Source organism: Quercus lobata, chromosome 5 (assembly GCF_001633185.2).
Source record: "Quercus lobata isolate SW786 chromosome 5, ValleyOak3.0 Primary Assembly, whole genome shotgun sequence".
Lineage (NCBI taxonomy): Eukaryota > Viridiplantae > Streptophyta > Magnoliopsida > Fagales > Fagaceae > Quercus > Quercus lobata.
Genome location: NC_044908.1, coordinates 31,681,094 through 31,823,682, shown reverse-complemented (window position 1 = coordinate 31,823,682; position 142,589 = coordinate 31,681,094). Strand labels below are relative to the sequence as shown.

The window sequence follows — 142,589 nt, the reverse complement described above, 5'->3', positions numbered from 1 at the left end:
AAACTCAATAAAAGACACCCTTTCACGATGTCTGCCTCCCGATGCTCTGTCTTTCCCTTTCACAATGCTCTGCCATCTCTTCCCTGCCTTTCTCTTCTACCAGCTCCTCCTCAATCAGACCCACGGCAAACCAACAGCAAAGCATCACATCTAAAAACCCAAAGATTCCTCAATGAAAACCCACCATACCCACAAACCAACAAACCCAAACTCTTTTTTTCCTATTCACAACATGATTCCAATCCCAGCAATTGCTATGCCTCCCTTAATCACATCAAGCCCAACTCTATATATCATCGTAGAACCCGCTCCCCTACTAAAACTTTTCCCAAGATTGATAAATATTCCTGCGGACAAATCAACAAGAGAAAGGGTGAGCTAAAAGACAAAATCTTGAACACTTACCAGTTATCTCTACAAACCAGCCCCACAACCGCAGTGAACAATAATTCTAAGGAAGAAGAAGATGGAGGGACTGATATATATGGGTATTGCGACCACAGTATAGAGAAAGAGAAGAAAATATTTTTTGAGAAGCAAGAGAGGAAAATATAAAAGAGCAAGGGAAAGGACAAATAAATAACTTACGGTAATGTTTAGCAAAAAAAAAAAAAAACTTACGGTAATCAGACCCCTTTACAAAAATTAGCGGATTAGCCCAACTCTATATTTAAAAATAAAAAATAAAAAGATGGGCTAACCAGCCACTTTTTTTTTTTTTTAGAAAAACCAGCCACTTTAATATATATATATATATATATATATCAGAAGTTTTTGAAACTCTCACAATATTTAAATAGAATTATCATTTTATTTAAATAAAATTATTTTTGTTTAGTTCAAACTTAACAGGGAGTGAAACTCTATCTCTCTAATAAGTCCAACTTAAACTCAAACTCATCATTTTTTATTAAACAAAATTATTTTTGTTTAATCCAAACTTAATAAGGAGTGAAACTTTATCTCTATGACAAGTCTAACTTAAACTCAAACTCAAACATTGATATTATTATTATTATTATTATTATCTCTCTACTTCACTAATGTGATATTTTATGATAGGGTGCAAACCTATAGCCATGGATTATTCTTTTGAATGTAACCCAATCTTTTTCTTATATTTTTCTATTTTTTAGTCATATATATTTTGTTTTGTTTCAATAATTTCTAAGCAGTGAATTATTTGATTCTTTAATATTTTTTGATCTTTGAAAAGTTTTAATATTTAAATTTTTGAGTTATTTTTTGCTGTATCTGAAATTATCTGACAAATTTTTTATAAGCCATTACACGTTCAAGTAATGGTTTCTTCATCAAATTGTAACACAAATTGAAGTTATACAAAAACGAATCATGTAATGGTGTAGTTTTTTAATCAATTTAAGACTTTATAAAATTATTTTAGCCTACCTTACAAATAGGTAGGTTCCCGTGCATAGCACGGGTTAGCGACTAGTTTTTCTAATACTTGAGAAGTAGTCGGTTTGCAAGTCTCTTTTGTGTATAGTTCTTTATGGCAATCTCAATATAGGAAATCTTAATAACAATGGGACTTGGAAAAGAATTCTTAAGCGCGCGGACTCATAAAAGTAAGTGGACTCAGAAAAGAATAACTAATTAATTAAAAACCAAGCCAAATAAAATAGAATTATTTCTCTTGTTTGTTAGTTTAATTAAAATTCATTTATTTGCATTTAAATTATATTGTCCAATAAGTTAAGATTTTTTTTTTGAGAGATAACTACAACATGCTGCTAACCCCGCAGCTCGAACATTTCCCCCCTAAACCCCCAAGCATTTTATAATGGGGATGTATTAATTCAGTTACAAGGCTTTTGACCCAATAATTTAAGAATTAAAAGAATAAAAATGATGTAAAAAATTGTAATCACTTCAAAACTTATGAAATCAATAATAAGTCAAACGTTTTAGTAATTACAACATGCTGCTAACCCCGCAGCTCTTTCCCCCCCTAAACCCCCCAAGAACTTTATACATGGGGAGGTATCAATTCAGCTACAAGGCTTTTGACCCAATAAGTTAAGAATTAAAAGAATAAAAATGATGTAAAAATTTGTAATCACTTCAAAACTTATGAAATCAATAATAAGTCAAACGTTTTAGTTTTATATTATACTAGTATAATGCATGTGCGTTGCACGGTTTTAGTTATAAATTTTTAGTATAATTTTATTGAGAAATAATAAATCAATAATCACTTGAATCTAGATTATATAAATTATTGTTCTTAAAAGTATCAAGCAATAATACAACATATTTATATGAAAAAATTCCTAAATTTAATAATTAAAAACCCATGGAAACTTAACCAAAGGTATTTCATTTGCCAAAAAAATAAACATAATTCTCTTCTAACTTATCAATTGTCTTATAATGACATTTTTGTAACACAAACATATAATATTACTAACAACAAAAATAAAAATGAGAAATAGTAACATAAAAATTTTACTATTCAAGAAAATTAATTTAATCCAATAATGCACATATAAGCATAACTCAAATACAACCTAGAAATAAAAAATAATAATAATAATAACTAATATAAATGTTAAATATGTATATAAGCTTATATATGAATTTCATGGATCTAAAATTGATTCTATGACTCATAAACAGAACCATAGAAAAAAAAAAAAAAAAAAAAAAAGAGAAGTAACATACCTTTAATAGTGTGGATGGTGGCTTTGATAAAACATTCTACTACAAACAAAACAAACTCAAATAATAATTGATGCTGGCAAATCATAAAAGTGAAATATTTATAGAGGTTCATGTTAGAATTATACTTAAAAAGTAATAATTCAAGAAAAACAAATATAATACATCTATCAATTAACAATTATATCATGTGCATATGTAATAAAAATCAACAATAAGATGTGAGAAATTTACATACTAGATTATGTTATTCAAGGGCCTCACAAGCAATCAGGATGCTCTCCCCAGCTGGTCAGGATTAACAAGAGTTTTTTTTTTCTCTTTCACACCCCCTTGCAAGTGTGGCCTTGACAATATTTATAATATTCAGAAAGGACATGACATGACCAACCATAAAATCCTTCCTATCGTAATAACACTTCATGTAACAGAAATGTTACATTTGTTAATAAACAACTTTATTAATTTGATTCATTAATGAAGAAGTTTATTAATGTGTTATTACTTTTATAACTCCATGCTAATACATGGATTCATCTATCGTTCATATCCAGAACTACTATAATGACAACACCTTTAATAGGAGTTCAAGTTACTGGTATTGACATGATAGATTTATTAAAGGCAACACTCAACGTGCATGAATCTCATTATGGAAGGACTTCTGAGATTATTATGCACTAACCATCGAAAGACTAGCCCTTATTGTCTTCCTTAGTCTGAGCAATTTTAACTTGCACCTCCCTTCCATCATGGTCCAACAATGTATCTATCAGAATAGGCTACATCATGATGGATATGGTCAAGTCAAGGACTACAATGAATGCATTCATAATCTTAGTCTACTAAATCAAGTAGACCTATTTCAATATATCAATATCTTACATCATAAAAATATTGCATAATTTCACAAGAGACTGAATATTTATTTGTTAATAATAGAGGTATCATACATATTATGTTGGGCCACATTATTCTAACAGTTCATATAATTGATTTCATGGATTTAAAATTGCATTTATGACTCATAAGCAAAACCATAGAAACAAAAACAAAGAATAGAAACATACTTGTAATATTGTGGTTTTAATAAAGTATTCTATCATCTGCTGCAAACAAAAAGAGAGATACAAACTCATTATTAATAATGGGGAGAGAAAAAATTGATGAGAACAATAAGTAGTGTTTCTATCTCCAAAAATTTTAAATTAAAAAGAAAAAAGAAAGAAGCTGTAAGTGGAGAAGTTGTGCATATAAATATATAAGAATACACTAAAAAAAACCATATATATAGAGAATTTTCAATTGTGAAGATGTTAGATTTCTAATCAATTTAGGAATTATAAGAGAAATTGAATTATTAGGAAAAAGATATATGTATCACAATTAACGTTTAAAAAAAATGTAATACACTAAAACTCATCACTTATGATGCATGTTTATCCAAAAAACTTGGAAGTTAGGACTTGGGAGAGTTCTATTAGACATAGAATTTAAATTATATTGAAGTTAAATTATAAGAGAAATTATTAGATAGTTTAGAATTAAAGAAACACCTATCCTATGTGAAATTCTAATCAATTATATATTGTTAAAAAATGTTTCTATCCAAAAAAAAATACTAATGTTTAAAAAATGTTTAAAAAATGTATATGTATTGTTAAATTTTAAAATTTAAATAAAATACTACTTGTTAGACGATCCTAATCTAAGTAAATCAGTTATCTTATCCATGTTTCTAAGGTTTATTTTTTTATACGTGTCTTATCATTTTAAATATTTAAAAAAAAAATTGCAATATTGATTAAACTTTTATCAGTAGTAAATGAACTTTTTTATATAAATTTTTCCTTTTATAATACACTACACGTAAAAAATAAGGACTAGATGGATAAGATGAAGAATTTGGATTGTAATCAAATTAAGATTTTTATCAACTTAGAAATTATAGAAGTATCTATAATTTTAAATTTTAAATTTTAAATAAAATACTAATGGTTACACGATTCTAATCTAAGTAAATTAGTTATCTTATCCATGTTTCTAAGGTTTTTTTTTTTTTTTTACGTGTCTTATCATTTAATTTTTTTTTTTTTTTTGCAATATTGATTAGACTTTTATCAATAATATATAAATTTTTTTATATAAAATTTTTCTTTTTATGTGTAGTGTAGTAATTTACAAAAAAAATTGTTGCTTTTTCTTTATAATACACTACACGTAAAAAAAAGGATTATACGGATAAGATGAAGAATTTGGATTGTATAATCCCAACTTTTATTATATAGTATATGATATAGGTTAATTTGAGTCCAAATCTTCTGTCCCACTTTTCCTGCTTTATTCTTTACTTCACTAATAAAAACTTGTCACATGTTCACCTAATTAATTAAATACTATCAATATTGACTTATTAATACTACCATTATTAATTAATAGTAGTATTTAATTAATTAGGTGGACACGTGGCAAGTTTTTATTGGTGGAGTATAAAGTGGAGCAGGAAAAATGGAACAGAATATTTGGACTCGGTTAATTTAAAGACAATAATAAAAAATGAGGAAGTAGCATAACATCCATGTTATCTAAAGTTCCAAATAAAGAGTTCAACTAAATTAAACAATCACTATTTAGCAAAAATAATATTTATAATAATCAAACACTCAATATGATTGCCCAACTCACCATAATTTCTTATCAAATATAGTGGCCCAATTGGCCTGTGGGGGTAAAGTTCATCAGTCAATAGTAGGCCTTGGCACCCATGCGGGGCCCAACCATAACAGGAAGTGAGGACATGGCCAGAGGACTTCCAGCCCAACCCTGTTAGGCCGGGCCGGGCCTGTTTAAGAGGCATCCGAGGAGGAATGTCTCCTCGGACGCATCAAATGGGAGTCCAACACACACCCTTCACATAGTGGGAAATCGTCCCAAGTCGAAGGAAAATGCTGGACGCACAGGGGGGCAACCACAACTGCCGCATTAAATGCAAGGAAGCTACTTTTCTAGCCGCATTAATGTGGAGAGGACAGGAGAACAGTATTATCTTGGCCAGTGCAACTCACAGAAAAGGAGGATGATGTCCTATGGAACAGGCACTCAAGTAGAGGCCCAGATGATCAACAAGTGTAGGGTCATTATCATTCGAAGGATGCTATATAAGAGAAGAAAACCCCCATGATCAGGGGATCGGAAGCTGGAGAGCAAAAAGTAAGGAAAAGATAGAGAAAAGGAGAGAAGTTCTATAAGAAAAGCCTAAGTTGTTGTTCCATGAACCGTTATCCCAGGAGGTTTAATAAAACGTTCCCACGTTTAAATGGTTGCATGGCTTACTAACAATTACGTGCACTCTGTCTTGACCTAGTTCTTCGACCCACTCTCTACAAATTCATTGTTGAGGGTCTTTTGGGCCAGAATCGCCTGCTCACTGGGCCTGGGCCCCAAAATCCGCCCTCACAATTGGCGCCGTCTGTGGAAAGAATTTGTGTCTCAACAAGTGAACAGTAAGAAATGGAAGGATCAGGCCCGCGCCAAACCGGACGTGCAGATTCTCAATGGCAGGACAATTTTTTAAATGCCGAACGAGGGAATGACCAAGATAACCAACGAGAGGGAAGCGTGAACACCTCTTGTACGAGTAAAAGCCGTTCAAAGGGGAAAGATCATGCATCCCATGAGAAAAACGATCGAAAGACTTTACAAAAAGAGATTGATGACTTGAAGAAAAAGCTACGCCGAGCACAGCAGAAACGTCCTTTACCCTCCTCGGGCTCTAGCAGTGACGAGGATAATGAATATCGGCGAAGATCAAGAACCCCCCCGAGCGAGACCTTTTCCTACGAGGAAGAGAGACCTCGTAAACGCAGCCACAAGAGCCCATCTTACCAAGGCCTGGCCAACGATGCCATGAGTAAGGCCCTGGATCGCATCTCCCAGTCGCCGTTTACCCTTAGAATAGAGAGGGCAGCGCTTCCTCGGCGGTTCCATCAACCAACGTTTGCTATATACAATGGTCGGACCGACCCAGTGGAGCATGTGAGCCAATTTAATCAGAGGATGGCCGTCCACACCAGGGATGAGGCGTTAATGTGTAGGATATTCCCATCTAGCTTGGGACCCATGGCGATGAGATGGTTCGATTCCCTCCAGCCGAATTCCATAGATTCCTTTAAATAGCTGACGTAGGCTTTCCGTTCCCGTTTCATCACCAGCACTAGAGTCCCTCGGCCCCTCAATTCCCTCCTATCCTTGTCCATGCGGGAAGGAGAGACGCTGAAGGCCTACTCGGATAGATACTGGGAAATGTATAACGAGATCGAAGGGAAATATGATGACGTCGCCATCAGTACGTTCAAAAGGGGCTTGCCGACCGAACACGGCTTAAGAAAGTCCCTCACTGGAAAGCCAGTCACCAGCGTGCGCCAACTCATGGACCGAATTGACAAGTACAAAAGGGTCGAGGAGGACCAACAGATGGGGAAGGGTAAGGCGAAGGTCGTCCCTTAGGAGAGGAGGGACTTCAGGTCGGAACAATTTAACAACAGTAACAGGCCGAGAAGGGACTATGTAGAGCAGTTCGGATCTACTAGGGCTCAGGCAGTCCATGCTGTGTTCCGAGAACCTCTTCATAAAATCCTAGAGAAGGTGAAATATGAGCCTTTCTTTCAGTGGCCGAACAAGATGGCTGGCGACCCTTTGAAGCGTAATCAGAACCTGTATTGCGCATACCATCAGGAGCCCGGTCACACTACTGATGATTGCAGGAACATGAAGAACTATTTAGACCAGCTCGTCCGAGAAGGGAAGCTGAGACATCTGCTGCATCGCTCTGAAGGATGGCAAGAACCATCGAACAATGAAACCAGACAAAGTACGTTGAGGCCACCCATTGGCACAATTAATGTCATTCTCGCCGCTCATGGAAAGACAGGCTCTGTCCCCTTCAGGGTAATGTTAGTGAGCAGTTTTCCGACTAAGCCAGATGACAGGGAATCCAAGAGGGCTAGAATGAGTGCCACGCCATTAATCGGGTTCACGGAAGAAGACAAACAAGGAACTATCCAACCCCACGATGATGCCTTAGTCGTGACGCTCAGGATAGGAGGTTATGACGTCAAAAGGGTGTTGGTTGATCAAGACAGCGCAGTGGAGATAATGTACCCTGATTTGTATAAGGGATTGAACTTGAAGCAGGAAGACCTGTTGCCATACGATTCCCCCCTAGTTAGCTTTGAAGGAAAGGTCGTCATCCCGAGAGGCATGATAAGGTTGCCTGTGCAAACAGACTTAGAGGTGGTAGAAGTGAACTTTATTGTAGTAGATGCATACTCCCCTTACACAGCCATCGTGGCCCGGCCATGACTTCATACACTAAGGACTGTGTCGTCAACCTTGCACCAAAAGGTGAAATATCCGTCAGGAGGTCAGATCAAAGAGATAATAGGGAACCAGGGAGTAGCTAGGCAATGCATGGTGTCGGCAATTTTGCGGCAGCAGGATCGCTTAACTTCCACGCCAGCCGAGAGCGGCTTATAGCAATTACTGACTACGGTCCCAACTGCGGGCAGTGGAGGACCAGCCATGGAGGTGAACTGTGAGGAGTTGGAGAAAGTACTTGTCGGATCTGACCCTGAGAGGTTTTTTCAAATTGGCTCGGAATTGCCGCCCCAAGAGAAGTCGACGCTGACTGCCTTCCTCCGACAGAATTTAGACGTGTTTGCTTGGGACCCCTATGAGGCCCCCGAGGTCGACCCAGATTTCATCTGCCACCGCCTTAACGTGAACCCGGCCATAACACCTAAAAGGCAAGCCCCTCGACGACCGTCAAAAGAACATACTGACGCCGTGATAGAAGAGGTCACAAGATTGAAGAAAGCAGGGGCTATCAAAGAGGTCTTCTATCCCGAGTGGTTGGCTAACACGGTAGTGGTAAGGAAGAAGAGCGGGAAATGGTGGGTCTGCATAGACTTCACCGACCTAAACAAGGCGTGCCCAAAGGATCCCTTCCCTATGCCCGGATAGACCGGTTGGTAGATTCAACTGTCGGACATCCTAGAATGAGCTTTCTAGACGCTTTTCAGGGCTACCACCAGATACCCTTGGCCGCCGAAGACCAGGAGAAGACTGCTTTTGTCACCTCAGTTGGGAATTATCATTATAAAGTGATGCCCTTCAGCCTAAAAAATGCCGGGTCAACCTATCAAAGGATGATGACCAAGATGTTTGAACAGCAGATGGGTAAAAACATTGAAGTGTACATAGACGACATGGTGGTTAAAAGTAAGTTGGCTCCCAACCATATTGACGACCTTGGCAACGTTTTTCAAATACTAAGAAAGTATAAACTACGGCTGAACGCAACCAAATGTTCATTTGGAGTGGGATCTGGAAAATTCTTGGGTTATATGATGACTCATAGAGGCATTGAGGCTAACCCCGACCAAATAAAAGCCATCCATAACTTGCAGCCTCCTCGGAACCCTAAAGAAGTCCAGAAGCTTACTGGTATGATAGCAACTTTAAACCGTTTTATCTCGCGCTCAGCAGATAGATGCAAGTCATTCTTTCTCCTATTACACAAGTGGAAAGGATTTGAGTGGAATGAAGACTGCGCTGTAGCTTTCCAACAATTAAAGGAGTACCTCGCCTGACCACCAATTATGTTCAGTCCAAATGCCGACGAGGTTTTGTTTACCTACATTGCGGTAGCCTCGCATGCAGTGAGCTTGGTGCTAATCCAAGAAGACAACGGCACACAGCGACCAGTCTATTACGTTAGTAAATCACTGCAGGAGGCAGAAACACGTTATCTTCCCCTCGAGAAGGCTATCTTGGCTGTCGTGCATGCCACGCGAAAGCTTCCACACTACTTTCAAGCACACACTGTGGTGGTGCTGACACAACTCCCCATAAAGTCCGTCCTACGCAGCGCCGATTACACAAGCAGAATTGCAAAGTGGGGAACGATCTTGGGCGCTTTCAATATTAGGTACATGCCTCGTACTGCTGTAAAGGGCCAGGTCCTTGCCGACCTAATAGCAGAGTTTGTGGAGCCCACGCTAGAGGAACAAAACGTGGTGGGACCTCTAGGGGCTGATGAGAAGATGATCAACACGGTCTCCCAGCATGAAAACACCTAGTGGAAAGCGCACGTCGATGGCGCAGCAAACCAAAGGGGCTCAGGGTTAGGACTTGTCCTGCTCTCACCTGAAGGGATAACCATAGAAAAGTCATTGAGACTCGGGTTTTCAGCCACGAATAACGAAGCCGAATATGAGGTGCTATTGGAAGGAATGGGAATGATCCGGAAGTTGGGGGGAAAATCCGTAGACATGTTCTCGGATTCATGACTTATTGTGGGGCAGATAAATGGGGACATGGAAGCAAAGGACGAAAGAATGCAAGAGTATCTAATTCGGGTTAAGCACCTGCAGACCCAATTTCATCACTTCCGCCTGACGCACGTACCCAGAAGTGGGAACACTCATACTGATTCTCTCACGACGTTGGCTACATCCTCGGCTCAACCCCTACCTCGAGTCATTCTGGTAGAAGAGGTCCTCCGTCCATCAACAGAAAGGGCCAATGGGATTGGAATACATAACATCAGGGCAGGACCGAGCTGGATGGACCCTATCGTTCTGTACTTAAAGCATGACACCTTGTTAGACGATAAGGTTGAGGCTGGCAAAATCAGGAGAAAGGCTACTCGATTCTGGTTATCGGAGGACTCCAAGCTTTACAGACGCTCGTTTTCAGGGCCGTATTTGCTATGTGTGCACCCAGAGGCTGCAGAACTCATCCTAGAGGAGTTACATGAAGGAATTTGCGGAAGTCACACGGGGGGTAGGTCTTTGTCTCACAGAGCCTTAACGCTGGGTTATTGGTGGCCGAGTATGCATAAGAAAGCCCTGGATTATGTGAAGAAGTGCGACCAATGCCAGAGATTCGCTCCGAGCATACACCAGCCTGGTGGAGAGCTAAACCCAATGTCCAGTCCCTGGCCATTTGCACAATGGGGCCTATATATACTTGGTCCATTCCCTAAGGCAACAGGGAATAGAAAATTTCTTCTCGTCGGCACCGACTACTTCACCAAATGGGTAGAGGCTGAGGCGCTGGCAAACATTAGGGACGTCAATGTCAAGAAGTTTCTCTGGAAGAATATAGTCACCAGGTTTGGCACCCCGCACACCCTGGTGTCGGACAACGGGCTCCAGTTTGATAGCAAAGCCTTCATAAGGTACTGCAGCGAGCTGGGAATTGTTAACCGGTATTCCACGCCAGCTTACCCCCAGAGTAATGGCCAAGCAGAATCCGTCAACATGACCATAATGAACGGATTGAAAAAGAGACTAGATGACGCAAAAGGAAGATGGGTAGAAGAGTTAGCCCATGTCTTATGGACATACCGCACCACGCCTCGTAGGTCCACAGGGGAAACCCCTTTTTCAATGACCTATGGGGCCGAGGCTGTTATTCCACTAGAGGTGAACTTCCCAACCCAGAGGACCACCACCTTTTGTCCCGCTACCAATGACAAACTTCTAGAAAAGAGCTTGGACCTTATCGACGAAAGAAAGGAAGGCGCGATGGTCCACCTAGCTAACTATCAGCAGAAGCTCAAGCAAGGTTACGATGCCAAGGTGAAGTCCAGGCCATTGGCGCCTGGAGATCTAGTACTGAGGAAAGTCTTGGGCACTGCGAGGAACCCCGCATGGGGAAAGCTCGGACCAAACTGGGAGGGACCGTACCGTATCACTTCCGTAGCTGGCGTAGGAGCTTACTTTTTAGAAGACTTGGATGAACGTGTAGTTCCATGCCCTTGGAATGTAAACAACCTGAAAAGGTACTGTTATTAATGAAAGATGTAATCTTTGGTGCCGTATTGCTATGCAGTTACTTGATTTAAGTGTTAAACAGAACCCAAGTCCTGCCTGGCTCCTCGGACCGCAGACTTGGGGGAAATTAGCCATGAAACAATTCCAACTAAGTGTTAAACAGAACCCAAGTCTTGCCTGACTCCTCGAACCACAGACTTGGGGGAAATTAACCACGAAGCAATCCCAACTAAGTGTTAAACAGAACCCAAGTCCTGCGTGGCTCCTCGAACCACAGACTTGGGGGAAATTAACCACGAAGCAATTCCAACTAAGTGTTAAACAGAACTCAAGTTCTGCATGGCCCCCTAGACCACAGACTTGGGGGAAATTAACAATTAAGCTATTCTAGCCGAGTGTTAAACAGAACCCAAGTCCTGCCTGGCTCCTCGGACCACAGACTTGGGGGAAATTAACCAAGAGACAGTTCTCCCTAAGTGTTAAACAGAACCCAAGTCCTGCCTGACTCCTCGGACCGCAGACTTGGGGGAAATTAACCACGAAGCAATTCCAACTAAGTGTTAAACAGAACCCAAGTCCTGCCTGACTCCTCGAACCACAGACTTGGGGGAAATTAACTACGAACCAATTCCAACTAAGTGTTAAACAGAACCCAAGTTCTGCATGGCCCCCTGGACCACAGACTTGGGGGAAATTAACAATTAAGCTATTCTAGCCGAGTGTTAAACAGAACCCAAGTCCTGCCTGGCTCCTCGGACCACAGACTTGGGGGAAATTAACCACGAGGCAGTTCTCCCTAAGTGTTAAACAGAACCCAAGTCCTGCCTGGCTCCTCGGACCGCAGACTTGGGGGAAATTAACCACGAAGCAATTCCAACTAAGTGTTAAACAGAACCCAAGTCCTGTCTGGCTCCTCGAACCACAGACTTGGGGGAAATTAACCACGAAGCAATTCCAACTAAGTGTTAAACAGAACCCAAGTTCTGCATGGCCCCCTGGACCACAGACTTGGGGGAAATTAACAATTAAGCTATTCTAGCCGAGTGTTAAACAGAACTCAAGTCCTGTCTGGCTCCTCGGACCACAGACTTGGGGGAAATTAACCACGAGACAGTTCTCCCTAAGTGTTAAACAGAACCCAAGTCCTGTCTGACTTCTCGGACCTCAGACTTGGGGGAAATTAACCACGAAACAATTCCAACTAAGTGTTAAACAGAACCCAAGTTCTGCATGGCCCCCTAGACCACAGACTTGGGGGAAATTAACAATTAAGCTATTCTAACCGAGTGTTAAACAGAACTCAAGTCCTGCATGGCTCCTCGGCCACAGACTTGGAGGAAATTAACCGCGGTGCAATTCTCCATAAGTGTTAAATAGGGCCCAAATCCTGTCTGGCTCTTCGAACCAGGGACTTGAAAAAATAAGGTTCGCAGCCAGTGCGCCGAATTATTAACTATCGTTCTATTTACGTATTCATTCACTTACGCTCGGTTATCAACAGTTAGTGAAGAAATAGACATCCATTCATGATAAAAAAAAAGGGGGTAGACAATAATATTTGAAAGAAAATAACCTTTGTCATTAAAATCTAAAAACAGTTCTGTTTACAAACACTGGCGAGGCAAAACAAAACAAAATATAAAAAAATGAGACAAATAAATCCTACACTAGTCTCCTAAGAGCCCTGAGCAGGAGTGGGCTGACCATCAGCTGCTTGGGTCCCCGGGGCAACCTCCTTGGCCTGTGCGACGATTTCGTTGATGGAAAGGTTGTCCTCAGGTGGCTTGTCCTACACGGCCTGCTCATCGCCCCCAGCTTCGAGAATAAAGGAGTCTGTTGGAAGAGGCTCTTTGGAGACATCCTGGTCAGGAATTTCGCGTACATCCTCTAGGAAGAAGATGTTCTCAGCCTTCCTGAGATCAGAATTCGCTGGGACAGCTGCCCGATCCAGGGCTACACCCCAAGACATGGTGATGTATTCCCTGCAGACAATGGCTACCTCCTCGGCCAGCCTAGCCTCAGTATCATGAACTCCGCGCTCATAGGAGGCCGCCACAGCCTTCTCAGCAGCTTCCCTGGCCAAGTGGGCCTCCTCCTTAGTCCTTGCAAGCTCGGCCTTGAGCGTGGAGACCGCCTGCTGCTCCGCCGTAAGTTTCTCCTCAGATTGGCGGAGCTTTATGCGCAGTTCATCAGCTTGTTTTTCGGCATTCTTAAGGCCGGCTTCCGCGCTCGCATGAGCCTTCTTCACCTCCTTTATTTCTTTATCCTGACGCTCAAAATCCTGTTTGAGATCACCAGCAGCCTTCTCGGCAGCATAGCGGGACTGAGCCTCCCTATGCAAGTCCTCGCGAGCCTTCTTGGCCCATTCCTCCGCAACAAAAATCTATTGAGTGACCTGCGCTCGAAAGTAAATAAAAACCCTATTAAAACATGACGATAATAGGATGCGCAATATAGGGACGAAATAGAAGATTCCACTTACCATGGCCATGTCCCTCTTCAAGGACATGAAAAGTTCTGGCTGGCGAGTCTTTCTGAGCCCCTCCATATCACGAGGTAAGAGAAGAGGTTGCTGCAGTGCCTCGGCCAAGTATGATGCCTGCTCTCGTTGGGATTCCAATAGGGTCGCATCCCAAGGGATCGGGGCGCCGTCCAATTCGATCTGAGGTGACCATGTTCGTTGTTCCCTACGAGTGGCTGCCTCGTCTCGGGTATCAATGGACCTAGTCCTCTTATCTCGGGGCTCTTTCGTTTCCTTGCCCTTTTTCTGAGGCCTGACCTTCTCACGGCCAATCTCTCCCTCCTCCGTTTCTTCTACCTGCCTTTTTCGCCTTAAGTTAGGCATAGGCTGCAGCGCCGCATTAGACGAGGGGGGAGGGAGAGGAGGAGTGGGAGCCTTAGTGGCAGCTTGTTCCTTCGAGACATCCTTAGAGGACTGCCCTTTGCTCCTGTTGGATAGAAGGCCCCTGAAGCCTATCCTCGGCTTCAAGTCCATTCCTTCTTCTTCAATTTCTTCGCTGGTGTCAACTTGTGTGATGACTAGACCAGTATCAGGAGCTGCTGAAGCACGGTCTAGATCGGCGTCGGAGTTCGAGAGCTCTACTACCCTGGCCGACACCTCTCCTTCCTCGGGAAAATGGAACTGGTCTATTTGTTCTTCCAATGATGAATGCGAAGAACCAGCCTCCTCTTCCGAGATAACCACTGGGGAAAAGGCACGTTGAGGAGGCAGCTGAATAGGAGGTAAGTCTGTTGAAGCAAGGAACCCCGTATGGATACGTCAATATGTGTCAATCTTAGACTGCCAGCCCTTATAGCTTGGCCGGGGTCCACCAAGGATCGAGTGAGAGGAACTTAGTCCAAAATCAAAGGAGCCGACCGTAATTGTCCGTCCTCGCTCACGAAAATCTCAGATCTCAGGAGGAAATTTAGAGCCGGGACGTTGACCAAGCTCAACCGAGGGGATGTTCGCTCCTTGTCTGCAAAGGCCGTTAAAAGGTTTGTGTTAGTCCGAGGAGGCATGCAACCAAACCAACAAGTTTAAAAAGGAAAAGAAAGAAAGAAAGAAAAAAAGGGGGGAGAGCTCGAAACTAAGGTCCTCCCTACGGAATCTAATTCTATGACACCCCACCTGGCTCTCCTGCCCTAGTCGGACAGTGGAGGCCGTCATGCCATGGTCCGGAGACGATCAGATGGTCGTCCTTCAAGCCTTTGCTGGACTTGGGAAGACAGGATATCAACCTCACTTTGTCAGTCCTGGACTTTAGGTAACATGAGTCGCCGAGCTTATGGCATTCATAAAGATGAACCACGTCGTGCCATGAAAGGTCGAGGTTCATCTGGTCGTTTAAGGCGTCGGCGCACCCCAGGATCCGGAACAGGTTCGCGGTGCACTGGTGTGGGGCCAACCTATGACCACATAGGTAGTCCCTAGTTATTCTCCCCATTGGAATCGTCATTCCTCCTTCCACGAAGGCTATCATTGGAATTGCGACTTCCCCCGTTCTTCTCTTGAACAAAATCTCCTCCTGGTGGCAATACTCTAAACCTACCTCCGATGGAATACGATACTTCGCCCTGAAGCCCGCCATACCGGCCGGAGAGTTTACCATTTTTTCAAGCCTACCCATCCCCTCTAATCCTAGACAACGTGAAGGCAGTTTGTCTAATGAAGAGTAACGAAGAAGAAGCGTGCATTTACGGGTAAGAAGCTCGACGGAATCTTCAAGAGAACGGCGGCGAAGGTAAGAACGCGTTGAAGGAGAAGGCTTTAAGGTGTTCTGAATACTGGAGTGTTCGTCAAAAGCGAGGAAGGAACGCCTTCTAAAACCTTATATACTCAGAGGGAGTTGGACAGACACACTCCCGCCTAGAGCAAATGAAATGTTGTCCACCGTTGATCCGGTCTCCAACCGTTGGATTGAAAGAACGCAAAACTCCAAAAGCTGCAGTTACTTCCCCCAGGGTCAATAAATGTTTGCAGCATTAATGAGGCACGTAAGGGCACGCCTCCGCACGTGCAAAGCAGGGATCCCCAGCGAACTATCCAGTGGGTATCAAAATCCCGCCTTTCCTCCTCGGATCAAGAAGAAAGAGTCGGAATTTTGAGGGGCTATTGTGGGGGTAAAGTTCATCAGTCAACAGTGGGCCTTGGCACTCATGCGGGGCCCAACCATAACAGGAAGTGAGGACATGGCCAGAGGACTTCCAGCCCAACCCTGTTGGGCCGGGCCAGGCCTGTTTAAGAGGCGTTTGAGGAGGAATGTCTCCTCGGACGCATCAAATGGGAGTCCAACACACACCCTTCACATAGTGGGAAATCGTCCCAAGTCGAAGGAAAATGCTGGACGCACAGGGGGGCAACCACAACTGCCGCATTAAATGCAAGGAAGCTACTTTTCCAGCCGCATTAATGTGGAGATGACAGGAGAACAGTATTATCTTGGCCAGTGCAACTCACAGAAAAAGAGGATGATGTCCTATGGGACAGGCACTCAAGTAGAGGCCCAGATGATCAATAAGTGTGGGGCCATTATCATTCGAAGGATGCTATATAAGAGAAGAAAACCCCCATGATCAGGGGATCGGAAGCTGGAGAGCAAAAAGTAAGGAAAAGAGAGAGAAAATGAGAGAAGTTCTGTAAGAAAAGCCTAAGTTGTTGTTCCATGAACCGTTATCCCAGGAGGCTTAATAAAACATTCCCACGTTTAAATGGTTGCATGGCTTACTAACAATTACGTGCACTCTATCTTGACCTAGTTCTTCGACTCACTCTCTACAAATTCATTGTTGAGCGTCTTTTGGGCCAGAATCGCCTGCTCACTGGGCCTGGGCCCTAAAATCTGCCCTTACATGGCCCATTTAAAATGTCTAAGCAAATGGCTAGTTTTAAATTTTTAATTAAAAAAAAAAGATGTGAAGAAATAAGTTTTTTTTTTAAAAAAAAAAAATTATTAAAACAACTTAGGAAGAAGTGAAAAGGACAACATCATGTAAATTCTGTAAAATAAATATAACTTTAACTCTTTAACCATCCTAAAAGCATCCACAGCAGTGGAACTATAATTTTAGTTATTTGGCACCACAAAAAATTACTTTAATTATTTCTCCTACTTACATGCTGTAGCAATGGGTCTACTTTAGCTTTCAATATAATAAAATAATATAAACATCACAATAAAATAATATATATCCACAAATACCTTTTTTTTTTCTCACTATTCATCTTTATCTCTGTCTACTCCCTCTCTTCCCTCTCTTCAACCCACAGTCCCTCACAGCACCACCACCATCACCACCACTCACTGTTGTGTCAAGCCAACCTAGCCGCCAACTCACAACTAGTCCATGGCAAAACCCACCATCGATTTGCCACCAACCACGATCACCACCACAAACCCACAAAACCCATGTTATTCACCAATCAACGCACCGCCACTAACCACCAATCCAAACCATCAAAAGCCAACACAAGCCAACTGCAAACTCATCCACCCAAAGACGAGAGGCACGGCGGCGATCTACCCAGTGGCACACGGCAATCCATCTAGTGGCACAATGTGATCCATCGCGGCATGACGGTGACCCATCAGCGGTAAGTCGGCGATCCATCCATCGGCACGATGGCGATCCTTAGCGGTGTGATGGTGACCCATCAGTGGCAAGACGGTAACAATTTACTCAAAGAGGCACAAGAGAGAGAAGCTAGAGAAGCTCAATGAAGATCGAATTGAGGGAGAATGAGAAGAGAGAACCGTCTGAGAAGCTCAATGAAGAAAGACAGAGAGTAAAATGTGTTGGGTGAATTAAAACAATATTTTAAAGCAAAGGAAGAATAAAAAAATATTATTTGGGTTTAGCTCTTGAGCTATAGTGCACATCCATGTAGCTCAAGAGCTAAAATTCTTAGATATGGCTACACTGCTGCAGCCCAAAATTTGTAGTTTGTAGTGCTAAAAATAGTTTTTTAGCTTTTTAGCACCACTGTTGTGAGTGCTTTAAGAGCATTCACATCAAGAATGCTAAAATATATAACTTTTAGCAACTTAAAACATTATTTTATCTATTTAACACCCCACTTTATAATACATTCAATATCAAAAGTTTTACTTTTTTTTACCACTCTTTTAAAATATTATTTATTTATTATTTTTAATTCTTTTTTATCCTCACCACCCACTCAATGTCACCACCCAAGCCACCACAAACTCACAACCAATGACCTCAAACCACCGACACAACCAACCTCAACCCACCGACCTCAACCCACGGCACAACCAACCATGACACAACCATTAATTTCTCTCTCTCATCCTTTTCTCAGCCTCAACCCATGGCACACTAACCACCAAACCCACCATTGTTACCCAGCAACCCAAGCAAAAAAAACCCACCATCGCTACCCAGCAACCCAACGAGACAAAACTACTGCTAAGACACCATTAAGCAACCCAACAACCCACCACTGCTGAGAAACACCACCAATGAGACAAAAACAACCGAAATCCACCGACACAAAAATGAGACTACTGAGATGAGAAATAATCAGCACTAACAAGACAAAACAACCAAGACCCACTAGCCATTGAGACCCACCAAATCAAAACGATGAACCACCATGCCTCATGACCTCAGAGGGAGAAAAGATGGTGTTGGGTTTTCGACTTCAATTAGAGGAAGGAAGGAAGAACTTGGGTTTTTGGTGGCATGGGTTGAGGGAAGGGAAGCATTGTGAGGCGTGGGAGGAAGGAAGGGAGCTTGGCAGCGTGGGTTGAAGGAGAACCATCTAAAAAAAAAGAAAAAAAACAATAACAAAGAGGAGGCAACATGTGATGAGGTGTGAGAGAAGGGAAGGGAGATTGTTGGAGGCGTAGGTTAAGGGAGAACCAAAAAAGAAAAAGGAGAGAGGCAGCGTGTAATGAGAAAGAGAGAAAGAGCACATGTATGGGGGGATAAAACAAATGATATTTGGTTTTAACGTATAACTACAATGAGTTGTTAGAGATGACAGTTCAATGTAGTTGAGTGTAAAACATTTTAGTATTTGACATGTTTGATGTAGTGTGTTTTTTGTTTGTTGGTTGTTAAATTAGCATTTTTAGCATTTTAGCATTCTTGATGTGAATACTCAAAACCCTTGACAATTTGACAAAATAGAAAATCCAAGATCCAAAATAACTCTTTTGTTTGATAAACAAAATGCACAGCTTTCCATCAAAAAATAAAAAACACATAATTGAGTGCAGACAAAAGCTTTGTGGCAGAGAAAGCAAGGAATGATGCAACAAAAGATTTAGGTAAAGGACAAAACCAAGTAAAGTGTGAAGAAACTGCAATAAGACATTCCTAGATTACAAGACCTATTACTCAACTAAGCATCCATTGTGTGCCTTATACAACCAAGCTATCCTATTGAACCATCATCATTTTCCCAAGTTGTAAAGTTAACTGAGTGGCAGCAGGCATTGCAAGAGGAGTTTACTGCACCAAGTCTAATGACACTTGGTATCTATGTCCAAGACTACATAATCGAAATGTGATTAAAAAAAAAAAAGGTGGGTGCACAAAGTAAAACAAAAAGCTGAAGGATTTGTTGAAGGTGAGATTGGTTGCAAAGAGGTTTCAATAAAAAGATGGTATAGATGATAAATTAATTGTTGAAGGTTATTAGATTTGATTTTAGTATAACCTTCTTCCTCATGTTAACTTTATTGATTGTAAATCTCTTTGTGGAAATTGAGTTAAGGTTTGTGGATCTAAAAAGGCACTTACCCACACTTACCCTTATTAGGATATGCTTGGTTATTTTAGGATTTGGTCGGTTTTTTTCTTTAAAATATATTTATTTGTTTCTAAAATTTTTAGTTTTACTTTATTGCAGATCATGATAATTGCAAGTTTCCATCTAGGAATTTGTATATAATTAATTTTTTATTTATTTGGTTCTAAATAGGCCTATCCATACCCAACCGTGACTCGACTAATCCACCCAACCCGGAGCCACCCAAACCGAAATCGTCCGATTCTAGGAGAAAGTTGGTCAGCAGCGGGTCTCAGAGTGCCATAACTGATGCCAGTGGGTTGAATGATAGGTCTCTTTCTCCAAAACCCGAGCCATCCTATTCGACTGGTTAAGCCCTTGAAAGAGGGCAAATCTACCTCGATTTGGCAACAACATAGTGGTTTTCGCACAGATTTAGTCAAGATCTTGTGGTTTTTGGTTAGATCTCGTCAGTTTTTCTCAAATCCGGCTATGATCTAGTGGGTTTTGTTCAAATACGGCTCAGATTCGATGGGTTTTGCATGAATTCGATGAAAATCTTATGGTTTTTTGCTAAGATCTAATGGGATCTACTCCATTCTGATAAAGATCCAGTGTTATTTTGCTTAGATCTAGTGGGTTTTGCTCAAATCAAGCAAAGATCCAACAAAAAAATGCAGATCATCGTCGATTGGAACTTCTGACAGCATCATGGTCTGCTTCGACCGACCCAACCGCCGACCAACCGAGTTCGATCCGACTTGACCTGTGAATTTTCTCGGTCAGCAGCAAGTCTTCTTGCTAGCAACCCAATGTCATCGAGTTGGTTGAGGATTGGGCACAAAACTCAACCGGAGTCGACCCGTGAACACCCCTAGTTCTAAATGTGATAAGATATGAATGTCTTAGTTTGTCCATTAACCATTTGTTTGTTTAGAAATAAAATGTTTTTTGAAAAATGTTTTTCCATTTTTATATGTTTGTTTATAGGTAAAATACAGTCAACACTTGTAAAATTGGGTGTCTATATTCACCCTTTTTATTTTTATTTAAACCTAATAAATAAAATTTATATTAATTTTTAATCTTTTTCACTTTTTCATTGTTCCAACCAAATACACATGAAGCAAAAGAACATATTTTTTATGCTTCTGATATTTTTCATTCTCCCACTTTTTGTAGTTATTTTAACCAAATTAGTTAGTTTCTTCTAACCAAATTAGTTTTTATTTTTTATTTTTATTGTTAGACACATGTCAAATGGAGTATAAGCGAGTCCACAGAGATGGATCCAGAGTCGAAACCCAATAGACAAGTTCTTTTTTTGTTTTTTTTGACGAGCAAAAAATGGGTAGGGAGGTGACCAACAAGGTGATCCTACTTAGGTGTGACTATAGTGACACCCTACTCGCTAGGTCCAAGGTCCAGTTTGGGTGCAGGGGACCATGGTGAGCCATAGATTCCTAGCCCCACGAGGGACACCAGTGAACCTTGAGCTATTGAGGGAGGTAACCCAAGTGAGTCTACATTCAGTGTGCGTTTGGGAAGTGCGTTTGCGTTTCCCAAACGCACGTTTTGCGTTTTCTGTTTTTTTTTTTTTTTTTGTATGCGTTTGAGAGACCAACACGGCTACTGTTCATACACTGTTCATGAACAGTAGCCACAAAGTTTGACCTTTTTCACCTTTTCAGCACATATTTTACTATTTACGGATCCACAAATTTCACTTTTTAGTAATTTTTTCATTAGAAATGGGTCCCACGGTACTATTCACATATTTAAAAATTATTTTGCTATAGTGTTTTTCAGTTTTCAGTTTCAATTTTTAGTTTTCAGCTGTATCCAAACGGACTCTCAGATTCAAATCTTGGACCTCACACTCAGTGCATTTTGTGCATCACCCAAGACCACTAGACCACAACCTTGTGGTATAAACAAGTGTTTTGTGCAATAAAAACCCAAGATCACGCAGGAAAATAAAAAATTCATTCATATTACAACTTACAAGCACTTTTTTTTTTTTTTTTTTTTTTGTGAGAAAAACTGACAAGTCAAGTACCTTATATAGGATTTCTTTCTCAAAAACAAAAAAAAAAAAATACCGTATAGGATGTGATTTACCAATTTAGAATAGAAAAATAGACTATCTCATGATACAAGGGGTGATTGGTAATTTACATAAGGATAAAAAAAAAAAAAAAAAAAAGGTTAAAAGCAGTCTTGGACATGCTGTACTTTCGTTTTTTGTTTTTAATTTATAAAAATTTACTGTAAAACTGTTGTAACTTGTTAAACTCCAAAGAGAACCCTATAAATTCTCCACAACTCGACCCTACTCACATCCTCTCTCTCTTTCAAAGAAAAAAAAAAAAAAAAAAACATATCACAACAGAACGAGAAGCGAATTAAGGAGTGGAGTGTGTGTTTGTTGGTGAAGAAAAGTAAAGCATGAAGATTGTTCGCAGAGACCTAGTTCCTCACGGTCCTGGTAGCGTTAAGGTACCTACTTTACTTTCTACTTTACTTTACTTTAGGAAATAACAAACAAAATTAAGAATTTGTGTTTTTGAATTGTGAATTCAGATGGTACCAGTGGATGCCGATGATTTATGGTTTGTTTATAATCTCATATCCCCTGGAGATTCTGTCATGGCTGTCACTGTCAGGTAAATAATTTTATTTATTTATTTATTTATTTAAAGCCTGAAAACTTTTAGTTACAGTAATTTGTAATTAGTTTTTTGTTTACCAACCACAAATTAAATTCAAGCCAAAGAGCCTTTTAGCTCCATTGGGAAAAAGGGTCTTCTAGTTAAATTTAAACACACAGTTGCATTGAATTTAATTGTTCTTGGAAAAGATAACGTTGTGTATATTCCATTGGTCAACACAACGTAATCAGGTGTGAATTCAATTGGGGAATCTAATATATTGCACCCCCTAGGAACTGTTCGTAAAGTTTTTGGGTAATGCTTGTTAGGCTTTGGGAGCACACAATTTTAGAATTTGTTTGTTTCATTGGAAAATAGTTTCAATGCTTTGCGCTGTTAAAATATATGTTAGTCTCTAAATATATAAAATTTTGAAATAAAATTAGTCTCTAAATATATAAAAGTTTGAATTGAATTGGAGTTATTTAATTAATTTGGGGGTCTGGAGTAACTAGATTGTAATTGCTCTTCACTTGGAAGCATTTTCTTTTAATAAGTAAAAAAAAATAAAGAAATATATGGATATATAACTTGGTGTGGTTTTCAAAAGAAGCAAAATTAAGTCTTCAAGTGTAACAGGCAAAAAAAATTTAAAAAAAAGGAAAAAGTTCTAAGACTAGACACAACTACTCACTTAAAAAGTGATAAATGAAAAAAAAAAAGTGAATTGCATTTTTTTTTTTCTCTCCTGAATATGCCTTTTGCTCTTATGGAAAATAGGCTTGTTGATTGCTTGTATGAATAGGCTTTGATGGTTTGGGATATAGGTCATTTTTTCAGTGTTGCCTTTCTAATGAATTGCAATTCGATTGATATTGCTTGCTTTCGATAGCATGTTTTTTAATGATTATTTGGATTCTCTAATAGGAAAGTTCTTAGACAAGCGGCTACTGGAGGAAGAGATGCTGAACGTATGAAATTGAAGTTGGAAATAAAAGTTGAGGAGGTATGACAAGTTTAAGACGATTGGCTCTTTTTTTTTTATTTTTTATTTTTTATTTTTTTTTTATTTATAAATTTCTTAATTTTTATATAGTTTATTGCATTGGAGGATAAGTTTTAATGCTCTCTCTGCCACCCCCTCCGTGGGGGGCATGGGACTGTAGATAATTTGACATTTTGTTGACTATGCTTGGAATGGTCATTTAAAAGTTGGAATGGCACAACAAGATATAGAGATTTCTAGAGAGAGTTTAGGTACTGGTGTCAAGAAGAGAAATTGTTAAGGATGCCACACAAGTCATAATAGTCATAATATGCACAATCTTCCTTCAGTTCTTGCCATCTTTCAATTTCATAGTTTTACTTGTACTTCCTACAACAATTAGGGATTTGAACATTGACTAATAAATAGCATGTTATTGTTAAGATAAGGAGGAATATTGCTGAGGCTTTGTATTTAAGTCATGTTTTGATAGGGAATGTGACATAGTAAACTTTAAACCATCATAATCTATGTCTGATATTGGCACTACTGCAGTCATACTAGTTGGGAACTTGGGATGTAATGTAAAAAAGATTGTGTCATACACTACATTATCATGGATGGAAATTTTTTATAATTTGTGTCTTGATTTAATACTGTATCTAAATATGATGATAACAGACGGCTTATTTTGTTACAAAGAACTAATGAGTACAAAAACCCATGTACTTCTTGCTCACACTACCTCCCCTCCTTTCTCCCAAGATACACACAGATAGGAAAAGAAGTATTTAATTATATTAATGCAAAATTGTCTCATTAAGAGTCTTTTTTTCTTATTTTGAAAGCCAATGTGCTAAGCTTGTGTAATGTCTCATACATGATGTTTGCAACCCTAATTGGATATTTCATTTTTAATCATTTTTTGTTATACATGTATCTTTAGACACCAATGTTTGCCCACTTATAGATTAATTTGGTTCTTTGTGTGCATGGCACTTGATTTTCGACATTGAGATTGGAAGGCACAAATTATGATTATTTTATTTTCGAATTAGTAAATTGCTTGAGATGATTTTGGATAAAATGTTTTTCTTCCCCTCTCATATTCTTTCAGGTTGCAGATTATGACTCAGTAGGGTCTGTTTTGCGCATACGTGGGAAAAACGTTCTAGAGAATGAGCATGTAAAGGTAAATGCAATGCTAAATTGAAATAACTAATTATAAATTGATAATTCTCACTCTTGCTTTGTACTTATCAGTATTTCATTGCAGATTGGGGCATTCCATACTTTAGAACTTGAGCTGCATCGACCTTTTGTGTTACGAAAGGTGTGCTTTCTTGTTAATTCTTTTAAGTCTCTAAAATGTACAGTTGCTCCTTTTGTTGTCCAGATAATGTCTATACCATATGACATGCTATTGGTATCCATATCAAATTTGTTTTCAGCTTTTACAAGTAGACTTACATTCTGTTGATACAAATCATGCACACCTTTTTCGTTTCTACATGCAAAACTCATGTAAAGTTGATATTAATTTCAGCCATGCTTATGTTACTGTAATGTAGTTTTTATTGTAATAATACTCTATGGAAGAGGTACTGTTAACCTATGGACTGTAGGCATGCAGCTCTTGCAAGCTTGTGTTTAAGCATTATAAATGGTTTTGGTTCTTCTGTTTAGAAATCATAATTTATGATCAAAGTTATAAAATTATATGATTGACGTGATACAATGACAATAGATATTAGTTGTAGAACATTCAAGTTCTAGAACCTTTTATATATGAATTTCCCATTTGTTGTTCAACTTATATTCTACAGCATTGTTAACTGTTTTAGAGAGATTTCTAGGTAAAAGGACTATCTTCTTTCTAATTGCCATAGTTTGCAATATATGTATTGGCATATATGTTTTTGCTTGCAATTCATAGTTATTGACACTTAGATTGGTACATGACTTGCACACCCAAAGGGACTTGAACTTGTGACCTTACTTGATACCCATGTATGGATAAAGGATGGAGGTGCCATTAGACCAAAGGCTATTGACTACGAGCTCTATACTTGTATACTTTCTTTATGGTGTTTGTTTTTTGGGAGAAGGTGGTGGTAAGAAATTTATGCATAATACTCATCAAAAAAGAAAAAGAAAAAAGAAAAATGAAAAATGAAAAAGCAATTAAAACATAATGCCTGTAATGCAACTTGTCATTGATGTTAGAAGCTGATTCTTCATGTGTTGTAAGTCTTGGCATATCAAAATTTTGAAAAAATGATTATTATTATTTGGTGATGATGATTAAAAAAATGGTTACTTTTGACCATCTGATATCATGAGATTGTATTGCTTTCTTGTTAGAGTTCATAAAGAGTGTACAATTCCTTCCTCACAATTAGGAAATGGAAATTCATGATGTAATTCTTTCAAGAGTTTTCCTGCTGCTCCATAAGTAAATTCTTCCCAGTAGCTATATCTATTATTTGCCCTTGTAATTAGTTCAATTTATTATATGTGCAGCTGTGATTAAAAGCTGATATCTTCACGGATAATTCTTTGTTTAGTTTATTTTCTGTTCCATTTATTTCCTTTTTGAAATGCATGACATTGCCTCAAATCATTAATTTTATTGCCAATTAGAGCTCTACTTTTTTGTTTCTTAAATTAAGTGCTTGCTGTTGCTGATGTATTTTAGGATGTTTGGGACTCATTGGCATTAGATGCACTTCATCAGGCCTCTGGTATGTTATATCAATTTCTTATTTTTTAGATTTTTCTGGGCTGAGGGCATGCAAAGTTATTGTTTACATATCATAAGTTTTATCTCATGTTGATTTCTTTTGTTTTTGGGTTTACTATGGAATATGCACAAAAATCTTGAAACTGGTCAATTTAATAATTTTGGCACTCAACGCATTTTCTTCTCAACCAAGATCACTCTCCAAAACTCTTACCATCATTAGCTGTAAGCTTTGACGAGCGGCCAAGTGGCTCCTTTACTGCTCTGGCCTTTGCAGACAGTGATGGTGAGACCTTCCTTCTCAAGCATGCCCTATGAGGCCCAAATTGACCCAATTAACACAATTAACAACTTTGTATAAATATCTTTTTTGTTTTTTGATAAGTAAAGGAAATTTTATTCAAGAACTTAATAATGCGTCACCGAGTATATAGGAAGTATACAGCCGGGGACCAACATAATCAGATACATAAATTACAAGCATCCATCAAATCATAGACCGAAGAAATAGAATGACTTTCTATGATAGACATCCAATCCGATAGAGTTTTAAAGAAGAAAAGTTTTAAACCAGCTATAGTCCTTTCAGAATCTTTAAAACACTGGTTGTTTCTCTCTCGCCAAATGCACCACATCAAACAATGAGGGACAACCATCCAAATAACACCATTACGATGATGACCAAAATTTCCTTGCCAACAAGCAAGGAGCTCAACTACAGTCTTTGGCATCGCCTAGTGGATACCAAACAACGTGAACACCATAGACCACAATTCATAAACAATAGGACAATGTAGTAAAAGATAGTCTACTGATTCTCCATTACTTTTGCTCATATAACACCAATCTAGAATCAACACTAGAGCTGCAGTCCAAACAAAAAATGCAACTCTAGAGGGAACCTTTTGCTTCCAAATACTTCTCCAAGGGAAGGATTGAGTACATACACCCAGTAAACCCTGATAGTAACATTTACCTCAAAACCCTTGCTCTTAGTAGGTGTCCAACACATCTTATCCTCGCCAATACCTCTCAATGAGACTCCATATATAACATAGGCAAACCAGATTCAAGGTGTGGTTTGCATATTTCACCATAAATTTTATGTACTCCACATTTAAGGTGTGGTGTGTCATATTTAATCTTATATTCTATACACTCAACATTCAAGGGATGGTTTGCCATTTACGTCAAATCAAATCTGTGTAAAACAAGGAATGCAGAAGAATAGGAACATAGCGTAGGCAATCACAGCTAAATTTTCCTAAGCACTCAAACTCAGAGCATTAAGAGCAGATGCAAACTCTCTTATTCAATTCTGAACAAATTGCGTGTTTAAATAGGTTGCTTAACTGGTTTACTTAATGGGACTAGGGTACAAAATCAACAAGGAAAGAAATTAAACATAGTGTCCGTTTGGCATTGCTTAATTTTGCCAGCTTATTTTACTATTCAGCTTATTTTTGCTACTATTAATGGGTCCCACCGCATTTTTTGGTACTATGCATAGATTCCACTGTATTATTTTAATTAATTTTTACCTTTATTTACAGTACTTTTAGCAAAAAGTTTTCAGTTTCAGCAAAATAGGCGAATCCCTAACAGACCCATAATCTATTTTTTTAATTATTGATTAGTAAGTAATGTAATTTTAGTGAAATACTTATCAAAAAAAAAAAAAAAAGTAATGTAATTTTAAAAAAATCAAATATTCTTTATGTTCACGATGATGAACACAAAGTGTCAAATAAGTACAAAAGTCTCAAAAGGAAAATCAAAAAGAAACTTGAAACTTTAAAATAGAAGAACAATGCGTGAAACCCCAACCAATCAAAAACAGTATGAGCAAACAAAATTTTCAATTGATCCAAGGAGCTCTCCATGTCTTCAAAAGGACGTCTATTCCACTCCTTCCATATAAGCCACATCAAACAAGCTGGCACCATGTTCCAAGTATCCGAGCCATGTTTACCTAATCAATTTCTCCAGCTAAATAACGAAGAAGCATCATTCCCCGGCATAACCCAATGAATCTCAAATTTGTAAATACATCTCCCCACAAAGCATTAGCAGCGTTGCAATGGATTAAAAGGTGATCCACCGATTCCCCAATACCTTGGCACATACAATGCCGATTAACCAAATGACATGCCCCTCTTTGTGAGATTTTCCAAAGTAATAATCTTTTCCAATGCTGCTGTCCACAATAAGAATGGCACACTCTTGGGAACCTTACTAGGCCAAATGCCTTTCCAAGGGAAAAGGGTTGTAGTGGCACCCCGCAGCTACCTGTGAAAGACTGGGTATCAAAAATGCCATTCCCCTTAAGGAAACCAAGAATGAAAGAACCAAAGAAAATAAGACTCAAGAGTTGCTGTGATTGCCAATCCCAGAAAATCTGCAAGTTATCAGCATCTTTGACTCTTAAAATTATAAAAGAAAAAGGAAAAAAAAGAGAGAAGAGACTAGTAGCATATGAGCTTTACGAAAAGATAAGAGCTCAATTGCAAGACTAGGAAAATTCCAATTCAAAAGCACCCCAAATTTCACAGATCTGATTTTCTGTTCCTATTCTTTAAAATGCTTTGCAACGTGATGAGCATGTAGAGTTTAAGGTTAAATACGATAGAAATTGCAAAATTTTTAACTACATTGGAATTAATCACATAGCTTATGGAGTTGATTGATCAAATTTAAATTTTAGGGGGACATTGCAAATGGCCTTATAAGTGCAATTTATACTTTTTATTTGGTTGTAACTTCAATAATTTTTAAGATATTTATACACATGATCAATGCATGAAACATACTTGGTAAGGAGGATAGTATATGTTGATTCAAGAATCTTGGTTTATTACACATCTTTTTAACTTGGGCTCCTTTATCTAACAATGTAAATAGAAGTGTTTCATGAGGGAGAAAACTTTGTTGATGTTATATTGCACAAAAATTCATATGCAATGGCAGATTGAAGTGGTCCGGCTGGGTTAGGTGGTGTCTAGGGTACCACCTCTCAGCCATGCAATGCTTTTCAGGATTGATGCCCACACCACCTCTCAGCCATGCAATGCTTTTCAGGATTGATGCTTAATGGATGGAATTGGATTTCAGTTCATGTATTGATTATTTATTAAATTCATCAACATGTGAAATTGTGATCACATCCAAGATATCCCTCTTTTGATGCCTCTCTGGTGGGACTTCCATTGGATAATGGCCATTTATTGTAATAATGGTGTTCTCTCTGTACTTTTCAGACCCTTCTGCAAGTGCTGATTTAGCTGTGGTTTTAATGCAAGAAGGATTAGCACATGTCTTACTTGTTGGTAAAAGGTATGCATGATTTCATTAGGGATATGGTTCATTTGTAAGTCCTCATTATATGCGATTAGATGATGGTTGTCTTTGAATGTTTTGACATTTGTAATCCATACACACACCATTTTGCAAGTAGGCACTTTTTAATCCCAAGAGATTAGGGCTAAATGGTTATTCAGCTTGGAGTTCAAGTGCTTCATGAATTGTTCTTTATTTTATTTTATTTTTTTGAGTTTGAATCCAGTTGTGGGGATATTTCATGTAGTTTATCAATACATGTGAGATGGGGGATTCCATTTGCCTTAGGATTTGTTAGGTGCTTCGAAGTACTTGCATGTCCTAAGGAACTAAAAGAAAGGCACTTCTCTTGTTCTAATCATTTTGTAGAATTGATTTATGGTGCTTATTTGTAGTAAACATAAGACATCTTTTTATCACAGTTTTCATTTTTTCATATATGTAATAAATATATAAGTAATAGATTAAGTAGTAAATTTGATAATTCAATGGTTACAATGGGGGAGGAGGGATTTTAACCCTGGATGTCTTTTTTGGAAACCCTAGGAAGTGCCAGTTGAGTTACAAGATTCTTGACAGGTTTTAATTTTAAGTTATTAGGTTTTTTTCCTAGCTCAAATGGAACTTTTTCCATTAAGAGTGGAATGACTGGCATGGTCTTGGGCTTTATACTAAAGAAAAAGGAATAGTACTTATTTCCAGCAGTAGGTTTATACTGGCAAGAAGGATGGTCATAGCAATTTTGTAAGGGAGAGGTGTGATGCAAGAGCACAATGAGATATTTATTCCAATTTAGTAATCAATTGTATTTTTGGTCAATTTTGTTTTATTTTAGGTTTTAGTATTTGATTAGGTTTATGAATATTTTTATTTAAGTTATGGTTATTTTTGTAATAAGGCAATTAATTTTACCTATTCCAATTAGAAATAGGGTTTAGTATTCCTATGTGAAGTGTCGGCACTACCTTGACATACTTGGGGGAATCTGAATTGGTTCAGGCAGGTCATATGTTTAATGTAGAAGCAATTGCAGACATTTTGGGATGTAAGTGTTGGCACCACCCTTAGGATCCAATTTTTTTTGATGATGTGGGTCCTCACCAAAGCAGGGCCCTTTGGACCCACCTTGGGGAGTAAAACCCTTGGGATCCACTTTTAAAGAGAGGTTGTGTGGATTTCAGTTTTAGAGAAAATGGAGACATTTGGATGCTTGGAAACGAATGTATCTCTCTATGGGCAATAGAGTGACCTAACTAAGAGCGTATTATTCAACCTACCTACTTACTACCTATCTTAATTTTCCATCCCTATGGTTGTTGTTTGTCAAAGAATTTACAATTTAGAAAGGGATTTCTTGTGTGGCAAAATTAGAGATGAGTTTAAGTTTCATCTGGTAAATCGAAGAATAGTTTGTAAACCACTTCAATGTGTCGGTTTAGGAATCTTTAATTTACTCTTGTTTAATCAGACTTTGTTGGGGAAATGATTTTGGAGGTACGCATTTGAGAAAAAAGGCTTTATTGAGGAGTTTGGTGGACCATAAATATGGTGCCATGTCAGGGGTTGGTGTTCATGTGGTAAATTACGATTGTTGATCTTATTATGAGAGGCATCACATTAGTGGATAGTTGTTGCATGCGTGGAGGGGATGGAGAGATTGGATCATTTGTTACTTCATTGTGCAGTGCCCTATGATCTGTGGTATTATGTTTTCTCTATGACTGGGGTCCTTGGGTAATGCCTAAGAGGGTAGTTGAAGTACTTGGTGGATGGAAGAACTGCTGTGGTATACCAAGAAGGTCTATTTGGAAAATGATCCTCCTGTGCTTAATGTGCCCAATTTGGAGAGGAATGCTTGGAATTTTGAGGGTTGTAAGAAATCTGTTCATGATCTGAAGCTTTTATTCCTCAACACTCTGTTTGAGTGGATAAACGCTTGTGGGTTGTTTTCTTTTACTTCTTTGCCTGATTTGATTGATTGATGTACTTCTACCATTTAATTTGTTGTCCTTTCAAGCCCCCCCCCCCCCCCCCCCCCCCCCGGGCCCCCTTTTTTAAATGAAATTTTACTTTTTATTGATTTCATTTCTTTAGATTGTAATTATTGAACATTGTACTTTTTTAGGTTATACGTCCTGTGTAAAAGGGGTATTCCTCTTACAAAAAAAATTGCATATCAATTATAAATAAAATGATGTTGCATGACATTCTGTTCATTCCATTATTTAGTGCTATTTTTTTGATGGTATCTTTACAATTATAACTAACTTATGTTGTGTGAATAATATTTAACAGTGTCACAATTACTCGTTCACGGATAGAAACTTCAATTCCTCGGAAACATGGACCTGCTATTGCTGGTTATGAGTCGGTATGGTTATTAAGTTATAGGAAATTATTATCTCTTATTTCAAGGCCTTTATCTCGAATATTTCACTTCAGCTATCTGACTGAGAATCTTTCTGTCTTGCAGACTCTGAATAAGTTCTTTGAGAATGTGTTACAGGTTAGTCCAATTTCTGTTGCGACACTTTTAGTGCCATTTCTGAATGTGTTTTCCAATTATAAATCTTAATGGAGTGTTCAACAACTTCTAGTAAGTTTAATCAATATATGGGTGTTTTATCAATATGTTTTAGGCTTTCTTGAAGCATGTTGATTTTGATGTTGTCCGCTGTGCTGTGATTGCAAGTCCTGGTTTCACAAAGGTCTGGTGTAGGTCTTATGATCTTTCCTTCTAAGTATAAACGACATATGTTTGGAGTATATAGGTTTACAATTTTTTCCCCTGATTGGTGCCTCCAAATATGTTTCAGGATCAGTTTCATCGTCACTTATTGTTGGAGGCAGAAAGAAGACAGCTGAGACCTATTATCGAGAACAAGTCACGGATAGTTCTTGTGCATACAACATCAGGATACAAGTATGGTTGCTATATTTTTTGTTTCTGGTGCTAAGAGTTTTTAGAGTAGTAAAGGAGATAATCTGTGATAGTTAACTAACAGTAAGCTAATAGGCATCCAAAAAATATTGATTTGCACACACATGTGGCTGTAGCTGTGGATGAAAGTCCCTTAATTGTTTGTTTTGTCAATGTCTGTATCTCTGAGTAAAACTCAAATATCCCTTTCACATTGTGCTCTGTATAAGGAATAACCTTGAGGTCAAGTTGTAAGACAGCTAGGCTTCTTGCATTGTAGATCTTTTCAGTTTTATTCTTGTCTTTGTGTTGCTTTAGCCTATACATTATAACATTGTAGGAATGGTTTTAACTCTTTAACTGCATCTAGATAGACCCTTTAGCCCTCCATTTTCTCTTAGTTTTTTTTATCATCATTTGAACCTTTTACTCTTCATGATTGCATTTTCTCTCAGTTTATCTGCTATTGGTGTTACTTCTGACATCTCAGAATGCATTCACTAGTAAACTTGTTCCTTTTTTCCCCTCCTTCCCCGATTTCATTCGTCCATCTAAACATTGCAACTTTATCTGTGCTCCTTTTTCCAATTTGTTGTTTGTGGAATGTGTAAAAATTATCAGGATTTCATACATCCTTATGGTTCCATATCCTCGTTTGAGAGTAGAACTGTGTTAGTTATAATCAATAAGGAGTTTATAGCCAACTGAATGTATCAAGTTTGGAAACTAAATATTTTGGGCTATAAAATTTTATCAAATTTCAATATTATCTGATTTGGGTAATTGATGTGTCACTATGCATTGTGCCGTTTATTTAACAATTTTCTTGGGCAACTGAGGTAACTAGTGAGTGATATTATACATCTGTCTTCATGTGTCTACAGTAAAAGGCTAGATCTATAGAGGAAAAGTTAGAACAATCAGGTTACATGCTAGAGAAAGAGAATACTAGTGAACTTAGTTGAAAAATACCATGACAAAATGTTACTTATCTAGAAAAACAAAAAGTATGTAAAGATTACATCTTTTCTATTATGTTCTGTCAATTTTTATACCTGTATATTATCCGTTGTTTTGCACTATTTTAACATTGTTATGTAGCATTGTTATACCTGTCTCCATATGTCTACAGTAAAGGTTGGATCTATAGAGGAAAAGGTAGAGCAATCATGTTACATGCTAGAGAAAGGGATACTAGTTGAAAAATACTATGACAAAATGTTAATTATCTAGAAAAAAAAAATTATGTAAAGATTACGTCTTTTCTATTATGTTTTGTCAATTTTGCTACCTGTAAATTCTCCGCTGTTTTGCATTATTTTAAATTTTTAACGTTATGTAGCTAGTACTTCCTGTGGTTTATGTCTTTCCTGGAAATTAACATCCCGAGTTGATATTATTTCTTGCAAGAATGAATTTTATTATCATTGAATTTTTATTCAAACACAGATGTCACCTAATTTAAAAACGTTCTTGTGCAGGCATAGTTTGAGAGAGGTTTTGGATGCCCCTAATGTGATGAATATGATAAAAGATACTAAAGCAGCACAAGAGGTATCATGGAAAGCCCAAATTGGATAACATTTTTCACTTGGACCTGTACATGGAAAAGTTGTTATTTTTGGTCTTAGGATTTGCTTTATTTCTAGTCTTATGTTTGTTTTAACATACTTTCTGTTTTTGGTTGTTTGACCGGGCAATAACAGCTTTGATTCTCTTCACTTTTCTTCAGATTCGAGCTCTCAAGGATTTTTTCGACATGCTTTCAAATGTGAGGTTCTATATTTGAGATGTTATCGTTCTTAAGATTGGACAGTTTGTTTTATGTCTTTTTATGATTTAGATGCCTAGTCACACACTACAGATAATTAGTTTATTACTGACCAAATTTAGCTTAACGCATGGTTGCTTGGGTTAAGACCACAATATGTAGGTTGAGCATGTTTGTGGGGTCTGCAATCTGATTGATGGTCATGGTATCCTGCAACTGATAGTCATCACCTAAGATAAAGTCATTGCAAGATTTTTGTTGCATGATAGCTTTAAAACCTGAAGATTATGGGGCTATCTTTCTATGATGGCTGTGAAAATAAAGTAAAAGAGGACTGGGACAGATTGCTAATGAATGCCTAGATAGTAGAATGAAGAGTGGAATTCTAGGTGTGATTGTCAAGTTGGATATTGAGAAGGCTTATGATCATGTGAATTGGGATGCTTTGTTTTATCTCATGGAGACGATGGGTTTTGGAGAGAAGTGGAGGAGGTGGATGAAGTTTTGTGTTTCTACAGTCCGTTTTTCAGTTCTTGTTAATGGCTCTCCAGTGGGATTTTTTGGTAGTATTCTGGGTCTTCACCAAGGGACTCCTTGTCTCCTCTTCTTTTCCTGTTGGTAATGGAAGTTTTGAGCAGGTTGTTGAAAAGAACAGAAGAGGGTGGCTTTATTAAGGGCTTTCAAGCAAATTCGCATTCACAAGGAGGTTTGTGTATTTCTCATCTTCTTTTTGTTGATGACACTATCCTTTTTTGTGATGCAACCAGGGAACAACTCTTATATATTTGGATGGTGATGATTTTCTTTGAGGCTATCACAGGCTTGAAAGTTAATATTGGTAAGAGTGAGATTGTTCTAGTGGGGGTGGTAGGGAGTTTGACTACTGTAGCTAGTGTCTTAGGTTTCAATGTTGGTAGGTTTGCCCATGACGTACTTGGGTATACCTTTTGGAGCTCATTTTAAGGATCCATCAATTTGGAATCCTATTATAGGAAAAATGGAGAAGAAGCTTTCTGGTTGAAAATCTTTATATTTGTCAAAAGGGGCAAGATTAACTTTATTGAAAAGTACCCTTTCAAGCCTTCCCACCTATTTCTTATCCTTGTTTTCTATCCCTTAAGCTGTGGCCAATAGATTAGAAAGGATCTAGAGAAATTTTTTGTGGGGAAGTTCTGAGGAAGCTTTCAAATATCCGCTTGTTGCCTGGAATAAGGTGTGCTAGCTAGTGGAGAATGGAGGTTTGGGGATTCGAAAGATTGGTTTGTTTAATCAAGCCTCTGCTTGGAAAATGGTTATGGCGGTTTGGAAGTGAAACCAATTATTTATGGCATCAAGTTATAACTACCAAGTATGGAGTGTCTAGTGGAGGTTGGTGCACTAGAGTTAGTAGAGGTGCTCAGGGATGTGGAATGTGGAGGAATATTAGGAAAGGTGTTGAGAGTTTCTTTGGTCATGTATTGTATGTGGTGGGAGAGGGTCTTTGTATTCGATTCTAGTATGATCTATGGTGTGGGCATATTCCCTTAAAGGTTCTTTACGCTAATCTTTTCTCTCGTGCTATGGGAAAAGAAGCTTCAATTTCTGAGTTGATTACTATTTCATCAAATGGTGGTAGTAGAAGTTGGAATATTCAATTCCACAGGGCTCCTGATGATTGGGAAGAGGAGAGAGTGTTTGCTTTTTACGAGCATGTTTATTCCAAAATGCCTAGGGGTGAGGGGATTGATAGTTTGATTTGGAAGTTAACCCCGAATGGTGTTTTTGATGTGCGTTCTTTCTATAATTCCTTATCTACTCCTCCTACCTTTCCTTTCCATTGGAAGTGTATTTGGAGTATTAAGGTACCTAGTAGAGTGTCTTTCTTTTTATGGACCGCAACTCGGGATAGTATTCTTACTATTGATAACCTTGTAAAAAGGAACTTGTCTTTGGTTAATTGGCGTTGCTTGTGCCGTTGCAATGAAGAAACAGTGGATTATCTTTTAATTCATTGTAAGTTCGCACAGGTCTTATGGAGTGAAGTGTTTTTGATGTTTGGTTTGCAGTGGGTGATGCCAAGGACGGTTGTTTCTTTTCTTTTTGCGTGGGGGAATTTTTTGGGGTTACACTATTCTTCGGTCTGGAATATGGTGCCAGCCTGTTTGATGTGGTTGATTTGGAAGGAACTTAATACTTACATTTTTGAGGATGTTGAGAAATCTGCTGATTTTTTGAAGTCTTTGTTAGTTGGGACTTTGTTTGGGTGGTCTCGTATTTGGGGTTTCACACAATGTATTTCCGTTTTTGATTTCGTGCAATCGATTTTTGTTTATGTTTGATTTGTTTGTATTTGTGCCTAGTACTCTGTTCATCATCGTGAACATGTACTTTTTTTTAATGAAAATATCTATTACCTATAAAAAAAGAAAAAAAAGAAAAGAAAAGAGGACTGGGACAGAGAAACAATGGGTTTAGGTGGATAAGTGATGCAACCATGGAACTAAGTTTTAGATGCTCAATAGGGAAGCATTGACCCATAAGCGCCTTTCTTATTGACTTGCTTCATATATATGTACATTTATCCTAAGTGACTTGCAGCTATCTTCTTAAACATGATCCAGCTACTTACTATTTGATACTTTGTACCTAATTCATATAAAAAATCTTTGATTACATCGTAATAGCAAAACAAATAAAAATAATTCTTATAAATAGTAGACTCTCTTTATAAAGTCCTAAAGATAGGCCATTAGAAACAACTAAGGGTCTGTTTGTTTTAGCTTAAAATGTGTGTCCTGAGTGGCCTCGGTATTGCTTGGGTATTGAAATTAGCTTTGACATGCTTGGACAAGTCTATAAAAGCTGCTTCTGTCCTCCGTCATCTAGTAACCCATGTCTTATATGGATTAGTTGATTTGCTCTGCAAAAGCTTTTTTCAAAATCTTGGATTTTGGAACGGTGATATAGGAAAGGAAGTAAATACTAGTCAGGTGCTTTGTCACAAGATCTTATGGAGCTCTTTCCCCTGGTCTATTGGTTCGTGCCAAAGAATTGAAGAAACAACTGGTTGCTTGATAACTCATTTTATGGTTTCCTGTCTTTCCCGTCTTTCCCCTACTGTTTGTACTCCTCTTTTTTCAAGTGGCTTGGGGATAAGGAAAGTAAGACTTTTTAATTAAGCTTTGCTTGGGAAGTGGCTATGGAGATTTGGGCTTGAAATGGATGCCCTTTGGAGGCAAGTGATAGAGGTCAAATATGGATGTAGATGGGGTGGCTAGTGCTTCAGCCCAGTTTCTGCTCCTTATGGTGTTGGTTTGTGGAAAAATATTAGTTGGGGATGACTTGCTTTTTCTCATTGTATTCTATATGATATTGGTGATGGGTTGAGGGTAAAGTTTTGGCAAGACCGTTGTTGTGGGTAGACACCTCTTGTTGTTAGCTATCCTGAATTGTTTAGATTTTGCAGAGATAGGGAGGCAAGTGTGGCTAAGCTTATGAAGTTCACTAATGGGGTCCTTTTTTGGGATGTAAGTTTCTTTAGGGGTTTTCACGTTCGGGAATTAGAGGCTATGTCGAGCTTCATGGATACCATATATGGCTCTTCAGAAAGGGGGTTGGGGGAGGATAAGATGAATCGGAAACTAGATAAAAAAATAAGGGGTTCATGGTTAATGATTATTATAGTCTTCTAGTGGGCTCTCATGATTATTGTTTTTCCTAGAAAAGCATGTGGAAGCAGAAGATCCCTTCTTGAGTGACTTTCTTTGTTTGGGCTGTTGTTTTAGGAAAATGCTTGACAATTGACAATTTAAGAAAAAAGAATTGGATATTGGATTGGTGTTATATGTGCAAGTGTAATGATGAATTGGTTGACCATCTTTTCCTTTATTGTTCGGTTGCTATGGATTTGTGGTCTATGGTTTTGGATTTATTTGGAGTAAGTTGGGTTATGCCACAATCAGTTGTGGGGCTCCTAGCATGCTGGCAAGGCTGGTTTGGTCGTCATCGAAATGGGCATATATGGATAATTATTCCGCATTGTTTAACGTGTGTCTTTGGAAGGAAAAAAATAGTAGGTGTTTTGAAAATAATGAGAGATCCATACTAGACCTCAAGCTATTTTTCTTTAGAACTTTATTGGATTGGTTGTCTGCTTTACAAAACCAATCATTCTCTTCTCTTCTTGCTTTTCTTGATTCTTGTAATTTTTGTACTTGATTTGTTGACCCTAATACACTCCCCGTGTACTAGGGTGTCCCTTTTTTTGATATCAATAAAACTTTTTACTTATCAAAAAATGAGTCACCAAACCCATGTGATGATATTTTTGTTTGGAGGTTCTCGTGTGAGGAGTTGACTGTTGTGCCCATGTGCTTTTCTGGTGACTTTCAAGGTGATTTTGTTTTGTAAAGTTTCAGTAATTTAGTAGAAAAGAACTATTATTTTAGCTGGTTTTGTGGGTGTTCTTGACTTATATTGGTTCTTGTCGTAGGAAGTCTGTAGTTTTTGTGTATAAATCCTTTTTGGGTTGTTTATTATAATTCATTCATGTTGAATGCTATCCTCTGAAAGTCATTGTTGGGCTAGATCTCTGTTTGCTCCTACTATCAAGTTTCCCCTGAAAATATCTAGGTTTTATTATTATTATAGTTTTTATTTTTAAGTACCATTACTTAACTATATATTTATCTACTTAAGCTATTTTGACTGTTTTAAGTAACTGAAGTTTAGAACTATGCAGGATCCTTCTCGTGCTTGCTATGGACCAAAGCACGTTGAGGTTGCCCATGAACGATTGGCTATCCAAACACTTCTCCTTACAGATGAACTTTTCAGGTTTGCATTATAAATTTTGGACTTCAGCAGGATATGCTAAAAGCCGTAGTATATTGGTATTTTGATTGGAAAATCTTCTTTTACTTGGATGTGTCACCCATGTTTGCTGCACTCAACCCAGTTATATTCTGCTGCATGTTCCATCCATTGATGCATATTACCTCTGGTGGTGTGAAGGTTATGTGTAGTATACATTCACAAATAAAAGAACACAGTGCAGTATTTTTCCTAACTGAAGTACACAAGCTGAGAAACATATTTTATTATTTTAAGTGTTCAAAACATGGTTTTTTGTTTCATGGTCATCTTAAATCCTAGGCTTGGTCTTTTAGGTAATTGTTTAATCCAAGTATCAGTCAATGCTGCACTCATATAAATTTTAAAGTCAATCTGCTGTATTATTATTATTTTTTGGTCTGAAGAAAGTAATGTCCTTTAAATTTCTATTTTTATTTTTCTCTGAAGTTGCTGACTGAGTATAAGAAACAACTATTTTTTTTTTTTTTTTTAATAATTATTTCCAATCATATGGATCTATTCTGTCGAATGCTGTTAGAAAGATACCATGAATTTTTATTATGAGGTGTAGATTGCGAACTTTATTTTAGCAAAGTACTCATCTCAGTTGGTTTAAAGAGGAGAATGCTCCAGTTGATAGGAAGTATACTTGGACAACTCCTGAAAAATTATATTGAAATTTCAAAAGATCAATAAATTCTACAAACGAGGTGGAATGAACACTGTCTAAGGCTGTCAGAATTCTACAAATTCTGTTGATTGCAATTGTCTTTAGTTGGTTGACAATTTTTGTCTATCAATCATAAAAAGGCTGAATGGTTAGAAAGACCATTTGAAGAAGAGGATTTGAGGCAATAATTCATATGGATGGTGATAAAGCTACAGGGCCAGATTGCTTTTCTATTGTGTTCTTCCACAATTGCTGAGCTGTTCTCAACTAAGATATCCAGGGAAAAAGCCTTGATGCTTTCATTCCTCATATTCCCGAGAAAGCAGGTTTTGTGGTTATTAACTATTTTAGGCATGTTAATCTTTCTTTGTGGGATTCGCTAAATTAGTGCAAAAGTGTTGACCAATAGATTGAAGATGGTTTTGGGAAGCTTTTATTCAAGGTTGACAGATTTTAGATTCTATTTTTATTGCCAAGGAATGTGTGGATAATAGATTAAAATTAATGAGGAAATTACTGGAATTAACAAAGATGAGTTGGAGCTTAAGTTCTTAATTGTATATGCTTTCCGCCTTTGTTTGGGGCTTTGAGCAGAATTACACGGTGTCAGAGGTATCAAAGCTCAATGGGTCTCCTGTTGACGTTTTGGGTTGATTGCTATGGATTGGATCCAAATTGGGCTGAGGTTGGTTTGGTTTGGTTTGGATACGGATATCCTCATTCTAGATGAAGGTCAGTAAAATGCGTAACCAAATAAGCTTAAGAGCCTGACCTTAGAATGGATAAGGTTGTGCTTATCCCAGAGATGGAGTACCCACAACGTGTAACCCTGGAAAGCACGAACATGGCATTTGGGTTGCCGTGCCCGTGTCTGACACAACAGGGACATGGGACACGTGTTGGACACAGCTGCACACGTGTCCCAGGCCATTTTTTTATTTTTTATGTTTTGAAAAATAATGGACACAGTGGGGATACAGTTGGCACACAGGCTGTACTCTTTATTTATTTATTTTTTTGATAGGTAATAGAACTTTTATTCAAAAATGCTGAGCATCATGTTCATGATGGTATTCTGATCAAGAAAAAATATAGCAGGTTCAAAAACTTAATCTAATAGAGTGTAAGAATTCAGAAATGGAAGTACAATTTGTAAAACACCAAACACGCGCCCACTGAAAACAGTGCTGAAAAGAAGAGCTTTTAAAAGATCTAAGGTTCACGCTGGCTGTACTTCTCTTGTGAGACACACCGATCTCGCTCAGGCCAAGCTTCTTAGATCTATTTCTCTTTTGCAATTTCTGCCTTTTGCCCTTTTTCCTTGTTTTGTCCATGTGTACTCAGGCCAGTAGATCTATTTCGCACTAGCACACATGTGAAGCATTTATCTCTACCTTCCCCACCACGTGAATAGCTTCTTTCCAAATTTGTCATTTATGAGTTAACTTTTTACCATTCTTTTTTCATTATTTAAGTAGATAGTAGATACATGTATATATATAGTGGCTAGGCCTTAATATGCTTACAAAAGAATTTTCAACAATTATTTAAAAAATAATAATATTTTTGTTATGAAACAAATTTTTGTAAGCTTTGAAAAAAAAAATATATATATATAATCAATTAATTAATTAATATACGTATCTTAGTTGTACCCGTGTCCTAATATTTCAAAAATTGCTAGATTCCCGTATCATACCCATACCCGTGCTTCGTAGGTGTAACCTACCAGGGGTGTTCCTTTTTCATCCACCCTAGCCACTAACAGATTCCACTAACTGTGCCAACCCCTATACTTGATGAGAACAATGGATAAAAAAAATGGTATGAAATTTCAGATGAGAAGTAAGGAAGGAACGTGCTCAAAGAATGAATGTATTGAAAGACTGAATCAGAGGTAATGCTCTGATACCATGTTAGAGAAGCATTTCATAAAAGTATTCAATAAGAAAGATTCAAAGAAATAGGAGGTTCTCCCTGCCCTCAGTCAATTCATTAGGTTTATTTAGAGAATTGGTTACAATATTTTTTGATAGGTAATATAACTTCATTGAAAAAAGAAATTGATACAGGGAACCATAGCCCAAAGGTAATGCACTATGGAGCCAGCAAAATTTGGAAAAAAAACTAAAGAGAGTACAACTATTTAAACAAATCAGCCAAAGAATTAAAATAAAAAACACCTGAAGCATTTGTCCACTCTAGCAACGTCTAGAGGAAAAGCTGACGTCATGTAGGATATTCCAATGGTGTCAGCTGGTCGGGACACCACATCACCTAAATATTCTAGACTCTTCTTGTAGGGTATGACCTGTACAGCACAAGGGTACGACCCATACAAGAACAATGTAAAAGACAATGTATTAAATTCTTCTCTCTTTAAAAGTTGGATTTTATAAAGAGGACCATAAAAAAAAGGGATGGAAGGAGTATATATAGAGTTATCTTAAAAAGATGGAGGAGCATCTAAACATAAACAAAAAAAAGGGATGGAGGGAGTATGTACGGAAGCATAGCATGTTGCAGTTAGTGGTTCTGAAATGTATTCATGTGAACTTGATTTAGAATCTGTTAATTACACATGCAATTTTGCAATTACAACTTCTAGTACATTGATACAGATCTCTCTCTCTCTCTCTCTCTTTGCCTATCTTGTCATTAGTTACTTGTCTCCTTCACTGGTTACTTAACACCATCTTTTTTTGCTTTCTTTACACATGCAATCTTGCTTACTGTTACAGATTGATCTCTCTTTCTTGACTTGTTTATTTTGGCATGCACTCTGAAAATTTCATATTGTAGCATTAAAAATTTGTGTAACTTTGTTGAGTTTCAATACTAATAGGCCAGGAGTGTCAATAACAAGAATTTCTGTGTGTAGGAATTCTGATGTAGCAACAAGGAAAAAATATGCCAATTTGGTTGATTCAGTGAAGGATTCAGGGGGCACTGTTCATATTTTTTCATCTTTGCATGTCTCAGGAGAACGTGAGTATTATTTTGTTATACCTTGATTTCTTTTGTGCTTAAAACCCATATAAATTGCAAAACGTGCTGAATTGGATTAGTGAAGAAATGTGGTTTTTTTTTTTTTCCCTCCCCCCCTTATTTTGGGAACTGTGGGGTTGGGTGGGGTTATGCAAATTTCTTCCCTATGATGGTTTATTTGAATATCATTCTGAACAGAACTGGCGACGATAACTGGCATTGCAGCAATCCTTCGCTTCCCACTGCCCGACCTTGAAGACATAGAGATGTGATTGGAACATTTTGTGGGTCAGAAATCCGCAATTTGTTCTCTCTCTGTCCAATGGCACCAACATGTTGTATATTACAATTTTTTTTTTCTTTTGGATTTTTGTCATGTAATACAACAATAAACTGCAATATGTGCTTGGAGGTTCGAGGATGTCTCTTCATGTGGGTAGATAGATTTGATTAATTATACATTTGAAATTGTATCATAGAACAAGCAATGCTCACTTGATTTCCCCTCTTCCAACCTTATTAAGATATTATTTGTACTGATACTGGCATTGCCTGTCTTATATGGTCTGTTAGAGACTGTTGTCAGTTGATGACCTCCTTATTGTAACATATTTCTTTTACTTCAGTGAATAAATATACTTTTTATAGTCCAAGCTGTGGTTGCATTGGTCATCTTAGTTTATCATCATTTTTTTTGTTGGTTGTGGAATTCTTGGTGTTATTCTCGAACTTGTATTTCTCTTTGAGAAACTGTAACCGGGAATACTATTATTTCTAATGATAATCTTTTTGGCACTAGAATTTCCTTAAAAATTAAGGGTTCTACAAAAGAACCTCATCCTCCTGGTCTCACTGCAAGTCAACTAATTTGTTGCAATAAATCTATTTTTTCACAACTCTTCTCACAATACGTGGTATCTTGTGATTGGTACTATATAAAAGTGGTATGTATATATTTCTTGGATTTGTTCATGTTAGGTTGAGGAAGTAAGTAGCTTTATTGGAGTTAATTCTATTGTAAAATTTTTTGTATTATCTCTTCTTTTCATGCAATCTGGTTCTGCTGTGAATCGAAAGTTATTGATTTTGGACAACTTCATAGGCAAAATAATGGAATTGCTAAATCTGGTTTTCGGAACTTGTGGCAATAATGTGGGTATTGAATTAGAATTGAAAGAATAGTGCCGGTTACATGACTTTTGTTAAGTAGTCACATGTCAATTTTAAAAGGGAAACTTAAGTTACTGTATCTAAGTTTTACTATTATTTAAATACTCTTTTTTATTCATTATTTACCCTGTTTTATTATTTATTTACTCTCTCTCTCTCTCTCTCTTCCTCCTACAAGCAACCATCACTTACAACCAAACTCCCAACCCAGCAACCACTGCCACTAACATCCCAGCAAGCCCACTGGCCACCATGAACCCACATCAACCACTACAACCACAATAGCCACCACCACGCCACCCACCAAAATACATTAAAAAAAACCACCAAACAACGACAACAACACATTGCCACCCCCACATATCCCATAACCACCCACTAGACCCTTAAATCAAAACCAATTAAAAAAAAAAAAAAAAAAAACCCCACACACAGACAGACACACACAGAGAACAGCCAAACCCTAAACCCAAAAGAACCATCATCAAAAAACCAAGAAAAAGAAACACATGCGCAACACTTAAGTACACAAATTCAACACTTACAACAGAAAAGCCCACGCGATCTCCTTCATAACTAGAAAAACCTATGTTGATCTCCTACACAACCAAAAAAAACCCACACCGATCTCAACACCACAAGCCACGCTCTACATTGATCTCCATGCAAACAACCCATGACCCAACTCTGATGGCAAGGTCTAAATGAGAGAGAGAGAGAGAGAGATATTATTGAAGGAGAGAAAATCAGTGAAGTAGAATAAGTGTCTGTTTGGATATTGTTTATTTTGTTGAAAACTGAAAACTGAAAACAATAAAAAAATAATAAAAAAGTTACTGTTCATGCGTTGGTTATTGTTCATTTGCCTGTTTGCATTGTTCATGTCACATGAATAGTGCAAGAGGCGCTGGTCAGTTTAAAAAAAAAAAAAAAAAAAAAAAAAAACACAGGAGATTTCATTTGTATTCAAACCAACACTAAATGATGTGTTCTAAAAAAATTGGACAATGACTCTAGCAGTATGTATAATATTTTTGCAAAACAGCCAACTTGATGTAGCCACTAGCCACTTTTTCCCTTCCTTTTAGCTACAGTATTGTCCATAGACTCCATACTAGCACAATGTCTATTTTATGGTATTTGTTTTTAATGATAGTTTTTTATCATCAAACCAAACACCAATCGATTTTTGGTGTATGCGAGGATTGAACCCTAGATCTCTTATTCAACCATCAAAGATTTTACCAGTTGAGCTAATTAGAACCCACAAATTTTGCAATTTAACATTTGAGTCTTATTTACTAAAACAAGGGGTTATTTATTTATTTATGGTATGATAGAATTCAAATTATGACATTCACTCTATGATGATCACTTTTTAAGATTAAATCAAGACATTGATTGGTTTTTGATGTAGGTAGAGTTCAAACCATAGAGTTCAAGCCATATATTTTTTTATCAACAATAAGAGAGTTTATTAGTTAAGCTAACTAAATCACATAAAACAAGGGTTCAAAGAATGGTAAAAGTTTTAGAATGAAAGAAAAAATAAAGAAAATATATAATTTGGTATATTACATGTTTGGTTCCTAACTTCTGTACCATATGTTAATTTGGTTTTTAACGTTTCAAATGTGTCAATTTATTCCCTAACTTTTTAATGTTATGTCAAAATGGTTCGTACTATTAAGTTATGGATGAAAAATACTAACATGGCTAACGGCTCAAATAAGAAATTATTCTAATGCCAGCTATGTTGCCATGTGGAATGTCCTAAACTTAAAAAAAAAAAAAAAAAAAAAAAAAAAAAAAAAAAAAAAAAAAAAAAAAAAAAAAAATCCACGTGTAATCAACACATATCTTTAATATCTTTAATCTCATTTTTTTCTTTGTACTTTTTCATTTTTCCAATTAAATTTCTCTAGAAATGATCACTTAAAAAAAAAAAAAAAAAACTTAGAATAAAAAATTAAACCCCAGCCACTAAGAAAAAAAAAATCTCTTTTTTCTTGACATCCAAATAAAAGCCAGGAACCCAAAACAGGCCATTTGATTTTAATTTATTCTTTTTCAAAGAAAGGTACAGTGCCTCACAGTAAAACACACTATTATATACCAGTATAATTCAATCTTTACGAAAAAAACAAACAAATAAATAACCAAAATAGATGCTTTGCTAATTTTGAGTTCATTAAAAAAAAAAAAAAAGAACTTTGCCGTCTAAAGTCTGAACACTATGAGAATATAAAAAGGGTAAACACTTTTTCAGTCTTCCATGAGAAAGGATTTTTGTCATCATAAAAGTCAACATAGCAGATTTGAAATCGAGGGAGCACTTCATGCTGAGGCGGTTGAGGACAAGGTGGATCTCGTCGAGGGAGATGAGACCATTCTAAACTGGGTGGTAGAGCTAGAAGGCGTTGAGGTGCTTGAAGGCTCCATCGTCTCTGGAGCTAGCATTTTAGGATGCAATTCAACTTCTCCTGGTGAAAATGATCATTTTGACACAGCACTAAAAGATTATATATTAAATTGATACATTTGAAACGTTTGAAACCAAATTGACATATGGAAAAAAGGTTATGGATCAAATATGTAATCTACCCTTTATAATTACTTGAAATGAATTGTGATTCAACCTTGAATTTGGGCTAGAAGTTAGAAGTTAAAAATTAATGAATATTTTTTTTAGTTCAAAATTAATTTATTTCTCCCCATTGAAGCAGTTTTGCATTAGAGATTGTCATCAGAAGCAGATAGTTGCACATTCTGCACATGCTCAAAGTCAAAAGGAAGCGACTCTCCATATTATAGATTTAAATATACCCCATATTATAGAGGTTGAGGTTGATGATATTTTTCGTTTCTTTTACCTTGAATTGTTGTGTTGATTTCGATTGTTCGCTGGGATGAAAAATTGTGTAGCCCACAATCTGGGCTATTGGGCCTTTTGTTGTAATAGAAACGGACTCACATCTCATTCCCATCTCATTTCTAATCTCAAAATATATTTGTGGAACCCAAGCCTTAGAAAGCTAAAGATGGTTGCTGCTCCTTGTTTCCTTCAATACTTGTCGATTGCTAAATTTGCTATTGGATTTGCTTCAAAACAATGACTTCAAGATTCTCAAACTCGTGCCTTTTTTTTGGAGGGCCCGTTGAGGTCGAGGTTTACACATTGACAATGGATTTGTGGAGAGAGACTGAAATATTAGTAAATTCATTAAATGAGTCATCTATTATGGATATTCATCTATCACCTTGTTTATTTTTTAGTGGAGCTATGCACTCTATAGCAACTTATGAGGGGAACTACAAATTCATTTTGTCCTTTAATGTCGATGACGAGAGATTTCATGGTTTAATGCTGCCACAAAATTATTTACGCAATTATTTTTTTTCTAAATTTCTTGCAATGTTTAAGGGATCGTTGGCTTTGATTACTTTCTCTTATTCTATGCTTGACAAGAGAGGAATGTGCCACATAATGAAGGAGTATGGTGTGTCTGAGTCTTGGACTCAAACAAGTGTACCAATGGGAAAAAAAATGCTAGGTTCCTTGGCTACCCAGTTAATGGTGAACTTATTAAGAAGAGAAGCGATATTGGTGTCCGAATTGGCTCATATGACCATCAAAGTTTAAAAAGGGAAATTCTTACAATTCCACTAATTAGAGATATGGTTTACACAGCTAATTTTGTATTGAGTTTAGTTTTAATTGATGAGTAGACATCTAAAATCGTAGGTTGGAGTTTCTAATTGGCAGTCATCCCTTTTAAATTCACATTTGTTTTGGTATTTGAGTAAATGGATAAGTTTATCATCCGCTGTTTTCTTTTCATTTGTAATAGATTTGAAAGCATTGCTTTTGATGTAAAAAACTAATTTTATTAAACAAAAAAGTTCCCTTTGGGGACTATGGTTTTATTTGTTAAAAAAAAAAAAAGTGAAAATGTTGTGAATATTCTAAAAACAAGGCATGTTATGGTTTTAACATGCATGCTTAGTGGCCTAGGTCCAATTTTGCCAAGTCTACGCTATTTCACCCATATTGCCTTTAGTCCTTCATGCACATAATAAGTATTCTTTTTTCTTTTTTGGAGGGATCAAGTGGTTTTTTCAAGACAAAAGTGATGCATAACTCATTCGAGCCTATTAATAATAAGGTTTATGTCAATAGGTGCCCTTAGGGTAATTATTAATAAACATTATTAGGAAAGTTTTAACACTATTTTCATGAAAAATATAAAAAGCTACCAAAAAAAAAAAAAAATTAATTGCATTATCATTTTCCTATAAAATATTTCTAAAAATAATTTCTAAACCAATGCCCTTAAAGTATTTGTTAACGTTTCCCTAATAATAAACCAGCCACATGCATATAGAATCACGATCAACCCCAAAATCAAACATGTTATATTTACAATTTCAAGTGTTATCACCATAGACTTCTTCAAAATTAGAACAAATGTCCATATCTCCAAGGTCTCAAAATTGTTCATATTAATAAGCATCAGTCATTACTCTCGGTATATCAAGGTTTGTGTAATCACTATTGTTTCGACCATAATGGCATGGAATAGGTTGGGAGGCTTCTTGGCTCGTTAAATTAATTTCGTAGAGATTACATCAATTTTTCTAATAATTTGACGAATACAAAATTTGACCGTTACATAAATTGATTACATCAGTATTCATCACCTAATATGGAATACTTCAAATTGAGATACATTTACAGAGAAGATCCTTCATAGGTAAAAAAACAAATGGTAGTACATTTGAATATAAACACTTGCAAGAGGCCAATCTTTGGGTTGTATATTTTTTATTTAGGCAGTGGATTTAGAAATATACTCTCAAAGCTTCTATAACTTTCTCGGGCCTGTCAAAATAAGATAAGTTTCAAGATTTTGTTAAAAAGGATGAACTTGTAATGCTCATTAATTTATAACTAAAATCCTTACCAGTCCTCTTGTGGCATATGACCAGCACCTTCTATTAACTTAAGCTTAATGGCAGTTGGATTTCCTTCCTGAAACTCTTCTGCAATAGATTGAGGCAGATACTTGTCCGATATTCCCCAAACTAGCAGTATCGGTTTATCCCATCTATAAGTCCAGAATCCATTAATTCACAATTAGTCAGCAGAAAGTTGAACACCATATTAGTCACACAAACAGAGTTAGTAAAATACACAACTACATTTATTTGAACTAAGGAAATATGACCATTGTCAACTTCATAAGACATCCACAATTGCTATTGAATATAGCCATGGGTGTGATAAGGTAACTACAACATTGCATATGCATGTACCACAATTGTTCTTGGCTTCAGTTTGCATAGTTGACACTACTGCTTTGAAGTGAAACCCCAATTTTATTTTAGTCAAGCTTGCAAGGGTATGAAGCATAACTTAAGATGCCTAAATAACTTAAGTTTCAGACGCATCGCAACTCATCTTCAAATGAAAATTTAAAAAGATTTAGCATCGTGCAGGGGACAGAAAATGTGGAAATTTTCTACCATTAAGTCACCCATAAAAAGTTATAGAATTGTCTATCATTGAATAGGAAAGGACATATTGAATCTCTTGTGCATACATGAATCAAGAACTAGAATGCAAGACTCATGAACATCATTTTGACCAAAAGGCAGGCACTTAAGCTTGGAGCTGAAGTGGTTTGCTCATAGAACAATGTCTACTTGTTTGATGTTGATATCGAGTATTTGGTTATAAAGGAAAAAAAAGGGCATTTAAGCACAAGGGGAGATTATTAATATGTGGTTTCTAAATACTAAAATGGTCTGAAGTCATTTAAGCGCAGGGTAAAAATTGGCATCCTCTACTAGCTTCTTTGAGTTCTTTTTGGTTCTACTGATGCTCTAAAATTCAGAATTTGATTCTATTTTTTACTTTCCTTTTATGTATCATCTTTATTTTATGGTTATCCCTTTTCTATACTTCTTTGAGTACTTGTCTTGTGCCTCTTTTGTACTTGCAGGAACCTGGAAAAAGATAAAATAGAAAAAGATGCTATCTCCTTTTCGCAACCAGCTGAATGTTAAATGATGACAACTCTGGGCATTTAGAAATCAAGTGTTGGGCATGTAGTTTTCTATCATATAAGATACATAAAAGAATAACTAAAAGCTAAACCAGCAGCTTAGTACTTGTTAGACCATTTAATTGCAGAGATTGATTGCTCTTCTCTAGTTCAACAACATTTCATTTAATTCAGGTTTCAGTATTACATCATATCATATTAATTAAATTTTAATTGGGTTAAGCATTAGAATGCAATCATTGGCTCAAGAAAAAAGGTTAACAAATGGATCTAAAATATTGTAGGAAAAAGAAGAAAAATAAAGAGAGTTTCTAGTTCTTTTGTCTAAAAGAGTATTGAACTAGAAATTACATTTCAGAACATGCATCACTTTCTTTTACCTTAAAGCATAAGAACTTGTGCCATAAACATATAAAGATGAACCAACGCATAACATGTTTACATCCCACAGAGAGAAAAAGAAAAAAATTATACCTTCCAGATGCAAAGCCTTCTGCTATTTGGCTTAAGATATCTCTAAAATTAACCTTTCTTGCAGCTTCAAGCAGAGCTGAAACATGAACATAGAAAACTTGAATAACACTGGCAAAGAAAACTTAAATAACTACAATATTCAGGGGTCAAATATTTTCAAAAGCATAAGTGGACCACTCACCAAACCCAGGTCCACCACTTGACAAATATGGTAACCGATACACATCAGCCTTTTCCAGCTTCAAGACATAACTGCCAAAAGCATAGATTCTTTTGTAAGAGCAATAAACGCCCAAGTATCAGTTCTTATTCTATAACATAAATGTTACATGCTAAGGATGTAACTTAAGGGATGACTAATAGCTTCTTAAGAATAACTTTGGCATTTTATTTTGATAGCATATTAGGAAACAAATTAACTGTAATTTCATATAATACTTTCACTACTTATATAAACAATGCCTGGTATGCAATTTCTACCGCAGCTTGCACACATATGCAAATAGCTTCACTTGAAGATTATTACTGTTTCTTAAAAAATTTAACAGGATACCTAATACCTAGAATCAGGTGCTTTTGAGTGTGTGTTTAGGTGCTTATAATAATAAATGGAAAATTTACCATTGATACTAATAGTTTTCTATATTAGGATGCTAGCGACAACAGATTTGTCCATAATCAGTTTTAGCTTTCAGAGATGAGATTGTAGGTATCTAACTAAAGCTATTAATCCAGTGGGCCAGGATCATATTACCTGTGAAGTAGGCACAGGTATCAATGTCTAAGCCCAAAGTAAATGTCAAATGTGCCCAAACAATAAATCTAACAAGACCTGTATCCTGTAAAAATCAGGACTGTAACGTCCTTAACATTACACATTAGTTAGATCTTCTCTCTCTCTCTCTCTCTCTCTCATTGTTTTAGGTAGCAAGTTCAATGGTAAGTGATGTCTCCAAAATCAGCATTCCTGTTTCTCTGGTTAATTGATTAGTAGCAGTGAGCTTTTCTTTGATATCAGAAAAGGACCACTCACTAAATTTTGAGGCTTAATTTTTGTCTGTTTCAAACATTCAACATGGGATTTACTAATATTGTTACTATGAAATCTACAGTTCTCCAAATGAAAAAGGAGGTATTCTTACTCACTTAGTTGAATAGTAGGCAGGATACACATGAATGACTACATTTTGCACTATGAGAAAAGTTCATTTCAATAGCATGCTGGCATATTCTTCTGTTCTTTGAATCTGGAAACCCTAAGAGCTTGTGAAAGCATATGACTTTTGACAAACATTATATTTACATGTTCCATTTGAAATTGTATACGCACTTCTTTCCTAATTTCATTTTGGGATAATAAACAAACCTTGGGGAATTCAATGCATGATATTACCATTTATCAACATATGCTCCTCTTCTTCTGGACTCTAGAAGCATTATACAAAAGTAAGTGAAATGCTTAGGAAGTTTCGGGTCCCAGAACATTAATAAAATTAAATTCGTACCAAACCACTAGTTAAACCGTGAAACCCGTGAACCAAAGCATTATCCGGAATTGTTTGGTGTAAAATACTGGATATGCAATAACCCATTATCAAATCGTGTAAACCGATGGATTGAACAGGTTAATCTTTTTAACCTGTGGAAAAAAGAAAAAAAAAATACCATGTGTATCTATGAAAAAACTTAAAAAGACAATAAGGTCACTGGACTTTGAAGTCATGAGTTGTATTTGGAGATTTGAATAATTTTGTTAAGCTCTAGGGTTTAATGATTAAGCTAAAAATTTATTTTGAATTTTAATGAGATATGTTGTTTCAAGACTTTTGGACTATATAACTTGGTTATTAGATGATTTATGTGAATGACGTGTTTATATTTTTATACTCTCTAACTTTATGTCATATGATGTAATTTTTTTATTGTTATAATTTATTAATTTACCTAAATAGAGTATTTTTATTTCATTTTAGTTGCTTTAAAAATTATAAAATATATATATATATTTAATTAATTAATTAATCTACAAATTTAACCAATGAACCATTGGTTGAACCAGTGAACCAATTTTTCGGCCGAGTTAACCTCCAGTATGGTTTTGATAACTATTCTTTTTAACTACTAAAAAAACTGTGAGTGATGTGATACACTATTCCTGATGGGTACTCTCATTTTTTCTAATACATGCAAGTCTGTTTCAGTCTTAAATACAGAAGGAAGCAATACACAAAATTAAACAAGGGTGGACTAGATTCCGGACTAGGTAGTCCAGCTCAAACACACTGCACAGAAGTTCATATATGAAATTAAAAAATAGATCAACTAAAAAACCTTTACTGAAGCTCTAATATAAAACCCCTAGCATATATGAAACAGAAGATATTACTGACAGGAATCAGAAGTTAAGTAGTATCTCAAAGAACTAGGTACACTTTGGATACGTACGGGCTACCTGCTTCAATAAAGCGCTCAGCCATAATAGCATTCTGGCATGTAAATTCACCATAAAGAGGGATTCTAGAAAGAAAAAAAAGGAAGTGGGAATGAGAACATGTAATTAAGAAAAAAAAAAATTAAGAAACTGTAATTTTATTGATAAGTTACAATGGATGAAAAAAAAGGAGTAGGAGCAGAGCTTCAGTCTAATGCTCATTGTTACATAACAGGAAAAAAAACTGTCAGATATCAACACCAAAAATGGTCTATAGTCAACCACGTCATATATCAATCAATACTCCCAAGACATTTTAAGGCACATGACTTATAAACTACCTTTATAGTATTTGCCAATACAACACAATTATCGAAGCAAAAGTTTGAAAAATAAACATTAATTTATGAAATAACTTTTTCTTTTTTGAAAAAATTCCAGGCATGACATATATAATTATTATACGTTAGTACAACCACACGCCAGGATTCTATATTAAAGGAACATGAACATAATGAACATGAAGAGTACCAAAAAAAAAAAAGGATAAACATAGAGCTGAAGGACAAGAAAGAAAATTAGGCGGCTGACGTAACAATGGAATTACAGAAAGAGAATAGAAAGGATGCAATTTTTAATGCTTGACATTTGAGACATATTAGCAGTCCAGATAACCTAATTACTTCATTAGGGCGCTAAGTAATACTACCTTTATGCAGGACATGGTCCCAATTGTCATGCAATGATTTCACCAGGCCAAAGTTTTAAGGACAAATTGATTAAACCAAAAGGTCTAGAACAGATTATATATATTGTCATGGTAATTTTCCTATTTACATTAGCAGCAAAGAGCTTAAGCCTGCACTTTTTCATTACTGTGAAGGTAGCCATAATGAAGAGCGAAGCACATATAAGCAGCAAGACTATGAATCAAATATAAGCAATTCACATAGGTAATTCTGTCAGCAAGATGATAAGTGAAATATAAGTATCCCACTGATGGTTAATATAAGAACTGAACCTTAGCTTTTGAAACAGTCCAGGGATAGGAGATGAAACTGTCAACGGACTGTTTAAAATTGCGAGCTTCAAAATCTTGCTAGGGTTCTTCAAGGCCCATGTTAATCCAAATGAACCTACAAGAAACCCCTTCATGGAGAATGTGAGAGAACACATTAGATGAAAATTTTAATTGCAAAGGAAACCATAAGATCATTGTAGTCATGACTTGACTAGATGTTTACTAAGTCTTCCCCAGCAGCATATTCCTCTGAAAATTTAGGATACCTTTGTATGTTCTATAACATAAATAATATAATGTTTACAGTTCATCATAAATACCATTCCTATGCATTTTCCTTTGCAAGATCTTTCAAACCTGAACAACGAGGAAAAAAGGAGATTTGACCCCCAGCACATCAAGTAATTTATCAAATTCCTCATGGAACTCCTTTTCTGTAACAGAGGAAACATAGAACATTTAGAATCATGACCATTATAGAGCAAGACAGATATTATATAGTAATGATCTTATTAATGAAATATAGAAACCTGTGTAATCAAAACCATATCCTGGCTGTGGCTTGTCACTAAAACCAAATCCTATCCAATCAGGCGCAAAACAGTGAAACCCATAATCTGACATCTAGACAAGATGATAGCAAAGTTAAACATCATTTAGCATGAAGTCACTTGAGGGCAGCTAAGAGTGGAAAAAAAAAATCACAATAAATGGATGGACAAACCGAAAGGATAGGAAAATGGCATATTCAAGATGTGGTTAATAGCAACATCTTATAGAAACATCTGAAGGCATGTAGATGTTCTAAAGACAGAAGTGTAGATAACCTTAAGGTCCTTAACTATATTTGCTTGAGCTGCTATTACAAGACGACTAAGAAAAGTAAACCAGGAAAAATAAACTTGGTGGAGTCCGCCTTGCTGGTTTACTGGCAATAGTCTACCAACTTTTGAGTAGTCAGCAAGCCATGTTCTAGATCATAAGTTTGTGTCAGACTTTAATATTCTTTCTTGAACCAGAATATAAGAATTTATATGTTTATGGAAGAACTGTATGTATTAACAAGAGAAGGAAACTTATAGTAAATAATTTATAAAATAGAGGTATACTGTAAGATCTAAAAGAAAATTCAGCCTTACAACCTCAGACATAACAACTCGATAGCTGTAAGATTGTGTTGGAGCCCCATGAAGGAAAACAATTGTTCCACGTCGGCTCTCAGCAGAACCTGCAAGGATGGAATCAACTTTTCATAAATCCAAGTTGATAAATAAAAGAAACTAATGTTGCTGCAGAGAAATTTACCAGTTTCTCTTACAAACCATATAAACTCTCCAGATTTGATGTATGAGCCATATTCCTTTCCCTTGTCTTCTATCCTCTAGAATTGGAAAACAGGAAAGTTGTATGATACCAATGGATATGACATGTATTCAAAACCTTTCAACAAATCACAAACCAGATAGCATTAAAAGTTTACCAAAGGCACCAAAATGGAAAAAGAAAATAAGAACTTAATTCAATTGATTGATGCCCTAACTAAATAGAATATCCATCCACCACATTTATGGTGTTTCATTGAGATTGTCAATGAAAAAGAAAACTGTATGCAAGTAGCAAACTGATGAATGCAAGTTAAACCAACTTCCAAACCTTAATCAACATAATTGAGTTAGAGGTCAATCAGAAAATTTCACCCATATCAAATAAGGCTAAAACTTATTACACAGGTATGTATACACACGTGTTTTGTAACTAAAAACATGGGTTTAACCCATGATTTCAAACATGAAATCATGTGTTTTAGTTATAAAACATGTGTATACACGTGTATAACCAACGGTGCTCATCAAATAAATAGCTCAAACAGGAAGCTACATGAAGTGTTACACATATGGGGCCTTTTCAATCAAACAAAGAACATAGTAGGGGCTTCATAGCTACTTCATTTTAAAGGAATTCGAAGATATAAGCTTTTAATTAAGGGCAGTCTTGCTACCTATTTAGTTGCTGCCCCTTACTTGCACATCCACAGTTACTACCACAAGAAAGTCACCCGTATCTCTAAGTGTGGTTTTGGCCATTCCATCATTTACAAGAAAGGGCTGATTGAATTCAGTCATTCTTTCACAGGGTAGCCAACTATTTGGGACTATTGATTAGACAGTTACAGCATTTAACAACATTTGGTAGAATAAAATGAGTAACCCATATGAAGATTGAGAAATAGTCAATTACTATAACTAGTTTTGCCCAAATATTGGTAATATTGATTGAATTTTTAAGGAACTGAAGAATTGGATCTCAGAATTTGGTGAATTAGAAAACAATAAATTCCTGGAAGAAAGCAAAAAATAACAATAACACTTAATTTTAACCACACAATCATCAAGGATAATACCAATAAGCAAGAATCTGAACAATATCAATTGAGAGGTTGAGTCTAAGACTTAAGTACAAAATTTCATGAATTCAAAAATAAACATCCTCTCAAAATTCCAAGAAAATAAATAACATAATAGAATAAAAATCTCTAAATCCTAATTAATGTCCTTCATTTTAAGAATTTGCTAACTGATAAAAAGAATAAAAATGAGTACCCAACTCGACAACATGAATTGAACAAACATACCCTCCAATAAAAAGTAAAAATCCCCATGAATATAAATGATTGAAACTATATATATGTAATAAGCGATAACAGTGTTTGAGAGATACCCAGTTGAAGAAAATGGTGAGTAAGAGTAAGAACACATACATAAAGCATTTCTCCGACATTGCCATCTTCAGCAGGGCTCTCTGGGAGCTGAATGGCTTCGCGGCTTGATGGGTTATCGGTTACAAAGGCAAAGGGACTGAAACCAGAAGTAGTGTCTTCGTCTTTGTCTTTGGGTTGTTTTTGGTCAGCAGCATTGGCTCTGATACTGGTTGTTCTTCTTGTTGTTGCTGCTCTACTTGTTTTAGTGGTGAACCACTGTGTTCTGTTGAAGTTGGTCTTGGTGGTGTGAGGGAGTGAGAGGTTGAGAGATGGAGAGAATAAAGCCCAGGCCATTATGGGTGTCTCTAAGGTGGAGAGAGAGAGAGAGAGAGAGAGAGAGAGCTGTTGAAAGTTAACGTATGTAACATGTAACATGAGCCACTTGCTTCTCACTTTCCATATTCTCGTGGATGAGGAAACCTTGGCTAGACAAGGCTTGTATTTTGAACGTTCTTGTGGTCGTAGATGAGGAGTGAGGAAAGCCGCAACTTTTTTCTTCCCAAACTTCTCTCTCATTTTATTTTATTTATAAGATATATAGCTATATGTATGTGTGTGTATATATATATATAAATAAAATTATGACAAAAATACAAATGACCCCTTTAAGTTTAAACAATTGTTAAAATGTTTATGTTAACAAGGACTGATAGTGACAAATGTGAATTTATAGGACAAGAAAATTGACCATACCTTTATTTTAAATCAAAATTTTATGTGCATAATATTTTCACAATACTCTTATTGCAAATTTTAAAGGACAAGTTATTACGGGTTGTGAGTTATTATTGGTGGGGGCAAAAAAATAACTTCAGTAGTAGGTTCAAATTAGAACCAATCAATCAATCAATCAATATTATATATAAAATCAGAGATCTCATGTGGAGTGCATGAAGTCCTGCCATGTGGTGCTTTGTATGAGTACCTTTTCATTTAGCCTTTCACCTCCCATCTTCTGATCAATGATTAGTTTAAGCCATAAATGCAGAAAATTAAAAGATTTGGTTTTACTCCCTTTTCCAACTTCTTGAACTCTTTCACTTTTAATTTCATTAATTTAAAAAATGAAAGGTTTTCTCCATTCAATGTTAGTTTTCATGTTCTTTTATATATTCTAGTATCACAACATATCAAAAGGCCAAAAGAAAAGTAGGACTGGAGAGATAGAGAGACAAAGAGTGAGATTAGTGTCAAAAAGAGTATGAAATTGGCTTTGGTTTTAGGTGCATATGATCTAAACTTCTTAACAACACTATCAAAGCTTGATACAATGCTTTATCAACATATGGGGTTTCTAAAAGGTATGTGTTTTTTGTCTTTATTTATATTTTTGGAAAGTGTTTAATCTTTATAAGTGATTAAGATACTCAGATATAAGTAAAATTAAACGTGAGATATGAAATAGTATAAGTTTATATTTCTTTGTTCAATTATTGTTTTATTTTTAATCTCTTGGCATGTATATTTAGTTTTGCGAATTAGAAATTATAAACCTTAAATCTTAGATGTTTAGACTTCAAAAGTTCACATGTTTTCTTTAAAAAAAAAAAAAAAAAAACTTTTTTTAAAAAAAGAAAAGGAAATAATAAAAAATTTATATTGGAAACGTCAAATGTAAGAATTAAATATACATGTACACTTAATCAAACAAAAAAGGGCACATATAGTGGCATTTTTAGAGTCTAATTAATTATGGTTACTTATGGATATATTGTGTTCAATTTTTTTTTTCATTCATTATTTTAGTGACGTATAATACATAATCGAAATTAATTTTTCAAACATTATAACACATATGAGTATTATAAAATAACTAATGGCGAACACGCGCATCGCGTGGGACATCCACTAGTAACAATTAATTACCTATGATTTGTTGTGAAAATTTGTAAACGTAGCACTTTTATTATCATTATAAATAAGATATATTTTCAACTTATGGCTTCTACTTTATGATAAATTGATAATTGCTCTTTATTATATATTGTATTTAAAATTAAAAAAAAAAAGAAAAAGAAAGAAATTGTGATAGTTATTTAGCATTATAAATTGCCTTACAATAGTTAACCGATGTTAAAGATGGAATGACTAACAGTAGTAACAAATTCAAATAGATTTTTTTGTCATTTAATAGGACTTTCGGAACAATTTTGTTAATTGTCATGTTTTTGAAATTATTTTGTAATCCAGCATGCATCTCAAGACTCTTAGTTTACAAAATGGTTTCAAAACTTGACAGCTAACGAAATTTTTTTGAAAATACTGTTAAATGGTTAAAAAAATCCAATTCAAACTTATAAAACCAAAATAACAAAAATAAAATTTATATAATGAAAATAACAATTGCCCGAATTAAAAGGTATAATTTTTATTTTTGTCTATAATTATTTATATTAATGTCATATCCTATATAATAAAACTTTAATTTGTTTTTACAGTATAACTTTTTTAGATAGTTGTTTTCACAATATAGCATGAAGTAATTGTAGTTATTTATTTCTATTTGTTATTTTGTATTGATTAATTTTAATAATATTATTAAAATATTTTATTTTTATTTTAAAAATAAAAGCTAGCATATAATATTACTATGCTCCTATTTGGCCATGCTATCATCAATGTCAACAGCCCTTTTTCAAACAATTTTTTTTCCTGCCTTTTCTTTGTTTGCAAGTAAGGAAACAATCAAGGAAGATATAGTCCTATTCAAGAAGAAGAAGAAGATATATAGTCGTCTAATCTTAGCAACAAAAATATACAATTATACCGTCTAAAAAACTTTTTAAAAAAAACGTAAGGTTGAATCTCAATTCTCAAGTCTCAACACTTACCACCCTTTTTATTTTGAGTGGTATATATGCTCTAAAACATGTCGTTTTAGTGGTAACTCTTACAAAGTTTCTAAATGAAGAGGAGATTTGCGCAATATTCAAAACATGTATCAATTTATTTGTGTGTTTGAGTGTACGTAATGTATTTTGTATTATAGATTTTTTTTTCTTTTATTTAATCTTTATATCTAAAATAGGGGCTTGGGGGAAAAATCCTACACCAGTGAGACTCAATTCATATTCATTTTCTATCTTTTGTCTTAGTTAATGTCTTCTTCTATTAATGTGTTTCTATTTAAAGACCAAATATTTTTTTTTAGATTAAAAACTGCTGCCATTAGGTTGCAAGCACTATAAAGATATATGGTTCTGGCCTTAGCCCCTTCTGTGATTGATTTAAGGTATATGCACATTCATTTCCCAGGTTGAATGCACAATTGAGATTGCAGCTAAACAAATTTGACTGAGCAACCTAAAAAGGGATTGGACCTGGATGCACAGATTTTGGCTTGGGTTTTGGCATTAGTGTTTAGGAAAAAATAGTCATACAACTCTGGTAACATGGGCGATCCGTTCTTTTGGTGGGAAGTAAAAGTCCAACAAATTGCTACATTTAGCACTTTGCCCTTTTTGTTTAAAGCACAGAATGCTGTTGCAATGATACATAAGAGAGACTCAAAACTGATTGAGAAATCTATAGCATAGATGCCATTGTTAACAATATCTCAGACTACCAACCAAAAAAAAAAAAAAAACGACTAATAGCAAGCACACGAAAAGACATTTACATAACAGACATGCTTTAGGCCTAAGCAAGATCTTCCACGGAAGGCATCTTTTCATCCAGATGCAGACATGTCAACTGAACATAGGCATAGACGTCAATAAAAATTTAAGCTCCTGAAATATTCTTCTGAATATTTTGATAAGAAAATTCTTTGGAAAATCAAAAGCTTCAATGTTTCTGTGGACTTCGCCTAATATCAAGTGCTTGTTCAAGCAGTTGAATAGGAAGCACCAAAGGAGCTAATTACCGGTGCCTGAGAAATGAGCAATGTAATTAAGAAGCATGTACACATTTGAAGTTCCTATAAAAGTTAAAAGAAAGTAGTACCTTTGCAATAGTTGCAGGATCCACTATGGAGGTATGAACAGCTTGATCTTTAATAGCACGCAGAAGCCATACACCTTCAGCATTTGCAAGTATTTTGATTCCATTTTCACTTGTTGATACAGCAAGCAGTATCCTTTCCTTGTAAAATTGAATGCAAGGAGCAGCCTATATATAGGATATTCAAAGTAAAGATTGTTTAATTATAAGAGCTTCTTCAAATTACTATCAAGAAAAGGGCTTCCATGGCCATTACCAGTTATCCACCCTCTGCAGCAGTAATTGTCAAGAGGTAACCATTGTCCATGTCCCAAAATTTTAATTTGTACGCATATCTAGTAGCCAGGAACCAGTTCTTCATTGTATCAAATGGCACAACCACCACAGACTGCCTCCAAAAACCATGATATACAAGCTTGATAGCTGTCTAACATTCATCCAATTCCACAAGGTATGGTTGTCCTTTACTAGTCTCACATATGAATAGCCTTTGATTCACACAATAAAAGAAAAATGAGCAATCACCCAATCATTGTGAAAAATTTGAAGGAAATAAACAGTTGGATCAGTAGTAATAATTTGCATTTTCCATTTGACAGCTCAGACCGTGAATCCTGCTTCACTGCCACTGTTACTCTCAATAATAATAAACCAAATCCACTCAACAGGAGAGGGGGGAGGGAGGGGGGACCAAGTGGCAACCCTATCCTTAGGGTGTGACAATTAAGTTTCAAATTTCCCATTTTTAGTACCATGAAAATTGCAATATATATTAACCATACGGGCTATTAATGAAAGCAAGGAAAATAAATCAGATGGAAAGAAGAAAGCTTTTTTGACAAAACAAAAGCAATGAAGAAATCTATCGCCTCTTATTAATGCACTGATTAATGCATGAGCCCCCTGCCCCCCCTTTGCAAGCATAGCCTTGGTATAAAATAAGTGCACCAGAATATTTAGGTGAAGCTGCTTAATTATGAATAATAGCCTGAGCCTAAAACTCTGGCTGAGGCATGAGAAATAGGCCTTGGAAGTCTCTAATGAAAAGTGAAAAAAAAAAAAAAAAACTGTCAACTAGCAAAATTGCAAATAAAACGACTGCATACATGAAGGTTTTCCTTATTATGAGGGCACATGGAGTAAGCTGGTGCTTTATGCCCCTCAAAAGTGTACAGCTTATTACCAGCGACAGCATTCCACAACTGCACAGAAATGAACTTTCACAAATGCAGTCCAACATTGTTTTTATACTGAAAGAATATGCCAAGTAAAGTAAACCATAACAGTCTTGTCCTCTCCACAAGTTATGATGCATAGTTTTCTGTTTTGATTTGAAAAGGTGAGATCATTAACCTTACCGAGATGAGCATCAATCTGAGAAAAAAAAAAAAAAAAAATTCCATTGCAAATACACAATTATTAACAAAAGGGGCTAAACAAACCAGTTAGCATCATAGATGGTACTGCAAATCGTCACCACTATCATAGGAATATATCTACACTATGTCTTCCAAATATACAACGCCTAATATGGAAAGTTTTAAATAGGGAGACTGTTAGAACAATGGTCAAATGATTGAATTCACATTTTTCTAATACTTTAAACTTTTGGGACAAATGGTAATTTAATAATTAAAAAACTAATAAATAAATCCCCTTAAAGTAATATACCAAAAACGGCACCACCAGGACTCCACATCACACGGTTTACATATAATCATAATTATTGGCCAACGAAGCCTATCATCTAGTGAAATAGAGATTATTAGCCTCATAAATTTTCCTAGCACATATTCTCCAACTTAAAAAATTATATACTAGTTATGTCAGTTTGTGTAGATATTTGTCAAACCTCCAAGGCCATTGAATAGGCTCGAATGTCCCAAACATTGAAGTTTTGAGAAACAAGCCTCTCCCTCCTACCTACTTCCCAAATTGTGATATCACCAATATTCATTCCAGCTGAATTTGATAGAACATTAAACGTATAATAGAACAGAATTTTAGCTAAAACAACTCAGCAGCAGAAGCAGCAAAAGCTTACCAAGAAGCAAAGTTTGTTTCAACGCATGAAAATTTATGGTGTTGACAACAGAGCCCTGATTCAAGTTGACAATGACAACAGCAAGATATTGGGGGACTCATATGGGATGAGAGTCTATAGAGGCCCCGACCTTCTTGACAAAATGCTTGTGATAATGTGGCATAGACTGTTGATAATGTCAATATTATTGTCATATAAACACACGTCATGGAGTTAGAAAATATTAAAAACAGACTGGAACATTTATTAGAAGTATTCAAGTACTTAGCTTTGGCAAAGCCTAGACAAAATTCTTTGATAAAATAATGAAACCCCTATCCTTAAGTCTTACTATCATGATAAATATGGATCTAACATAGACTAGAAGTATTGGAGGTTTTCAATTATCTTAAATATGCAAGAATACAGGTTTATTGACCAAATTGGAATCTAAACTAGCCTTAACTTAGTAACCTTAATCATTAATTTAGTTATGAAGCATGGATACTTTTCACATATCTTAGTACCTATATTTCACCAATAATATTGGTCAAGTCACCAGGTTTAATTGAAAGCTTGGTCATTAAGAACTGTCACTACTTCTCATAAACAACTAGGCAAATTTTTATAGGGAACTAAACATTCACATTGGTAGGCAAACAATAAGTGGAGCTTGATTTTAACAAAAAGGTCTGGATGATGACAAAATCACTATCATTGTAACCGTAACTTTGGTATATACACTATTTTGAGAAGATTAGCCTATTAAGGTTTATCTTCTTTCTTATAAGATATTGTCTCTATTAAGTCCATTAAAATCAAACATACTTCTAAATTATATTATAGCCAAGAATATAGAAGTAGAACTGGATGAAAAGTTGTGGTGGAGTGGGTGTTTGATCCTTCTCTTGTGAACATTGCTCATTCTGCTCTCATTTCGGATTGCTAGATTTTATGCTTTTTGATGTTCCCCCTTCAGATATTGTTTTTGTTGTATTTTGATTGTATGGGTAGATTCTCTGAGAGGATTTCCCTTGTTTCCTTTTAGTTGTATTAATATAACAGTGTTTATTAGCACCCAAAAACCAAAAAAAAATTAAAAATAAAAAAAATGGTGAAAGTGATTTTGTATCATCAACACATCCATCAAGACCAAAGTCCAGTTTAATATATTAAAAGTCATTGCAACATGTTACCCAAAAAACCATGAGAAAATAGGTTGTAAAGGATTTTAAATGTACAATAAAAGCATTGCAACTATTATGGTTGCAAAGGATTTTAAATGTGAAATAATATATTTTTTATATATCAGTAAACTATATCAGATATGACTACAAAATAATTTAAATAATTAGTTTTTTGTTTTTTGAGAAACATTTAAATAATTAGTTAATTACTACTCATTCTTGTATATGTGTTAATACTTAGAAAAATAATATGTCGACAACATAAATACTTAATACTATACTAATAACATAAATACTTAACTCCACATCATAATCATAAAGGTAAACACAATAAGCAATAGTAAAATTAAATTATTGGATTAGATTTTTGTTTTTTTTTTAAGCAATATTTATAAAGTCCAATTAAGTTCTTAATGTCCGTACTGTTCAATAATGAGTGCCACTAAAAAAAAAAAAAAAAGAAACATATACGATACCAAAAAAAAAAAAATGTAAAGAGGGAGAGTTGGTGACTTACAAAGAGTTCTAATAAAGAGGGCCCAGATTCCTGAAAGCCACTATTTGATGTCTGACTGTCACGGAGAGACCTCACTCACCATCAGAGGGTCGTACTCTCTTAGTCTTAGGGTGTGGTATGTGAGTAGAGCTACCTTCTCCACTACCTCCATTCTCGTTCTCATCATCACGACTTCGCTTCCTTTTGATATCCTCTTCAAAATGATCAACGTCTACATCCTCATTATAAGGAATGACGCTGCTACTACACTCACTCGGACTCATGCTTTGTTTCAGATCTTCCATTTCTTCCTCGTATACCACATGGGCCCCACATTTCTTTATCTCTATCATGTTCTTTACCTCCCTCGAGTCTGGACCCAAGGGTTTGAATTCAATCGCAAGTTGACAGCTGGATCCATCAGCAATTTGAAAAGATTTTTTTGGGAAGGAGTGTTCGAAAAAATTAGGGAGCAAATACATGAACCAACGATGATCCGATTCAGCCGTATCAGACTTTTCCCAAAATCTTACCCATGGTATATACCCTCCTAACTTTCCATTGGCTTTAAAGTAACACGAAAGGTGAAGGTAATAACCATGGGGGCTAGGTGGACGATGCTGGCGGGGTTCAAAAACAGCGCAGAGAGCAATTCCTCTAAATTGTTTAAATAAATATGAAGGCACTTCCAGATTTATTGAAGCCCCCTCACTTTGATGCCTAAACCAGTTCGGAACTTCACTTCCAGGAATAACAACATCAAATCTTTCTTTTAAAGTTGATCCCTGAAACATAAAAATCAACCATGATCTTTAAAGAAAGCTGTGTGAGAGAGAGAGAGAGAGAGAGAGAGAGAGAGAGAGAGAGAGACCTGAAAATGTTCTCTTAGCATTGTAGTGAACAAGTCACAGCGGCCTTGATTTTCAACCAATTGGAAACAATTGAGAAGATATAAAAAAATATCACGTTCTATTTTTAATGGGAGTAACGTTTCCAATGAGGTACATCCATTTGCCCAAACAAATATTTCAGGATCTGATTGAAGCACCGGCAACAATTGAAGACTCTTGCAATTCTCCACCCAAAATTCTTTCAAATTAGAAAGTTGATTAATGCTTTCAGGAAGGCAAACAAAATTATTTCCACTTAGATCTAATTCTTTTAATGAGTACAAACAGCCAATATCACTAGGGATTGCTTGAAGATTGCAGTTCCTTATATTCAATCTAGTTAATGCAGTCAAACCTGATACAGAAGGCAATACCAAGCCCATGAGATCTGGAGTTTTTCTCATTAACAAATTCTTCCATGACCATGATTTAGATGACACCCCATTACATCCTTGGAAAGATAATATTTTGAGGTTTTTTAAGTAACAGATGGAGGAAGGTGGCTCTCTTATAGCAGTTCCACTCACATCTAGTTCCTCTAGGCCTTCTAGATTCCCCAAATTCATTGGCATATTGTCAAGTTTTAAGCAACCAGATAGAGTGAGAGTTTTTAGAGATGTCAAACTACAAATGGCTCCAGGAAGACTTGAAAGATTTTTGCAGTTTGTTAGATCCAATTTGATAAGCCCAGGTAACTGCTCCGTTGATAATGGTAGATCTCTTATACCAGTACCACTCATGTCTAGTTCCTTTAGGCCTTTAAGATTCTCCAAGCTCCCTTGCATTTTGTGAAGTTTTGAGCAACCAGATAGAGTGAGAGTATTTAGAGATGTCAAACTAAAAATAACTCTCGGAAGACTTGAAAGATTTTTGCAATTTGTTAGATCCAATTTGATAAGCCCAGTTAACTGCTCCATTGATAATGGTAGATCTTCTATAGCAGTCTCACCCAAATAAAGTTCTAGCAAATGTGACATATTCCCCACAATTTCTGGAAACTTCTTCAGCTTTGAACAACCTGAAAGAATAAAAATTTGAAGAGATTCCCAGCTAATCTTGCACGGAAGGCTTTTAAGACATTTGCAATTGTTCAAATCCAACAAAATAAGATGTTTGAGATCTCCAAGGGATGTGTGAATCATAGACAATTTTGTGCAACCTTTGAGAATCAGCTTCTCAAGATTTGGGACTCTAGCAAAATCCAAGGTCGTGATCAACTCTCTAGAATCACTGAGGTCAATGATTCTTAGCCACTCTAAACTCTGTTAGCATTGAAAAACAATTAAAAAGAGAAAATTAAACCCTTATGAACGTAATTGATTATTAACCAAAAAAAAAAAAAAAAAACCACGTTTTGCATGAGTGAAAATCTTACCCAAACTCCCTCCCATAGTTGTTTGATGTGGCTATGAGGCATTATGAGTTCAACAAGTTTGTTGGGATGGAAATTTCTTGGCATGACTTTTAAAGGATATCCAGGCCAATTCATAAGACGTAACTCACTTGAAAGAAAACTGAGGCCTTGAGGAAGGTGCACGTTATGAATATTAAGCAATCTTAGGTTTCTCATCTTTGAGAAGGCTTCAAAATTGACTTTAACATTATCCTCTTTATTTGGAGATGAGTTGAGGAAGATGCTTTCAACCTTTTCTGTTCCCTAGTACCCAACAACAAAAAGTAAGCATATTAAAAGTTATTAACAGAGAGAGAGAGAGAGAGACAGAGATTAAAACCCTGCATAATCAACTTACTGCACTATCTATTAGTAAATGAAGGATATCTTCCTTCAACCACAACCTACTGCGTCCACCAGGCTCGTCAGGAGATTCACAACGAACAATTTCCTTACCCAATTCTTGTAGTAAATCATGCATCCACAACGTTCCACCAGAGATGGTTATAAGAGATTTTTCCACGAGAACATCTAGATCAATGTTTGGCTTATAATGCAGGGTTCGTAGTATGTTTGCTACACGATCTTTAGTCATTCCTTTGAAGAAACAAGCAATATCTAAAAATATTTTTTTCTCTGTTCTCCTTAGACCATCATAACTTATTTGGAGCACATTTGAAATTTTACTTTCAGGACATTCTTGTAGTCTACCTAAGAGACTTTCCCATGCATCTAGATTTCTATGAAACAGGAAGGAACCTAAAATTTCGAGAGCTAAAGGAAGGCCTCGAGCATAATATATAACCTTTTGAGATGGCAACTCATAACCTTCTGAGGGATAGTCTTGCTTGAAAGCTTTTAGACTAAAAAGTTTTAGAGCTTCATCATCATTTAATAATGTAGCCTTGTATATTTCCTCTTCAGCAACTTCATGTCTGAGTAATAGATGTTGATCTCTAGTTGTCATAATGATCACACTCCCTTGACCAAACCAACTCCGCTTGCCTACTAATGCTTCTAACTGTATAAGTTGATCCACATCATCAAGAATTACAAGAACCCTTTTACAACAAAATCTATTCATTATCACATAGATTCCCTGTTGAGCATCCAAAATATCAATATTGCTTTCAAACAAGACATCAGAAAGAAGTTGTTTTTGTAAAGTAACTAATCCCCCATTTCCACTTTTTTCTCTAACATTTGCAAGAAAGCTGCTGCCATCAAAATGAGAATGAATTTTGTCATAAAGGACTCGTGCTAGAGTTGTTTTACCAACTCCACCCATTCCCCAAATCCCTATGAAGCGAACATCATTCAACCCCATACCTGAACATAAATCCTCCATTTTCTTAACACGAGATTTTATTCCAACTAGATCCTTGTGTACATACGAGTAGGAAGAATTCAAGTCACCAAGTATTTCTCTGACGATCTCTTTGATGATTGTTGACTCTTGCCTGCCAAAACAATAGAACAATAATTTTCTTGCGTCACAACAAAACAATAGGCTCAGCAAGTGTACAATTTTTAGATTCATTCACCACAGAATAGGGAATTCTATGTTCTAATATGAAAATAGATATAACAAATTTACCAAATAAGTTTTCTACAACATAATAGGACCCCTGGCCTACTGTTTGCCCTGATGTCCTGCACATTTTAACATTTCTATTGAAAACATATATTAGTATGTTTTATATAGTAAACCATTGGTGCCGGGGGGGGGGGGGGGGGGGGGGGCGGTGTGGGAAATGATCACCATTAATTGGAATTCAGCTGTGTTATGGTACCTTACAATTAAAATAAAAGTATACGTATAGTGGTCTTGTCAGGAATGTTGAAAAGTACCTATCTCCTTTTAAATCTGGAATTAACAACCTTTAATAAAACTTCTAATAGCAAAATTTCAATTTTTACATAATTTTTTATTTGTTGTGTCTATTTCTAGATTTCTTCATTACAACATATATATCATATTATATTGTAGCTTCATTATATATCTAATTCATATTTTGGAATTCTTCTGGATTTCATTACTTGAGTTTCTTTTGTCTACAACTAATTAAATTTCTAAGATGATGATGCCAAAAATTTATTTAGAATGTAATAGAAAAATAAAGAAAAGATGCCTGTGTCATCCAAGGAGAACGTAGTATAAATTAATGTTGTGGAAGAGTCACAGAATGACCAGTCGCTTCACTAGTTCTTCCCTTCAAAAATATGGTGCTCAGAGGTAGTAGCCTTTCACTCAGAAATTACAGGAGTCATATAGAGAATGGTGAGGCATTGAGAGCATGTTATATGGCATGAGCTCTGGTCTCAGGATTGGCCATTATTTCTGCAGACTTGTGGCAGTGTAGTATGATGCTGCCAGTATCACAGAAGCAAAAGTATCCATATCTTAGAGATTGATGCCTTAGTTTGCCTTATAGCAAATCAGAGTATCTAGTTGGGATTAGCAGAAATGTTCAGAGGTTCAAATATATCAATCTATATATTTGGTCAGTTGGACTCTTTCAATACTAGAAAATTCAGTTGGACACTTTCAATACTAGCAAAATCAGATATTCTCGCCCTATTCTAGATTGGTAGAAAAATATCTGGTTTTTCAAATGCATAAGCATTCATTTATAGCTTAGTTAATGATGAAATATAGAAAAAAAGAAAAAGATAAACTACTCTGTTTACGCAAGTTTAGTGAGGAAAGAATGGAAAGTGTGCATTTTCTGCAATGTTTTCCATCTAAGTAGAGAACAATTTTATGCCTACAGTTTCACAGGACGTATTTGGAAAAGGAATTTTGAATAGTTGCTCATTGTGCAGACAAATTGGTCTGTGGGAACTTGGAAGCAGAGTTGGTCCTACTCCTCTAGTAGAAGTCTAGGCTGCTAATATCTTATATATATACACACACAATAAAATTGAAGAAGCCAATTTCAAAGCCATAAAGGATGATATAAAATTCGGATTTGCCTTTAGCAAAAATTGTTAAGGGGAGTCGAAAACAGAGGAAAATGAGAGTCCTAGGAATTATGCTAGTTATAGTTGCTACTGCTTAAGCTACTACAGCTTGATCGGTTTGTTTTGATCTATTATTTGTTCAGTTTTTAGCTTACAATTTCTTAAGTTCATTATATACAGGAAAAATTGAACGTGTCCTCTAATTGTCCATTTAAGTAAGCAATTAACGAAAGGGAAAAAAGGAATAAGAAAAAGTCTTATGGCCAAGAGATCAAAGTAACGACGAATAATATTTATTTTCCAAAAGTTTCCGAAAGAAATTCTTACTTATTTCGTGCATCCCATCCAGAGAGATTGGCAACTTGACTCAAAGCAGCTCTCCATGATCGCAACTTCTCTTCGTTCTTGATAAGATCTTCATGTTTAGCAAAGGCCTCTGCAAAACTGCCCGTTTGTTTTCGTACATCAGAGGGATCCACACCATAAAAAACAGGCAACACTGTTAGCCTAGTCTTTTCCTTGCACTCAACCATCTTTACAAGTTCATCTAAGCACCAAGACGAGGACGCATAGTTTCTTGATAGAACAATGATTGCGAACTTCGACTTTTCTATAGCATTCAAGAGCTCCGTGGAAATGGGTTTTCCTCTCTCAAGTCTTTCATTGTCTCTAAAGGTCTTAATTCCTTTTTGATCCAAGGCAGCATATAAATGGTCTGTGAAGTTATTACGGGTGTCCTCACCTCTGAAACTGAGAAAAACATCATACTCCCATGTGGGCAATGAAGAAGAAGCTATTTCAGAGGTTATGGAAGCCATTGGAAACTTACAAAGCTTCGGTGTGTGTGATATCAGCTGTTGCTTTTGGTTAGAGCTATATTATCATTTGCGAGTAGTTCCCTTGTAAAGACTCAAAAAGAAAGAACGAGTAATTTAAAGTCTTCTGCGATTTTTTTTTTTTTTTTTTCCTAATTCCTTTTCGCTTTTTTATAAGTGGTAACTTTCAGGAAACTTCGAGGAAATTTCGTTAAGGGATGCTAAGAAAATATACAACTGTAAAGTGTAACTTTACTTTAGGGAAATTATTATTATTATTTCTTTTTTTTTCTTTTGTTTTTGGGTGTTTGGCTTTAGTTACTAGGAAAGTTCAAGGAAATTTCGTAAAGGATTCCAGGTGTATGGGTTTGTTTAGATACAGTTTATTTTGTTGAAAATTGAAAACTGAAAATTATGTAGTAAAATAATTTTTAAATATATGAATAGTATTGTGAGACCTATTTTTAATATTTTTTTGAATAAAGTAATTGGGGATCTCGTGAACTGTGTGTGAACAATGCATAAACAGTCATGAATAATAAACTTGTCTCTAAAAGCTAAAACCCGTGGATTAAAAAAAAAAAAAAAAACGCAAAACGTGAAACATGTTAAACGTGAATCCAAATGCCACCTATATGTTTTTATTTATTTATTTATGTATTATATATGTTCTTTTAGTTAATTCTTTTAACATATATAACTTAGAGTTAGAGGTGACTTTCTTCTTAACAAGGTTTACATTACTAATCTAATTGAGAGATATATCCAAAGATAATCGAATATGTTTTGAGTTTTTAACATTATATTATACCCTTTTTATCATAATAAAAAAAGGAAAAAAAGTATGGCATTGCTTTGAAATTTATAATAATTCTTCTCACAACTCTAATACATAAAGTGTGATTATAAATGGTAAAAAAAAAAAATTGTGAGTCCACCTAAAAGTGAGTGAGTACTAACCACAATCATATATGCCATCCAACTATGTAAAAATATGTGATAGTAAAAGAATTGTTTTTAAAATTTGAATAATACATTTATTTGTATTTTCATTTTTGCTTAATAAATTCAATCATTATAATAATGGGCAGGGGATTTAACTTTATACAGAAATACCATAAAATATTAAACAAGATTTAAGACGGTTGAGTTTTAATTTTTGGTTTTTAGTTTGGAAAAAGTTAAGGAATACTTAATAGCATTGATTTATTAAATATATTTAGAAATTTTTATAAAAAAAAAGATATAAATTAAAAAAAATTATAAATTTTTATATTTGTCATAAAAATGACATCATAACTTTTTAAAATAATTTAATAATAAATATCTTGAAGACTCTGTTATCCAGACTATTTTACACTTTAATTATTATTATTATGTTTCCACGAGCAATGGAGTGACCAGTCAAAAATACCTTAACAACATTATTCAAACTCATTTACTAAATACGTTTCTTTTGGCAATCCAGTTAAAAAAAAAAAAAAAAAAAAAAACTGTCATAACTACCGTTTGATTGCATCATTAAGTAGTAGAATATAAAATATTATACAACTGTAAAGTGTAAACACAAGATGCCTTTCTTTTTCCACTTCGGCCACCCACTGTCCCACACTCTCAAAAGAAAAGAAGAAAGGTGCTAAAGTGTTCTATTGAAAAAGAAAAGTATGAAGACATGAAATTCTTTATTTTCATGTGAAGATAGAGACGTTTCTTTGGCCCATCAAGTCAACAAATCTGCCATAACTACTGTTTGAGACACCATTAAGTAGTAGAATAGAGTAGACATGTTTTTTTTTTTTAAATGTTTGACTGAATGACAAGACCGGACAACATTAAATGAGCTTACCTATTATTTTTATTTTTATTTTTCGAGAAGAAGCTTGCCTATTTTTTTTTTTTTTTGAGAAACGAAGCTTGCCTATTATTGATTCTTCTACTTTATAAAATGAGAAATAATCCAAAGTTGTATTCACTCAAAAGCATACTCTTTGTACAAAATTTATAAAGTTATCCTCAGAGTTTCCTTAAAATAGGTATTGAATAATTGATTGATTGATATACCCAAAGAAAAAAAAAAAAAAAAAGAAGAAGAAGAAGAAAGAGACGCTTAGTTCCATTGCCACTGAGTCACAAGATGAGCTTGCCGGCCACTTAGTAGAGCTCTTAGGATTTGAATCCGGTTTAATAGGCTAATAGATATTGGACATGCAATTATCCCTTGATTGGTGTGAGATATAAAAGTTAAGATAGTAAAAGAAAAGAAAAAAATTTAACCTTTTATTTTTTTTTTAATTATCTTTTTAACCTTTTACTTTTTTTATCATTTAACTTTTACATTTCACATCACAAGATAATTGTATGGTACAATAGTTCTAATTAGGGTTATTACACTGACCTAAGGCTAAAAATTCAAGCTCCTAAGCCTATTGAGGGTCTTTGTTTATTTTTCTTTCTTTTTAAATGGAATTTGAGTCATAGGCTTTCTATCTTATCCAACAAGCTAATAATTCTTTTCATTTTATGAGGGTTCTTCAATTGATCGTTCTTTTTTCAAAGTGTGAAAAACTGGTGATAATCGCAAAATACAAATATGATTTTGATCTTGTTTCTTTCTTTTGTGGAACTATTCAATAATATATTCCTTCATACCCAAAGGTCCCATATTTAAGAGCTTTCCATTTTCCATGAATTTTCTATCATGCCCTTTTAGACCCCCTTTTTTTTTCATTGCTAACAATAATTTCATTTTGTTTTTAATAACATGAACAATTTCACAAAAGTACAAGGAGTAGCATTAATAAACAATATTTATGTCTAAGGAAAAAAAAATCATTATCCAATTAATTAGTAAGAAGAAATTTCCTTAGATAGTCATACGATTTTTTAAGGGGTAATTGCAATAAACCCACTTATGATTTGACCTAAAATCACTTTACCTACCAGTGGTTTAAAAAATGTCACTTTGCCCACTTGAAGTTTGTTCCGATTGTCTCCCATAACCCATCTGATGAGAATGCAAAATGTCATATTTTTCTCCCTTAATGTTTAGTTTTTTATACTTATTTGGTGCCTAAATGTACTCATTATCCTTACGTTTTGATTTAGGATGCAAATGGAGGTATTAAGTGCAAAACGAAGTTAATTGGGCGATTCTAGACAATTTCGACATTGTTTCATAATCTGGGCATAACTCTCTCATCTGAGCTCCGATTGAGATGATTCAAAATGCTATGGAATGCCAAGAAAAAGCACTACAACTTTCATGTTTTGAGTTTTGAGAGATACTAGCTGCATCGAGGTCGAAATAGGGCTTGAAGTTGCTACACCTGCACCGCTGACGTTCTTGAACATTCCTTAGCCTACAATTCTAATACGCATATCTGATGTGATTTATTTTCAAAAGTTTCCAGATCTGGTGCACGAAAATTCCAGCTGAAAACACCAATTTCCTAGTTATATTAGGACTTTATTTTATTTATAAGATTTTCCTTAATTAGTCAAATTTGGATATTATTATTTAGAATATTTTTAGGAGATTTTGTAGGTTTCTGAAAAGGGGAATTAACATGTAAAAGGGGGAGGAAAAATCAAACTTCAAACACATCTCTCTCTCCCCTCTTCTCTAATTTGTCCTTCGAGTTTTCATCATGGTCTTGCTTGGCTAAACTTTTATACTTGGTCGAAGGAAATGGAAGCCTTGGAATTAATAAAACTGTGAGATCTTATTTGTATATATATATTTTTTTATTGTTCAATTTATGCTTTGAATATCAGATATTCTTTTATGCCTATTTTCATGATTGTCTTGTTTAATTACTAGGAGGCCTACTAGTTTATTATTCGTTGCAATCTACTGCTAGGTTAGATATTAAATCTGTAATTGTTTGATCCCTCTAATTTGTGAAGCAACCAAGATTTAATGATTTGTTGCGTCAGAAATTATTAGATCTTAGGAAGAACGCTCGACTAAATTAAATGCAACCGCTTGTGCTTGTGTTGTTTAGTTTCATTGATCTTTCTAATTCTTAAGGCTGCTACTAGATTAAACCTTTAATGCTTGTCTTGGGTTATTTAGTAGTTAGGGTTAATTAGATTGCTTGTTTTCTAATTAACTGTGACTAAGAAGAGATAAGAAAATAGTTCCAACAGTGAATATTCAAAATGTGAATTGATATATATTTACATTGATAATCAGTCGCAAAATTCCGATGGTGGATGTTGACTTAGACCAAGGTTTGTTCTTTTGATTGATTTTGATACTTTAATTTGAATTGTTCCTTAGTTGTTTTTCTTAAAATTGTTTTCATTATACTCAAACCCCCCATCCTTGTTCACATAACATAAAACTAGGCTAGATACTCTCCGTGGGAACAATCTTTACTCGCACTACATGTATTTTTAGGAGTATAGGTTTTTTTTTTTTTTGTTGCCTATGACAACACACCACCACCTCTGTTAAAAATGGGGGCAGATATGTATCTTTGCTTTAATTTTATATCTCTCTCCTCACAAAACAAAACAAAATGCCAATGAGGGCTTGGCTCAGCTGAGTATGGTTCGTTCGCTCTGCCTAACATGCTCAGGTTCAATTCCCGCTACCAGTAGGAGTCCGTTGGTAGGCATCATATCCCTAAGCGCGTGTGCTCTGCCTGGGGGTCTAATATAATCATAAACACCCCCTTTTTTTTTCTCCAAAAAAAAAAAAAAAACAAAACAAAACATAGAAAAACTAGGAGAACAAGATAAAAAATGCTATTTGTAAAAAATTTAGATACTGTGTCCAATAACTCCAATAAATCACAAAATGTCTTGTAACATACTCAGAGCATTCCGCCAACAAAAGAGGTATTTCTTTCTCAAATTCTCGTCTTAGACACGGTCTCCACCTCCACTTCAATCAATATTACCACCATTGCACATATTGCAACAATGGTAGGTGATAAGCTCTCTATAAGAATTATGTCACATGGCGTGACCAAATTCAGCCGAGCATCCAAATGCTCAATCGCAAAACAGAAGCTTTTTGACAACCAAAGCTGTCTTGACCACTCAAGAAGGAAAAGAGGAAGTCAACCCTGCCTACATGACTTTAAACAAGAAGATAGACTCATAAAGAGTCTAATATGTGCCGCACTGACCCCAAAAGTGAGAACTAGGAAGTGTCATTATTGACCTCGACACAACACTAGAAGTATGGAAATGTCTTTAGGATCGCTATGCAAACTCCTCAAACTAAAGAGCACGAGATTTGCAATGAAGACTGCAAGAAATCTCTCTGCTCTTTCTTAGACCCCCAGTTTGGTCTTGGTTGTGGGTTTGTGCAGGTTAGTGGAACAAAACAAGTGACTGAACCAAAGCAAAACCCACTACCAAAACCCCAAATCTTTGCTTTAAAATTTTGAACACAAATTTAACAAAAAACACGCTATCAAAGTCACTGCCCTTTATACCTAAAACCTAAATTTCTTCGTGACTTATAATAAACAGCATCACAAATCTAGAAAAGAATTACTAGGAAATAAGCCGTTGAAGTCTCCTTGTCCCTGGAAAGCCAAGATCTAGATGATTTTTGAATGGGAAAATTTTCAACAAAGAAATGAATAATATCCCCATCATAGACTACATTCAAAACTGCTTCAAAAAGAAAAAATTACCAAAACTCATTTGTTCACAAAGCTCAGTATCTCCAAAACAATGCAATCTCTTAATTTTCATTATTATCCACTTCAAAATTCAGTTAACATAGAAAATTCGACAAGAGAGAGGGCTGGGTTCTTGTGCCATTATGAAGTTTGAAATGCTAAAACATTTCATGAAAACTTTTTGATCTTGTTTTCCTTTATTTTGTATGTTTTGTTTTGTTTTGTTTTGGGAGGAGAAAGAATAAATTAGAATAAAAATACATATTTGCCCCTATTTTTAACAAAAGTGGATTACATGAGACAAATGAAGCAAACCTCGTGTAGGCAAAGTGACATTACATTTTTTAAATCACAGGCAAGTAAAGTGATTTCGAGTCAAATCACAGGTGAGTTTACTGTAATTACCCTATTACCCCATTTTTTAAAGTAACTAGCAACTTCCTTACTTTTTCATAGTTGTCAATTTCTTTGGACTCATAAGTCTTTTAATTTTTCAATTCACATAAGAAGCTAAGTCTGAATAACAATAAATTCTGTGTGGATGACGAATGTCCATCCCCAATTCCTAATGAATATATAAACTCTCATTTTTATTCAAAAAATAGTTATGAGCTCCTAAACAAAATTGAATTGGTAACAAACATTGAAATATCACCAATGTATGATATCACCAATATTGAAGTTTCTGAGAAACAAGCCTCTCCCTCCTAACTACTTACCAGATTGGGATATCACCGATACTTGTTCCAGCTAAATTTGATAGAACATAAAACAGATAATAGAACAAAACCTTAGATTAAAAAACTACCCTTGACTAACAAATATTAAAGATATAAAAGTATTGGCAGTAGCGAGAGCTTATACCAATAAGCAAGGTTTGTTGCAATGGATGAAAATCCATAGTTTTGACAGCAGAACCCTGATTCAAGTTGACGACAATAGATTTTGGCAGGTCATTGGTGGAGTCAGATGGGATAAGAGTCCAAAGAGGCCCCCACCTTCTTGACAAAATGCTTGTGACGAAGGCGTCTCGGGTTGGGAGAAAAGAGAGGTTGTGGATGAGGAGACAGTCCGGTAGACTGCTAATAATGTCAATATCTTCGTCATCAGTGTAATTTTTCTGCCTATCTCTCCCTTCTGCTGTCTCCACTCTTTCAATTCTATGCTTCTCTCCTCTCCATTCAATCTGCTTCTAATTCCTCTCTGTTTCTTCTCAATGTAAATTTGAATTCTTTTTTATTTATAATTCAATAGTTATACAAGAAGTTTGCAAAGAAATTATGGAATGGCTAGTAATCAATTCAACCGAAGATGGAAAAGTGGATTGATATGATAGGAATGAGTGCAGTGAGTCATAATAGGCAGTAGCATGAGTGACCCACTTGTCTAAAACTGAAAAGAAAGCATTACTGAAACAAAAACACCAATTCCTTTTGGCTTTCCTAAAGGATGATTAGTTGATTACAATTCCTTTCTTCTTCTTTTTTTTTTTTTTTTCAAAATTAAAATGTATGATATGTTTCTTTTAATAAAATGTAAATATATTAAGGTTTTATGGAATAAGGCAACTACTATGAGAAGTTATTGTAATTCACATAACCCAAAAGCCAAAAGTATCACCAGGTTACTTATTAAATGAAATTGAGCAGAAGATTAATCGATAAATAACTAAACGTAGTAGGCACCATGGAATTTACTTAACATACAAATTAGTCACATGATGGATCCAAAATCTTTTCCAATATAAATCCAACTAGGAGGTTATACACAGTTTTTTTTTTTTTTTTTTACTCTATTTCTCCCCCTTTCAAAAGTCATAAGACATGCCGGATGGCATTCACATGGATAGGTTATGTTAGTTGATTAGAAACTATAGATTAAAATTTTAGATTCTTAAAAATAATAATAATAATAATAATAATAATAAAGAACTAGTCAAAATAAAAATCTCCTAAGTCATCTTCATCTCCTCTCAAAAAAAAAAAAAAAAAAAATAGCCATCTTCATCAAAAGGTCCAGAATCAGAAATTTCTGCATCAATCCGTAGTCATGGGTGGAATCATTGGAATGCTGCAAGTTTTTAATCTGTTCAGAACATCTTTTACCCAAATTTCATGAGAGAGTGACATTGAAACATTTCCTTAAAGTCAAGTGATTCAAGGTGAGGACAACCATCAAGTATGGCCTGCAAGCCATCATTCGTCACCCTATTTCCAATAAGCCGGAGGTGGCGCAATTTGGGCATGTTCTTTGCAATAGCAAGTGCCCCGTAGTCATCATCAAACTTCTCATCACCCTCTATGCCAATGCGAGGTTGTCCATCCCAAAACTGGTTCCATTTTAATGATTTCAAAAGAGGACAATAGCGCCCCAAAGCTTTCAAAGGTTCTTCTGACAATGAAGAAGATGTCATGTCCAGCTCCTCCAATAATAGAAGTTTTGCTACCAATTCACTAAATTTCTTATCCGTAATGTAATAGCAACATACAAGACAAAGGTGTCTAAGCTGACTTGAACTGCAAAAATACCAAGGATGTGATAAAAAATGAACTGGAAGTTATAAACAGACAAGTCAATACAAAAATGTGGAAGAATTCTGCAGCCACAAATTCTATATTGGAGGCAAATAGCTTGAACCCACCATATAGATTGTGAACTGCAGTAAGTCATCAAAGAAATATTGCTTTAGGGCCTCCAGTCCAGTGTGACCCAATTCTATAGGAGGGCTGATTGGTATTGGTGTGCTGTCTATTTTCTATTGTACACACAAAAATCTTTGAAAGAAAAGAAAACTACATATCTAGTTGGGAACATTCTCTAGTCCAAATCATCCAAGCTTCCTACCTAACTTTGAAGCTATCAATCCAATTACTTGTGACCATGTGTCAGCTAATAACATAAGCAAGCTTGCCCAAACATCCACAAAAAAAGGGTTCAATGTTGTTGCAAATTGTTGAAGATGCAAATTACTTAATTCGTCAATTGATATTTGGTTCAATGTGCATTAAATATCCAAAGAAAAAAAAAAGTTTCAATGTGGTTGCAACAACCACTCATTCTGTGGAAGAGTGACAAAACTAATAGCACCCCAAATTTTACTAAAGAAGAAAGAACAAGTTAAGTTATTTCTCTCTTTGATACAAGTGATCATTGGTGTAGGACAAATTAGAAAAAACATGTATACATGTGCTTGTGGTGTGCTTAAAGTTTAATAATACTCGTAGATTTAGGTATAGGGTCAGTAGTTGAATAAGTTGCCGAGTGTGTTCTTCAATTAAGCATTATTGAGGAAATGGTTGTGGTACTTTGAAGAGGCAGGAGAGGAGATCAATTTTGAAGAAGAGTAATAGGTGTGGGGAAGCTTTGGGGTATATGGACAACTGGTAGAGTCAGCAGTAGTCATGGGTGTGACCTATTGAGATCTTTGTTCAAGTGGTCCAAACAATAGTCAAATTTTATGCCAACATTTTTATTGATTATGTAGTATTTTAGGAGTTCAGAGTACTTTTCATAGTCAAAAAAGACGGATAATATCATACTATAAAATTGATATTTAAAACATAAAAAAATTCATAACAAATCAAATTACACCAAAATCAAATAATAATAAGAATAAATATTGTTTTGAGTTTAAACATAAATAGAACAAAATTAAATTGAAAGATCACCAATCGAGGAGCTCGTCTGAGCCAAAGTTCTCGATGTAGACATCTAGCAGCTGGCCGAAGCTGTGATAGTTGGCGTGAATGCACATCTTCTGGAGATAGTATCGCATGTTATAGGGGTCACCGAGACTATGTCTGCAGCAGCTATTGCGCATGTCGATGGCGCGCCACAGCATGCACACCTTCTGCGCAATCCCCAGTATCTCGACTGCGGCCAGTCTCTTCAGAATCGACGCCGTCACATCCCTTGGGAGTTTCAGCCAGTTCCGGGTGGTCTCCTTTTTCTTCTATACTTTCTTTGGAGGCATTTTCGGATTTGGGTTTCTCGAATTTGGTATTTTTGCATTTGATTTTGATTTTGGGCAGTGGAGTGGTAATGAGGTTTTGGTGTTGTATACTAATGTGATTAATATCGTCTGAGAAAAGAGTTGAGAATGAAAGAAAATCCCAAATATATAAGGACTGACACGATTTTTTCTTAAAAAAATTCTTGTACAATCGGGCTGTTTTGATTTGGGCGAAAATGGGTAATTACCCATAAAACCCCAACTATTTAGTTAGTAGGGTCCGTTTGGAAACTAATTGCCAAACTAGCAACTCGAGCCTCAGAGGCTCGATTTAGGGGCCCAAAATCGAGCCTCTGAGGCTCGGTTTATGTCCTTTGAAATGGCCTTGACGTGGCAGGAGTGTACGTGGAACTCGAGTTTTTAAGTCTCGAGTTCCACGTAGGTGCCACCTAAACTCGAGTCTTTGAAACTCGGTTTACATAAAAATTTAAACCGAGTCTCAAAGACTCGAGTTTCAAATAATACATTTTCAAAAATAACGCCTCTCACCTCACACAAATCACTCTCCTCTGTCACTCACCCTCACCCTCACCCTCACCCTCTCTCTCACACAGAGCAAACGCTTTCTCACTCACTGTCTCACCCTCTCACACACTGATCCGTCACTGACTTTCTCCACTCACGCTCTCACTCACCGGCTTCTCCGTCTCATTGTTCGCACTCTCAGTCAATCTCACTCTCAGTCTCAGTCAGCCTTCGCCAGAAGCTTCGATCAAGCGACAGCAACCTTTTTCTTTCTACGCGGTCTCTCAAAACTAAAGAAAAAGGTGAGTTGCTTTGTACCCACCGTTTACTGTTTGGTTGCCGAGAAACATGCATGAAAAATTAAAGAAAGTCATCAGTCACGAATTTGTTTTCTATTTTGGGTTCTGTATTGAATTTGTAATAAAACTGTTAAACCTGCTAAAAAAAGAGCGAAAGTTTATGGTGTTTTGAGATTGAATTGGTTTGTGGGTTTGATTTTTTTTTTTTTTTGTTTTGTTTTGTGCTTTGTTCTGTTCGTGGGTTGATGTGTTGATATGAGGGAAATTTCATACTCATTTGCTAATACTATGCATTGTTTTGCAGTGATGATGTTAGGGTTAGTTAACTGGGTCTTTGTTAAATTAAATTGTTGATGTTAGGGTTTGTTAAAGTTGATGATAGGGTTTGTTAAAGTTGATGATTTAGTGTTTAATTTGATCCATGTTACTGAAAGTTTGATGACTTTCTTCTTGGTAAATTTGATAATGTCTTAAACCCCTTTTTATTTTTCTAATTTTGTGAATTCTGCATCTGTGCTCCTTTAAATTTTATTTACATTTAAATATTTCAATTGGGTTGTCATTTTAAATTTTTTTTGCATTTAGTAATTTTAAATTTTCCATATGAAGCGTATGCTTAGTGTAATTGTAATTGGATAATGATCAAAATATACTTATAATAGATTGATTGAAAGATTTAGGAGATATTGGAATGGGCTTGGTTGCTTCTCTTAGGATTATTTCTGTTCCTTCTTTTTTAAAACAGAGGAGCCCTGTGGCTAATAGCTTCTGTTGAGGTTGTATTAGTTATGGGTTGAGAGCAGGAATTTAACTCTATGAGATATAATCTTTTGTTGTTCCTGTTTTTGGTGATCGTAGCCCCCATACCTATATTTTCTTGATTCAAAATTCTAAGCTAGAGTGTATTATTCACCTGCTAAAGGCCAGCTATGATCTTTGACGAAATTTCTGGGATATAAAAACAATGAAACCATATATTTTACACTGATAAAAAGATGTCTGCAACCTAGCCAGTGAATTTTGTTGGAGTCGTGTGCAAGTTTCGAAGTTAGGATGCAATCTTTCTTTTCTTCTTTCTTTCTTTCTTTTTAAGTAAGTTTTGGCCCTAAGGTGAGGGAGAAGGAGAGATTCAAACTAGTGGCCTCCAGTTTTCATGAGGCGTGGTCCCCAACATAGATCATAGCTGGCCTTTAGAAACTGTATAATAATTAATACATTCTAGCTTAAACAGTGTCCAATCTTTAACTTCTATAAACATTAGCTTTAAACAGAATGTTGAGATGTTTAGAAACAATTGCAAAACTTAAATAGAGAACAAGTGCCATATAATTAGCAAGTTAAACCATATGAGCAGCTATACATGCATGCATACACATGCCCGAGAACAACTAAAGAGACAAATTGACATAGAAGATGCCCAACAACATTAAATCAACAAAATATTGCCTGTTCGATAGACCATTTTCCTTCAAATAGTTGAAAGTCTCCTTCAATCATCTTAAACTCAATATCACGCTTTTGACCAAAAGGAAGGCTTTCAAGTTCTCTTTCATAACAATCAACAATTCCTTTCGCATTAAATTTCAGCCCAAATGCCAAGTTTTGCTGTCCAATCTGTTTTAAAGGTTGTAATTGCACAGTAAGTAGGATCAAAGGCAAAAGGTCAGAACTAAACTTAGTGGAAAACTTGTTTCAAGATGAGGTCTGCAGTCTATGTCACATAACAATATCAATGTGTGGTAAAACAAGAGGCATAGGGTGATTTAGGAAAAAACATCGAGTGCATTGCACTTGAAATAACCCATGCTGACACAAAGAGGTAAACAATGGAAAACTTGTTTCAAGATAAGGTCTTCAGTCTATGTCACATAACAATATCAATGTGTGGTAAAAAATGAGACAGAGGGTGAATTAGGAGAAAATAATGAGTGCATTGCACTCAAAATAACCCATGCGAACACAAGGAGCTAGCACACCAATGTGCAGGCAGAACAGATATGGCTAGGGTATTAGTATCTTTTAGCCAGAAAATGCATTTTCCCCTTCTTCCTTCTTTGAACTCCTTTCCCGATGAACCTAAGCTCCACTCCCCGCTACACACTACTCCTTGTGATTCACTCTCTTGGTGAATCTAATTTGAAAGTTTATTATTAGTTTATTCTTTACACATGTAGATGAAATGGAAATCTCAAATATGTTGTAGGTAAATGACCCAATGTACAGCCCAATCACATTTTCAATCAATATAGGCTCATTTTTACTCAATATGACCTTTAAGCCAAGTGCACTCTCTTGGCGACCTCCATTTGATGTCATTTGTTGATTTTATTGACTCTCTTTCTTTGCGATTGTATTCTTTGAAAATCTATTGTTCCCATCTTATTATGTGTCTTTATCTTTTCCTCTTCTATAAAATTTTTTTATTATCAGAAAAATAAAGATCTTTAAGCTTGTTACTACTTCAAAGCAAAGGATAAAACTTCGTAGAATCGTATTCATAGGTAATCAGGATGTTGAGAATTTCCTCACAAAACAGTTCAATGTCATCTGTGAAAAGGAAATATGAGATTTTCATAATCCCCATGTTTTGACCTCCTACATTAAACCCAACAATAAAACCAATTTCTACGTCCAATTCGCACTACTCATGGGTTAGTAGTTTGAAACGCCGCTAGAGTAGTAGGTTGGGATTCCTTATGTCAATTTGTTGGCTTTGGGATTGGAGATGGCAGAAGAGTTAGATTTTGGAATGATATTTGGTGTGGTGAGTCCCTTTTAAATAATATAGCATCACATTTACTCTTGTCGATTGGTGTTGCATGTGGAAGGGTAGTGGGTTATTGTGGATCTCTTATTGCTGCATTGTGCAGTTGGCCATAAACTGTGGTCTATTGTCTTCTCAAAAAAAAAAAAAAAATTGTCTTCTCTATTTAGGAGTTATTGTGGATTATGTAGCGTGGATGCCAAATTTGACCTATTAATGCTGATTGATTTTGTTGGATTTGATTGATGCTGATTGATACTATTTGATGGATTTGATTCTATTTTATTTTATTTCTCATATCTCTTATGTAATCTTGTTATGAGGTTTTTTTTCCCAATGTCTAATGTGATTTTGGGAGCTGTTTTAAAGGGTTGAAAATTCACTATTGTAGATAGTTGGTTCTGGATTAATGAAATTGGGTTGGAAGTTTTCTTCTAGTGCCTTGTGGTGATTCCAAGCTAACCCATTACTTGGTGTTGGTTCCAAGCAACCTTAGGTAGTAATTACTAGTTTTGATTTTCCTCAAACCCTAGGTAGTGATTAATAGTTTCTATTTTTCTATTTTCATCCTTGGTAGTGATTCCTAGGTTCTATAAATTTTGTTCTTTTTGTTTCCTCCAACTCTAAGTTCCCTTTTAAGATTTTATTGTCCTTCTGTTTTGGTATGTGTGGTATCTGAGCAAACCACGATCTAGTCTCTAGGAAAGTCAAGAAAGCCACCATAATTGCTACCCTCCTCAATTGACCATCACAAGTTCACAACATAGTCAACCTCCAAAACCTCAAATCAACTCCAAAACCTCAAATCAACTCCAAAAACCTATCCAAAAAAAAGAAAAAAAGAAAAAACGACCCTCAATTACCTCCAAAGCCAGCTTAAATCCAAATTCCCCATAATTCATTAAGAAATAAAAAACACCCTCAGCATTGCCAACCCAATCTTTGCTGCAACCTACAATAGAGTGGCAAGACCCATCCTAAACACCCCAACCAGAGATTTTATTCGTCACAAATCCAGAGGGTCCAACTGTCATTCAACCATGAACCAATTCATGTTGAGTACATTACCCACCCAAGTCATCGTTGTCAGCTATGAAAACCACAATCGAACCTCAATGAAGGCCAAACCCATTTCAAATCACCTTGAACTCGATCTGGCTTCACCAATTGAGCCCAAGACTTTGGCAACACCCTATAACCGAATTCCCTGCTGTGAGGTGACTTGCCTCATGAAGCTAACCACCTCTTTTGGTTTAGTCTTTCATCTTTTACTGAATTCTCATTGTACAAAGTGGCTTTAGTTGCTCTAACTCATACCTATATATTTAAGCATATTGTGTGTTCAATTTTGAAATTAACTGCTTATCATTCTTCTTCAGTATGGCTGCTGCAAATGCTGGACGCATTGACTATACACAGCCTGGACCCATTGACGACTCAGTGTTGACACAACAGGCGACGCATCGGTCTGAAGCTATTTGGAATGGGCGGGTAAAACACTCAACTAAAACAGTAACTTGTGCACATGCATTTAATCCATACAATGTACACATATTTGCATATACTATATTAATCCATGATTTTGTTATGTGCAGGATCCAGGGTCCATTACCTGCCGTAGTCGTAGTTCAGAGTTCTCCAAGCAACCTCCAATGGTGGACAACCGAGTGAGGAACATCATCACCACAGTTGGTTTGGAGGGACTCCTGTGGGTCCCGGGTAGAGAGATTGACAATGGCCTGATAACGGCCTTAGTGGAGCGATGGCGGCCCGAGACTCACACCTTTCACATGCCACATGGTGAGGTGACCATCACATTGCAGGATGTGGAGGTTCTTCTCGGGCTTCCTGTTGATGGTGACGCTATAACAGGGAGCACACAAAAAACTTGGGTGAATGTGTGCCGGGACTTCCTTGGTTTTCAACCTGTAACTCAAAATAACCATAAGCAACTTGATGGGCAGAGGATTCTCATCAACCGCCTTTTGGAGGAAGTTGCTAACCCATTGCCGCCTGATGCTGAAGAGGATCAGCTGCATAAGTACGCACGATGCTACATCCTAGCGCTATTGGGGGACACAATATTCATGGACAAATCCGGCGATAGGGTGCATTTAATGTGGGTGCAGCAGTTGGAAGACCTTCACAATCCACGGAGGTACAGTTGGGGAAGTGCTTGCCTTGCATGGTTGTATCGAGAGCTATGCAGGGCAAGCGAGGACACCAGTCAGATTGATGGGTGCTTGTTGTTGCTCCAGTACTGGGCATGGGCCAGGTTCCCCTATTTGTGCCCGACAGTTGAGCGAGGCCCGCCAGTGGGTGCTTACGGTCCTCCAGTACGTGGTCCACTATCCCTGAAGTAAGTCTCTACCTCATACTGCTATAACATACTGTCTTCACCAAAGCACGAGTCTTATATTATGTTTTGAGTTCTTTTTCTATTTGGTTCTAACTTCTTCTTGAGGAATTTTATTTGCTATTTGAAGTCGTAGTCTCTTTAGGTTTTTTATAAAGGCTTTATTGTAATCAGTAACACTCATAGAGAGAGTCTCTTTAGGTTATTTATAAAGAATGTAAAAGACATTACATATAATGAGTAAGAGGTGAATTCTTAGTTTTTAGCTTAGGCCCCCCTCGTGAATTCCTAGCCCAGCCAGCCCCCCTTATGAAGTACATTTACAGCCCATATATTTACACATATGTTGAAAAATTAAGCCCATGACCCATGTAAATCAAGAAGAAGAAGAAGAAAACTCAGAAAAACCTAACAGAGAAAGTGAAAGTCTGAAAGATGAAGGAAAAAAGAAAAAAAGAAAAAAGTAAGGAAATTTAGGAGAGGCGAGACAAAGTCACAGAGAGATAGAGAGGCTGAGGCGAGGCAGTTGCTATTGCTACTTCATCTTCTTTTTCTTCTTTCTTCTTTTTCTTCTTCTTCTTCTTTCTCTTCGTTCACTAGTCCTTCTTCAATTCTATTTTGAATTTTCATTGCCTTGTTTTGTGTTTTCTTTCTTGTTTTGTGAACCTAGCATGTGACTAGTTGTTGGAAATGACAAAGAGACTTGAAAAAAAAAGTTTTAGGCTTTGTTTATGTGGGTCCACACGTAATATATAAGTAATAAAACTAGTACTGCAATATTTAACTTGAGCTTTTATATTTCTGTTTTTTAATAGTAATTTTTTAAGAATATTTTAATAGAAAAATTGTTTTAATAGTTTTTTTTTTTTTTTTTTTTGAGAATCAATAGTATTATTATAATTATTGGGTAGAGTTTTAGACTTGAAATTGATATATTAGTTGAAATATGGACTTATAGTTTTAAGACTCAATAAATTATATGGATGTTGACTCATAATATATAAAGAAATATAAGCATATAAAATTATAAATAAATAAAAAGTATAAAAAAGCTAACTTTGAATTAATTACTATTGCAATTCACATGACCTCACCCTCCACCTTACTTTCAATTTCCTCTTATTTCTTCATCTTAAGTGATTACAAAGTGCCCTCAAATTTCAATTTCCGTATATTTCCTTTAATTTAATATATGTGATTACATTATAGTTTTAACATTATCTCAGTACTTATTGATCCATTCTTCTTGATTGTAGGTGGTTGTGGGTCCCAAACAAGAAAAATAGGCCCGCCCACATCTTCAGGGACAGGTATCGCGAGCAACTAGCTTCCATGTTGCCAGACCAGGTATGAAAATGCCTTATTTTACGCTTTTACGAACGTCCATATAGGTTTCGTGAACTTTGAAATATAAACATTGTTCCCTAATGTGTTGTGTACTTCTTTTTTGGCTATTGTAGGTGGTGTGGCAGCCATATGAAGCTCATTTTGACGACCTCCCGCCGTGGTGTGTTGCAGGGAGGGCCGTATGGACGGCAAGGGTGCCGCTTGTATGTTTCCACCTAGTAGAGAAACATACACCGGATCGTGTTGTTCGTCAATTCGGGATGATCCAAGAAATTCCCCGCGCTGTTAACACTGACAAAGTGCTTCATGGCATTGATTTGAGGGGGAAGATCGGTGTTAATTGGATGCAGAAGCATGCTGCGCATATCCTTGAGTGGGGTAATCGCTTTGATCGGCGTTGCGAAGCTGTGCTTGGTGATATGCCTCCAGAGCACGAGTACCACGACTGGTTCAAAAGGGTGACTCGGAGGTTCATCGATAGGCCTGGTGCTGTAGTGACTCTGCTGGTAACTTCTCAATGTCTTCTACATGTTATAGATTGTGTGTCTTACCATGAAACCACTGTTTAGAGAGCATGATGTTTGTTACTACATTTTTTGCTTAGCACTTCATCTCCCTTTAATTTGCAATTATTAGTAGCAGAACCAACATTTATTTTATTATCAATTGGCATTGTTGATTTCGTATTGCAGGTCTAATATGTGTGGTTTTTCCATGTGCAGATTGAAGGATATGTCCGTTTGTTGAGGCGTCATCCAGTGGGCACCGAGGACCACAACGACATTACTGAGGTGCTGACGGCAGTGCAGGCGATGACACGTGTCCAACCTCCTATCCCTGAGGCCCCGATTGAGGAGGCAGCTATGCCTACCGGCCCAAGCACGAGCACAGCTCCGGCCGGATGTCAATCTCGTCCGCTTGTTGCTACCCCCCAGCTTGTCCCTGCCCCCGATCCCTCTGCATCCACCTCACATGCATCTGCCAGCCCCACCATACCTTCATCCACCCCACATCCATCCCCTACCGTCACCATCCCTTCACCCAACCCACATTCAGCTCCTACGCCCACCATCCCTTCACCTAGCTCACATCCAGCCCCTACGCCCACCATCCCTTCACGTAGCCCACATCCAGCCCCTACGCCCACCATCCCTTCACCCACCCCCCATCCATCTCCTTGCCCCACCATCCCTCCACCCACCCCACTTCCTTGTGATGGGTCTGACGTCCGTCCACCCACCCCACAGTCATTTCTTCAGCTGTCACCCATTCCATCCTTTGACCTGGGTACCCCACCTGACATGCAGCAGGAGCCACCCTCCCATAGTTCGTTTAGTACCCCTTCTTCAGCCATTGACGCACCCCATGTTCAGGCTGAGCAGGCGGTTGGGTTACCTACAGCGGCTGAAGCTCGGCCTAAACGCATATCAAAGGCACCTCCGTGTGGGACAGGGGGGCACAAACATGGACACAATGTTGGGCCTGAGGCATCTGACGAAGGACATGCAAGACCTCCTCCTCATTATACGAGACGGCGTAAGATTCAAAAAAGGTATCTGAAAGCTTAATATACGTGTTTCAGATATTAGGAATGACTTATGAGTGAGTTATGAAAAGTCCCTGTGGCAATGTGTCAGGTGTAAGGTCAATTGTGCTGGTGGCACTTGTTTTGCCAAGCTTACTTGTGTAGTTTTCAGTGTCTTGTTTGTGTGTAAGGTCTCGGTGTGCTTCTGAGCTGTCATATTTTGAGGAAGGTGTTCTTCTATGTTATTGTGAAGCTGTCAAATTTCCTGTTCAAATTGGTATACATTTTATTAGGTGGCATCCTGCATGTAAAGTCTGTTTAAATGATGCTCTAGCGCAAGAATGGTCTAGTGGTTCAATTGTGTTGCTTGCTTTTTCCTGGTCATGGTAAAAGGTGTCTTTGTTGGGGTCCCAATGATGGCATTTAGTAATTCTCTGTATGAAGTAGAAAAACTTATCTCAAAATTGAGGAATGATTTTATTTGTATTTATTTTTTTTTGGATTTTAGGGCTGTTATAGTCATCTCAATCCGGACCAATCAAAATTAGTTTCCATACCACTCAAGATTTGTCAGTATGAATTTAAAGCTTTCTTCACTTTTATTTATACAGAATAGTTGGTGCTTATAGTTAGTGCAATCTTCCTGACAGATCATTTCTTTTGCTGTATAATTTATAGGAATAGTTTAGCCTTTTAAGGAAAAAAATTGTAAAATCTACTCTGTTTGTGTATCTATATATCTCGTATAGCCTCTCATTGTTTGGTGTTGTGCTTCTTATTAATTAATTTCCTATGGAAAGCAGAACTTTTTAGTCAGTGTTTTAATTGCTTTGATCTAAGATTCATTTTACATGTAATTCTGGCAGGTAGAAATGGACATGGAAGAGACACCTGGACTGCAAGAAAGAATGCCTGAGAATAACATAGTACCCCCTCTAGGAGAAGATACACCTGATGGTATGCATCAATCCTTGGCTTTATACCTAACATAATATTGATTTTATCTGATATGGCTTGACTCAGGGGTTGTATGTATCTCTATTTGTGTGTTTTCCATAGTATTACTGCCTCTGCATTTATATGCATTTAGCAAGTATACTTTTGTATCTTTAACGGCACTCTTTGCTTTACACTTAGAATCCTTATAATAGATTCGTTAAAAGTGTGTCTATTTCTTATGTGCCTTTTTCCTTTATAATGTTTGAGCTTGTGTTAAGGCTGGTTTGGATTGATCCGGTTAGGTAACTGATATCATTTTACACAAATGTTCCATAATTTTTCTTTCTTCACTTGTTTTCCCTAAAAAAATGTGCTTTTGTTAATATATCTCTAACCACATTTGACATAAGAAGAAATCAAGGAATGTGGATGTGGAAGATCTACAATTAAAATTGAAAAGGATAAAAAGAAAAAGAAAAATATAAAATCAAGACACTCATTGAAAACAAGGATTGTGTCATAGCAGTTGGAGTTAGCATTGTCTATATTGATTATTCTTTTCTTCACCTCCCCTTTTCCTTTTAAACAGAAATGTTTAAGCTTGGTTAAGGCTGGGTCAGCTGGGTAAATGATGAACTTGGTTGTTGCTGTGACGGTGATGAGAGGTTACTTGTTGCAGAATATATGCCTACTGATACATTAGCAAAACAGTTATTTCATTGTAAGTTTGTAAGCTTATCCTTGGTGTTGTTGCATGAGCACTACTCTATATATAATTGTATGTTATCTATTAACTAAATCCACTCTCTAAGTTTAATCTTATAAAATGCAAGAAGGGGGGGGAGGGGTGGATATGGAAGTTGCTGGAAAGTTTCATTAAGTTGATTGTGGTATTGTGTGTTCTCTTTCAAGGGGATGAGGGTTGGGGATGCATAAGTCAAGCACATTTAATTAGGCACTCCTAGGCAAATGGTTATGGAGATTTGGAGTAGAGAGGGAGTAGCTTTGAAGGTGTGTTATCTCTCCCAAATATGGTGAAGCTTAGGGGAAGAGGGGGGTGGGGGGGCTGGATCATGGATTAGGTTAGAGGTTCATAGGGGTTTTGTCTTTGGGGCATTCAAGGAGGTTGGGATACTTTTTTGTGTTATATAAAATTCTTTGTGGGGGATGGTGCATGAATTCGGTTTTGGCATGATTTTTGGTGTGAGGACCTTTATTTGAAAAATGATTTACTTGAATTATTTCTGATTGCAACCTATAGGATTTCCTTCGTTGCCTTCTATTTGGGTGGAGAACATAGTTGGAATTTGATGGCGCAACCATTGTGTGGTTAGAGAAACAATATCATCTTTGAAAGCTTAAGATTAAGGGAGAGCCCAAGAATAAGTGCCCATGGGCCTTCCGAGGGAGTTTCATGAGCAATGCCGGCGGTCATTAGAGATTGACTATTTGAAGGTTCTTTCAGTTTCTGTTTTGTCTCCTTTTTAAAAATATTAAAAAAAAAAAGAAGCATTTTTCCTACTATATGGTATTTTTCCTTCCAGAACGAGCTGTTGTCATTACATGGACTGCTTTAATAGGTCTCTTTTTTTTTCCCCCTTTCTGACATTCATTGTCATTGTTTTGATACTATTTAATGATAGATGTTCTACTGTTGGGCTCGAGATGCTGCTTTAAGTGTCACTAATAGGATAGTGGAATCCAAATCTGAAGTACCTGAGGTTAAAGTTTGTAATGCTGCATTGCGTCTCATGCTTCAGATCCTGAACTGGGATTTCCATTTAAATAACAATAGCACGAAAACCAGTATAAATGTTTTCTCTGCTGGAGCTAGGCTTGATATTGATTCATCTAAGCGATCTGAGTGTACCTTAGTGCAGGTAATGATCTGTGTGTGTGTGTGTGTGTGTGTAAGATTGATCTGAAACTAAACGTGCTGATTGAAAGCATTTATAATTGATAGATAAGTTCCTTAAAATTTCTTTACAAAAAAGAAGAAGAAGGTTTTATTTTGTTGTTGTTTTTGTTTTCCAACAAAACATCTTATCAAAAAAGGAAAAAGAAAAAACAGAAGGGATTTATACTTGGATCAAAAAGCCAATCTTAACAATTTAATAATATAGTCTACATCAATGCCATGTTTGTCTATAATTTTCATTTTATGTTCTGTACAAACCTCTTGCTAGATCACATAATAATTTAAAGCTCCTTATGTTTATAGTCATTTACATTTTTTGGGTTCGCTTTTCATGCTGCTTGTAGCCTGGTCCTGCTTGGCGTGATGTTTTGATTTCAAGTGGTCATATTGGGTGGCTTGTGAACTTATATGCGGCACTTAGGCAAAAATTTTCACGTGAAGGTTACTGGCTTGACTGCCCTATTGCAGTCTCTGCTCGAAAGCTAATTGTGCAGTTCTGCTCATTACCAGGAACTATTTTTCTTTCTGGTACAAGTGTTCCTGCCTATCCACATGTCCTTTTTTTTACTTACAACTAAGAGCTTGTAGTTGATGCAGATCTAATGCCCTTGTATAAATAAAGTTTTGATGCTTTCATCTGTCATTTGTTGAATAATCTCTGTATAAATGTTCTCTAGAATTTTATAAATACTAATAGGTGTCTCTTACTGTCATATGTATGAATTTATAGTTAAATTACAGTAATTTAAAATGAATTCTAGTTTAATGAACTCATTTATAATTGTTATGATATTTCCCTTTCAGCTTTCCTTCTTAATATGAGCAACCTTGTTACCAAGAAATTAAAACTGTGGCTTTCTTTGGAGTTATTTATAAATATATAATTGTTTATTAACTACCAAATATATTCTTGATAAACTACATAAGCTTCATATCTGATGTGAGATGATCAAAATAAAACTTTTTATCTTTTTTATGGAAAAAGATAAACTTTATTTTGCTAAGCTAAAAAAGTCTTAAAGTATGAATTTCCCTCATGAGGTGTCATGTCATGTTGTTGCTTTAGTAGTTAAATCACCTCACCAGTGATGTGTCAGGATTCAAAGGGTTTACTCCTAGTAAAAATATAGGTTAAATTTTAAGTTTTAAAGAGAAATTTAATCCTTCATAGTGTGTTAATTATGACAGGAATGTTGACATCTGTAAAATGTAGAATTTCTATAGAAATTGAGTGCAATTTTTGAACAAGATTAAAGCCTTTAAAGATGAATCATTAAGATCGAAAGACAACTTTGGGGACTTAGGGACTTGGTGGGAGAATGGTAACTTTCTATGATATATGCTCATCTCTCTGCTCATTACCATGGATTGAATTTAAATCTAGAATGCTGGAGCACCTAGTAATTCATTAAACGGGTCTTACCAAAGGAGGCTTTTGTGTGCCAAGCTAATTCCTTAGTGGTGCTCATGTGCATCCCTATATCCATCTTGATTCCTTTGGCTTTTCACCTAGGAACTGAACTCTTAGAAATCATCATGTTCAATGAAGAATGATTGAATCATTGCTTCTACTGCAAACTTTGTTCAGAAACCACACTGTAAAATTAAGAGTAGATTGAATCTCAGGATCATTGCTACTATTTAGGGTACCAAACATGTTCCCTTAAATTAATGCTTTTATGTACACCCAAAAAAAAACAAAAAAAAAAAAAAAACCTTGCAATAGTAAGAAGAGTTTTGTTTGTAAACATTTGGTCTGACTGGCAACCATTTTGAGATTCTTTGTACTTAGGAATTTTTAATTTGTTATCGTGAATCTTCTTATGTTTTATCCGTTTCTCATGCAGGAATGGATGCCCAAGTTGCTTATGGCTTCCACCATTTACGCAATGAAAAACCTTACCTTGCACATGGTCCAGTTGCAAATAAGGTCTGGTTGAATGTCTTGATTGCTTTATCTCTGAGTTTGATATATGCATTGAGGTGTTATACGATCAAAATTGCAGTTTGATTTAGTTTAGACCTTGAAGACTCTTAATTGTGCTGGGCCACTTTGGTAGGTGGATGTCAGTTTTTAATCTGCTACTTGGTATATAGGAATTTTATGTAGGCCTTGTCTAGAACCTGAACGAATATGAATATCAGGGGTGGGGAAGTAATTTACAATTTCTTACATATATTTAACATTTCTGTATTACTAATTTCCCTGGTATTAGTTTTCTTTAGTACATGTTTTAAACAAGATGAGAAAATATATTCCCAATTAGACATGAGTTTATATCTATGTTATGCAATAGTAGAAAATGTGTTGGGTGTTGTAACTTAATTGCTATGTAGCTAATTTTGTTTTCCTTCCAGAGTTCAGAAATATGTTCCTTCCTGCATGCTGCACCTTAACAGAAGAATGACTTAAATGTTGAAATGTCAAATATGTTGTCCAAATAATTTGAAACTTGGTCAAATGAGTTTGATGTAGCCAAAAAATATTCAAAGAAGAAAACGCATACGACTTAACTGCTGAAATTGTAACTGTTCCATTAGCCATGAGTTTTCTCTAGAAAACATCTTTTTAAAGCCACATGCTCTCGAACTTAAAGGAACTCCTCCGTCCATATTTTAGATTCCAAATGTAAAGAATCTTGAGGTGGAACAAGTTTTCAGAAAGGACTAGAAAACAGAACAGCCAGGATGATAGAATAGACTGGTTGAAGTATGCAATTAGATTTAAGTGCTTAGGATTGTTCACTTGAAGTTTTCCTTTGTATTTTGTTCTTTTTTTTTTTATATTGATAATGTAGGAAATCAGAAAATTTAATCTTTTAAGTGCGATTAGATATCGATTGAAGCTTGGTTTTTGCGTTTCCTACCTTTTCTTTTTGTTGAGAAATAGAGAAGTCACAAAACACATTTAAAAAAAAAAAGATAAATCAGAAAAACTTATTTTTGGAACAGCCAATTTACATATATTATATATAAATATATCATTTTGTTTTCATGTGTTCAGATGCAACTTGTTTTCATTATTATATATTATTATCATGGTCCAATATATGTGACTCTGCTTCTTAAAATTGTTCGATGGGGTTATATATTAGGTCTTACTAATACAAGATTGCTACTAATCCATTTGTTATTACAGCTGATCTACTCTGGTTACAGTTGTGCTCAAGGTTGGTTCATCACTCCTTGCTCGAGCGATCCAAGTTTAAGGTCAGATATCTCTCTACTAGAATTGATTATATTTATTTTGATGGTTGTCTCTGCTTGTTAATTTGTCTCAAAGCAAATGGACAGTTTATTATTCTAAGTAGAATTTCTTTTCAATTTGATTGTAGTGTTGAAATGAACACTAGAGGAAGTGCCTTTTGAGCGTCGTGTACAAAGGAACATGTTATTAGAACTGTAATTAAACGGAAGTGTATTTGTATATAGTATCTTTTCCTGGTTCAGAAGAAATCATTCTTGATTTTGTGGATGAACCATAGTCTTCTCATCTTGTTTTGATTGGCTTGAAATGCAGGCTTTTTATTCCACTATATGTTCTCAACTAGTAGTTTTGAACTTCTTAAAGCCAAATCACTTATTGAGAGCTTGAAATCAAAGCATATCTAGGGATTAGTTACTTTGGAGGTAAAATTACTTTGTAGAAGTATCAGCGTCATAGTTATGAAGTTACTTGGGATGCTAAGAGATTTGGCCTGAATTTTCTTAAACTGGGGGTTGCAATTGCTGAACATATTTTATGCTTTACTTCCACAGGGTAAAGTTTCAATAATGTTAATGGTGAGAGCATTAATGAGGTCAATTAATGAATTGTCAGGTTCAATTTCCCTTCTTTGCAGAGATTTACACCTTTCCAAAAGGGAGGAATAAAGCTTCATGTTTTCTTCTTCTTTCCTTTTTCTTTATTTATTTATCCTTGAAATCTTCTATCTTATCTTAGTTTCTTTGGAAGTTTTGAGGGACTTAAATACTGAAAAAGGCAACTTGCTAACCTTGTTCATTTTAGTTTTGATCAAATAGCATTTTTGCATGTCTCTCCTGTCTCCCTTGGGCAATATGGAGGCCTATCTCTAACAGCAGAAAAAATAGTGTCATATTTCTAATTCTCCAGGAGGATGGGTTATATTTCTTAGCATAAAACTGTCATTGTTTGTGATATATATATATATAAACTAATCAATGATGGTTCTCTTAGAGCATTTGATTTATTTGTATTCTTATGATCCTTTGTGTTCATCATTGTAAGCCCAAGGTCTTCTTTCTTTATTAACGAAATTGAATTCTTTCCTATTAAAAGCGCATGCCTAATAATTTGGAGTCATAGAATTGAGTTATTTGGCATTTTTGTTTAAGCAATGGGTGGCTGTTTTATTCAATTCCTTAATATTCTCTCAGGAGTGATTCTTTTACTTTGATTATTTGGCTAGAGCTCCTCTCTCTCTCTCTCTCTCTCGTTTAATATTCTCTCGTTTAGAAATTATTGGACTACAGGCTGCTGTTAGGAAATACCTTGGCTGTGCCGTTTAGCAAGGATAGGATTTGTATTATCTTCCTAGATGAGGATCAATCTTTATTGGTTCCTTTGGATGGAAGAAGTATTTCAATAGAATTTCAATTTTTAGTTTAAATGGTTTGAGTTAGTATGAAAAGTAATCCCTCTGTCTCATTTTGTTGGTCCTATTTAGAATATCTAGCTTTTTAAGAGACTATCATTTAATGCAATGTCTTTTAAATAAAAAAGATATAACCAAAACTAACCTCATTAATTCTCTTGTTGCCTTCTTATCTTGTTGCCTGAATTCTATAGAAATAATTAAATCAACTATAAATTAATAAATAATGCAACATGTATGTAGGTTAATGGCCGTAGAAGCTAAAGTGAAAGTAACGTCAAAGAAGTGCCCTCGAATAGATATTTCATCCTACCAAGCAACTACACGCATATTAAGATAAATGACTGTTGTCTAGTTGTCTTTATTTCCTATATCCTTTGTAATATCTACATTCTGAGTTGGTCTAAGTTATTTGGCCAATAAACCATAGGCTTGATGATGGGTTGTAGAAATTAAAAGGAAAGCCCTTTTCTTTTTTTTTGGGGGGGGGGGGGGGGTTTTGGTGTTTTCCTATGACATTGCTGTAATTGTAAGACAGGCAGTTTCAAAGGGGTGGCAAAATGTATCAAATAAGTACTGACGAAAGGGACCCTTTAATGCACAATGTCCTTTCCAACCAATAAAGATGAGTAACCTAATTAGGTTTTTGTCTATTAGTGAGGGGAAGGAAATGTCTTTATCAAAGTACCATAGGATGAGATGATCAACCAAAAAAAAAAAAGTACTAGAGGATGAAAAAATCCACTCGTTTGTTAGTGGTCCACTTATCTATAATGAGCTTGCTCCATAGTTTGGGGGCCTGCCAAGTGCCAAAGATGGGCATATTCTCTTTTCATTTCATGTGCCTCCCCTCCATCCACCATATCATGCTTTCATGCTTTTATAGAATTTTTAGGATATCTACGGTACAATGTGAAATAGTTAACCAATTCTTCTTTTCAAAAAAAAAAAAAATTCCCTATGTATATGTGCATTCTCTGCTGATCAGTATTTGGGCTTTAGAGATTAGAGGTTTGTGCATTCTCTTCAAATATCTTTCAAACGATTGACTTGTATCTATTCATTCTTAAACAATCTGATTTGCAGGACTCTTGTAAATATGGAATTCAAAGAGATGCTGCTTATTTTCCCCCACGTCGTACTGAACAGTCACATGTTATGGGGCCATCCTATCCTCTGATGGTTTGTACCCTTTAGTTGCTTGAGCTCTTGGTATATGATCTTAGCTAGGGAAGTAATTATGTATATATCTCACAGACTACTGTATGACTCTTTGTAGGTGGGGATTCAATCACATGCAGTGGATATTAGTGCAGATGAATGAACGTGAGAGGTAGGGTCCAAGGAAACTGATGAAAAGGCTGATGAGGTTCTAAAGTAGGATATTTTGGATTGTTGGACGCCAGAAAATCACTACGGATGGACTGAATCTGAGTGTTAAACATGTTGGGTTTAGACCATCTGTAATGATTTTCTGGAGTCCAACAATCCAGAATATCCAACTTTAGAACCTCATCAGCCTTTTCATCGGTTTCCTTGGACCCTACCTCTCACGTTCAAGTAGTGTCAAATATGTTGGAGCTAATCTGAATGAAGGTTTTGAAACCTTAATTGAATAAAAAGGTATGCTTGTTTCCCAAATATTGCAACCTTGAATTAGCATAACGAGATTTTTATCAGGAAAACAAACTCAATTTATATTTATACAGCCGTAGCTTCAAAATTTTTGTAGGCTTTTTATGTGGGTTGCTGATAAATGTACCTTCATTTTAACTGAAGGAGATTCAGCTAAGGCTCTTGCAGTAAGTTGTTGTGTCACTGTGTAGAGTTTTTTAGCATTAAAGTTAGCTCTATTGGGTTTCACTTTGTATGATTTTCGACTTTATTCATTGTATTACAGTTGTCATGAAGCGTCATGCGCTGCTTGAGTCACTTTGATTTCCTAATGTAATTATATTACTTGTAAATTTATCACACCCTTTTTTTTACATAGAGTGGAAAAAGCACTTTGCCGAAATGGATGTGGAAAAAGCACTTTGCCGAAATTATCATTTGGATTTTGAGAAGCCAAGAGGGGGTGAAGTTTTGCTTGGGGAGCATAATGTCCTGCCAAACTATTTTGAGCAAAATCAGGTGTGTTAGTGTCTACAATGTTGTATCTCCCATTTATCTAATGATCATGGTGTTTCTACTTTTTCATGCTTAATTCTAAGCTCCAATGGTTTTACAAACATATACATGTACTTCATATATATTTTTATATAATTGGCAGTTTGTATGTTTTGCTAATTGTTTGCTTGTGCTAACTGACACTGACCCGCATCTATTTTAGGCTGAGGCACTTCATTTCAATAAAACAGTGCTTGAGACAGTAGTAGAAGCTGCAGAGGACTGGAGAAGTGATGACATAAAGGGACTCCTTGGGCGTTGTAATTTTAAAGCTGATATGCTTGATAGAAAGGTTTCTCTTTTGAGTGGTGGTGAGAAGGTAAGCTAAAACTGTATGCTCTTATGCGATTTTGTATTCTCTCGTAGTGGACATATATCTGGCATTTATGTGTGCCATAACAAGTTCTGTTTTGTGCTTCAGATCTTTAACTGGAACATGTACCTATCAAGAAAAAAAAAAAGACAAAAAAACTGTAACTGGAAAATTAATTTATAATTTTCTTAGTCTCTTGTATATACACTAGAGTAGTATTGTACTTTAATGGAAAGCAGAAATTATCAACAGCATGAATTTCCTAGTCTCTTGTATATATTTCATAATGTTAAAGAGTACTATTGTAGTTTAATGGAAATAAGAAAGTGCAGCACAATCTGGTGGATTTCATTTCCGGTGATAGTTTGAGGATTTTTGGACAAAGTCTTGTGATTTCCTGAATGAAAACTGCTGAGATGATAGACAAAATATACAACTAAAAACCATTACATGATTTTGTCTATGTCATTCTTAATGACAATGGCCTGATTTTTCAGCATGGTTTTTGGTGTTTCTTTTCCACCCCTTTGTCTAAAAAAAGATTATTTGTTGAGTTTTAGTTGGACCCAAGGAGATTCTAGGAAGGGTGGAAGACACAAATATTTTGTGGATTTTATGTATCATTTGGAAGTTAGATGTATGACTTAAACTGGATCTATTTCAATGCATCCAGTGATCTACATGTGTAATTTTTTTCCTGGCATAGGGTTGCACTTGTGCCTGTGTAAATATGTATGCTTGTCTGTTAAGCCCATTGAGGCCTAATTTGTGATCATATCATGAGATACATTATTGACATTGTTAAGCCCATTATGCAACTATAAATGAAAAATAAAATAAAATTATCATATCCCATGTGCATAGCTTAGTGGGAGTCTGGACGTTGTCCTCCATGCAGTGCAATTATCCAATTGCTAAATTTATTAGTACTTTATGACCTTGTGTATATATTACAGTATTATCTTGAGAAAAATCTTGATGCGAGGATGAGGGAGGTAGAACGTGAGGCCGAGCTGATATGCTGAAGGCTCCTAAAATTAATGCCAAATCGAAGATGTCTAAGGTAAGCATTGTTGTTATTATTACCAGCATTATGAAACAGGAAAGGAAATGATATAGCTTCATAAGCTTCTGCTGTAGCAATCTGAGTTGAAATTTAGATTTTGTTCCTCTAATAGGCCGAGAAGGAAGCCCTGAAGAAGCAGAAAAGGCAAGCATTTCAGCAGGCAAAACAAAAATCAAAAGGAACGAAGAAATATAAGAGGTGGAATTGATTGATTCACCCATATTCCTCATTGAAGATTCCTCCAATGTTTCAAATTTTTTTTTTACTTGTAAAAAAGCCTAGGAGATAAGGTGGCCTGTTGTGAGCCAGGTAGTTGTCCTCATGTATATAATTTAAATAGAATTATAGGAATTACTTGAAATTAAGGCTGTAATTGAAAATCTTGTTCTAGCAATTTGTTCTCCTTTACTAATGATTGCAGAACCCCGACAACATGCATTTATGCTTTCGAAAGCCATATAATGTAAGGAAAACATGAAGGTAGGAGTTCAGGGACTATTTGATTATACCCCCTTTTGAAAACCTGGTTGTAGATATCATTTTACCATAAATCCAACAGATTTATTGAATGTATGAAGTGTGCTAAATAAATGAAGCCTAAATTCATAAAATACATTCAAGTATGACATGGTAGCCTCCCAGAATGACGTTAAACCCACCGGTAGCTAGCTACTACTGCTTTGGTTGTTAATTATTATTATTATTTTTTGGCTGACACAGCTAGTATTGTGTTAGACTAAGTACATTGGTTCGTTGGGGTGCCTACCACGAACCTTCTTGGAATGAATCTTAAAATTTTGTATGTGATAGTGGTTGCATCAAAGATGGTTGTTGTTGCTGTTCTGAAACTTGCAACCATTGGCAACGATAGATGTAAACTTTGAACTAGATTTGTAGATTCTTATCCCAAAAAAAGAAAAAAGATTTGTAAACAAATAAAATAAATGGAATGTTAAATTGCTAACTTGGTTTCAAACTATTTGGGCTAAATTTAATTTAACACTCAAGTACTATTTCTATAATTGTATCAATATATTTTTTTTTAGACATACTATTTGTATCAATTTAATCACTTAACTTTCAAAATCAAGCCAATGTCATCATTAGGTGTGAATTTTTTTAGTAACTTTAATAAAATGGCCACCCTCCAAAAAATAATAATAATAATAATAAAATGGCCAAACTACAATTTGTTGGTTTTTATAAATTTGTCACAGTTTTAGTTTTAGTTGGGTCTTGTTAACAGATGCCCTTAGATTATTTCTTACCAAATCATTTTTAAGGACAAAAAGTATCTCCCAATTTTTTTATCAGATGCTTTTAAAAATAGTTCCTAAACCTTAATTCTATATAGAGCATCGTTATCTTTTCCCCACATTTAATAGTATCAATTTTGTCCCTCTACTTTCAAATCAATTTTGTTCGTACACTTTTAAAACCAATTTCTAAGAATAAAATTAACTTGATTTAAATGTTGAAAGTCGAGATTAGCACATTTATATTAACATTGATGCCATGCTTAAAGTTATATATATACACACTATTTGTCAAAGTAATGGGGAAGAATAACGTTTTAGTTAAGGTAAGTAATATTCCTATATGAATGCACTCAATTGTAAATTTGCAGCTGTGCCATAACTATTTATTTTTTTCAAAAGTAATGATATTTTAGCAAGGGAATAGAGTATTACATGCACAAGGAGTGCCTGGTACGTGCCTTTTTGTTAATAAGAGATGGTTTGATAACAGTTTGAATACATTTTTATCTAAACAATCTCATCTTGTTTACCAGGTTCATCTTGAACGGAAATATGTTGTTGACATTGATAAAAATATCGATATCACGAAGATAACTCCATCAACAAGAGTTGCTCTCCGTAATGACAGTTATGTGCTTCATTTAATCTTGCAAAGCAAAGTTGATCCATTGGTCAACCTCATGAAAGTTGAAAAGGTTCCAGATTCCACATATGACATGATTGGCGGTCTTGACCAGCAAATTAAAGAGATACAGGAGGTTTGCCTCGTGTACCGTTTTACTTTCTGCATTTAAACTGGTAGTGGCAATGGTGACAGTGAAGTGCAGCGGACTATGCTGGAGCTTCTCAACCAGCTGGATGGATTTGAAGCATCAAATAAAATAAAGGTATCCTGTGTGTTTTCATTATGCAGCTTGGGTTGTTTAGTTTTTGGTACTTTTCTTTATTGTGACATCAACTATTTAAACAGATTTTGGAACTTATTGTAAGTATTTGCCAAGCATGTAAAAAAGAAGCTTCATTCTTGTAAAGATTGCCAGTATTTTATTGAATTTAAACAATCTCAACTCTTTTGGATGGATTTGGATAGAATGATAAGTATAGTCTTGTTAATTCCATAACGAGATTTTGCACTGGGCTATTAAAGTCTTCAAAAGTGAAAGATTGTGTGTTTTCTCTGTGCATAATCATATTGTCACAGATTTTTTTTCGTTTTATTTTTGTTGCAGGCTGTGTGCACAGAATCTGGGATGTTTGCTCTGTGGGAGAGGAGGGTTAATGTAACACAAGAAGATTTTGAGATGGTAGTGGCAAAGGTAATGAAGAAGGAGACTGAGGAAAACATGTCATTGCGGAAGCTATGGAAGTAGTGTGTGTCCATGTTAATGTTTTGTTTCACTCCACCACCCTGAATATAATTGATCCGTGGCTTTGTTCTTCACACACAGCCAACAGCTCTGTTCTTTGTATGGATTATGAAGCACATGGGGGTGCCTACACTTTGTTGAAGTTTTTTAAATACCACTGGCATCTCTGTTTATTTTGTTAAATATTCTTTTGTGATACATTTTTATGTAATATGTGTTTAATTATTGTAAATTTGCAGCTGTGCCTTAATTATTTATTTTTTTGAAACGTCATGATATTTTAGCAAGAGAATAGAGTATTACATGCACAAGGAGTGCCTTAGGAGTGCCTTTTTGTTAATAAGAGATGGTTTGAAAACAGTTTGAATACATTTTTATCTAAACAATCTCATCTTCTTTCCCAGGTTCATCTTGAACGGAAATATGTTGTTGACATTGATAAAAATATCGATATCTCCAAGATAACTCCATCAACAAGAGTTGCTCTCCGTAATGACAGTTATGTGCTTCATTTAATCTTGCAAAGCAAAGTTGATCCATTGGTCAACCTCATGAAAGTTGAAAAGGTTCCAGATTCCACATATGACATGGTTGGCGGTCTTGACCAGCAAATTAAAGAGATAAAGGAGGTTTGCCTCGTGTACCGTTTTACTTTCTGCATTTAAACTGGTAGTGGCAATGGTGACAGTGAAGTGCAGCGGACTATGCTGGAGCTTCTCAACCAGCTGGATGGATTTGAAGCATCAAATAAAATAAAGGTATCGTGTGTGTTTTCATTATGCAGCTTGGGTTGTTTAGTTTTTGGTACTTTTCTTTATTGTGACCTCAACTATTTAAACAGATTCATCTCTTATTGTAAGTATTTGGCAAGCATGTCAAAATAAGCTTCATTCTTGTAAAGATTGCCAGTATTTTATTGAATTTAAACAATGTCAACTCTTTTGGAAATCGAGTAATTCAATGTGGTAAATAATCGAGTAATTTAAAAAACGTAATTCAATGTGGTTAAATAATTCTGGTCACCTGCGGCCAAAAAAGAAAAAAAAAATTCCCAGTGGAACTCGAGTATGTTATACTCGATTTCCATAAATGGAAATCGAGACTCTAAGACTCGATTTCCATTTATGGAAACCGAGTATAACATACTCGAGTTTTACTGGGAATTAAAGGAAAAATCCCAGTAGAACTCGAGTATTTTATACTCGGTTTCCATAAATGGAAATCGAGTCTTAGAGTCTCGATTTCCATTTATGGAAATCGAGTATAACATACTCGAGTTCCACTGGGAATTTTTTTTTTTCTTTTTTGGCCGCAGGTTACCAGAATTATTTACCACATTAAATTACGTTTTTTAGTTCTCAAATTGGGGTAAAAAAAAAAAGGAAAAAAAAATCCCAATAGAACTCGAGTATTTTATACGTTTTTTAGTTCTCAAATTGGGGTAAAAAAAAAAAGGAAAAAAAAATCCCGATAAAACTCGAGTATTTTATACGTTTTTTAGTTCTCAAATTGGGGTAAAAAAAAAAAGGAAAAAAAAATCCCAATAGAACTCGAGTATTTTATACTCGGTTTCCATAAATAGAAATCGAGTCTTAGATACTTGAGTTCTTTTGGATGGAATTTTTTTTTTTTTTTGCCGCAGGTGCATGGACCAGAATTAGTTTTCTCCCCTACAGCAAATTTTGCAGGGTCCAGAACACATCAAACAACTACATACTAGCATATGATAGGCGAAGGGAGCATACATTAAAGTTCTACAACCAAATTAAAACAGTAACTATTCAATAAAATTATTGTTGGACAAAAGTCTTAGCACACAATGGCAGTTCAATACTAGAAGGGCCTTGTGGTTGAACTTGCCAAAGTATCATTGTTCGTATTATAGGAAAGAGCTGCATCACGCAACTAATGTAACGAGTAAAATGGATAGCAAAGAGTTCAATTATTCGTAATTTACAACAATAAACAAAATAACAAAACCTTTAATACAACATAGTCTACATATTCGCCTAGCGGATATAACATATTATACATAGTCACCTAACACTTGTCCATACTGATACAACATACTCTACATAATCACCTAGCTTGTCCATACAGAAGATAACGACAAGTCCCACGTACAATGTCACTTACGAAAATCAAGTCTCCGCTTGCCTGACAAACATGAAATACGGTTATTAGTTTCCAAATGCAAAGAACAAAAACCAAATGACATTCTGAGTATATTATATAAAAACAGTGACGTCACTTGCCTAGTTCATAGCACTACCACTTGTCGAAGCCCCATGGGAATTGGGACAGCATCTACGGTTATGCCCCTCTTGATGACACACTCCACATCGTTGCCTCGGTTGAATCTCCCTCAACTCCGGATCTTCCCTCCGGCTTCCCCGTTCTCGCCGTACCCCATCCATTTCATTCCTTATTCTTGACATCGTAGGACGACCTTTGGCCCGCAACAATCGTGGGTCAGGCACCCACCGTGGTCCGCGAACGTCTGTCCATAATGACTCTGACTTTGGCACCACAAAATTATGTGAATATGTGAGAATGGCGTTGTTCAGACTGTAACATGGGTCAATGTAGCTGGGCGCATCGAGATGCAGACTTTTAAGAACTTTAATTGCATGTGAACAAGGGATCTTCAAGTTTTGCCACTTTCCACAACCACAGGTTCTATCAAATACGCGCACATCATGACTGTGATTTCCCCCTCCAGCTCTATGGTCGTTATACGGGGTAACCACTTGATATATACCCTCTGCATGATTATAATTCCTCAGAGTGTGTCCTGCAATTTTCTGTTCATTTTTGCTATAGATCTCCATTGCATAATCACTCCACACCTTACCTCGAGAGAGATCAGAAGTAATTTGTTTATGTCGATCGTGGAAATATGCAACAAGTTTAAAATAAGTGAACTCAACCATTGCAGCAATTGGCAAACCGCGGGCACCTTTAAGAACCCCATTAAAGCACTCAGAGATATTGGTTGTCATTGCCCCGTACCGTCTTCCACCATCATGTGACTGGGTCCATTTGTCTACATCCTCACTCATTAGATATGTGTATGGCATATAACGTATAATCCGGCGATCAGTAGGGTCTACACCCCTCAGTAAATTAATCTCGGCCTCCTTAATGGTTTGCATTATAGACACAAATTTAGCATCACAAGTCGCATATCCAGCTTTCAAGGCCAATGCCTTTAGAGTCGGGTTATTAAAATGTGTGTTGAAGTTGCTAGCAACATGTCGAAGGCAATATCGATGATATACCCGTTCTCTTCCGCCTTGCCCTCTAGGCCACTCTCGAATGGCGCATTTGATACCTTTATGTCGGTCAGAAATAATGCAAATATCCTTGTTTTCAATAACACGCTCTATCGAAGTCCTGAGACACTCTAAAAACCACCCCCAACTAGCCCCTGACTCCTTGTCCACAACAGCAAAGGCGATAGGCAAAACCTTTTGATTAGCATCGGTTGCCATTGCAATCATCAATACCCCTTTGTATTTACCATATAAATGAGTTCCATCAATACTGATCACTGGCCTGCAATACTGGAATGCAGCAATGCATGGAGCGAATGCCCAATATACATAGCGCAGTAACGTAGTACCTTCTAATGGCTTAGGTATGGTGTGATAGCTATACTGGGTACCCGAATCCTGATCCAAGTATGCCAACAACTTTCGCAACCTTTGGTAAGACTCCTCCCAATCCCCAAAAATCTTAGCAATTGCCTTTTGTTTTGCGTCCCATACTTTATAGTAAGAAAGCTCATGATCATACTTAGTACGGATGATCTCCCAAAGCTCATCAACAGTAGCAGTGTGCTTTTTTCGCAATCTTCCCACAATTTCTGATGCAACAAAATTAGAATCCATCATTCTACCATCTCTTCGCAGCCCAAAGGGTATACAACTGTGTGGACCCACATAAGACGTGACCATCCACAGACCATTGAATTTAGGCTTCATGTATGCCCCAACGTACCACTTGCAATTGTCGTCAATGCATGCGGCGCACAATTCAGTTGTGCTCGACCTTTGGATGGAGAAATTTCTATTATCCTTTGCTGCATATATTATCAATGCACGCTTCACCGCAGCTTTATTTGCAAAAGTCAACCCTTTACAAAAATGCATCCCATCTTGCCAAGTACAAAGATATGGTATCTGAAGACGTGAAGGATCAACCATATTTTCCCAAGTATTTGCGTAGAATGAGTCCGCAGGAGGTCTGTAGCCAGTGGTCGTATCTGTATCATGCTGGACACCAATATCATCATCATCTGCATCACCTTCATTATGGTACTCCATATTTTCCTCTTCAAAATTAGGAACGACTTCATGCTCATCCACATCGTTCTCAAAGTCACCTCGCTCAATCCTCTCTTCGTACTGATCCATATCATCATTATTTTCACCATCATTCGCAGCATGATCTTCGTCTTCGTCTTCGTCTTCCTCCTCTAAATGTGTCTCTTGAGAGTAGAGGGTTCCACCAGTATTCGCAACATAATCTTGAGATGACAGCGTATAACCTCCCATTGCATACCCTCCCATTGTAGTGCATCCATCATCTAGGGTTGTAAATTGTAAAGCCGTAGATGTTTCTTGCACCACCTCAGTACTGTTGTCTACACTCGCCTCCAAACTTACATACAACTCAGCAGCATTTACTTGGGGCATTTTCTGGATCCTATTAAACATCATCTTTACATGTTTATCTTCTTTAATCGCCATATACCCATAATTTATCCGTTCATGAAGAACTTCTTGTGGGCAACGATAAATAATCTTGATGTCATACCAAGCAGGGTTCAATTTCAATTCGTCCATTATTTTCCTCTTCAAATCAGTCAACGTCTTCAACTTACGACGTAACATCATGTAGTAGCATTCGATACCCTCCCCTCTAAATGGGAATCCGTCAATCCCTTCAGGATTGTAAAGGTGTCCACCGAAGTATACATTTATGTCAATATTCTTCAAAGATTGTGCACCTATTAGAGAGCCAACTAAATTTATGTTAGTGACATATTTGATCTCTTTCATTTCACATCAATTACAAAAACTTTTCTATCTACTCAAAGTACAAGAATCACAACTTCTAAAAGTGTAACAATTGCATATACTCACCCCACATCACATACAAACACACTCAATCATTATAATTTCATACTCAAACAAATAAAAAAACTGAAGACAAAACTCACCCCCATTACAAAATTGAAACTCAGCTCTAACAAAAATATAAATAAAAATATCAAACCAAACAACAAAAGTCATGAGGATGTGCAAATGAATGAGTGCAATTATGTAACAACATCATTCAAGTAATTTTAAATTAATGCCATACCCTATTACACTACTATTGATGAAATAACATAGAGCAGGGTTCATCAGACAAAAAAAGAAAAAGAAAAACACTAATGTGAATATAATCATGATCAATCAAATTAGACATATCATCTAATTTAACATATAAATATAAATATATTTATATATTTAGCCTATTTATACAACTATATAATTAAATATTTATATATTTATATAAGTATTTATATATATAGTTGTATAAATATAAAAATATTTATATAAATATAAATATATTTATATATTTAGCCTATTTATACAACTATATAATTAAATATTTATATAAATATATTTATATTTAGCCTATTTATACAACTATATAATTAAATATTTATATAAATATATTTATATTTAGCCTATTTATACAACTATATAATTAAATATTTATATATTTCTATAAGTATTTATATATATAGTTTGTATAAATATAAAAATATAAATATATTTATATAAATATTTAATTATATAGTTGTATAAATATAAATATAAAAATATGTATATATAAATATTTAATTATATAGTTGTATAAATATAAATATATATACGTATTTTTTATAAGGAAACAAATATACATATTTTAATACAAACAAATATCTTATCAGGAAACAAATATATTTGCCTAATACAAACAAATATTTTATTAGGAAATGGCATATACACTAAAACAATGCAAGCAACACTTTTTAAAGCAGCTATATACACTAAACAACTAATTAGAGAGTGAGGAGACCCTTACTTGACATAATGATGTGCAAATGTACTGCTGAGATTGTATGAGAGTGAGAGAAGCAATGTTTTGCTGCTAAATATATATGAGAGGTTGAGTCTCTGTGAGAGTTCTTAAGAGAGGTTCTGTGATTGAAGTTGCTGAAGGTGAGAGTTGTTGAGACAAGTTGTTCTTCATGTGAGAGAGTTGTGTGACAGTTTTTTTAGGTTCAACATAGTCTGAGAGAAGTTTTTGGTGCTTGTGCTAGTTTAACATATTTTTTGAATATGTTTCAAAACAGACAAATTATATTCACATGTTCTTCAGCAACGTACTCATCTTACCTGCTGGAGGAAGCAACAAAGACTGTTGACTAGCAAAAGCAGGAAGCAACAAAGACTGTAGTAGATAGACAAAAGACTAGCACTGCACAAAAATAGGAAGCAACAGACAAAAGACAAAGACTAGCACAAGCAACAGACAAAGACTAGCAAAAGCACAAAAATAGTAGATAGACAAGCACAAGCAACAGACAAAAGACAAAACATGTCCTTCAACACAAGCTTTAATAGACTAGCACTGCACGTATTCAGTTAATAGACTAGCACAGAGCACGTTCCTAGCACAGAGCACACAGCAAAGACACTTGATAAGACCACACAGTAGGGAAATCATGCTTTAAAACTCGAGTCTCTAAGACTCGGTTTCAAAGTTAAAACCGAGTCTCAAAGACTCGAGTTCAACGCGTGTCTCTTTTTGGTTAAAACTCGAGTCTTTGAGACTCGGTTTAAATTTTTACGTAAACCGAGTTTCAAAGACTCGAGTTTAGGTGGCACCTACGTGGAACTCGAGACTTAAAAACTCGAGTTCCACGTACACTCCTGCCACGTCAAGGCCATTTCAAAGGACGTAAACCGAGCCTCAGAGGCTCGATTTTGGGCCCCTAAATCGAGCCTCTGAGGCTCGAGTTGCTAGTTTGGCAATTAGTTTCCAAACGGACCCTACTAACTAAATAGTTGGGGTTTTATGGGTAATTACCCATTTTCGCCAATGTTGGGCTATGAGATAAGCTAAGTTGTTGTTGTTGTTGTTTTTGTGATAAATAAGGTGGTTGGAGATGAAATTAGGAGTGGCGATTGAGGAGTACCAGGTTTTGGAGACGCACCTGAATCTTAGGACTGATTTGATTAAATAGCATCACTGAACTTATTGTATCTCTGAGTACAACCCACACGTTTGCCTGTCTTGGGGTCCTATGTTTGAAGTTTGAACCCTAGCAGAAAGTGAAGCTGCCTTCTGCTTTCGTGGGATTAGGGTGAAGTTTGCATTCACTCACAACCATAGTAGTTTGTTAGCGCTAAATCTAACATTCGCTAACAGAGGGTGTCCTTATAATCACAAATTCATAATGGTAGTCCAGCCCCCTTTTTTGGCCAAAAAACCAAAAAAAAAAAAAGTACAACCCACATACTTCAGGCTTCAAGGGCAGGGTTAAAAAATAAATAAACAAATAAGGGCTGTAAGGAGGATTTTTGTTTTTATTTTCAAAATAGTATAAAAGTAATTTTCAAAAAATTGAAATTGAAACTAGTTTTTAGATTGTAATTTTATATTATATGTGTTTGATTCCCACTTTTAAGAACAATTTATAAAATATTAAAAACAAAAAAAAAGTCTATTTTTCAGATTTAAAAAAAGAAAAAATCTACAAAAAGTAATGTATAAAATTTGTATATCGCTTATTTTATTTTATTTTTATAATAATAAGTTTCAAATTTAAAGTGTAAGAATTCTTTTTTGATAAAGATAAACTTATTAATTTAAAAGATAGAGGAGTGTGGACAAATATGTGAGGTCCACTGTTTTCAATTTATTTATAACTATGCGAATAAAAACATTTTCTATACCCTAAAAACATCCCCTCAACCATTTTCAAAATCCTATTTTGAATAAGGAAAATAGGAAACAATTTTTTGAAAACTGTATTTAGAATTTTAGAGAACATTAGCCAAACAATAGATTGAAGTGTAGGACCCACCATTTTATGAATTGCAAAACATAAAACTATATTTAAATACCCTTATCAAATAGGAACTTTCTCCATTCTTTATGGGACACATACACCAAAAGTGAAAGGGCAAATGCATATGTCCAATACTTAAAATATAATTATTCTCTATTCTCTTCGTTATTGGGAGACATGCTCAAAAAAAGTGAAAGAGAGAATGTATACCTCCTAGGACATTCGATTGGTAATGAGGTTATCTCATTGTAGTCTATTTATATAAGTGGAAGTGGAATGCATAATGAAAATCAAGCGGAATTAAAAATAAAAAAATAAAATAAAATAAAAGTTTCTGGCATGTTCAGAAGATTTGTCATCTCAAATTCGACTAAACCAACCCTTCCGAGGAGCAACTTTGATTTAAACACTTCAAATGTCCTCCCAGCAAAGAGTTTTAAACCAAGGACTATATACCATGAAATACATAACAGCAATATATTGAGGCAGAAAGCAATTCTTGAGTTAAATGCAAATTTGAGGTTCATTTGTAGAGTAGATGTCCCCAGTCTCCTTTGATACCATTCATCCATTTGCATGATCTATTGTGGCATCAATTGCACCATCTTGAATTGCCTTTGATACAATACTCTCTGCATAAGCAACAAGGTTTGCAGAGTCCAGTCTCAGCTTCTTTGCAACATCAGTCAGAGCGAAACAGGAATGAGATATTCTGATGATGTGAATCCCAGTCCTTAAGACATTGTGCCACAGCCTAACAATCAATTTATGGGTCTGGTCTGAATTGAAAGTATAAGAAAACTTCTCAGCAACATTCCTGAAGAGCTCTAGATCACCAATCCATACCGCCTAAAAAGATGTTGTCTTTGTCAATATCGATAGCAAAAGCTCATGAACCTAACTGGAGAGTTGAATCCAGAGCAACCATATTTCTAGCCTCAGAGTCATCTGCCAGGTGTCATGCAAGTAATTATCAAAGTAAATTGACATGTAAAAAAACTTTAGTCTCAATTTAGCCACATTCTGCATGGCATATGATCTACATTTATAATATAGCTTACTATCTGGACTTTAAAAACATGAAAGATTTTTCTTAGAACATTTCTTTTTTCTTTTTTCCTTTTAAAGATCTACTTTTAAAGCTAAGAGAAGACAATCATAAAATTACAATTCTCTAACCTTGTTCTCTACTGTGCTATCGATGGGTACTGATTAAAAAAACCTATGCTATCAATGGGTTTGAAGAAGAGGAAGGAGTGGGTCCGCCCCCTTCTTGAGGAGTCTCTGTTGTCTTTCACCTATATGGTAGCCATGAATTTAATTGTATGGAACTGTAGGGGCACCTTGAAGCCTAATTTTCAAGACTATGTTCACGATCTTGTTCGACAACTTGATCCAGCTATTTTTGTGGTTATGGAAACCCATATTGGAGGTGCTAGAGCCCGGGATATCACAGACAGATTACCGTTTGATGGTGCTATACATACTGAGACTATTGGTCGAGTGGGGGGATTGTGGTTATTGTGGAATTCTGACAAAGTTGATGTGTCCTTTCTGGCTAGCTTGGAGCAAGAAATTCAATCCACAGTTAAGGTACTCTCCTCTAACTTTAATTGGATGTTCTTTGCTGTGTATGCTAGTCCTAGAAGTGCTGAAAGACGTATATTGTGGAATAATCTCTCTAACGTAGCTGATCTTCATAAAATGCCTTGGGTCATTACAGGAGATTTTAACAAGCCTCTTACTAGTGCGGATAAGTTTGGTGGTAGAGTGGTTAGCGTAAATCAAGCTCTGGCATTCAAGGATTGTTTAGATAAATGCAACATGGTGGATTTAGGATTCTCTGGTCCGAGATTTACATGGACTATTGGCCGGGAAATTCAGGACCTTATTCAGGAAAGGATTGATAGATTTTTTGTTAATCTGGACTGGTATCTTATCTACCCGGATGCTAGAGTAACGCACCTCACCAAATGTCACTCTGATCATTGCCCAGTGCTCTTGGAAACAATGCCTCAAAGGAGGATACACCTTGACCGCCCCTTCAAATTTCAGAGATTATGGCTTTCAAATTTATCCTTTCCAAAGGTTGTGTCTCAGGCCTGGAGATAGCCTACTTAACTTCATGAAGCCATTCAGAAATTTGCTACTGATGCTACTGTCTGGAACAAGAATCAATTTGGCAACATTTTTTCGAAGAAGAATTAGATTAGAGCTCGTTTAAATGGGCTCCAAAGGATTATTGCTATCAGGCCTTCGAGCTATTTGTTCGAGCTTGAAAGAAATCTGAATCAAGAGTTGGAAGTGATTCCTAATCAAGAACACGATTTGTGGGCTCTTAAATCTCGGCTGAATTGGATGGTGCAAGCGGATCGTAACACGGCTTTCTACCATGTATCTACATTAGTGAGGAGAAATAGGAACCGAATCACTACTATAAAAAATAATGTGAGGGGAATGGATAATAAATGAGGCGGAGGTGATGGATTTTATTTGTAGGGGGTTTTGTGATATTTATTCTTCTTCCTACAATGCTTCTAAGTGGTTGGCAAGTCCAGTCCAAATAGGGTAGGCTTGTTTGAATGATGAGGAAAGAGATAGTTTATGGTCCAGGGTGACGAATGAAGAGATTAAAGTGGGGTTATGGTCGATGAAAGCGAATAAAGCCCTTGGCTCGGATGGGCTTCATGCGGGGTTATTTCAATTATTTTGGCCAACAGTGGGTGAATCGGTGATTCAGGAAATTAAGCAGATCTTCGCCTCAAGGAAAATGCCGGAGTATCAGAATCGGACTCTTATTGTGCTTATTCCAAAAATTCAAGGGCCTAAAACTCTTGGGAATTACAGACCTATTAGTCTCTGTAACACAGTTTATAAAATTGTCACGAAGATTATTGTAGGTCGCCTAAGACCTTATTTGGAGAAGCTTGTCTCTCTTCTCTAATTGGCGTTTATTCCAGGTAGGAAAGGAATAAATAATGCTATTATTGTCCAAGAATTAATCCACTCGATCAGCAGGAAAAAGGGTGCAATAGGGTACATGGCAATTAAATTAGATCTTGAAAAAGCCTATGATAAGCTAGAATGGAGTTTTATCTGAGGGAGGCTTATGGAGATTAATCTACCCCAAGAGTTAATTGAGCTCATTATGAGTTGTGTGTGCTCGGTTTCATCCTCTGTTCTTTTTAATGGTGGAAGTCTAGACCCCTTCTTCCCATCGAGAGGAATTAGACAGGGGGACCCTTTGTCTCCATATCTTTTCATTCTATGCATGGAGTATCTTGGTTAGCTGATAGAGGAGAATTGCAGCCAAAAGCTTTGGAACCCAGTGAAATCTTCACAGGGAGTGTTGTTTTTCTCCTGCCTTATGTTTGCAGATGATGTGGTGTTTTTTGCCAAGGCTGATCATGGAAATTGTGTGGCCATAAGGGATGCTCTTGATACATTTTGTAGTAGAACTAGCCAAACAATTAGTGAAGTGAAATCTCGGGTCTTTTTTTCTCCAAATGTGGACAAAGATAGTAGGGAGGCGCTTTGTGGTGTGCTGGGCTTTGCCTCAACTCCAAATTTAGGCAAATATCTTGGGATTCCCATTGAACATCCAGGTTCTCCGATGGATGTTAACTTCATTTTGGATAGGGTTAAGCAGAAGTTGGCTGGTTGGAAAGCCAACTTACTATCTTCGATTGGCCGTATTGTTCTCATCCAAGCATCATCTTCAACAGTCCTCACCTATGTCATGTAGTGTGCTATTCTCCCTAACAAAATTCTAGAGGGCATTGATCAAGTCAATCAGAACTTTCTTTGGGGGTCGACTGAAACAGTTAGGAAAATCCATTGGGTGGGATGGAATAAGGTGACAAAATCAAAAAAAGTAGGTGGTCTTGGATTACAAAGTGCAAAAGGTAGAAACATTGTGTTGTTAGCTAAATTGAATTGGAGACTTCACACCGAAAATGAGAGCCTCTGGGCTCATGTGATTAAAGTGAAATACTGCTCCACTCAAAGAATTAATTCCAGGAATCCGAGTAGCCTCCCTTGCTCTCAAATTTGGAAAGGTATTAAAAAAGACACAAATGTATTCCGGCAAGGATCTAGGTGGGTGATTGGAAGAGAAAGCAACTTGAGCTTCTGGTATGATAATTGGTCTCATAAGGGGCCGCTAAGGCATTTGATCCAAGTCCCTTTGCCTTTTGGGGTGGTCGAATGGAAAGTTAAGGACTTAGCAGCCATTGGGGGATGGAATTGGGATATTGTCCCATTTGACATACCCCAAGACATAAAAATGGAGTTTCAAGCCATTCCTTATGTGTTCGTTGCTAGTAGCAAAGATAGATTAATGTGGAGGGACTCGCCGAAGGGTGATTTTACCATGAGAAGTGCCTATAATATGGCAGCTGGGGTGGATCGGCTACTAGACTTTAATGGTGGTTGGATTTGGAAGCTTCATGTTCTCCCAAAGATTCAGTTTTTCTTGTGGAAGTGTACTCACAATAGTATTGGAGTCAATGAATGCCTTGCTTCCAGGGGAGTGAATACTGATTCACTGTGTCCTCTCTATCGTAAAGAACCTGAATCTATCATCCATGCCCTCCAGAATTGCGAAAAGATCAGGGCTGTATGGAATGAGCTTGATGTAGTGGGTTTTGACAAAGACTTCTTTTCCTCAAATGTTGAAGACTAGATGGTGATTAATGGGAAAATGGACACAACAAAAAATTAGAATTCTCATCCGTGGAAAATCATTTTTTCTTTTGCCGTGTGGAATATTTGGAAGAATCGGAATCATGTTGTTTTTAAAGGGTGATATCTGAACCCCAGGTTAGCAAAATTTATCACCAATCAAGCTTTGGAATTTTTCTTTTGTGCTGGCTTATCCAAGGCTGTTTGGAATTAGGTGTTAAATTTGGTAAAATGGGATAGACCTGGGATTGGGTGGATGAAATTGAATACTGACTGTCTTTGGGGAACCCAGGAAGTGTGGGTGGAGGTGGTGTTATTCGTGACTGGTTTGGGAGATGGGTGGCTGGTTTTTCTAGGAAGATTGGCATAAAAATGAGCTTATTGGCTGAGCTTTAGGCCATTCGTTACGGTTAGATGCTATTTATTGATCGTAATTTGGCTATGGTTGAAATGGAGTTGGATGCTAAGGTAGTAGTGGACATGTTAGCTAATCCGCTGTACTTAAATAATGCCATTTCCCTTCTGATAGAGGACTGCAGGTACCTTATTTCCCAAATTCCTTATGTTAGAATCAAGCACTGTTATCGCGAGGCCAATAGGTGTGCGGACAAACTTGCTAGAATGGGTGCCAATCAGAATCTTAATTTTATTTTTTATGAAGATCCGTATGGGGATTTAGGTGTGATTGTGGAGGCTGATATTAATGGGGCGAGTATTGCCAGGTAGTATCTTGGAAATTTTGTAATTCCTTAGCTTTTCCTTTATTGTATCCAGATGACCCAAAAAAAAAAAAAAAGCTTTTGTCAAAAAAACAAAAAAAGTGTCAGTAGCCATAAATAAGGTAAATTTGATTAACGTATTTTGATATTTTGGCTAATGCTAACCAAATTCATGACTTTTCAAAACTGAACAATTTAGATCAATTTAATTATTTTTCTCAATATATTTAAAGACTAATTTAATTTTAAGGGCCAAATTAATTGATTTTAGAAAGTTTTGAACCTGATTAGAAAGCTCAAGTTATGGAGTCCAAATCTTCTGTCTCACTCTCTTTATCTCACTCTATACTCTACAAATAAGAACTTGACACATGTACATCTATTTTACTAATTGCTAATTTTCAGCCTTTGTTATTTCATTTACCTTAATTAATTGAAAATTAAAAAAGACCCAATAGCCAACACATCCCCACCACCGGCACCACTACCATCCTTCTCCGATGCCACTTATCACCAGCAACAGGTCACCAGCAACATTTTTCTTCCTTTGTTCTCTTGTTTCTTATTTATTCCTTCTTTCCTAAGTCTTTAGCCGTTCTTAACCAATAGTTTGTATACCATCCACTACCAATGGAAAAAACATTGGAGCAGAAAATATTGACATCATATTCTAAGAAACAAGTTTCTTCTTCAAATCTATGATGAGTAGCTACTGCTACCTTATCTTCTTCAGATCTGTGAAAAAGAAGTTTTAATAGCTCAGATGATGGCATCCGCCAATGATAACAAGTACCAATACCTAGTAATGGCAACAGTGGATGGTTGTGTCTGGTGGCATTGACTGCATCTGCAATTGCTAATGGGGTTGGTGATGGTTGTTGTTGGTGGTTGTGGGGAATGTGGCTCATATAAAGATGGTGGTGGTGCCGATGGTGGGGATGTGTTGGCTATTGTGTCTTTTTTAATTTTCAATTAATTAAGGTAACTGAAATAACAAAGGCTGAAAATTAGCAATTAATAAAATAGATGTACATATCTCAAGTTTTTATTTGTGAAGTATAGAGTGAGATAAAAAGAGTGAGACAGAAGATTTGGACTCCAAGTTATATTCATAGAATTTATCCCATAAATAATATTGGTATTTTCTGTCCACCAAAAAATGGACGGTACTCTATGCATTGTTTTTAGAAAAGTAAACAAAGCTTAGGGTAATTTAATTTGTCATGTCATTTTCTCATTTTTCTCTTTTTGAAAAAAAAAAAAACCTAAAGGCATGCACGAGATTTCTACTGAATTTGATGGAAATTTTGTGGAAACAGCATAACTATTGACGTAGGTCTTTGTTGTCAGGAAAGTAAGAAAAATTGAGCTGAAAATGCATCGAAAGTGTAGTACTTTACACCTATTTTCAGGTCTTTTGAGGTTGCAACTTGCAAGTCAAAACCACTTAGACTTTTTTAAATTAAAAATTTTTAGTTAAAACTTTTTTTTTTTTTGGTTTGTTAATATCAAAAATATATATATATGTTTGTTAAGGGCACTCAAATTACTATCAGTATTTATATAATAGAAAAATAACTATATTTTAGCCAACTAATTCCAAATTTGGGGCACACATCTCAGGTAATTCTTGAATAGATTCGCAGCAATTGAGATCAAACCATTCAAGACATTTGAACTTGAGTGTTCTAGGAAGAGCTCGAAGTTTTTTGCAATTAGTAAGGTACCAACTTTCAAGCTTATCAAGAAATTTAGATTTGTATTGATCCAAAATGCGAAAAACAATCACTATATTTACCCCAAAAATAAAACTGTTTTTCTTCTTTTTGACTTATTTTATTTTTTATTTTTTAATACCATTCAAAGGGAGAAAACAGGGAGTTTGTTACAAATAGCTGGTCTAGACCGGCATTGGTGAAATGGCATTGAGTTGCTATATTAGCTACATAACAGACACAGTTTATAACAACTTTGGGAACAAAAAGCATCTTCAAAACGAAGCCATTTTGATGAAGGGAAGATAGATCAACCATCATCGTCCTCTCCTGCCAGTTTGGGTTCCTTTCTTTGTTGACAGTTTGGACCAATCTTCTGCTATTGCTTAGGATCAGTACTTGATGAAAGCCAGCGTTCCTAGCTTTTATAGATGCCTCCACCAGAGCTTCTTGAGATGCCCCATAAGCTGAGTCTACTGCACTACTAGCTACACCACAAAACATAGTCTCCCCCTGCATATTCTTGGCCTCATAAGCATACGCACTCCTCCTTGCTCTCTTCCTCCTGACTCCAGCAATTTTGATCATTAGGTGCCAAGGCCCTGCTAGTGACCGAGTGCCTGAGATTGTCTTCTTAGCATTCCTGTTGATGTATGCATTTTTTGTAGGAGTTTCCTGGTACCTGCAAGAAAGGTTTTGAGCTTTTAGAATTACTTCCATGGGGTTAGGTTGTTTTCCTTCATGAACCACAGTGTTTCTGTGGTTCCAGATTGTCCAAAATGTAGTGAAAATGGCTTGAAGATAAATCATTGACTCAGCCTCCAGTTTTTTGTGTCTGTCTAATAAATTCCCAACCCATTGCTGCACCGAGACATTGGCTAGATCAGGTATGAACAGCTAACAGAGATCCATGCCAGCAAGCTCTAGCAAAATGGCAAGACAGAAATAGGTGAGTTGTGGCCTCATCTTCATCATTACACAGGGGGCAGGTGCTTTGGGTTGGTATTCCTCTATTTTTTAGACTTGGGAGAGTGGGGAGGCCATCATGCATAAGCTTCCACATAAAGTTGTAGATTCTCAGGGGGACTTTTACTTTCCAGATCAGATTCCAAACTCCTCTATGGACATGATTCTGTCTGAAAGGATTTGTGGAAAGGCAGTGAGAGTCCTCAAGAAGCAGATTGTAGGCATTCTTTTTGACATTTGTTTTCCTATGGCAGAGTCAATGACCGCACCAACTTGGACATCAGTCTTCCATGACCATGAGGTCCATTTCATGCCTCTTCTTCTTCCCTAATTTTTTTCCCTATGTCAACTGTTCTAGTTGAAAATTTCCATTGGATTGTTTTCTGAATGATTATTCAGGAAATTCGTTGGGATTATTTTGTTTACTGTTTTTATATTTTTATTTTTTCTCTTTTGGAACTAACAACTGTTACAGTTTTGAAATTAATAGCGTTGACCATTGGTAGTTTCATTACTTCTTATCAAGCCCTTAGATTAAATAGCATTGGCCTTTGGATTGACCTCTTAGAAATTGCCTGCAACTTGTCTGTCAAAATACTTGACTATAAGATTTTTGTGACATTAGGGCTTTGAAAGTGTATTTCTAGGATCCTTTGACTATTGCGTTTGTTATACTTGAGTTGTGAGGTTTGGATTGATGCTTTAGGAGACAAAGAAAACCTTAAATTTTCAATATGTTAGAACACCATCTAATTTAAAATTGTTAAGTCCCTTTTAAGTCAAGTTTTTGTGTTTTAAGAATTTGCATGAGCAGTTGGTCTATTGAGAATTACATGAGTTATTATTGCTGGCTTTGACGCAAACCTTATGAGAGCAAAATATCCATTGTATTATGTGGGTAGATGACTTGCTTTGAAAATTTTCAATTGGTTAATTCTAATACAAAATGTCCTTTTTAGCTTATTGTATCTATTTCAATAAATCTTCATATTTTATTTATTTTTTCTTGCATTAGTTTTAACATAGCCAATAATATGTTATTGGGACAGTTGTTGAATCACTCTGCGTCATCCCTCATCAAGCAATAAATCCCAATGGAAGAAAGCAATAACAGATTTTCATGTTGTTTGAACCCATAACCTGCATTAACATCGAATACATCTGAGTCTACCAGCTTCTGCTGTTTCAAGATGCTATTGTAAATGGGGTAAAACTTGCAACTGATACTTTTTTTTTTTTTTTGGTTCTTATTTTGTTGGTAGGGTGATTGAAGTGACACGTGGTGGGTCCAAAATTTTATATTAAATTTAGTCTTTTAAGAGTTAAATGAACTGTTATATATTAAAAATAGAATTAAATTCTAACCTTGTATATACTTCCTTATAATGCTTCTCAGATCCACTTGAATAAATCAAAGAGCTGAATAAATCCAGTGCCAGAGGCACAAGACTTGGTGTTTCACCTATTGCTAAAACAAATGCAAGTGCCAAAAGCAGGTAAAGGCTCTTATTACTTCCTCAAACTTATGAGATTCTTATTTTCCTTAAGACCCCTCATAAACTTAATAGTGGTTACATAATTTGCGATGCATGTAAGCATTCAAGAATGTCTTCAATTGACGAATATGAGAACTTTCCCATGGGTAGGGTGCATAATATACTTGGTGAATGATAAGATGAATCCTCAAGAAAGTTCATTTATTTGGCTTATTTGTATTTGATGCAACTAGAAACTTTTTTTTTTTTGGGTAGAAACTGTATTTTCATATAATTAAGAACTTTTGTGGAATAATGGATATGATAAACAAGTTTGAAAAGCTGAGTTTCCTATATGAATGCATGGAATTCTCAGATTTTTAAATTATTCTCAATTTTATTAATGGCATGTCATTTTTAATGGGTAAGGAAGTTTAAGTGAGTAATCATTTTTTCTTATTCTAGAATTCCTAATGCATGTAGAATGGTCAGGAGGAAGAGAAATAAGAAGAATGGTGCGGGTGGTGGTACAATCATGATCCCTGGTCCTACGCTGATGGACGTTAAGAACATTCTTCAAACTTAGGTACTGCCTTTATTTTTCTCTTTTTAAAAATTTAAAATTCTGGAGGGTTTTGTATGATTGTTGAAGTTGGAAAAGTGAGATAAATGGGTTTATTGAGATTTGAGGATCAGTTAAATGATGGAGCTTGCATATGTTCTTTTCAAGAGAGAATGTGCTATCAATTTTTTGTTATTTTGATGTGCAGGTTATTTTATTTTCTTGAATATAATTCTTTTGAAGTTCCTCACCTTTGATGACCAATTCATGGACATATTTGGGCATAAGGCTCTTATTAGTAGTTGGAACTAAGTTTTGGAATTTGAAAATTTCCTCTTTATTTTTAAGTGAATATTCCCCATTGTGTTTTAAGCATTTGTAAAATGTAGAATAAAAATCAGTTAACGTGACTTCTCACTAAATAACTAATTCACCTACTAACTTGGCTCCTCAGTTAATGTGTTTTAAGCCTTTTCGCCCTTCAATTCTTCCAGCACACCTGTAAATTGTTTCCAAATCAGTATACGTATACCCAGGATACCATGCCTTCCCCGCACTTCTTGACAGGCACCAGAGACGTGCACAGTAGCAATCGGTTGTTTGTGTCAAGCAAATTGTTTTAGAAAACTTTTGAGGCTCTTACAGACTACTCAAAATACTCTGGACAAATAGAAAAGTTTTGACTTTCAAATATACTAGGAAGCCATGTAAATTTTACAAATATATTATATATTTCCGAGTATTAGAACCACAAAAAGATGTTGAAGGATGTATAGGCAGCTTCATGCATCCTTACATTGACCTCTCTTTTTTTTCATAAATTACAGTATATGGCACAGCCCCAGTGCAAATTAAGGCGTAAAGATTTTACATTACCTCACGAAGAGCATCAGCATAAGAACTCATATCTGTAAGTATGACAAGAACATTCTTCCCACATTCATAAGCCAAATAGTCAACGGTAGTAAGAGCTATACGAGGAGTGATAATATGTTCAATTGTAGGGTCATTTTCCTGTAAAAGAGCACATCAGATGACACAGATTATGAATGCAATTTAGACACTGTAATTTGCCCTGTTTTCATTTTATAATATTAAAAAATTATGTAAATCAAAATTTCTTTTTATTATGTTTAATTTTGACTCATTTGAATTAATAAATGCCTTTGTTTAATTTATTATCGACAATTAATATTAGATGTACTCACCAATCTAAAGAAAAATATTCATTTTGTAAATTAATATTATGCTAAAATATAAAACTCACTTTCTAAGTTTTATTCGTTTCAGTCCTTTGATTTTGTTTTTTTCATTTCAGTTTGTCAATATTTGATTTTGTTTTGCCACAATTTACTTATAAAAAAGACATAAATTATTTCTCTTTTTCATGAAAATTCCAAACTATTGTCACACGCAGGGAGCATACCCTTCAACTAGAGTTCTGCCCACAATCCACTGACACCCTCAACAATTACTCACCATATAAATTGATTACAACGTTTTTTGTTTTACCATTTGGTACTAGCAATGTGGAGTAATCTTACTTTTTATGTTCGGATGGTAACATGATCTTGTATAAGATCTTCGTCTGAGAAGTACAAGCAAGGCACATAGCACAGGAAAAATATTTCAGGCCAGGCTCCAAGCCCATAAGCAGAAAACCTGATCTTAAATCCATGACAGGCAAGGTAAAAAAGAACACGTCTAGCATAACAGCTCAACGCCCATACAAAAGCCAAAAGTTGCAGTAATCATTTCTCCAACAGTGAACGTCCAACGTTCAACGATTGATCCGAGCTTTATACCATCAGCTCATATAATCAAAGAGAAGCTGGCGACCAGCAAAGGAGGCTAAAACCATTTAGACAACCAATAAAAAGGTAGTAATTGGCCTACAAAAGTTAACACCTTATATTTTGATAGCAAATGGCAATAACAACTTGATGATGAATTTGAGCTCTTTTTACAATCTTTTATCTATTGGCAATTCATATGCCAGACCTAAGGACAGTATCATACAAAAGCTTCTCTCTCTCTCTCTCTCTCTCTTCCCCCCAATCCCCAAGAAAAAATCAAAGACATGCAAATGCCATCTTCTCACTGCACATCCACAATCCATAAATCCTATCTGCTTTCAGGGAACTTAGCCTCGTATGCCTGGGGCACCTACATGCATTTGTAGAATTTACTTGTAGTTTTACTATTGAGGACTACGTATTAAAATAAACAAAATAAAATGAAGAGAGAAATTATAATTACCATATAAGTTGCAGTAATCATCTTTCCAGCAAACCATCTACCATGGAGAGCACATTGTGCAGCAACTGCACCTTGTGTATTTTCAAATCACAAATACACAAAACCAGCACTGTTCCTGTAATCATAAATACAACAACAACAACAACAACAACAACAACAACAACAACAACAACAACAACAAAGAGTCCCAAAATTTTGGGGTCAGTTGTAGACCCTCAACAAAGTAATTAGGTTCAGTCACATGTATTCTTTTCCTGTATTCTATTCTATCTAAATATATCAAGAATATTTGAAAGAATGGGAAAAAAAAAGGGGGGGAGGGGGGGGGGGAAGAGGAGGTCCACACAAAAAATAGCTTACTTGTCTACAAATATATGTTTCAGTTTCCCAAAATTCAAACATTCATTTTGAACATCTTCTTTGATGTCCAACTCAAAATCTGGTTCTGTCTGCAAAGAAAGAAATTACTTTTAAAAAGCGTGCCCCACCAACCTCATCATTTGGATCAAACATATCATTCAATAATAAACATTCACTTGGAACACCAATTGTATCAACAGTTGGCAAAGTAGCAATGGGAACTTGAAGACCTGAACCACCATGTCCAGCAAGAGCAGGAACAAGGGGAGTAATCGGAGATACTGCAGGTAAAGCTCCTAAAATAGGCACTGTTGGTAAAGTAAGGCCTGTGCTATTGAAAACTGGAGTGCCAGCGGAACCAGCAACGCTTCAAAAGAAAGGAAGAAAATGTAAGAAGAAAGAGGTCAATTTCAATATACCGCAACAAACTAGGAAGAGAAAAACCTAGATCCAGAGCCACTGCGGTCCAACTTCTGCATGAGAAGTGCTTGAGATCGTGCATTTTGAGACTGAGAATTAAAAGAAGAATTGTGTCAGCTTGGCCAATAATTTATTTGAGAGAAAAAAAAAAAAAAAAACAAACAAAAAATTGTGAATAACAGATCCACCAGAAATTCAAGAGAGAGAGAAAGATCGTTAATTGATAACTTACAGAAGGAAAATGTAAAACTTACTTGAAAATGCAAATGAAAGAAAAGGAGAAATAGGCTCAAAAACTAAAACTTTTAAGATATCAAAATTATTGTTGACATAGAATCAATTAAGATTAACATAAGGTCATGATACATTTTTTTGTGACATAACAGCCACACCAAAAACATGCTTTAGGTAATACACGCTTTAGACATGTAAGAACAATCAAACACCTTAGACTTTGATTATCAAGATCGATTATCAAGCCTTAGACTTTCAACCAACTTCAACAAGGAGAAAGAATTTTTATTATTTTTATATTATAAAAAATAAAAATAAAAAAGAGAAAATGGAGGTATAACTAACCAAGCCACCTCCTTCATCATCATCAAAATCACCAGAATTTGCTCCAACATCTTGCGTTCCAGCTTGATCAGTAAGAGCTGAAACCTGAACAGGAAAAGAAAAGAAGGGGGAAAAGGAGGAGAGAAGTCAGGTAAAAGATCATATTCAAAGTAGAAGAGCCTATAATAAGAATTTTTGGTACAGCATACACCATTCTTTCATGCAGCATTGACAGAAGAAGAATGCCATCAAGTTTTATACAGAAGCACGTGCCAAGTTACTAAAGACCGGTAACAGGGCAACACAGGCATTCAATTGTTTGATTTGAAAGCATTGATCTTAGAAAGGACTCTGGATCATCAAGTAAAACTCTTTGAAACTGTTGTATTAACTAATACGCTGCTACAGAAAGTAACAGCGTAAAATATGTGAAATGACAAGAAGCTGGTAATAAAACAATGAGATTTGTACACTGTTGTTTCAGACTCAGTGCATTGAAAGATTGAATGGCAATACCTTGATAAGCCGACCTGCAATCTCCAACTGTTGATTCAGACTCAGTGCATTTCTTGCGTCTTCAAGAAGTGCAAACAGCAATAAACAACTTATTCAATTAGCCTACTAAATCAGAAGGAACCTTGGTGTGCATATAATATGCCATCTAGAACATCAGCAGAGCCAAGAACACCATATTAAGATATTATACCAAGTGATTCAGATACAAGCTGTATGTGATGTTGAAGCCAATTATCAATCTATAAGAGTAAAGGACTAATTATATCATTCAAAGCTTCTTGTGTAGTTAAGCATGCAAAACTGTGTTGCATAGAAATTTTAAGTGCTGCATTTTCAAGCAATTTCACAAATGTTTCACAAATAGCACTCACCTGGACAAAGCCATATCCTTTGCAATGTCCAGTTTCATCAACAGGCAACTGCACCAACTCTACTTGACCAACTGCTTCAAAAACCTGTTCAAAATAAAAGCAATGGATCAACAGAATTTAGTAAAGAATAAACATATCAAGAATCCAAAAAGAAGTAACAATCTGATACAGACACTAGATGCAGGTCCCAGATCACATGGCTAGATTTTGAAAGCTCGTGTCAGCCCCACTGATTAAAAATCCTATTTAATTTAGGGATACAATTTTAATTACTTATATTGTAATTTGGATATTTACTTTCCAACTTAGTTTAGGTATTTATTTCATTTTCTGTCTAGATTAGTAGAATTATTTTTATTAGTCAGAATAATTTCCTTTCAGTGTCAAGTTGGTTAGTTTAATTTAAGGACACCTAGAGTTCAGAGTTATTGACAATTGGCTTGCTTAGTAAAATTTCTTTTGGAACATTTCCAATGGTTTGGTGCTGACTCCAGCCAACACTAGGTGGTGACTCCTAGTTTTTTACATTTTCTTCTTTGTTTCTTTTATTGAGGTTTTTTTTCAGTGTTTGTTATGCATCAAAATTTGGTATCAGAGCTAGGTTGTTCTGTCTCAATGACAAGGCATGATAACCATAACATAAGAAAAATAAATCAAGAAAACCAGTGAGAAGACTAAAGGGAATCTTTATAGCTGAAAAATTCTCTCACACAACTATAAATTAAGAATTTATCAAAAAAATGTAAAAACAACAACAAAAGCATATGATTGTAACAGGTTGAAATATCCCACACAGGTTTACCACATTGCAACCTGCCTTAAGGTTAGTCCAATCAACCAACTCTAATAACTTTTGCATTATAATAATCCTATGGAATGACTGCAAACAAATTATGCTTACCTGACGAAGATCAGCTTCAGTTATGTTGTAATGCAGATTCCCAACATACAGCCTTCTGGTCCTTCCTGAATAGAGGGCTTATACCTTCCTGAATAGAGGCCTATAAGCCCACCTGATACACCAGCCACTGCAGTAGTTGACTGGACCAGATTCTTTTCTGCTTCTGATGGTTTTACCATAACTGGTTGACCAAGAAGAGGAAGACCAGAGAGTGCTATTGCCATAGGTACTGACATTGCATCATAGAACTCAATATAACTGCCAACAGAAACAATTTTAGCATAATCATAAGAATTGCACATATAATAATACTACAAGCTCCAGACACAGTACTAAATTAAATAAGTACCAACATAAAAATATTTCACTTCCCTTCAAACCAATCACCCCAGGAAAAAGATTAACATTGTATCACAATATATCTAATATCTAAAATATTCTACTGCAAGAAACTAGGGTCCTTGCAGATCACTTTTCCCAAGTTCTAATCAGAACTTTCCCCTGAATGATATAAATCAAAGGTGAACATAATATGACAACATTCATTCTGCCAGATTTTGGACTGGTGCCACTCATGTTTTATCCTAGCTATGGCAAACAGAACATTCCATTTATTTTCATAGACTATTTTTTTTTTCTTTTTTCTTTTTTTCTGTTTACAATACAGATGGATCTCCAAACCTATGTGGCACAAATTTCTGCAAATCCCATATCTATTGTAGTTTTTTGCAAATCCCATATCTACGGGAGTAGAAGGTTTACTTTCTTTAATGAAATAGCTTCATTTATTGAACTGAAAAACAAAAATGTAGCAGCAATTTTAGGATTTAATACAACATGAAATTTCCAAAAATTTAACATTTATTGGTTATGTTTATGCATGTGAACTGCAAAACAATTTCAACTAAGATTTATTTAGGGAAAATAAAACATACCCAACTCCTTTGGATCGTCTTGAATTGCGGTCCATTATAAGGTGTACGTCTCAAACCTGAAAATTGTGCTCTCCAGATATTAGAAAGATGAGAGACAAAGAAATAAGGTAACAATTTACATTGGAGTGTGAGAAAAAAAGAAAAATCAACTCATAGTGCAACATTCCTCAACACTTAAGGGTGGATTTGAGCAACGGATGGAATTAAATACATAGTTGAAATTGAACACTTTCTGCCTCATTTTAGAACATGTCAATTTGCTTTACGTCAAATCCACCCAGAATTGATCATTGCCTAAACAAGTGGGGGTCACTTACACCAGATTTTGTTTGTGTGCATTCAACCAAGGCAAATGTCAAATTTGAGAATTAGGATGGCAATATGGTAAAACAGGGTAAAGGCCTTCAGGCCCATTTTCTTGAAGAGACAGAATATGTTTTTTCTATTCATTAAGTTACACATGCACCCAGAGGATTTTGACTTTTGAACCTATGATCTTGCCATCCAACACCATCTTTTGGGGATAGCTAAATATAATTATATAAACTACAAACCAAGAAAATAAATATGGCAATACCAACCTCGCCAGCCTTTGAGAAGAACTCATACACATCTCTTTCATTTGCCTTCAAAAAAATCTTCAAAATATTAAGCCAAGATAATAAGTCAGACCTCAAGCTGTCAAAATTAACAAAATAATACATATGCCAAATGCATTTGATTACCTGGTAAGCAAATACAGTCCTCTGATCCTTTTCAGGGACAGCCTCTGGTTCAGCCACTTCCTCCTTTTTCTCTTTATACCGTCTGCAAGTAATGAAAAAAATGTGAAATATAGACCCAAAAAATTCACCAACTGATAAGTCTGTCAATGAATAATTCTTATGGAAAAAACAACCTTAGCCAGAACACTCTTAAAGTGAAGAGTAGCATAGACATTGTTTTACTCCTTACAAAAAATATGTATATGTATTTAATGTGGCAAAACTGCCTTGGATTGCAAACGAAAAGGAAGAAAAGAACAATCCCAAAATGGCAGCAAATTATTCTCCACTATGTGTAAAAAGGCCGAACCCAAGTACAGTCCTGCAGGGAACTACACAAAGTTAACATGAAATTACCAACGCAGGCAGATTCAGAAATTTAAAGATTGCTTCATCTTAAGATTTGATAAGGACCAACCTGGAGAAAGATGTGGCAATTAAAGGTAATGAAAACATTGAGACCAATATAATCATAAACGGAAACAGCATCATGTTGTATTGATGGCAGTACCCAAGGACCTAATAGCATTAACTTGGAACCTGTTAAAAGCTTATATTTCCACACAACAGATAGAACAAAATTGAGACCTTAAAAATTAGGTCTACAGTCCTATATTTGTTTGTAAACCCATACTTTTGACATGATCACATTATACCCAGGTAAGATAAAAAAATGGAAATACACAATCCAATCAGTTCTTGGTAATGATTATAGAGAAAGCTTGGGTTGTAAGGTCTCATCATTTGGAAAGCTAGATAAATAAGACACCATTCACAAATTGTATGAAGTTTCTTGTCAAAAAATCTAAACTACTACACACAATTCCCAATGTATAAGCAAAGCAATCAAATCCCAGGTCACCAATTTCAGAAAGTCCATTTCTACTTTGTGACTAAGTTCATTGTCTTAGAAAACACCAATTTCACAAAACCACAGCAAAATCTAAACTTTAAAACGCAATTACCAATATTTGAGCCAAAAAAAAAAAAAAAAACCAAGATTTCCAATTCCACAAGTTCAACATCAGCCAACAAAATTCAGACTTTAATGCAAAAAACCAAAACCAAAAAATAAAAAATTAGGGATGTATAAAATTATAAACAATTATAGGAATATATAACCGTTTTTAGAGGTTGATATTACTGTGCAGAGTTGAGAAGAATGCCATTAAAAGATGTCTTCGATAAGCTGTCATGTCATGTTTATTATGTCTGGCTTAATTGTTCAACCTTTTGCAATAATTATAACTATCACTGGACTGAGCCCTAAAAAGTTAATATAAAGTTGCAGATACGCAACTTGGCCTCCTGCAGAAATCTGAACCATATCCTATATTTCAGTGACCACAAAGTGTAATGGGCATATAGTTTTGTACTAAAAACAATTAAGAGTTACCTGTTGTTTTGAATGGGCTTCAAACTGAGGTGCCTTTGACCTAAGCTTCTCTGCTTGATCATATAAGTTGTAATGAAGGTATTTGCAAAGTAGTAGGTTAAGAAGTGTTTCCTGCACTATCTGTTATCTCAATCTTCCTGTCACAGGAATGAGATCCCCACGAGAAGTAATATAACAAGCTCAATTTTCTTGGAAATATTTATCTGTCAGTTGATTGAGCTTTTTGTCATTAAAATTGATTGAGCTTTTTGTCATTAAAATTTCATTGCAAATGCACTGCAGCCACTAGCAAGAAATATATCATTCTGATCAAGGAACCAAGCGCAAGACATTTGCTGGGCCTATGCTTGCCAAATAAGAACTTCCACATCACAATTTTAACATTCTCATCTTAGGGCTTCTTTTCTTCCCTCTCTTTTTTTTTTTTTCCATTTTAATTTTATTTTGTTTGGATCATAGTAAGATTTCTAATCTAGTCCGTCATTCTTACCTTAGAGCTTCTTCTTTTCACTCTCTTTTTCTCTGTTTTTATTTTATTTGGTTGGACATAAATAAGGTCTTTAATCCAATTGTTTACAAGTTATAACGCCATCAGAGAGGCACACAAAAAGTTACAAGTAAAATGTCATAATTCTTTCATGAAATTGCCACAGGCATTGCGAAGAGCTTTGGTGGCAGGTAGTGTTTAAGGGTTGATTGAAATATTGAAGGATAGGACTGACCTTCAAGAATTGAGAGGGGGAAGAGAGAACAGGAAACAAAATTTTTGGTTAATTTCTGCATGATCTCCTTACAAGGCCAAATACCTATTTGTACATGTATCATCCTGACCAGTAGATAAACTACCTAGCTGATCTAGTAACTCCTTTGGCCAGCTGGCATAACTACCTCTAACAACCTACCAATTAGTCACATGCTCCAACAATTGAGCACATGCTCTAAATTCTGCTACACTACTAAGCTAGCATAATACTGCCCTTATCAACATATATATGTGCCTAAGTAATTACAACTGGTCTTGAATTAGTTCAAACTAGCAAGCAAGCTTTTCTCACACAGTCACTACTTAACACAGCACCAGAGCAGCTCATAGGCTCAGGCAGCACGAGATCAAAGCACACAACAGTAGCTCTAGGATTTAGACAACACCAGATCACAGCACACATATGAGACATAATATGAGATTCCTAAGAATCATTAATGTTTGATACAAATCAAGAATAAAATTCACCTACATTACATCAATACTTTTCTGCCTACCTTAAAACAAAATGATACCAAAGGAAACAACATGATAACAGTCTCATTTGTATCACAATTACATAACAAAATCCTACGATTATCACTAAGATTTCACTTCTTATCCAGATAGCTCAGTTGCTCCATCAAGTGACACAAGGCTTTCCATGAAAGAATTAGCTATATGTGGAGCATTCTGGAAACCAAGATCCTTCCCATGTAAAGTTTCAAGGTCAAGCGAAACAATCACCTTGCGTCTCTGTTCAGCGTTGGATTTGGGATAAACTCCATTCTTTATAACTAGCAGTTCACCGTGACTGGTGCAACCCAAGAAATGTACATAGTTAACATTTTCAAACTTGACAAAAAAAAGTTTACTCCATGATTCGTGCACACCATACTCCCTCATCACCCATATGAAGCATGAATTACGATGAGAACTCACAAAGTCTCTGTATTCATAGTTGATGACGCCACTGATGTGGAGGTAACCCAATGTAATGAAGGCCAGTTTCCCCTTGAACACCATCAGAGAATTTGGTACCGCCATTAGACCTTGTGGTAGCAGTTGTTGTACATCAGGAAGTGCTATCTCTCCAAATTTATCATTATTGACATCAAATGACAAAATCACGTAAGGAAATGCGGCTTCAGAAATGTATCCCAACCAATGCAAAGCCCTACTAACAAATGTGGAAGTTTTATTGGTGAAAGGTGTTGGGTGCGCTGCACCATGTTCCAGCCCACACTTTGTCTTAGCTCATTAAATGAGCTTGTAGAAAAATTGGCAAGAAGTCAGCAAAGCAAATTGAACCTGCTGGAGGAGCTTGTCTTTAATGTTTCTTATCTTTTCTTCATTATGTACAAAAGTCACCATGAGTAATTGGAGTGGTTGGCTTAGGCGTGTCCAACATGCTGAAGGGAGAAAGAAAAGAAAGAAGCAAAAGCAAGACACATTCTGCTATGGCAAAGCTGAAAGGAAAAAGGAAAGAAACAAGCAAGGCCATTCGGCCAATGAGAGCTAAAGAAAGAAAATGGTTGAAGCAAAGTCAAGATAAGTGGCTTGTATTTAATGTGACTTGATGTGAAGAGTGTGAAAGGGAGAAAAGAAGAAAAGGTGAAAGAAATAAAAGGGTAGAGGCCATTCGGCCATTTGGGCAGAGGGCTGAAGAAGTGAAGTCCCAAAGAAAAAGAAGTGAAGTCCCATTGTGAGGTGAGGACTAGTGCAGTCTTGAAGAGCTGCGTGAGTGAGAGCAAGCAAGAGAGAAGAGAAAAATAGAGAGAGTAAGAGAAAATACACAGTGAGGAAGAGAGCAGTGAAAAGAAAAAGAGAGTTTTTTTTTTACTCAAGTTGTATCTCTAAGTGTTGTAATCTCTATTTTATATAGTGAAATTATTCGGAGTTTGTCCCGTAGTTTTTCCCTTCAAGGAGAAAGGGTTTCCACGTAAATCTTTGTGTTTTTGTGTGGTTGTGCTTCCGCTGTGCTTGCTAAAATTTATTCACAGTAATATAGAATTTTTCCCAACAAGTGGTATCAGAGCGTAGGTTCGACTGGGAGCAATGGCCGGAGAAGAAGGAAAGACGTCAGGAATCGAGAAGTTTGACGGCACAGACTTTGGCTATTGGAAGATGCAGATCGAAGATTATTTGTATGGGAAGAAATTACATCTTCCTCTTTTGGGATGTAAACCAGATAGTATGGAAGAAGAAGAATGGAGTCTTCTTGATAGACAGGTGCTAGGAGTTATACGATTAACTCTAATAAGATCAGTTGCACATAACGTTATGAAGGAAAAGACCACAGTGGATCTTATGAAGGCTTTGTCTAGCATGTATGAAAAGCCTTCAGCTAACAATAAGGTGCATCTGATGAAGAAGTTATTTAATTTGAAGATGGTGGATGGTACACCTGTGGCTCAGCATCTGAATGAGTTTAACACCATCACAAATCAATTGTCCTCTGTGGAGATTGATTTTGACGATGAGATCCGTGCATTAATTGTTTTGGCTTCTTTGCCAAACAGTTGGGAGGCCATGAGAATGGCAGTGAGCAATTCTGCAGGAAAAAGCAAACTCAAATATGATGATATTCGAGATTTGATTCTAAGTGAGGAGGTTCGCAGAAGAGATGCTGGTACAAACAATGCACAAGATCAAGCTCTTGTTATGGAGAACAGGGGCAGAAATAGAAGCAGAGGGCTTGATGATCGGGCCAAATCTAATGACAGGTCACAGTCAAAAGGTAGATCTCAGTTTAAAGAGATGAGAGAATGTTTCCATTGTGGGAAAAAGGGTCACATAAAAAGAAACTGCTGGCATTGGAATAAAGAACAAACTGAAGAGAAAGATGAAAAGAATGATGATGAGAAGAATACTGCAGTAGTTGTGTTTCATGAGGATGTTTTGATGCTCTCTCTTGAAGAGCAAAAATGTAAGCATGTTGCTAAAAATGATGTTGAGTGGGTTGTTGATTCAGCAGCTTCCCACCATGTTATCCCCACAAAAAGGTTGTTCACCACATACAAAGCAGGCGACTTTGGTGTCGTGAAGATGGGTAACTCTAGTTCTTCAAAAATTGTGGGAATTGGTGATGTGTGCATCAAGACAAATGTTGGTTGCACGTTGATATTGAAGGATGTGCGGCATGTTCCAGATTTAAGGATGAATGTGTTGTCTACTTTGGCTTTGGATCGAGTGGGTTATAGTAACCATCTTGGCAATGGAAGATGGAAATTTTCTAAAGGATTATTGGTTATTGCAAGAGGACGTGCTTGTTGTGGCATGTACAGAACTCATGTGAGGGCTTGTAAGAAAAAGTCCAATGCAACCAAAGTTTTTGAGAAAACTCAACAATTGAGAGTTGATAGTAATGGTGTTGCAGCCAAGAGAGTAAAATTCTCTCTACCTGAAAGTGACTTAAATGAGAAAGTGATATTTGATGAAAAATATCATGATGCAAGGAAGAATGATGAAGTGAAAGATTGTGAAGGTCTTGAGCAGGGGGAGCCAAGAAATTGGATTAAGGATATCCAAAGTGAAATAAATTCTTTGAGAATGAAAGGAATTAATTTTGATGAAATTTTCTCAGTGTTAGTGAAGATAACAAAGAAGGTTGAGTCTGGTGTTGACTTGGCCGGAATGAATTCTAACTGAAGAGTTGGATCGAAGATCTCCTCCGTAGTGGGCTGGAGGGGGAGATTGTTGGGTGCGCTGCACCATGTTCCAGCCCACACTTTGTCTTAGCTCATTAAATGAGCTTGTAGAAAAATTGGCAAGAAGTCAGCAAAGCAAATTGAACCTGCTGGAGGAGCTTGTCTTTAATGTTTCTTATCTTTTCTTCATTATGTACAAAAGTCACCATGAGTAATTGGAGTGGTTGGCTTAGGCGTGTCCAACATGCTGAAGGGAGAAAGAAAAGAAAGAAGCAAAAGCAAGACACATTCTGCTATGGCAAAGCTGAAAGGAAAAAGGAAAGAAACAAGCAAGGCCATTCGGCCAATGAGAGCTAAAGAAAGAAAATGGTTGAAGCAAAGTCAAGATAAGTGGCTTGTATTTAATGTGACTTGATGTGAAGAGTGTGAAAGGGAGAAAAGAAGAAAAGGTGAAAGAAATAAAAGGGTAGAGGCCATTCGGCCATTTGGGCAGAGGGCTGAAGAAGTGAAGTCCCAAAGAAAAAGAAGTGAAGTCCCATTGTGAGGTGAGGACTAGTGCAGTCTTGAAGAGCTGCGTGAGTGAGAGCAAGCAAGAGAGAAGAGAAAAATAGAGAGAGTAAGAGAAAATACACAGTGAGGAAAAGAGCAGTGAAAAGAAAAAGAGAGTTTTTTTTTACTCAAGTTGTATCTCTAAGTGTTGTAATCTCTATTTTATATAGTGAAATTATTCGGAGTTTGTCCCGTAGTTTTTCCCTTCAAGGAGAAAGGGTTTCCACGTAAATCTTTGTGTTTTTGTGTGGTTGTGCTTCCGCTGTGCTTGCTAAAATTTATTCACAGTAATATAGAATTTTTCCCAACAAAAGGGGAGACCACAATATTGTTTGTCAATGAGATTCCAATCTTTCTCCAAGAGTTAGAGCTTAATGTATAAACCTCAGCCTCAACCTCAAACCCACGGTGGTTGGGAGCAAGCATTTGATAGATATTGACAACCTTGTAGTCATTGGTCTCAGATTGATAAGCCAATTCAGTAGAAACCCGATGAAAATGTGTAAAGGAATATATAGAATCAGGCAACCTCTTAACTTTTCTAATGCTGGGGTTCCACAAATATATAGAATCAACATTAGTGGGATTGTCTCTAAATTGATAGAGACACACCAGGCCATTGCATGAACCAGCTGATAGGGCATAAGATACAAGAAAAGCAAAGGGAATTGGATACTCGGAAATCCTATCAAATGCGTGGTCGTAACCACCGATAAAGCTTGGGATGTTAGGAGGATAAGCAATAGTAGAAGGAATGTTTATGAGATAAGCTAAGTTGTTGTTGTTGTTGTTGTTTTTGTGATAAATAAGGTGGTTGGAGATGAAATTAGGAGTGGCGATAGAGGAGTACCAGGTTTTGGAGACGCACCTGAATCTTAGGACTGATTTGACAGGCAGCCTTGCCAAGATGTTGAGTACGATGTCATGTGGGAGATGGTTCTTATTTTGTCGGAGGATCCGACGAGGAGGAGGTTCCCTTGTTTGAGACATTGCTAGGATGAGACCCAGAGAGCCAAAGAGGTTGGAAGGAGTCACCAACAAGATGAAGAGGAAAAGGCTACTGAGCGACCAAAGCAGAAATGTTTGTTAAAATGTCAACTTTTTTAACTCTGTTTTTTGTCTGATGAACGGAGGACGAGGGTTTCCTTGTTTTGATTCTTTCGAATTTGATTAAATAGCATCACTGAACTTATTGTACCTCTGAGTACAACCCACACGTTCCCTTTCTTGGGGTCCGATGTTTGAAGTTTAAACCCTAGCGGAAAGTGGAGCTGCCTCTTGCAGCTAACTCTTAATTTATTAGTTCGGCCAAATCAGGAAATTAACCTTAAATTTCAAACATTATAATTACTTGTTTAAGTTTTCAAATTATATTTTTTACTAGCATCTCAAGTTTAAGAGACTCAATTTAGGGTCTATAAATCGAGTTTTTGAAACTCGATTTTCATGTGTTGTTCACATCTGATGTGACACTTTTTTCACGTGGCATCGACCTGGAAATCGAGTCTTCTAACCCAAAAATAATAATTATTAATGACCCAAAATGCAGAAACAGCAAAAACGCAGAAAGAAAGAAAAAAAGAAAGAAAGAGAGAAGAAGAAGAAGAAGAAGAAGAAGAAGAAGAAATGGAGATGCAAGCTCAACCCAGGCCGCAACGCAACCCAAGCCTCTCTGATGAACACATATTCTTCTCTGATGAACACATATTTTCAGGAATTGTTGTTGTCGTTGTGGTTTTCTTTGTTTTGTTTTTAGATGTAAATCGAGTCTTAGAGACTCGATTTCCAGGTATATGCTATGTAGAAAAAGTGCCACATCAGACGTGAACAACTCATGAAAATCGAGTCCCAAAAACTCGATTTATAGACCATAAATCGAGTCTCTTAGACTCGAGATGCTAGTAAAAAAATATAGTTTGAAAACTTAAACTACTAATTATAATGTTTGAAATTTAATGTTAATTTCCATTTTTCTCCTATTAGCTCTCTTATGGGATTAGGGTGAAGTTTGCATTCACTCACAACCATAGTAGTTTGTTAGGGCTCAATCTAATATTCGCTAACGGAGGGTGTCCCTATAGTCATTCTTAGGGGGTGAGTCACAAATTCATAATGGTAGCCCAACCCCCTTTTTTGGCCATAAAAAAGAAAAAAAGAAAAGAAAAAAAAGAGTAACCCACACACTTCAGGCTTCAAGGGCAGGTTTAAAATATAAATAAACAAATAAGGGCTATAAGGAGGATTTTTGTTTTTATTTTCAAAATAGTATAAAAGTAATTTTCAAAAAATTGAAATTGAAACTAGTTTTTAGATGGTAATTTTATATTATATGTGTTTGACTCCCACTTTTAAGAACAATTTATAAAATATTAAAAACAAAAAAAAAGTCTATTTTTCAGATTAAAAAAAAAAAATCTACAAAAAGTAATGTATAAAATTTGTATATCACTTATTTTATTTTATTTTTATAATTATAAGTTTCAAATTTGAGGTGTAAGAATTCTTTTTTGATAAAGATAAACTTATTAATTTAAAAGATAGAAGAGTGTGGACAAATATGTGAGGTCCACTGTTTTCAATTTATTTATAACTATGCCAATAAAAACATTTTCTATACCCTAAAAACATCCTCTCAACCATTTTCAAAAATCTTGTTTTGAATAAGGAAAATAGGAAACAATTTTTTGAAAACTATATTTAGAATTTTAGAGAACATTGGCCAAACAATAGATTGAAGTGTAGGACCCACCATTTTATGAATTGTAAAACATAAAACTATATTTAAATACTCTTATCAAACATGAACTTTCTCCATTCTTTGTGGGACACACACACCAAAAGTGAAAGGGAAAATACATATGTCCAATACTTAAAATATAATTATTCTCTATCCTTCTCGTTATTGGGAAACATGCCCACAAAAAGTGAAAGAGAGAATGTATACCTCCTAGGACATTCGATTGGTAATGAGGTTATCTCATTGTACTCTATTTATATAAGTGGAAGTGGAATGCATAATGAAAATCAAGTGGAATTAAAAATAAAAAATAAAATAAAAATCTCTATCATGTTCAGAAGATTAGTCATCTCAAATTCGACTAAACCAACCCTTCTGAGGAGCAACTTTGATTTAAAACACTTCAAATGTCCTCCCAGCAAAGAGTTTTAAACCAAGGACTATATACCATGAAATACATAACAACAATATAACAATCACCAATTTGCAAATTACAGGCATTGACCAACCAACTGGTCCAACCCACTCTAGGAAGGGTAAAGCAATAAGTGCTCGTTTTCTGCCTTGAGAAAATGTAGAACATTCACTTTGTAACCGCCATCAACACAAAAAAAAATTACTCGGGAACAGATGAAATTTCAGAATATACTTCAATATGGTGAAAGAGAAGTCATTTAGATTTTAAGCAATGAACCTAAGACATAAAATAAAATAAACGAAAAGTCCAATAATGGTAAAAAAACCAGTAAATGAAAACTTGATGGAAAACATTGCATAAAGCATTAAAGTGCCTTTTGCATATTACTGTGCAATCAAAACTCACTGTCATCCTCCTCAGCAATGTGCTTTGCAAGCTCTTGCTCCTGCTGTTGTCTCTCCCTCCTCTTCTTGGCACTTTCTTTCTCTTTATTAGAATTTGATGGAAATCTAAGTACACGCACTGCCTTATTATGCATATTGACGCAGAAATCAATCGTAGAGTTAAAGTGATGGAAATAGGGTAAAGTAATCAAAATTGTAAAATTGTGTATTTTTATATTACGGGGGGTTAAAAACTTAAAATGAAGTGAGCATTTTGTAAAAAAATTAAAATTATTTATATGTGAGTTTTTTTGTGAAATAAAAAAATAACAAATATGTAATAGAACTATGGAAATAATTTAGGATGTTCCTTCCAACATGCATTATTGTTTGTATGGGCCCTCTATCTTTTGGAAAACTTATGGCCTGTTTGGAAGTTTAAAAAAGGAGGGAGAGTAGAGTAAAGGGAGGGAGAGTAATTTAATTATCTTATTTGGAGGTTTTTTAAAGGAGGGGGAGGGGTTTGGAGGGGTTTCAACTACCTCTAACCCCTCATTTTTAATTCTCCCAAATTGGAGAGATTTGGAGGGAGAGTAGAGTGGATAAATTATTGATCAAATGAATTTCTTAATTTACCCTTTCTAAATTAACAAAATTACAAACCGATTATACAAATAATCTTTGTTTGTTTTCTAAGAAAATTTAAGGTGAATGAAAAAAAAATTCAATCTCACTATTTCCCTGACACTGAAGCTAAACAACCCCCCTGATCTAACAACATTTACACTACACTCCTCTCTACATCGCTCCGTTTGTTTCCCGAGAAAAATACCAAAAAGAAAAGAAGGTGCAAGGCATGGCAGTGAGAGCGACGGTGTCACTCGCTACTCTCACCTTGATATGTTGTCCTCTTTCATCAATCTCGAGCTCCTTGGTGAGTCACTCACTCACTCCCTCACTCCCTCACTGACTCACCGTTTGCTTAGCAATTAACAGTTGATGAAGCTGGTCTCTGGATCTGGAGCAAAGCTAGGCTTTTCAGTGGACGAGGACGAAGACGAGTCACCGACGATGAAGCCGAAGGACTTGTCGAGGTCTGGAGCCGGAACTCTGCACAAAAATCGGTCATTGATCAGTTCGGGTCGTGGTTGCTTCCTATGTGAAGCTTCTTGAAAATTTCCTATAAATAAAGAAAATTTATTTTTATTTTTGCTATAATTTTTTTTGAGGTAATAAAAATTATTTTATAATAGTTAATAGTAGTTTTATACTATTATTAGTGGTATTTGATGGAAGGAGAATGTTGATTAAATAATTATTTAATCTAACAAATTAATTATAGACCAATGTTGCAAGTCCATTTTCAAATAAGAGTAAATTTTTCTATTTAAATCATTTTCTCTCATTTCCATCCTAATTTTTAAAACATCCAAACAAGAGGAAAGGTTAATTACTCCCCTCCCCCTTACTAATTTTAAAAACATCCAAACAAGGCGGGGGATAACCATTCCCTCTACTCTCCTCCCCTCTACTCCCTTCTACTCTCTTCCCTTTCTAAACTTCCAAACAGGCCATTAAATTATTGTTTGTATTGCATTGCGCATGGTCAGAAAATTATTGTTTCTAGTCTTTACTTTCCAGAGAAAACAAGGAAGAGAAAAAGCATGGCACTGCTAGTGCTAGATCGAATAATTGCGCCAAGGAAATTTCATGGAAGAAGGATATACAGCTAGCGAACCTATCTCAGCCTTTTGCTAAAAATTATTTAGTTTAAAAGTATGTTAAAATATATTTTTAGAGTGTCCATATTGATGATGCTAAATAATTATATTGCTATTTTTTCCTCCACCAAATACCAAAATGTGCCCTACAATGGTGGAGCCAAAGCTATATTTTTTGGCTCCATAGCTACCGTGCACGGCTATTTTAGCTGTGCACTTGTTATGATCCTAGTGTCCCACATTGGTTAAGTGTAAACTTAATCATATACTTATAAACTCTTGGGCAACCTCCTCTTGTAAGCCGGTTTTCAAGGGTGAATTCTACTAATGGGTTTGTAACATTTAGTATTCAAATGAGTTGCGACATTTTAATAACTTGATACCAATTATATATTTTGCGATATATTATAATAGAAATTTCAAAGAGATGGTTTATTGCAACAAATTTAACATTGCAATAACTAAATATCAATTATTTTACAATCTATTGCAATGACAAACATGAAGCTGCAATGAATATATTATATTGTAAGAAAAAATATGAAAAAAAATAACTATTACAATAAATATACCGTTGCAATAATTTGAACCCAAATTATTTTTGTCAATTCTTTACAATCAATTGTAATAAAATTCATGAAATAATAGCCTTTGCTAAAAGATATTCGAAGTAATAAATTGTTTATTACAATAGCAAATATATTATTACATCAAAATTTTCATTAAAATATTTAAGGTTTATTGCAACAAAAATTTTTTGTAGCACAAACTTATTACCTCAAATTTTATTGCAACACTTCGCATAAACTATTATAATGGCTTCGATGTTATTGCAACGATTTTTAAGTAAATATTTCCTCTTTATTTTTAAGTAAATATTCCCCATTGTGTTTTAAGCATTTGTAAAATAATGTAGAATAAAAATCAGTTAATGTGACTTCTCACTATTGTTTGCCTTCATGAACCACAGTGTTTCTGTGGTTCCAGATTGTCCAAAATGTAGTGAAAATGGCTTGAAGATAAATCATTGACTCAGCCTCCAGTTTTTTGTGTCTGTCTAATAAATTCCCAACCCATTGCTGCACCGAGACATTGGCTAGATCAGGTATGAACAGCTAACGGAGATCCATGCCAGCAAGCTCTAGCAAAAGGGCAAGACAGAAATAGGTGAGTTGTGGATTCATCTTCATCATTACACAGGGGGCAGGTGCTTTGGGTTGGTATTCCTCTATTTTTTAGACTTAGGAGAGTGGGGAGGCCATCATGCATAAGCTTCCACATAAAGTTGCAGATTCTCAGGGGGACTTTAACTTTCCGGATCAGATTCCAAACCCCTCTATGGACATGATTCTGTTTGAAAGGATTTGTGGAAAGGCAGTGAGAGTCCTCAAGAAGCAGATTGTAGGCATTCTTTTTGACATTTGTTTTCCTATGGCAGAGTCAATGACCGCACCAACTTGGACATCAAACAGTCTTCCATGACCATGAGGTCCATTTCATGCCTCTTCTTCTTCCCTAATTTTTTTCCCTATGTCAACTGCTCTATTTGAAAATTTCCATTGGATTGTTTTCTGAATGATTATTCAGGAAATTTGTTGGGATTATTTTGTTTACTATTTTTATATTTTTGTTTTTTCTCTTTTGGAACTAACAACTATTACAGTTTTGAAATTAATAGCGTTGACCATTGGTAGTTTCATTACATCTTATCAAGCCCTTAGATTAAATAGCATTGGCCTTTGGATTGACCTCTTAGAAATTGCCTGCAACTTGTCTGTCAAAATACTTAACTATAAGATTTTTGTGACATTAGGGCTTTGAAAGTGTATTTCTCAAGGGAGTCAATACCGTACTGGAGGCTGTACCAGTTTGACCAGCGGTACGATATATTTCGGATACCGGTCAATACCGGTGTACCGTTTCGGGTTTACCGCTATTTTTTTATATTTATAAATAAATAAATAAATAAATATATATATATATATATATATGTATGTATGTATGTATGTATGTATGTGTGTGTGTGTGTATATATATATTATAATAAATATAAAAGTTTACCATAAAACATTTCCTCAATTCAGAACTAATTATTCATGGTTTTAGACTTTAGTATCAATTAAAAGAAAAAAAAAAAAAACACAATATAAAAAATAGAAAGCTTAGGCTTTGCTTGGGAGGAGGGAATGGAATGAAATGGAAAGGAATGAAAAGAATCATTTTAGAATATTCTTCCCTTCCCTTGTTTGAGAGTTTTAATGGAGGGAATGGAAAGCTCATTCCCTTGTTTGGGAGTTTAAGTAAGAGGAAATGGAATGGGTAGGAGGGAACACTCATTCCTTTCTATTCCCTTAAAACCTCAAATTTTCATTCCCCCCAAAATTGGGAGGAATGGGAGGGAATGAAATTTGATTTAATGATTTTTTTACTAAAAATCCCAAAATAGCCTTGTATATTCAATTCTTTATTTTAAAATAGGGGTCTAATAGTAATATTGTTATAAAATGATTTCATTTCATTCCTTCCATGTTATTCCCAAACAAGATTACTTACATTTTATTCATTTTCATTCCTTTCCATTCGTTTATTTTAAAACATCCAATCAAGGTTACTTAATTCCATTCCATTCCATTCATTTTTCTTACTTAAATACATTCCATTCCATTTCATTCTCTTATAATCATTCTATTCCATTCCATTCCCTTCCCTTATGAACTCCCAAGCGGAGCCTAAAAGTTACCATTACATACTAAGAAAACAAATAATACTAATAAGTTAATGCAAATAAGTTACCATTCTGTCCTAACAAAAATTCAAAAATTACGAAACTTAAAAAAAAAAAAAAAATTTTTCCTGTATCGGCCGGTACGCCTGGTACCAACCGGTATTTCCCGAAATTGGCCGGTACGGCCGGTATTTTTTCCAGTACGAAACAGGGGGTTATATGTATCGGTTTGCTTGCCAGTACGGTATATTCTGGCGATATCGGCTGGTACGGTACGGAATTGACTCCCTTGGTATTTCTAGGATCCTTTGACTATTGTGTTTATTATACTTGAGTTGTGAGGTTTGGATTGATGCTTTAGGAGACAAAGAAAACCTTAAATTTTCAATATGTTAGAACACCATCTAATTTAAAATTGTGAAGTCCCTTTTAAGTCAAGTTTTTGTGTTTTAAGAATTTGCATGAGCAGTTGGTTTATTGAGAATTACATGAGTTAATATTGCTGGCTTTGACACAAACCTTATGAGAGCAAAATATCCATTGTATTATGTGGATAGATGACTTGCTTCGAAAATTTTCA

The 142,589-nt window shown here is 35.8% G+C and overlaps 13 protein-coding genes, 2 long non-coding RNA genes and 2 pseudogenes across 22 annotated transcripts; 10 read left to right on the top strand and 7 right to left on the bottom strand.

Moving 5' to 3' along the window:
* Positions 1-7,362: 7,362 nt before the first annotated feature.
* Positions 7,363-8,043, top strand: LOC115990352. Its single transcript, XM_031114189.1, has one exon. It carries the CDS (start codon positions 7,363-7,365, stop codon positions 8,041-8,043), a length of 681 nt encoding a protein of 226 aa, XP_030970049.1.
* A 14,073-nt stretch (positions 8,044-22,116) lies between these two features.
* LOC115988400 (protein PELOTA 1-like) lies at positions 22,117-43,332 on the top strand. 2 transcript variants are annotated; one of them, XM_031111946.1, is made up of 16 exons: positions 22,117-22,281; positions 22,366-22,448; positions 23,361-23,439; positions 24,536-24,610; positions 24,695-24,751; positions 26,117-26,162; positions 29,419-29,494; positions 31,793-31,868; positions 31,971-32,003; positions 32,137-32,205; positions 32,314-32,420; positions 33,899-33,971; positions 34,150-34,188; positions 38,909-39,003; positions 42,573-42,679; positions 42,878-43,332. In XM_031111946.1, the coding sequence occupies exons 1-16, from the start codon at positions 22,231-22,233 to the stop codon at positions 42,949-42,951; spliced, it is 1,140 nt and encodes a 379-aa protein (XP_030967806.1). In that variant the 5' UTR covers positions 22,117-22,230; the 3' UTR covers positions 42,952-43,332. The 2 variants fall into 2 exon arrangements, with proteins under 2 accessions (XP_030967806.1, XP_030967807.1); XM_031111947.1 differs by lacking the exon at positions 31,971-32,003.
* Positions 43,333-48,419: 5,087 nt separating this feature from the next.
* On the bottom strand, positions 48,420-57,072 carry LOC115991585 (cis-3-alkyl-4-alkyloxetan-2-one decarboxylase-like). Of its 3 annotated transcripts, none has more exons than XM_031115390.1 (11): positions 56,602-57,070; positions 55,149-55,224; positions 54,986-55,071; positions 54,374-54,467; positions 54,201-54,277; positions 53,844-53,971; positions 52,837-52,908; positions 50,573-50,643; positions 50,392-50,467; positions 48,814-48,957; positions 48,420-48,731 (listed from the first exon to the last, which is right to left on the bottom strand). In XM_031115390.1, exons 1-11 carry the CDS (start codon positions 56,974-56,976, stop codon positions 48,692-48,694), a joined length of 1,239 nt encoding a protein of 412 aa, XP_030971250.1. In that variant the 5' UTR covers positions 56,977-57,070; the 3' UTR covers positions 48,420-48,691. The 3 variants fall into 3 exon arrangements, with proteins under 3 accessions (XP_030971250.1, XP_030971252.1, XP_030971251.1); XM_031115392.1 differs by having other exon boundaries at positions 55,166-55,224; positions 56,602-57,069; XM_031115391.1 differs by lacking the exon at positions 52,837-52,908 and having other exon boundaries at positions 56,602-57,072.
* A 2,955-nt stretch (positions 57,073-60,027) lies between these two features.
* On the bottom strand, positions 60,028-70,433 carry LOC115991623 (TMV resistance protein N-like). Of its 3 annotated transcripts, none has more exons than XM_031115442.1 (10): positions 69,824-70,433; positions 66,891-67,992; positions 66,515-66,796; positions 65,121-66,401; positions 64,271-65,034; positions 62,588-62,753; positions 61,650-61,745; positions 60,800-61,031; positions 60,547-60,711; positions 60,028-60,472 (listed from the first exon to the last, which is right to left on the bottom strand). In XM_031115442.1, exons 1-5 carry the CDS (start codon positions 70,312-70,314, stop codon positions 64,342-64,344), a joined length of 3,849 nt encoding a protein of 1,282 aa, XP_030971302.1. In that variant the 5' UTR covers positions 70,315-70,433; the 3' UTR covers positions 60,028-60,472; positions 60,547-60,711; positions 60,800-61,031; positions 61,650-61,745; positions 62,588-62,753; positions 64,271-64,341. The 3 variants fall into 3 exon arrangements, with proteins under 3 accessions (XP_030971302.1, XP_030971304.1, XP_030971303.1); XM_031115444.1 differs by lacking the exon at positions 69,824-70,433 and having other exon boundaries at positions 66,891-67,746; positions 67,862-67,942; XM_031115443.1 differs by lacking the exon at positions 61,650-61,745.
* A 6,906-nt stretch (positions 70,434-77,339) lies between these two features.
* Positions 77,340-80,157, bottom strand: LOC115990351 (annotated as a pseudogene).
* Positions 80,158-84,956: 4,799 nt separating this feature from the next.
* On the top strand, positions 84,957-87,894 carry LOC115990349 (serine/threonine-protein phosphatase 7 long form homolog). The gene is made up of 5 exons (XM_031114188.1): positions 84,957-84,984; positions 85,089-85,852; positions 87,106-87,196; positions 87,310-87,702; positions 87,889-87,894. Exons 2-5 carry the CDS (start codon positions 85,146-85,148, stop codon positions 87,892-87,894), a joined length of 1,197 nt encoding a protein of 398 aa, XP_030970048.1. The 5' UTR covers positions 84,957-84,984; positions 85,089-85,145.
* A 50-nt stretch (positions 87,895-87,944) lies between these two features.
* LOC115988987 (vegetative cell wall protein gp1-like) lies at positions 87,945-90,345 on the top strand. 2 transcript variants are annotated; one of them, XR_004091731.1, is made up of 3 exons: positions 87,945-88,748; positions 89,588-89,678; positions 90,250-90,345. XR_004091731.1 is itself a non-coding variant. In XM_031112630.1 (2 exons), exons 1-2 carry the CDS (start codon positions 88,009-88,011, stop codon positions 89,589-89,591), a joined length of 744 nt encoding a protein of 247 aa, XP_030968490.1. In that variant the 5' UTR covers positions 87,945-88,008; the 3' UTR covers positions 89,592-89,829. The 2 variants fall into 2 exon arrangements, 1 of the variants encoding a protein (XP_030968490.1); XM_031112630.1 differs by lacking the exon at positions 90,250-90,345 and having other exon boundaries at positions 89,588-89,829.
* A 471-nt stretch (positions 90,346-90,816) lies between these two features.
* Positions 90,817-92,417, top strand: LOC115988988. Its single transcript, XM_031112631.1, has 3 exons — positions 90,817-91,115; positions 91,304-91,540; positions 91,923-92,417. Exons 1-3 carry the CDS (start codon positions 91,053-91,055, stop codon positions 92,154-92,156), a joined length of 534 nt encoding a protein of 177 aa, XP_030968491.1. The 5' UTR covers positions 90,817-91,052; the 3' UTR covers positions 92,157-92,417.
* A 988-nt stretch (positions 92,418-93,405) lies between these two features.
* Positions 93,406-95,492, top strand: LOC115988990. 2 transcript variants are annotated; one of them, XR_004091733.1, is made up of 4 exons: positions 93,406-93,508; positions 94,718-94,788; positions 95,099-95,208; positions 95,338-95,486. It is a non-coding gene; the product is annotated as an uncharacterized LOC115988990 (long non-coding RNA). The 2 variants fall into 2 exon arrangements; XR_004091732.1 differs by having other exon boundaries at positions 95,099-95,492.
* Positions 95,493-98,195: 2,703 nt separating this feature from the next.
* On the top strand, positions 98,196-98,706 carry LOC115988989 (ABC transporter F family member 5-like). Its single transcript, XM_031112633.1, has 2 exons — positions 98,196-98,327; positions 98,527-98,706. The coding sequence occupies exons 1-2, from the start codon at positions 98,211-98,213 to the stop codon at positions 98,689-98,691; spliced, it is 282 nt and encodes a 93-aa protein (XP_030968493.1). The 5' UTR covers positions 98,196-98,210; the 3' UTR covers positions 98,692-98,706.
* A 791-nt stretch (positions 98,707-99,497) lies between these two features.
* Positions 99,498-99,908, top strand: LOC115988915. Its single transcript, XR_004091705.1, has 2 exons — positions 99,498-99,739; positions 99,855-99,908. It is a non-coding gene; the product is annotated as an uncharacterized LOC115988915 (long non-coding RNA).
* Positions 99,909-101,297: 1,389 nt separating this feature from the next.
* Positions 101,298-103,033, top strand: LOC115990348 (26S proteasome regulatory subunit 8 homolog). Its single transcript, XM_031114187.1, has 4 exons — positions 101,298-101,324; positions 101,535-101,759; positions 102,231-102,317; positions 102,773-103,033. The coding sequence occupies exons 1-4, from the start codon at positions 101,298-101,300 to the stop codon at positions 103,031-103,033; spliced, it is 600 nt and encodes a 199-aa protein (XP_030970047.1).
* Positions 103,034-104,248: 1,215 nt separating this feature from the next.
* On the bottom strand, positions 104,249-108,660 carry LOC115990347. The gene is made up of 3 exons (XM_031114186.1): positions 108,492-108,660; positions 104,624-107,382; positions 104,249-104,525 (listed from the first exon to the last, which is right to left on the bottom strand). Exons 1-2 carry the CDS (start codon positions 108,496-108,498, stop codon positions 104,624-104,626), a joined length of 2,766 nt encoding a protein of 921 aa, XP_030970046.1. The 5' UTR covers positions 108,499-108,660; the 3' UTR covers positions 104,249-104,525.
* Positions 108,661-111,717: 3,057 nt separating this feature from the next.
* LOC115990346 lies at positions 111,718-112,596 on the top strand. The gene has a single exon (XM_031114184.1). It carries the CDS (start codon positions 111,718-111,720, stop codon positions 112,594-112,596), a length of 879 nt encoding a protein of 292 aa, XP_030970044.1.
* A 5,140-nt stretch (positions 112,597-117,736) lies between these two features.
* LOC115990345 lies at positions 117,737-118,844 on the bottom strand. Its single transcript, XM_031114183.1, has one exon. It carries the CDS (start codon positions 118,409-118,411, stop codon positions 117,737-117,739), a length of 675 nt encoding a protein of 224 aa, XP_030970043.1. The 5' UTR covers positions 118,412-118,844.
* Positions 118,845-122,567: 3,723 nt separating this feature from the next.
* LOC115990343 lies at positions 122,568-129,015 on the bottom strand (annotated as a pseudogene).
* A 5,292-nt stretch (positions 129,016-134,307) lies between these two features.
* Positions 134,308-135,015, bottom strand: LOC115990342 (F-box/kelch-repeat protein At3g23880-like). The gene has a single exon (XM_031114182.1). The coding sequence runs from the start codon at positions 135,013-135,015 to the stop codon at positions 134,308-134,310; it is 708 nt and encodes a 235-aa protein (XP_030970042.1).
* Between the last annotated feature and the right edge of the window lie 7,574 nt (positions 135,016-142,589).

Excerpts from the sequence above, each read along its gene's own strand:
- LOC115988400 (XM_031111946.1), top strand. The coding sequence starts at position 22,231 with ATGAAGATTGTTCGCAGAGACCTAGTTCCTCACGGTCCTGGTAGCGTT. Across the intron at positions 34,189-38,908 it reads TTTTCGACATGCTTTCAAAT|GATCCTTCTCGTGCTTGCTA; the intron begins GTGAGGTTCTAT and ends AGAACTATGCAG. Across the intron at positions 42,680-42,877 it reads TTTGCATGTCTCAGGAGAAC|AACTGGCGACGATAACTGGC; the intron begins GTGAGTATTATT and ends CATTCTGAACAG.
- LOC115990342 (XM_031114182.1), bottom strand. The coding sequence starts at position 135,015 with ATGTCTCAAACAAGGGAACCTCCTCCTCGTCGGATCCTCCGACAAAAT.
- LOC115990352 (XM_031114189.1), top strand. The coding sequence starts at position 7,363 with ATGGCTGGCGACCCTTTGAAGCGTAATCAGAACCTGTATTGCGCATAC.
- LOC115990345 (XM_031114183.1), bottom strand. The coding sequence starts at position 118,411 with ATGATTTATCTTCAAGCCATTTTCACTACATTTTGGACAATCTGGAAC.
- LOC115991623 (XM_031115442.1), bottom strand. The coding sequence starts at position 70,314 with ATGGCTTCCATAACCTCTGAAATAGCTTCTTCTTCATTGCCCACATGG. Across the intron at positions 66,797-66,890 it reads ATTTACTAATAGATAGTGCA|GGAACAGAAAAGGTTGAAAG; the intron begins GTAAGTTGATTA and ends GTTGGGTACTAG. Across the intron at positions 65,035-65,120 it reads TGCTAAGAGAACATTTTCAG|GGATCAACTTTAAAAGAAAG; the intron begins GTCTCTCTCTCT and ends TTTATGTTTCAG.
- LOC115990348 (XM_031114187.1), top strand. The coding sequence starts at position 101,298 with ATGGGGAAGAATAACGTTTTAGTTAAG. Across the intron at positions 101,325-101,534 it reads AGAATAACGTTTTAGTTAAG|GTTCATCTTGAACGGAAATA; the intron begins GTAAGTAATATT and ends CTTGTTTACCAG. Across the intron at positions 102,318-102,772 it reads TTGAGATGGTAGTGGCAAAG|GTTCATCTTGAACGGAAATA; the intron begins GTAATGAAGAAG and ends CTTCTTTCCCAG.
- LOC115991585 (XM_031115390.1), bottom strand. The coding sequence starts at position 56,976 with ATGTTACATGTTACATACGTTAACTTTCAACAGCTCTCTCTCTCTCTC. Across the intron at positions 55,225-56,601 it reads ATGTCGGAGAAATGCTTTAT|AGGATAGAAGACAAGGGAAA; the intron begins GTATGTGTTCTT and ends TTCCAATTCTAG. Across the intron at positions 50,468-50,572 it reads AAGTGGTGGACCTGGGTTTG|CTCTGCTTGAAGCTGCAAGA; the intron begins GTGAGTGGTCCA and ends TTCATGTTTCAG.
- LOC115988989 (XM_031112633.1), top strand. The coding sequence starts at position 98,211 with ATGGATGTGGAAAAAGCACTTTGCCGAAATTATCATTTGGATTTTGAG. Across the intron at positions 98,328-98,526 it reads ACTATTTTGAGCAAAATCAG|GCTGAGGCACTTCATTTCAA; the intron begins GTGTGTTAGTGT and ends CATCTATTTTAG.
- LOC115988988 (XM_031112631.1), top strand. The coding sequence starts at position 91,053 with ATGGGCCTTCCGAGGGAGTTTCATGAGCAATGCCGGCGGTCATTAGAG. Across the intron at positions 91,116-91,303 it reads TAGAGATTGACTATTTGAAG|ATGTTCTACTGTTGGGCTCG; the intron begins GTTCTTTCAGTT and ends ATTTAATGATAG. Across the intron at positions 91,541-91,922 it reads CTGAGTGTACCTTAGTGCAG|CCTGGTCCTGCTTGGCGTGA; the intron begins GTAATGATCTGT and ends TGCTGCTTGTAG.
- LOC115988987 (XM_031112630.1), top strand. The coding sequence starts at position 88,009 with ATGACACGTGTCCAACCTCCTATCCCTGAGGCCCCGATTGAGGAGGCA.
- LOC115990346 (XM_031114184.1), top strand. The coding sequence starts at position 111,718 with ATGGGTTTGAAGAAGAGGAAGGAGTGGGTCCGCCCCCTTCTTGAGGAG.
- LOC115990349 (XM_031114188.1), top strand. The coding sequence starts at position 85,146 with ATGGTGGACAACCGAGTGAGGAACATCATCACCACAGTTGGTTTGGAG. Across the intron at positions 85,853-87,105 it reads CGTGGTCCACTATCCCTGAA|GTGGTTGTGGGTCCCAAACA; the intron begins GTAAGTCTCTAC and ends TCTTGATTGTAG. Across the intron at positions 87,197-87,309 it reads CTTCCATGTTGCCAGACCAG|GTGGTGTGGCAGCCATATGA; the intron begins GTATGAAAATGC and ends TGGCTATTGTAG.